The sequence below is a fragment of the Dryobates pubescens genome, chromosome 23 (assembly GCF_014839835.1).
Source record: "Dryobates pubescens isolate bDryPub1 chromosome 23, bDryPub1.pri, whole genome shotgun sequence".
Lineage (NCBI taxonomy): Eukaryota > Metazoa > Chordata > Aves > Piciformes > Picidae > Dryobates > Dryobates pubescens.
The window spans coordinates 11,405,017-11,548,185 of record NC_071634.1 but is presented as its reverse complement, the minus strand read 5'-3'; the positions used below and the strand labels follow the sequence as shown (position 1 = coordinate 11,548,185).

The 143,169-nt window shown below is 40.9% G+C and overlaps 6 protein-coding genes across 10 annotated transcripts in view; 2 read left to right on the top strand and 4 right to left on the bottom strand.

The window, feature by feature from the left end:
- Positions 1 to 6,599, bottom strand: part of OTOP1 (otopetrin 1) — an 11,561-nt gene extending 4,962 nt beyond the window's left edge. Inside the window, exons 1-2 of the mRNA XM_009904228.2 lie at positions 6,314 to 6,599; positions 2,181 to 2,317 (exon numbers count right to left, since the gene is read on the bottom strand). Of these exons, the coding sequence (XP_009902530.1) occupies positions 2,181 to 2,317; positions 6,314 to 6,599 (423 nt within the window). The remainder of the gene's footprint in view (positions 1 to 2,180; positions 2,318 to 6,313) is intronic.
- Positions 6,600 to 8,537: 1,938 nt separating this feature from the next.
- On the bottom strand, positions 8,538 to 13,999 carry TMEM128 (transmembrane protein 128). Its single transcript, XM_054172411.1, has 5 exons — positions 13,873 to 13,999; positions 12,908 to 13,049; positions 11,693 to 11,854; positions 10,606 to 10,714; positions 8,538 to 8,608 (listed from the first exon to the last, which is right to left on the bottom strand). The coding sequence occupies exons 1-4, from the start codon at positions 13,991 to 13,993 to the stop codon at positions 10,615 to 10,617; spliced, it is 525 nt and encodes a 174-aa protein (XP_054028386.1). The 5' UTR covers positions 13,994 to 13,999; the 3' UTR covers positions 8,538 to 8,608; positions 10,606 to 10,614.
- A 7,935-nt stretch (positions 14,000 to 21,934) lies between these two features.
- On the bottom strand, positions 21,935 to 28,851 carry LYAR (Ly1 antibody reactive). The gene is made up of 8 exons (XM_054172176.1): positions 28,667 to 28,851; positions 27,609 to 27,723; positions 26,916 to 27,023; positions 25,933 to 26,016; positions 24,614 to 24,950; positions 24,250 to 24,354; positions 23,259 to 23,344; positions 21,935 to 22,960 (listed from the first exon to the last, which is right to left on the bottom strand). The coding sequence occupies exons 1-8, from the start codon at positions 28,786 to 28,788 to the stop codon at positions 22,826 to 22,828; spliced, it is 1,092 nt and encodes a 363-aa protein (XP_054028151.1). The 5' UTR covers positions 28,789 to 28,851; the 3' UTR covers positions 21,935 to 22,825.
- A 562-nt stretch (positions 28,852 to 29,413) lies between these two features.
- On the top strand, positions 29,414 to 47,479 carry ZBTB49 (zinc finger and BTB domain containing 49). Its single transcript, XM_054172212.1, has 8 exons — positions 29,414 to 29,521; positions 30,876 to 31,049; positions 31,504 to 32,609; positions 37,961 to 38,007; positions 42,682 to 42,755; positions 43,479 to 43,561; positions 43,649 to 43,810; positions 46,670 to 47,479. The coding sequence occupies exons 2-8, from the start codon at positions 30,898 to 30,900 to the stop codon at positions 47,341 to 47,343; spliced, it is 2,298 nt and encodes a 765-aa protein (XP_054028187.1). The 5' UTR covers positions 29,414 to 29,521; positions 30,876 to 30,897; the 3' UTR covers positions 47,344 to 47,479.
- A 19,241-nt stretch (positions 47,480 to 66,720) lies between these two features.
- Positions 66,721 to 90,556, top strand: NSG1 (neuronal vesicle trafficking associated 1). 4 transcript variants are annotated; one of them, XM_054172422.1, is made up of 5 exons: positions 66,721 to 66,849; positions 68,024 to 68,174; positions 71,791 to 71,907; positions 83,111 to 83,221; positions 88,398 to 90,556. In XM_054172422.1, the coding sequence occupies exons 2-5, from the start codon at positions 68,046 to 68,048 to the stop codon at positions 88,596 to 88,598; spliced, it is 558 nt and encodes a 185-aa protein (XP_054028397.1). In that variant the 5' UTR covers positions 66,721 to 66,849; positions 68,024 to 68,045; the 3' UTR covers positions 88,599 to 90,556. The 4 variants fall into 4 exon arrangements, with proteins under 4 accessions (XP_054028397.1, XP_054028395.1, XP_054028396.1 ...); XM_054172420.1 differs by lacking the exon at positions 66,721 to 66,849 and adding an exon at positions 67,215 to 67,364; XM_054172421.1 differs by lacking the exon at positions 66,721 to 66,849 and adding an exon at positions 67,409 to 67,429.
- A 148-nt stretch (positions 90,557 to 90,704) lies between these two features.
- On the bottom strand, positions 90,705 to 138,285 carry STX18 (syntaxin 18). 2 transcript variants are annotated; one of them, XM_054172419.1, is made up of 11 exons: positions 138,080 to 138,284; positions 112,708 to 112,775; positions 108,394 to 108,509; positions 107,110 to 107,187; positions 106,941 to 107,007; positions 103,925 to 104,040; positions 98,935 to 99,023; positions 94,196 to 94,254; positions 93,411 to 93,480; positions 92,807 to 92,887; positions 90,705 to 91,496 (listed from the first exon to the last, which is right to left on the bottom strand). In XM_054172419.1, exons 1-11 carry the CDS (start codon positions 138,239 to 138,241, stop codon positions 91,401 to 91,403), a joined length of 1,002 nt encoding a protein of 333 aa, XP_054028394.1. In that variant the 5' UTR covers positions 138,242 to 138,284; the 3' UTR covers positions 90,705 to 91,400. The 2 variants fall into 2 exon arrangements, with proteins under 2 accessions (XP_054028394.1, XP_054028393.1); XM_054172418.1 differs by lacking the exon at positions 90,705 to 91,496 and having other exon boundaries at positions 92,105 to 92,887; positions 138,080 to 138,285.
- Positions 138,286 to 143,169: the final 4,884 nt, after the last annotated feature.

The window sequence follows — 143,169 nt, the reverse complement described above, 5'->3', positions numbered from 1 at the left end:
AAAAATGGTCTGAAAAGTGCAAAGAACTTTCCACTTAGAGTAATTGGAAGTCTGTTTTACCACTGCGCCCATCAATGTAGGCACCCCACACCGCAGCTGGTGTTGTTCAAGACATTCAGTATCTGATTTTTGAAATAGCTAGGAAAATGTAGCTCTCTGTGGGGTGCCTACACCAGCCAACAATGATATGTTCCTTCATTCCTTTAAGGATGTGTGACCACTCTAAACCCCCAGGTGTAGAGACTAAAAGCTACCATAGAGGTTTCAACTGAAATCAAACAAATTAATTTAGCACCTTAGTCCCATCTAATGCCATGGTTGATTTCCCATTCTGGGACAGATGCAGCTAAAATCTAAAGTAGATGTGAAAGCATTCTTTAAAACTTAAAACCCAGAAGCTTTAACTTAAAGACTAGAAGTTTTGAAGATCTGTTCAGATATTCTAGTCAAGAAAGTAGGGGGAAATAGGACCAGAAAAGTCAGTAAGACAAAGAAATAGTATAAAACCGAATTTTTGCTCACAGAATACTCATTGCCTCAAAGGGGCTTCTGCTTGCATGATGCAGAGCCTGGCTCGAAGGGCATGTACATGTTAGTTCATTGCTGGCACAGGAGCAGTATGTATATAGTCATTAATTTAATGGTACATATCAGGAAGCTCATTAGAGGGAAATACGACAGAATCTGACACATACTCTGCAGAAAACAAATGCTTTGGTTTTTAGATGACATGCAATTAGGGATGTTCTCTGCTGTAATTTCACCCTGTGTTGCAAGAACATGAGATTTGTCTTAGCTATGTGGTAAATTCCTGTTTTACTTCCACTGATTGCTCAGGCTAGCATTCCGGACCGCATTATTTTAAGTAGATGATAAATGCAGCAACACTAGGTGATGTAAAATTTAAGTTAGAACTCTTGTCCCTTTGTTCAGCATTGTTGTAGACCATTTCTTCCACATTCCAGTTCATGGTAGCTGGAAAACGTGTCAGCTCAGGGTCAGCGGATGCAATGAAGAATGCTGCATGCAGATCAGCAGAGGGAAAAGTATTTCTTTGGTTTGTTTTTCAGAGGTAAAGCAAAGAAGCTGCAAGGCATGGAGAGTAGATGTTACAAGAATGTAAAAAATAAGATGACTTCAACCAAATCAAAAATTCACCCTCAGAGAGAAAGAGAGAAGAGGTCAGAGGTACTGCTTAAATTTCAGTGTTGGGGTTTTTTTTTCTTTCTCTTGTTATAGAAAGCAGTAAAATGTAGGTTGTTCAAATGCTTATTTATATGCAACTGCTAGGAAAATTTTATTTTCTTTCTGAATGTCTTCATAACCTTGGAAAATGCATTAGATAACCTGGCTGTAACTTAGCTGAGCAGCTTTTTCTTTCCTTTTTTTCCTACAGATCTGCTGACGGGGGTGCTCAGAGGAATTCATGTGATAAACAATCATCTATGGAGTATCAGCATCTATTACAGATGCAAAGCCTTAAAAGAAACACAGAGCTGGAATATTTTACTGGAGTCACTGATTATGTTTGCTGCTGTGCAGCCACTGATAACCCTAACCCAAAGTTTCTGGAAGGGAAATCTATGTTCATTTGGTATGGGAAAGATGTGCAAGTACTTTATAACAAGATAAATACATGGGAGGGGTTTTGTCCCCTTGAGGTATCAGGCTTCCATCCCTTACCACAACATCAGAGTAGACAGATGGAATTGAACTGGTGTGGCAAATCCTACACAGAGAAATAAGTGAGTTGTCTTCAGCAAGGCTGCTCATTTCAGCCTGAAAGTTCTGACAGTTATAGATGTTAGTTGAACTATAAACAAACCGACCAAACAAAAAGAAAGACAAACAAACAAGCACACACACCCCCAAATGAAAACAAAGACAACCAAACACACAAGCAAAACAAACCCCAAACATGTAACTTAAACTGTAAGAGGGAATTCTTGATTATTTCTTTCCTGAACCATTCTGAGTTTTGCAGCAGAGCAATTTCAGGTTGCAAAGCCTGAATTTACACATCAAATGGATATAGATGCTCAAGAATTTACCTCTCAAAAGTGCTTTTGAGAATTTACCTCTCTGTGACATGCTTAGAAATTAAATTGGTGTAATGATGAGAAAGGATATTTTTGGTAAGAAATAGAGAAATAATATTAACTGCAGCTGGTGACTTTTACCTGTAAAATGGTGTGCACGGCATGCGTAACAGGAAAAATGCCTTCAGTTGGTGATAAACAGTTTGAAAAATCAATATAATATCCAATTTTAAAAGAGTCCAGAATTAAAGTAATCACTGCAAATAATGTAATCCCACCTACAAATGGAAAAGAAATAAATAAATACATCTATTAGAAGATAGCAATGTAGACCTATAGTGTGTACAGACAAGCTGTACCAACATGCTCAGATCTGCTTAAGGAAATAAAAGTCAGTTGAGACCTGTGTTCTTGTTCAGGAAATGAAAGCAGATCAATACTCATGAAGATAATTGACTCAAAGTAATAAATCCCTCTAATCTGTGAAAGCCTCTGCCCAATACATTCCAAAAGCATATACATACACATCTTACAGTGTAGAGGAGCCAGGACCCAGAGACACTCAACACCTTGCAGATGGCTCCCAACTCCTTCAAGGTCAGCCTCTCGAGTAACAGCAGCACTGAAGCAGCCCTACAGTGCATGAATTAATGCTCTATACAGCCACACAGCAAACTATACAATTCCAGGGACCTGAACAATCACGTTACAGTCTCCTGGCCCAAGAGCTTGACAGTGGGAAGTAACACAATCACTTGGTATGCCCTGGCTAAGTAGGTTCTGCTTTAACTCAGAGACCAAAGCTACAATGAGCTGTAAGGCTTGTTCTCCTAGAACAGAATCAAAGATTTCACTTCTGTATCTTTTATTTACCACATACACACACACAAACTCCTAATATGTTCCTCTAAATATGTCTTTCATACCCTACAGAACTTTCAAAATAGAGGTTTCCCCTTGTGTTTTGTTGGGGTTTTTCCTTTCAGGAATGCAAATATTTTTTTACAAACTCCTTCTGGAAAGCAATGTGGTAACCCAATGTACAGTATTAATTATTGGGTTCATACATTTAAGACTTCACACAACTGGCAATAAAATTACTGAAACAAATTCTAAAGCCCTAATTTGCTTGGTTTGTTTTTTTTTCTCTTTAAGCTTTTATCCCAACAAACTTCCACTGGGTTTAATTTGGGCTTATTTGAATTAAGGCTATGTAAAAATCTCTCCACAGACTGGACCTTAAGACATAGATGAGCATTAGCATCTCAGTCTTTCTTTGTAATTCCTCACAGAGTAGGTAACATCACTAGTGCTGACTTTGATTAATATTTCTCTTTTCTAAGGGACCACAACCTAACTTCCTCATCAGCGTGTTCCTCTTGATGTGTTAATTCAATATGTTAATAATTCAATATAGCACTGATTTAATAATTTATTTAATAATGTGTGTATTATTGAACTTGCATTGATAAAAAAAGTATAAATTAAATGGTTGGTATAGAGCAGTGCATTATTAAAAGAAAATGGGAAAATGTTAATATATTATTTTTCAAATGCTCAATCATGAGCAGGATTTTCAATGTTGCTAAGCGGCGGCTTAACTCTTTCTGTTAACCATCAAGGGGGAAAAGGCCATAAAGAGAACTGCAAAAGCACCACTCTGAACTTGAAATATTGTTCAAATAATGGAAAGTTTAACACAAACAGTAAAAAGATACAAGTTGCAGTTGTGCCAGGAGCATTGTAAGTTGCCTAGCTGTCTGTGCTTTACACAGAAGCTGTGCTGCTGGAGAATGTGGTAAATGAAATCCATTTGTGAAGCCAATTGATTTTCATTTTGAGGCTCTGGCTCACTTGGCTGAACTTCCAAGTAATGGTCAGAGAGCTTTTCCTAAAAAGAGAGTGTACTCGAAGGAATAACATCTGGAATGAGTCAAGGAAAGAACTTCCTAAGCTTCCTTCTGATTATCTGGGTCAGGATAACTGTACCTTATTAAAGACAAAGCTCTCCCTGAAACTTTTCCCACATTCTGACTACAAGAGAGGTTCTTGGTCTAGCACAGGAGTGGGAAGACAGCTGTGCTCTGGGGTTCACACAGTTGCAAAAATGCTCCAGGAAACTTTTCTGTGAGAAATTTTGGAAAACTGTGCATCCTTCTAGTGCTGTTGTGTGCAAGGACCCACTTACAGGAGGCGTTTGTAAAGTCATTCTTTTTCAGCATTTGGCATAGCAGAATACTCTAAGTAGCCAGCTGCCACTGCTTTTCCTAAAAGAACAGTTGCAGTTTGAGGGGAATCATGAAAATACACTTCTTCTATACTGCTTAACAGAAGAACATTTGCTTTCACCATGAGAGCAAGGAGCTATTCTTCAAAAGCAGCTGACGGAGCTAGTTGAAAATTGGCATGAGCTTTCTGTGGAGAGACTTGATGACATTTGCTTTTCTCCACTTCTCCTCCTTTTTGGACTTTCAGTCTTTCAGGTAGAAGATGTCTGTGACCATTGATGCAGAAGAGGTCAAAGGGGATCTTGGCAGAGAAACTGCCACCTGAGTTTTTCCTTAGCTCAAGTAAGTTTTCTTTTACCAACAGAGGATAAAGGACTTGTACAGGCTTGTTGTAACTACAAGAAACTCCTAAGAATAGGAAAGTGTAGGACTTTCCCTAAGGGCAATTTTGTTGAATTGCAGCCTAGACATCCAAGAGAAGCCGTGGAAGCCGCACCACTTGAGAAGCCAGTACAAAGAGCCATCCTGTGCTGGTAAAAGAAATGGATAAGGTAACCCAGTAGTTCGTTCCAGTATCTTATTTCTAAGTTTCTGTAACTCCTTATATCCTGTAGGACAAATGAAGTGCTGTGAACACTGTGCCAAAAGAAAAAGGGCAGGGGGTCTTGCTGTACTTACCCATGTTAAGCAGTATTTATTCCATAGTTAGGAGGAGAAAACTACCCTCTGAGGAACAAAAGCATAGCTTGGGCCAAAATAGGATCAAGTGAAGCTTTGCATTAATGAATTTCATGAGATTGTAAGCCACATAAGCTAATAAATAAAAAATGCCTGGGAGATGAATATTGTTTCGGGAAACAGTGAATAATCAAGAACAATTGAACAGCTGGTAGGTGAGCTCCATACATTTCAGGCAAGGGTCTCTTTACAAAGCATAGTTGTAAGATGTTAGACATTAGAAAGAGATTTTCTCTGAGCAATTCATACAGCATAACTTCTAACAGCTGCAAAGAAAAATAAAACACACACAAGCACTGAGAACAAACTAAAGTTTCCCAACACAACCTTACTTTTCAAAATAATAAGGGTTTAGAAATTCTTGACATTTTCATTTAGATATTTTTAGCTGTTGCTAATTAACTGTTGTCTCATTGCTAGCAGGACAGAAATAACCTATGGAAGAGCTGTCTTACAGCACTCCACACAACATTCTCGCTTGCCAACCTATCATTTACAGTACCGAGACTGGAAAAGGGACTGGTAAGACTGGGCTTGCCTATTACCCCACAGAGTGCTGATGTGGGTTTGTTTTCTTTCTTGGAACACAGAAACACAGCATTCCTGTCCCTGTGACTGTGGTCTTCTCTCCATACACCTTTATATTGATACTGCTATATATGCCCTTGACTATGCACATGAGGGACCATCACATCCCACCACTACCTGGGCAAACTTGTGTACTTTTCCTGCAAGCTACTGCTGGCTTTAGATTCCTTGTTTAGATGTTTTATGTACAGACTTATCTGGTCAGAGATTTTGTCCTCTTCTGTCTAACTCCAGATATTTCTAAGACATCACTGTACACATATGGATGGGAATCTCTGATACAGGTTGGTATGGGGAACACTTGAGGACCTTTCTGACTGGTATTAGCCTAAAGTAAGTTGCATTTTCTGAAAATGAGGACAATTCCTTCAAAAAAAGCTGCATGATGCCAACAAAATTGTCTCTTCCATTAACTGTATTTTATTTTCTCAAGGGTCACCAAACAGCCTGGTGAGGGAAGAAGGGCTCCAGAGCTTTCAGCACCATAAAAGGTAGGTTGGGAATTGAGGCTGGTTAGCAAACAGTTCCCATACAATTTCTTAGTGTGTTCAGCTTATGCATATATTTACTTTTAGAGTGCACTGTATGTATGTGTTAAGTTCATGAATACCAGGATGCCTCCTGGTAGGGATGGAGGGAGTAACAGTGATATCAGAGATGGGTGATGGCACAGATATCTCCTGTGCAGTGCCACACTCTGTGCCACCGGCCAGTACTTACACTTCAGCCAGCGAGCCCCGGCGTGCGTGTCCTTGTCCCGGATCAGCCTTCTCTGCGTGCAGCTCCTGCAGAGGTACCACAGCATCCACAGCAGCTGGATCAGCATCAGCGTGATCAGGTAGGAGAGCAGGTGGCTCTTGCTGATGCCCACAGCATGCACAGCCCAGGCGAAGGTGAGCAGCAGCCCGGCCAGGAATAGGTTGATGCCGTACTGGCTGCTGAGGATCTCGGCGTTTTTCTGCGGGTAGCTGCCGCCCGCGGCAGGTGCACCGGCACCTTTCTCCATCTCCCGGCCGGGTGCTGCAGGCGGGCGGCCCCGCTTACCCCGGGGAGCCCCGAGGCCGCTGGCTGGCCCTGCCCCCACCGGCAGCCGGGGGCGGAGCAGGGCAGCCGGCCCTTGCCGAGCCTCCCCGCAGCCGCTGCGCGCCGGGAGGGGGCCTGCAGGGGGTCCGCCGCTGCCGCGGGGTGGCCCCGGGGTGCTCCAGGGAAGACGGGGGGAGAGGCTGCTGGGGCTTTGCGGGGCAGGAGGGGTTTTGCCTTAGCCCCGTCCAGCAGCTAGGGTGAAGGTTTGGGTTAGGGTCAGAGAGGAATGATGCGGCGGGAAGTTGGTCAGGAGGTGGCCGTGTCCCTGGGCGAGGGTGGGCTCTGCGCAGCTGGTTGTGGTCGGGGATGTGGTGCTTGTGTCCATGTTGACAGAGACACGCGGCCTAACACGCTTCCCAGATAAGGAGACAGGACAGCGAGCGGTGAACGTAACACCCTGACAGCTGGTGGCTGGCTGGGAAGCTCAGGAGTGACCAGCGTGTGGGAGATGTTCAGAGAAAGCAAGGGTGGGCGATGGAGCCTAGAGCCAGCAGTGGGGGCTGGCAACGCGATCACCCACCCCGCTTGCGTGCTCTGGGCCCCACAGTCCCCCTTTTGGCAATTGGCACTTCCATTGATAGTAAACAACCTTGGTTATCAGGACTTTCCTAGACCTTTCCAAAGTAGCAGTTTACCTTCTTTTCTTCCTGAGTCCATTCTGACACTAGTATTACAGTGATTGCTAGCTGGAGTAGCAACTTCTGAGCTAAAAGTAGCAAAGGATTTAGTCCAATTCAGAGAACTATTAAGATACCTCTATACTCTCTTGCCCAAGTTCTTTATTTGGTGGTAAGGAAAATAACCAAAGAGTTCATAGAACTATAATTGGCAGCAGTGTTTCATCGGGTTGCCACTACTTCCCTTTGAGCACATAAGTGAATGAGCAGTGCACTGGATGCTCATAACTGTTACTGTAAAACTTCAGGACTTCTGTACAATGAGCCCATCTACCTGGGATTTTCAGGAGAAGACATCAGAATAGTGGTGTCTCCAAAAATGAACAGAATGGTATTACACCTTCAGTAAACCCAGCTGAGTGGTCATGAAAGACAAGCATACTCCAAGTACAGTAATTAACACCTACATGGACAGTGGACTCCCAAGTTACACAATTAAGGTACTGAACAACAATTGATCACTTTTATACAAAGTTTATTAGGATGTCCAGAAGAACAAATCTGAAGAAAACATGTAGCAAATAGTAACTAAAAACTACAAGGCAACTTAAAACATTGAGTTCTTATGTAGTTGACAAATAAAAATACAGTGGTAATGACCATCCCTGAGCAATGCTGCATTTTATATATCATAATAAAGTTACTCAAATGTACCTGTGCATGCAGATAGGAAATTGTTACCATTTCTTAAAAGAGGAAGACCTGAAGATGAAACAATTTGCCCTTTGACAATGTGAAGTACAACTGGTTTTGTTAAATATCACATTTAAACAAATCAAGCTGTTAACTTACTCTACAAGCTACTTAACAGTAGTGCTAAATGCTTTTATTTTGGTTGGATCCTTTGTATCGTACACTGGCAGTAACTTTTCCCTTAATGAAACAGTACCAGCTGAAAGACAGTGTCTTGTCTTTTTCATTACTAAACTTTTCATGTATTGTGCATTCAGCAATGGTGTGGATTTGAGCATCACATTGAAGAACAGTCTCCTCCAACAGTCCAGACTTCAAGCAACAGTCATGAGAAGTAAATCTTACTAAGTTTTAACACCCAGCTTCTATATTCTTCCATCTTCCAAAAGGTGTAAGTGTGAAAGTGTTTAACATCAGGATCTATACAAAATGGTCTAGCAACTAATAGTGCCCAGGTTTCCAGATGCATTAGTAGTTTAGCCAAGACGGACAGAAAATGTGATTTTATCTCCCCACCTGTGTGTGACTCATAGCATTTAAGGTAGAATCAGCCTCTTTATTGCTGAGGAAGAAAAATGGCAACTTTATGAACAGGCACTGCTAAGAATGGAAAGTTAATCTATAGAAGAAAAACATCCCAAATACTGAAAAATAGTGCATACATCACTTTGTGCTTTCAATTTCTTGGTTAGTGTTAATATTAATCGTTGTATTGCTGGTTACTCACAGCTTGATCTCTGGCTGTGGACAAACAACGTCAACAGAAGCAGAATCTATTTCACTGGTGGCATTGCCAAATTATCAATGACAAACATCAGCCAGCTTTCTAGGTCCTTACCCCAATTTGTGACTTCTTTCAGACACTAGCAGATGTAAAGTCAAGTGATTAGATAACAAAATATTTCCTACAGGTTAACACACACATGACATTAGTAATTTAATAGATCAAGAAAGGTCTCCTGTGTCATCTATGAGATTCCAAGTAACGATAGTTTAGATTTCCATTTGAATGGAAATAATATAGCATTAAAAATGCACAACGCTTGAATTAAGTATCAATTACCTGCAAACCAAACGACCTGCTTTGAGCAGGAAGGTGGACTAGGTGACCTCTGGAGACCTCAAATAGGATTTTGGACTATATAACAGACTTATTACCCATCTGCTTAATACTGAAATACAAATAAAGGATTTACAAAGCAGTAATGAAATGCTTTGTGTTACCAAGACAGGTAAAACCTATCTATCTTTCAGTTATTCACTCATTTGGGGATTTTTTTCCAGCCACTGTTTGACCTATGAGTATGTCCATTTGACTTATAAATCAGGTAGTTTAAGCACTATGGTACCGGAGTAAACAAGCAGTATTAGAAATAACAAAAGTACTGGAATGTAGCAAGTGTGACATCCACTTTGCAGGACAACAGTTACTTGAATCCTTCACATTGAGCTGAAAGAAAGGAAAAATCTCATTCAACTTAGCAAAATGCTGTAAAGCTGTATAGATGTTCAAGATGTAACTTGTATTAATCTGATAGTGGTTTGAATTACCAAGTAATAATTTGGCTCTAATCATTATGCTAATCATTATTTTCCCTAATCTAGAATTAATAAATTTATGTCTAGCGGAATTTAGTTGGCTGTTCCTATAGAAAACTAGACAGGACAAACAGAACAAACTTGAAGCAGTTTGCATCAAGCAGTGTTAATGCAAACAAGCTCCCAGGATATAGTAAAAAAATTCTGATTTAAGTAATGCATTTTTCAGAAGTCTATAGGTGTTGTCAGAGTATGACTTAAGTTAATCACCTCCTTTAAAAAAAATCCGTTTTCTTGGTATCTAGAAAGCAGAGGGGGGAAATGCAATGCTAGTTTCAGTTTGTTTATGCAAACAGAAGCTGTGCTTCACTGTCCCAGACAGTAAATATGTTTTGCCTACAACTCTGGCACTACATGAGTCTACACTCAGAATCCAGCACTGTCTCCTTCTTCTTACTGCATTCATAAAAACGCTGGAGGATTTCCTCACTGGAAGGGATTTGTGATGGCAAGCAAAACCACACAGGCTTCCACACATGAGAAGTACAGCAAACAAGACCTGCTAGAAGAGTCACTTCAGTGGATGATGTAGACACCTGTAATACCAGGCACATCCCTCAACTTATTTACTGAGAGGTCTTTGATGTCTTCCTCAAGCTTTTTAAGTTTCACAGGATTCATTTGAATAGTATAACAAAGCCCCTTTTCAATGCAGCACCTATTGAGAATTTATTTTTCAAGTCAACAAAATATCTGGTTTGGCCTTTGAAAGGTTGTTCTTTTTAGGAGGAACAAAGACTAGAACTCAGAGGAGAAAAAAATGTACTGCTCTCCTTAGGGTTGTCCTAAGAATACTCCTCCAATTACTCTATAGGCCAGAAAATGTCAGTGTTCTAAAAGTGTATACACAAACCACACAGAAGGTACCTTTAAATGATCTTATAATCCTTCAATGTCTAACAAAGCAGCTCATGCAACAAGAGAAGTATTTTTACATGCTCAAACAATTCCATTATTTACCTGAATGACTTAGCCCAGGAGTGACACAAACATCACAACACCCATAAACTGAATGAAGAGCAACACAGGTGTCATAAACGACCAGACAGGCCACAAGGCAACGTTGAAACTGGGAATAAAAGCAGGAAGTTTTTGGTAAGTTTAAAGTTGCTACAGCCAAACAAAGAAAATATGGCACAAGAGGAAACTGAATTTACATTACTCAACCTGGAAAAATACCTGATTCTTTATGAAAACAAAAGAAGAAGAGCCCAGCACCTACTTAATAAATTGGTACTTTAGTTTACTATTTACTGACAATTCATCCTAGAACTTCAGTAGCTGCTGAAGATTTTTACACTGAGCAAGTCCACTCAGTCCCATCAAGGGTAAGATACCTTTTGCTTTTAGAATCTCTATCCATGAAGCATTTAACTGTTCTTGGTTTTATCATGAGCATACATGACAACTGAGAAAAGCTTCCATTTGTGCTTGCAGACAAGCAGATCTGAGTTAACTGAAAACAAAGGGGGAAACCCATATTATTTTGCAAGTGAATTACAAGGCTTATAGAACTGACTAATTTTAAACTATAGGAAATCTTTATCATCTTCAGTCTTCCTTTTTTTCCTGACATTACTCAGATACTTACAGAGAGAACCAACTTTCATGCAGAACAAATATATACAGTTGCATACACACTTTTTTTTTCATTCACATCCACATTTGCTCAATTCTAACTCCCATAATCTCATCAATTAAGTAACTCTTACTCAAAGTGCAATCCTCTGGCAAGATCTAAGCCCTTTAAAGCTCAGGCACTCTGGGACATGTTTTAATAGCCATGGTGGTGTTAGGTTGACATTTGGACTTGATCTCAGAGGTCCTTTCCAACCAAAACAATTATAGTCAGAAGTATAAACTTCAGTAAATATTTGCTGTTTATAGATTGTCTGATAATGGAAGTGACAGTGGAAGAAATGATGCTACATAGAACTGGTATTGCCAACAATGCACTCAGCAGAATTGGAGAAGTTGAAAACAAGCCCATTAACAGAGTTGGACTTGCACAGGTTTAGCAGAATTTGTACAGAGTGTTCGCACTTACCAAACTGCTGCTGCAATAAAGGTAGCTGTAGTGATTGGTATCAGGGCTGGGTACTTTGTGTCATAGTCCTCAATTCCATGATACCACTCAAGATATAGTATGCAGTACAAGGCAACAGATAAACATGCAGCCAGCAAACAGCTGCCAGAGGCAAACCACCAGCTGTAGGGGGAAAGCATGTAAAAGCATGTTAAGCACAGTCATAATGCAGTTCACACATTAACCTTCATTGTAGTCTAGAAACAAGCAGTAACAGTTAATGATGCAGCTTGGCCTAGAGTTCCTGTAGTGGGTTTTTTAAGCAGTTTGCAAAATGCTTTTAGCCATTCTAAAGCTGTTCAATATACCTAACAAACTGAGTTTAACTTTTCAGTGCCACATTCCTGTCAATTTATTTTTCCCTCAAAGACTTTGGAAATGCAGGGCAACTGACCTTGTCAGCGATCTACTATAATTCCACAACAAAAATACTTTGTCAATCGTGAGATAAAATAGGCTCCCCTGCAACTGTGCTCTGCACTGCAGATTACTGATAGACATGCAACATGTGTTGCAGAAAGCTTTAGAAAGGGTTCAAGTTTAAGAACTCTCAAATTTAACAGAGAAGCAGAATGAGAGTTTTCTTAATAGAGGCTAAAGAAAACTACAGAGAAATCCAGGATTTCAAACTCAAGAATCAGGAAAACAGAGCATATGTGATTCAGAACAAAGCCCTTTTGAGCCTCTTTGGGGACATAATTCAAGAGTAAGGTGAGAAAGCAAAATTTCAAGCATTTTATTTACTTTAAAAATAGTTTAATAATAACAAATTAGGTGGTCATCTCCTCCAACCTTCATGCTCAAGCAGGGTCACCAAGACCTAGCTGGCCGTGACTGCGTTCAGATGGCTTTTCAGTATGTTGATGGATGGAGACTCTCTCACAGTGAAAAAGTGTTTCTTGATGTTCAGAGTGAACCTCCTGCGTTTCAGCTTTTACTTATTGCCTCTGGTCCTGTCACTGGGAACCAATGAAAAGTGCCTGAATCTACTTTCTTTGCTCCTCCCTTCAGGTATTGATATGAACCCCTTGAGCCTTCGCTGCTCCAGGCTAAACACTCCCAGCTATTCCTATTGTAGATCTTGTTTATCTAGGTTTTAAAACACAGTATTCAGATGTAACAAACTGAATATGTAAGATAAATATACCACTTTTTTCATAAGAAAATATATCTTACCTATCTGCTTCAATAGTTTGTTTAACAGTGTTAAAAAAATCAAAGTAGTATGTCCCAGCAATTGATGCCAAAATCCAGAATGCAGAATGAATATTCAGTCTGTTAAGAGGCTTATTCCTGTTTTCTACACCTGCAGACTCTTCTGTAAATAAGAGCATAAAGTCAGCCCATTATATGGAGCATGAGTATACTTCATCCTTTAAATTCATTTATCTTTGGAGATTCTTAATGTAACACTTTGCATTACAGAGGAAGTATTCTAAAAAGCTCTGCACATTTCCTGCAATAGAACAAACTAAGCAAGGTAACTTTAATAAAACAAAATAAATAAAGCATTATAAGCACATACTGTATCTGGGTACCCTTTTAGGAAATTAATAGCTGGGTAGATCTTGTAAGAGTTATTTAACTAATTAAAAATCTCCAGTTGTTACTAAAGCATCCCAAAAGTCAGGTTGGTATTTCAAATGACTCATTTATTTGTATTCTTTTCTGTTATTATTTGCAAACTCATTTTAGGTATAACTAATTTTCTTGTACTCTGCTGCAGTTACTTCAGAAGTGATTGTCAGCTTTGTTTTCAGGAGCTAATGTGATTTCATGCCACATACCTTCAGCAGGTAAAACCACTGCCATTACACATAAAAGTATGGGCCTGGAGCAGTTAAGTACTTCATGCCCATCAGGAAACCCGCGGTCTCCCTTTTCAATATCCATCTCGCTGTCACGGACACCCGAAGCAATACGTTGCTGGCTGTCAGGAAGCACTATCCCACCGCGCCCGTTTACCCGGGAGCCCACACTCACACTGTGAGCAGGGCCCATCCTTTTTCCTCGGCCGGCACTGCCTGTCACCGCTGCCTGCCCGGGTACCCGTGTCACACCCCCCGCCTCGCACAGCTTGGCTTCGCTCCCCTCCCAGCAGCGCCTCACCACCCCAGGCCCACGATCCCGGCACCACCCACCGGCCGTCCCGACGCCCCCGAGCGGCGGCTGCGGCAGCAGGGAATCGCGGGACTCTGCCCCTCGCCGCAAAGGGCGCCTGTGCCTGGGCACAGGGTCCCCGCCGCAGACGCCGGCCGCCATCTTGGACCGCTCCGGCAGTGACGCCAGGGCGGGGCGGGAAGCGCGGCGGCCGCTGGGCGTGAGGGGCGACGGGCGTTGCGCGTGGGAAGGCGGCGGCGCGGCCGGCGGCGGCTTCAGCAGCCTACGGGGCCGCTGCCGATGCTCGTGGCGTTGTCGCGCCGCCCGTGGTCGTCGGAGGCAAACCTGGTCCCCGCGGCGGTGCCCGGGAGCACGGCTGTGGTTGTGCACGGCTGTAGCAAGTGATCAGCGCGTTAGCGTCCAAGTATGGAATTTTAAATAACAGACTCGCACAAATCCCCACTGCAAACTCTGATCAGGGTGACGTGAATCCAAGCGCAGCAGTGAGGTGTGTTCTGCCCCAATAATTAAGAAAAAAGGGAGAATTGATGGCGTATAAATACTTTGCCTGTCGTGTTCGGCCGACCAGATGTTCCTGAGGGGACACGTTGGGAAAATCTTGATTTTTCGTGACATAAAGCAGTGGTTTAGACAGAACAGGACTCAAAATACAAAGCTCTCAGAGTTTCCAAGCACCAGAGGACTCCTACAATACTGAACACTCAACCGTATCTGCAAGACAACCTAGATAAAAGGTTGCATAGCGCCAGGGCAGGAACAGGCTGGAGGACACTGGGCTTCTCCAGAGTTCAGCTATGGCAAGTGATGCCCCAGGAGTACATCATAGAATCAATAAGGTTGGAAAAGACCTCAAAGATCATCAAGTCCAACCTGTCACCCAAGACCTCATGACTGCTAAACCATGACACCAAGTGGCACGTCCAGGCCCCTCTTGAACGCCTCCAGGGACTGTATGAACACTATTAAGAATCTTTTGAGGTGCGTTCTACTTTACTGCAGAAGCTAATTTTGTACAAGTTAGGTTTTCTCTGACCTGCACTGATTTTAAGCAGTTCTAAATCTGTTTGATAACCTTATCCAATGCCCTTTGCAATGAGTGGGGGAAAAAATGGGATTAGTATTAATAATATGTTGTGCGTATATAACCTAATTCATATGGTGTTAGAGCAGGTTTCACTCAGTAGACTTACATCACTGACTAGTGTAACTCTAAAAGGACATAGGACTGATTTTTTCCAACTCAGTTATCACAATTTATGTTTGATTTGAACTGTGTGTGCTGAAGTAATGGTGAATTTGACTTCCTTGGCACATTCTACAGGTATGTCATATAACCTGATAGGTAGATACCCTCTGCTGTATAATCTACTTGGGGATATTATATTTTCAGCAAGGAGGTTGTTAACAGTAATTTAGTAGGAGGAAAAAAAATGGCTGTGTTTTCCTAAATATCCTATTGCCTGTCTTACAGATGAGTGATGTAGGGACAAGGGAAGCAAGAGTTTCGGCTATTCTTTATTACTACGCATTGAGTTTGGGGTGAATTCATCCTAAAAGATACAAGAATGGAATAATTTAATTATTTTTTTTCCTCCTCTGCAGAAAGGCAGGCTTTCCTTTATGTCTGAATTTCATGTGAGCCATGTCATAGTGCATAGAAATTGTTTTCCCAGCCTTAGAGCATGTCTCATGTAAGGGTCAACCACGTCATAGTCCTTAGTAACTACAGTGATTATTTTTTATTTAGTTTGGTTGGATGTTTTGAAATTAGCAGCTTGTGGGAGCCTCTGAGCTCTGCTTTCTTAGCAATGAAAGAGAGGTTTCTTTGTTTTGTTTTGCTTTGAGTGAAATGATTACCTCAGCCTTCACTTTTGTGACAGTGGTTCAAACAAACAAAGGAAATCTCATAGTTTCTTTGCAAAAGCTATTCATAGGAAATATCTGTGATTTAAATGTAACAATCAAATAAATATGTATGCTTGGAAAGGTTAAGATCTGTCTGTGTTGTTAAACTGGAGACTCTTGTTTACCTACAGAGTAGGTATTGTGCCGAGAGCTGAAATAAGAGCTTCCCTTCCCTGACTCACTATTGACCTTAACTGAGACCGCTCATGTTCACTATTTGTAGAGCTGAGATGTTTTCTGTGATCTTTTCACAGAGCTTCTCTGATTCAGAAATTATTGATCTGTTAGAGGGTAGATAACAATCAGGAGCTGAACTCAGACTCTTGCAAAATGAACCACATAATGAACAAAGCATCTAAACAAGAGGCCTGTTACGGATAAAGAATTCTCACAAGTAAAAGTTTTAAGAATCCCTGCAGAAATGTTAGCAGGTATTTTAAAATATAGAGCTTAATTTGATATCTTTAGTTAACAGCCTGTGAGAGGAATTGGTGAATTTGAAGGTTCTGTGAAGAAGATGTATAAAGAGTAGAGTTTGTAGCTTCTTTTTCTTTACTGTATTCCTGGTTTCTCGCATAATGTGGATCCTTCCCACTTTTTCAGAAACTGATTTCAGCACCTTTGCATTCTTTTCTTTTAAACAGAATGCTTTGTCAGCTAGCTGAATATTTTTAAATATACAGGATTTGCAGTTCTAAGTAAAAGCTGAGCTTTGCAATCTAGTTGGATATGTTGAAATTCATTTGCTTGTTGCTCGGAGGTGTTTAGGAGGAGGCTTGATGGGGTGCTTGGTGCCATGGTTTAGTTGATTAGATAGTGTTGGTTGATTGGTTGGACATGATCTTGAAGGTCTCTTCCAACTTGGTCTGGTCTATTCTATTCTATTCTATTCCATTCCATTCCATTCCATTCCATTCCATTCCATTCCATTCCATTCCATTCCATTCTGTTTGCTATTTAGTGATTGGTTGTTTTAAGCTGATTTACAGGTAACTCTGGATGACACATACATGCAGTAGCTTTTTATGTGCCTTGACTGAGTACATATGAATTTTAAAATTAGGCTTCCAAGTTGAATCATCACTTTTAGAAGGTCAACTTAGTGTTCTACTATTCTGGCAAATGTTTGTAACTCTTTCCCCATCAGAGAAGTCAACAGCTAAATGGACCCAAATATTATCTGTTCACAAATGATCTGCTTGGAATTTTCTTAATTTCATATCTGAGTGGGGCTGGGGCTGGCTTATCTCACCACATGTTGATTTTTAGCTGAAGGAAGTTGGCTGATGTATATATATTCTCCATTTCAAGGAATGATTGTGGAATATACTCTGTGCTTTCTATTCGTGACTAAGTAATAGTAAAGTGAGGGGTAATCTGCTGCTTATTTTTCACTGTCAAGTAAAAGGATTAGATGGGTAGAGATTCTTAATTAATCCTTTCTGAATGTCATTCTTGGAGTAAAGGACTTCATTATCCTTTCTTACAATGAGCAAAAAAGTAAATACATTGTCTAACTCAAGTAGGTAAGAAAAAAACCTTGCAAACAGTACTACAGTTATCTTGCTTTTGTCTGGAACTGAGGTCTCTTCCAACCTTGGTGATTCTGTGAATTCTTTTTATTATTTTAAATTCATGCAAAAATACTTGGTGTGAGTAACTTAATGCAGATCAGAAAGAGAACTAAAGGTTAAAATTCAATCCATTCTGAATGTGGTACATATACAAACGATTGAACTCAAGCTGAATTCTCACGTGAGTATTAAATTACAGTGCAGCCCTGAACTGACCCTGTAGGAAGGAAACAATACATATATTAGCATGTTTGATACCAAGAGTGCACTATAAATAAGGATACAAGCATTTGGACTGCATGAAAGAAAACAGAAAAAAAGAAAAGCAGTTGAAAAAGTGAAGAGGACATGTAAGAAAACAGAAAACACACCACCTAATGTCATCTGATTTATCTGGGTGTGTTATTCTTCACTTTGAAAGCTGTCTGCAGATTACAAAAAAGTAGCTGGTCCAGAACAATAAGAAGTACCTCTTTGATGGAAGACCATTTCACTACCCTCAGCTGTCCTCTTTCAAAATACTCAGTGGCTTCAGTGTTTAAGTGTTGCCTTTTGCTATGATCAGCATTAAGAATATAAAAGCTTGACTCTTTAAACATGTAAACAAAACCCGTGAAATAAATCTGGATAAACTATTCTTCTAAAGTTTGCTGAGTAAATCTTCCTGCACTCTCTCCTAAATAATTTCTTGAGTTTAGTTTCACTTAACTATGTGTGCTTTCTTAGGGTGTACAAAGGCTCTCAAAATGTTTCCCTAAGACTACAGTTTAATGATACAAAGCATTTGGCAGCAATACTCCAGCTATAATTGTTCTTGACTACTCAATCCCCAATAGTGGTGTATATAATACTGCTCAGTTTGAGCATTTGATCTGGTTTTAAAAGCCTGCAAAAATGCAGGGGGTGGTGGAGAGGCAAAAACAAATGGCCAGATGTGGGAGGGTGGGAAAGGGAGCGCTTGGGAATTACTGAAACTGATTTCCTCACTGAAAAAAGAGTCTGTGCAACCATTCATCCATAGTAATATGGACAAGAATTTCATACTTAGAGCATTTAGGAAAAGCCTAAAGGTTTATTTTCCAAAACAAACAAACAAATGATCACAGAATAATTTACACAGGAAAGGTTTATCAATTGTGTGAATGAGGATTCAAGTTTACTGTTCATTGCACGTTTGCTTTACACAAGTATTGCTCTCTTCAGGCACGACACTTTATTTCTGTATTTCCAGAGACTGGCTTTTCTTTTTTAGGCTGTGATAGCATATGAACAGACAGCTGTACTCTCAGAAAGGGAGAAAGGGATTTGTTGATGTAAATACAGAATCCAGCAGTATCTCAATTTGAAGTTTTAGCTGAAAAATACTTGTACAACTGCTGTTACTGTTTTGACTAATCTGCTTAATGTGGACAGTTCTTTAAGATCGTAGAAGGGGTTCCTGTTTGTTTCTTCTCATAGAAAACTTACCCAATCCTAACCTCTGAAACTACTTAAGTTCTGAAAATTCACCAAAAGAAGCTCAGCTTTCAAAGGTTATATTTCATCACGTAAGACAAGGAAATTGTAGGAGCAAACAGTCCATAAAATGTTTTAGACTAAATGGTAGAATGAATAGATTGGGGGGGGAATCAATAAAAAGCTCTAAGCATAAGAGATGTCTATAAATTCAGTAAGAGCTTTTTATACTAGCAATTGATTTAGAAGTTCAAGGCAGAAATGCAGGCACAAAGCATTGGCTTCTCAGTGAAGCAATTGCTTTAATGGTAAGAAAGAAAAGTCTAGGAGGAAATTCTGGTCCTGTCTCACCCATGAAAAGCATTAGCCTTCTTTGTGTGTGGATATACAGTGTCAATAGCTATGTATTCCTCCTTGAATTCTTCCTGTTCATCAAGAGTCAAAGGCCAGCAGAAGGCCAGAGAATCAAATGTATAAAAGTGCACTTTGTGTTTATACATTGATGGCTGGATTGTCAGAGTTCATTACATGGCTACTGCAAAGAACAGAATGAAGGAGTAAAACTCCCATTCTGCATCTGCAATGCATAGTCCAGTGTTACCTTCCAGTGTTTGTGACCAAAATGAGATGTAGTGGCTTGAATACTTTCAGATGGATTTCATGCTACCTGATAAGAAAATCTCAGTATATTTAAAAACACCTTTTTTTTCCCTATTAATTATGTGAGAGTTGAGCTTGGCTACAATGAGGCCTGAATTAACATTTTGACTCTAATTTAGTACTAATTCCACGTGGAAGTTTGAAAATAGTAGTTTAGAAGGTAGGCATGCAGAGTCACAACTTCTGTTACTTTCAAGTCACTTGAGGAACTGTAAAACTACTATAGTCAGTTATTTTATTTCTACTGTATCTCAGATGTGGAGTCAAAGCGTAAGAACATGAGGAATACAGGTGCAAAAGGAATTCTATCCCAACAACCACAAAGAAAAGCAGGAGGTTACAAGTGCAAAAGGAATTGTATCTTATCAAGTGCAATGAAAAGTTACTACTAAAACTTTCTCTAGTCCAGGTGAAGTTCAGAATTCAATATAAAGTAACACTTCCTCTAAAAGTACTAATGGGAAACATAATACGCTGCTTTTCTTGGCTGACAGAGCAGAGAAGGAAACTCTGAGGACTTGTTCTTTCTTAAAGGCTAAATTGGGAGAAGAAAGAGGTAAATGTTGAACATACTGACTCAGGTATCTTGTAACCTGTGAATACATCTCAATGTATAGAACAATATGCCTTCTTTTTGCTTATCTCACACAAAAAGTTTAATATTTGCTTTCTTTTTTCCTTAATGAGGGTGAGTGTTACAGCTTTAAAAGTTTTCACATTAAATCATGTACTGGGTCTCTGTATCCTGTGGTCATCACCTATAAGCCACTACTCATGTTGGGGTCTGGCTGCATTGTCCTGATGCAATCAGATGATTGCACCAGGTGGGAGGATCAGTTTTCCCTGTGGGAGGAAGAAGAATGAGCTACTTCAATGCACCTGTACAGTGGAGGGTTGAGCACAACAAAGTAGCTGTCCTTTGAAGTTTTATTCTTTCACTAACTCCCTGCTTAAATGCTTATGTTATACTTGTAAAGAAAACCACTAGCTTTGAACAGTTTTCTAGTTTACAATACTTCCTTCCCCACCCTACCACAAAGACACTGAATTTCCAAGACACTATTTTAGAAAGGAAAATTCTAACAGTAAGCATATTTGCTTATGGAGATACATTATGATGTTCAGAGAGCAATATACCAAACAGAAAGAAAAAACATAGCTATGAAGCATATTGCTCCTCTTACCCCTGCCGACAGACTAGAAGATAATACTGCCGTAATTACAAAAGGACTTACTTGCAATAGACTCCCACTAGTGGCCATGATTAAAGAGGCACCAAAGTGATCCATGTCTGCCAAATCATTAGGAAAAAGCCTGAATAGCAGCTGGTGCTGCTTCACCCTTTACACAGAGGGGAAGATGCCAGTCACTTTTACTACCCCTGTAGGCACTGCTAGCACAACCATGGCAATGCATAGGGGATGTCAGGCATTTAAACAAGTCACAACAGTTAGTGCCAGGGTCAAATCCTGCTCAGTGTAACTGCATGCTGTTGCTTTTATAGTCCTTATTTTCAGCTTTAAACTGATGTATGCTGTTTCTGAACATTTTGTCTGCTGTTCTGCTTCATTCAGTCATCACTGAAGCCTTGAGCATCAGAACCCAGCATCTGGTTCTTTGTCAGAACTCATCTAAAGAACTTCAGAGGTTCTTTCAGACTTGTTTCTGTCCAAGGAAAGTGATGATGCTTTTCATGACCAGAAACTGTTAACTCTCCTGAGCTGTAGAAGATAACTTGCAACACTCCAAAGTAAGGATTTGGTGTGACTATGTATTAAATGCATAGCAAACCAAATCCAAACTGCCCTTACCAGTTTGAAAAAGGAAAAAGAAAGGTGCAGCTAATGAGTTCATGAGCATGTGAAGAAAATAGGCATTTATTTACAAAGCACCTGAGTAATGCACGTTCTCAAGGACAAGTTTATAACAATTGCTGCATCAAAACTCTTCAGGGTTTCAATATAAGTTTTTGTAAAATAAACACACTGTCCAAACAGCACTGAGTTAATTGCCATTTCACTGACAAGAACTTGTTCTTTTGTATCTTGTTCTTTCCTAAATTAAAAACAACAAAAAGAACCCTAAGCTCTTCAAATGTGTTCACAAACAATGTCTTAAGGCTTCTTCATCTCTGTAAATAAGTTTTTTTTCTGTTTATCTCCATTGTCATTGTCATGAGTTAACAACAAAGAGAAGAGATCTTGAATTTATTAAGTATTTTTATTGCAACTTTCAAAATAAACAAGTATGTACTCAGGAAAACTGGACCCAGTGTATCAGACAGTTGGTTGGGTTTTCTATGTATTTACACTTTTGACTATATTCAGTATTTCTATCAATTCAGGTATTTTCATTATGGAGTTGTATAAAAATATATCTGCTTGAAATCACTACAGAGTTTTCTGAAACTGTACTGCAAGAAATTTTCACTGCCTTCTGCCACCCTTTTAAACAAATGACTTCATGGTAGGAAACTCCCTACCTAGAACTATTTTGCATTGGATTACAACACTGTAAACTTCAAGTAGTTTGCCCCAGTCACCTGTCTCTTACAAGATTTTTGGCCTGCCTACATTGTTTCAGTGATTGCAATAGAATGGCCTCCTCAAATATACAACCATAAGTGGTAAGATTTATTGTATTTAGGGTTGTGTTTTAAAGTCATTTATTGCATCTGTCAATTTTTAGTGACCACTTGTACTGAAGTCAGTTGCAGTACTAATTAAGTCACTCAGCAGCTATGAAGATACTGGTAATTTGGTCTTTAGATTTTCACTGTGTGCAATATTACACACACAAACTTGACAGATGCATTCATTATGCATGTTACAACACAGAATTAACCCAGCTGCATTGTGTGAAGGAGATATTAGTCATACCATTTTGAATTTTATCATAATAAAGCATTTTTATTGCACATGGTAGACTTGGCAGTGCTAGGTTTATGGTTTGCCTGAATGATCTGAAAGGGCCTTTTCCAACCTAAAGGATCCTGTGAGTCTATGGTGGGGTTTTGGGTATGAAAAATCTCTTTGCTCTTACAACAGTTTCTGCAGAAATCCACATAACCCAGGTCCTGATAACCATTCATGCCTATAAGTTATATCCTTTACTGAAAGAAGTTTCAAACAGTAAGCATCGATTGTTTTCAATGCCTCATAAAATGGTACCCAAAAATATACATTTTCCATTAAATCAAAAAATAAAACATCTGAAAAATGTTCTGTGATAAATCTAGAAAAAGAGGAATCCAGTCCTAAAAGTGAAATTTGGCTTTCACATACACAAATTGAAACCAATGCACAGATATGCACAGCTGACAGAAGTGCACTCAGTCTGAAAGATTAAAATGCAAACATTATGCAAGGTGTGCAAGCTGTTACTTCAAGAGCTTAACTTTGTCCTTTAAAACTTTAAATTTGGGATTGTTATTCACTTTCTTATTAAATATTACTAGAATGTCCTCTTCTGATTTGTGTTGTTCACCAGCTACTGCGTAGTACTGAGCTATAACCTGCACAAAGACAGAAGGGTTTCAGTTAATAAAGATGATTCCACTTTAAGCAATCATACATCCATGTTATTGTAAGAAAAGCAGCATGGAAGCTACTGTGCTATTACTGCTTGGCAGAATTAGCACTGCATTTCCTCTGCAGTACAATGAAGAACATGTCTTTCAGTTTACTGTCAACTGATACTCTGTTAAATAATGTCAAACTTTTTTTGCTGAAATGCAGCAGGATTTTACAAAACATGACAGAAAGAAACACCCAAGACCAAAAAGAAATTAAACTCCCCATGTTGTACAGTACCTTTTTTCTTAGTTTTTTAATTGAAATTTCATTGTCTGGAGCCTGTTTCAGAACAGCTTTGATGGTCCCCTTCCAGTTGAATTTACCTAGAAAATAATGAGGTGTCCAACGTTAGTAAAAATAGGTATTTCAGATCTTCTTCCCCAATAGGAACCAGCCTTCCATCTCCTCATTCTGGAACCAGCTCAGCTACCAGGACAATTGTTACCTTACTGACACTACAATGCCAAGGTGTCTTAAGCACCAGGTCAGGTAGGCTGTTTCTTTTATGCTAGGATAGACAGGAAGAACCAATATACTGCTGGAGCTAGGCTCAGGATTGCTTTTCCTTAACTTCTGTGCTTCAGCTGTTAAGCAACAAGTGTCAAATAATACAGAAATAGTTGGGAAGATCCTGCCTCCTCACCCTGAGAGCACAGACAGGCAATGTCTCACAGTACCCACTTCAGAGGTCATTAATTGGTAGTTTCCAAATTAGCTGTATGTTTGAATATAAACATTCCCCAGCAGTAAGTGTGCTGGATGACAGGCATGAGTAGGTTTATCTAAGTATAAACTAAGGCCCAACATGGCTGAAGTCAAATTTATGATTCACTAAACAAAAGTGAGGATGTAAGAGATACAAAGACATTTAAGAGAACTGTTACCCTTTTTCTTCTAGGTTGGCTAAGGTGAACAGCAGCAGGAAAGAGACCTGCTGTGGTGACAAAATGGTGCCAAATTCTTCACTGCCCAGTGAAAGCAAGCATAGCCAAAGGCTGTCAGCACAGCAGAGGCAACAAATGAGAGAAGTGGTTCAAAAAACAGATGGCAAGAGTGTAGCACAGGCTACTTGCTCTGGAACAGATCTGTACACTGTATAAGCACACAAACATACCTACTGAGGCACAATCTACTTCATGGCTTCCTGCCAAAGCACGGTGTTTATATTCTGCCCTAGATCTTTTGCAGAAGAGTTTTGCAGCTATCTAATCTGATCCTTCAAGAATACCTTTTTCTGTCCCCACATTTTCTTCATTGCCGTCGGTGTTTTCTACTTCCAAGTCTTCTGAAACATTTTCACTTTTCTTCCTCTTTGGTGGCATAGGAGCTTCCTCTAGAAACACAATTGGATAAACATACATTAAAAAAATCATAAAGCTAGGAGAAAAGTTCCGATGTGACCTGAAGTTTCTGTTCTTGTAACGTGCCCTTGTATTTACCCGAAGGTAAATCAGGACTGTGCAACCACAATGTTAAAAAATAATCTGATTTTCATATGCAATCTACTACCTTAAAAAAATTCTACTTCAGCAGATTATTGAGCTGTAAGGCATCTTGAGAACAAACAAGAATAGAGGGTGTAGGATGGGTACCTTCTGCATGCTTATGTTTGCGTTTCTTTACATTAGTTGCCTCTTCTGCGTCACTCTGTTGGCCATTTCCATTTATTTCAAATTCATTCTCCAAGCTCTCCTTTTGTTTTTTGGACTTTTTGGACTTCTTTGCTTCTGACAGGTTTTCTAATTTCAGGTCTTTTTTCTCCTTCTTTTTGTTCTTTTGTCTCTCTTCTTTTCGCTCTCTCTTACTCTTTTTCCTTTCAATTTCATCAGCTGCAATTCCATTTTCTCCTGCCATTGTTTTTTCCTCAGTTTCTGCTGACTGCCCTCCTTGCTTCTGTTGTGGCTTGCTTTGCTCTTTTTCAGATGAAGTCTTTTGTTGAAGGACAAAATATTACAATTTTAACTGCAACTTTTTTCTCCTACATCACTCATGAGCACTAATATCCTGAATTCAATTAAATTGCTTACAAGTGGTGACACCAACTACCTGAGAAGTAACACTAAACAAGGTGACTGATTCTTTTTGCAACTGCACAGCCTAAATGCTCATTGCCATAACACCACAGAAAGGTTACCTTATACCATATATAATTGCCATTTAAAACAACTATGCTTTTTAACATTTTTTTTACATAGGTTTAACTGGGATTGTTAGATCAGGAACATGAAGCATGATCAAGAAGGGGTTCATATCAATGCTATGCCTGCTTTCCTCCTCAAAGGGAGCTATGGAGCAGGAGAGCATGGTCACATCAACAAAGAAAGCTTCTGTAACAGCTTTCTAGTAGCAGTAATAGATGTAAACAATAAAAAAAAAAATAGGATAGTACTGAAATAATAATTAGGCACTGAGGAAAAAGGTCATTGTGAGTCCATGATTTGGACACAGAAGTGGAAGGAATTTGCACCACAGCCTGGAAGATCTCATCTCTCTCCATTAATAGGCAAACTAGGTGCTGTCAATTTCCCACTCTCATACACATAAATTTGAGGCCAATAAAGTTCTAAAAATATATTGTATTATTCCTTTGTAGTATGGTAAAAGACTGGAACCAAAGATAATACTACCATTTTATTTTCCCTTTTTCACTTTCCTTATGTACTAATAGCACAGACTAAAGTTAAATTGACCTTCTGATTATCATGCCACAATGGTGTCCACGTTTTTAATCACAATCTGCCCAGCATGCGCAACTACTTCAGCAACAGTATGTTCCATCAACTGCCAACTCAGCCTTGGAATAGTACATTATAACATAATCCATTTTAACAATGGGAGACAATACTTCTACAAAGAGAGTCTGACAGGTTTTCTTTCTAGCATTTTTTACTGCTTTTCTAACTTAACTTACATTTCTGGTTGCTTCTGAGAAAATATCCCACACCTGGTCGTGCAAAGTGCTGTCAGCAATTCTCAAACTGTTCTTCATCCAGTTCTGTGCAGGCAAAAACCAACAATAACTGAAAAAGTGAATCTCTGAATTTTTTCTTGATTACTATGTATCTGGGTTTTGTTTTTAAGAATTTAATCACTTCTGATTAAGATCTGGTTAGTCATTTACTTTCTCTGAATCTCTTAAAGCTCTATGCTATATTGTTCCATGTAAGGCCTCTTGATTGCTTCACCAGCAGTAAACCAGAAGAGGTAGAGAAAACAACCTTCAAGCATTTGAATACAGCTGGTTATGTTTATGCCCTAACAATTTTTATGACTGTTCCCATGAGTTCAAGTAAAAAAGTATTCTAGCCTTCAGCTCAATAAGCAGCAATTTCACTGAAGCTCTATTAAGTTCTATCTGAGCGCAATGGAAGCAATCATGGTCTTCTCTCAGCCTCACAACTTGAGGCAGAGAACAGAGGGCAAATAATACTTTTTTTAAAGGCTAGCTTGTCAGTGATTCTTTACTGATACCACATGAAACACCTGGAATTTGCTTTAGCTGTGATGTGATGTTTAGTGAAGCATGTAGTGTGGGAGATGCTGTCAGAATACTGAGCAACAGGAAAAAACAAAGCCACAGAAATAAGAATCTTTTACAACAATGACTATGAATTTGGACATTAAACAAATTTCAAATAGGGAAAAAAAGGTATTAGAAAAAGAACAAGCCTACAAATGAAGATTAAACCTGAATGGTGAGTCTCTGGCTTAATACCTAATTAAAATGGCACACACAGAGTCCTTAAAAACATTGCTTAAATGAAACTCAGCTATGACACCACCGATTTACCAGTGCCCAAACAAGGAATTTGTCCCACCTTTGTTAAAACTCCCCAAGAAATTCTATTTTTAAGCTCACTGAATAGCTTACTACAAACCTCCATTCAAATTCACCTGAAATTTTGCTTTTTTTCTTGGAATGTTATCAAAGGTGCGCATTTGCTCCAGGATGTTCCGCACTTTAGGGTTTATATTTGGCTTCTTAATTACTTCATGAATTTTCTGAATGAAGAAAACCAGAATTACATCAGTGAAGGAGTAAATGACACATGCAAGGCATACAGGCTGGAAACACATCAGACAGAAGCCCCCCCAAACAGCATAACCTGCTCAGAATTGTTTTCCCTTGTATATTGAACATTAACCTTGGGGTTTATGACAGATCATAAGATGCATCATTTATCACTATGTGTCCCTCAATAGTAAGCAGAGGCAAGCAGTTCACCAATGCTTGCTGATATACAAGTTACAACCTGTAATAAAAACATTTTGAAGTAACTATATTACATGCAGGGTTCTTGCAGCATGAAAAAGACCCGCACTGAGAAAAGCAATTGTCAGCCAATTGGTTTTTGCAATTGTCTGGAGTTAAATGTGAAAAATCAGGCTAACTTTGAGGCCACAGTTTGACACATTTCTTTTGGAACCAACTTCAGCAACCACTAATCCCTGGAAGACAGTTCAGACGTATTCCTATGCTACAGATGCCAGCACAAGAGATGAAAATGCCAGTGTGATAATCAGCAGCAAAAAACCCAACCAAACCCACCAGTTATTTATCACATCTGCACATAATACAAACCTTACCTGAATCCACTCCTGTTGTTTAGCATCTCCTTTGTTAGTTTTGGCTTCAAAATCTTTTCCACCATATTTTTGGTCTTCACTTACACACCTCACATGTTCCTTATAATCATCACCCCTGAACACAGAGGAGATTTTTAACTGTAGTTCACTAAGTGCTTCAAACTATGCAACATTTATCTAATCAACAAACTGAAGTAACAAATCATCTGAACCATAATACTGTCAACACTTGTGAGTTAAGTTTGACATGCTTAAAGCACATGCTTAGAAGGCTGCTGACATTTCTGTCATGCTGCAGCCTTCAGAGAAGATTTCTGACTGGCAAAATCAGACTTGATTCTTCAGGACACTGCTGCTTTCCTTCGTGACTCTATAACATACACATTTGTATATATGATGTATGCACAGCTCTTAACACATCTCTGGTTTATTACTTGCATCAATATACTTTAAATGTAGAAAAGTAAATGAAAAATGCTTGCAGAAATTCAGTTCCTAGGTATGGATATATTCATGTGGTAATGTAGTTCTGACTGCTGTGTAAGGAATTAGGTAATGTGTTAGGTATTGGGTAATAGGATGGATTTGATGATCTCTGAGGTCTTTTCCAACCTGGTTGATTCTGTGAATGAATGAAGATCTCAATCCATTGTCAATGAAGCACTGAGAAATACAATCATCTGCAGACAATCTTATTTTCTCACATGAATTCATGTAGTTATATTTTGAAAGCACTTCTGATAAGTGACAACCACATTCTGAATTTTTGATGCTACTGCAGCAGCAGAACATGTAACAGCTGTTGATCAGAAGTTGAAAGCATTGTCCCTTAGTAATAACTGCAAAAGATGAAAGTGCAACTGTTTACTGCATAGTTTGGTTGTCCTTGCAGTTTGAACTTGAATGATTAAGTTTAAAAATCTAGTAAAAAACTCCATGTAGAATTCTTAACTACACATATAATTACTTAGAAACTGTCAATAATAGACCTTAGGGAAATCTTGTATTTATGACAACCACTGCACAGTAAGTCAGTCTATTTCCCACCCTTTACCTACCAGAAATCCTTCCCACAATCCATGCAAGAAAGGCACTGACAGTTTCTGCAGATATTCACATGTTTTTCAACTTGTGCTTTCTTCACAGATTCTCCACACGCGTTGCAAGTGAACACTACCATGTCGGTGAGTGGTCAGTAGCTTCTGTCAAATGGGTACAATCTTTCTCCTCCCCACAGGGACACAGTCCTAGAAATACAAGGAGGGCATCTTATTTTCAGAGCTTTAAAGAAACACTTGAATGGCCGAAAGAAATGCAACCGTGCATCCTCTAAGAGAAACTGTAAGCAGTTATGATGTTGCACGTGGAAAAGTTCAGAAAGAAAAACTCATTTCGCCCAGTATCTTAGGCACAAGGGAAACCTGTAACCCTGAAACTAGGACCCCTCCATTAGCCCCACCCCATGCCGATAGGCTTCGAAGGTAGTGATTCGCAGTTATCCTCCGTTTCCCGGCCCTTCCGTTGCGATCGCCGCAGCAGACCCCTCTCCGCCGGGGCGACATGGATGGAAAACCAGCCCGGCCGCTACCCCTAGCCTCCCCCGCTCCTCGGCGGCGGCAGAGCTGCTACCGGGCCGCATGATCTAGCTTCCCACCGCCGCTGCCTGCCCTCTCGCCCCGCACCTCAGCCGCCACTTCCAACGGCTGCCCAACGCAGCACATGCAGCCGCCGCCGCCGCCCAGCCCCCTTCCTCCCGCCCGGCTCCGCCGCTCTGCGCCTGCGCGGCCCCTCCGTGGAAGCGGAAGCGGAAACAGAAGCAGAGGGGGCGGAAGTGTCCGGCTGAGGCTGATGGTGGGGCCGGGAAAGCGGCCGGGTGGCCGCGCGGAGATGGAGTTGGGAGGTGGCCGGAGCTGGTAAGCACTGGGCTGAGCCGGGCCGTTTCCTTCTCCTCGTCCGCTCTCCCCGCCTCTGCCCGGCCGCCGCGTTCCCGCCGCGGGCTGTGTGTGGGTTGCGGTCGCGTCCTTCCACCGCGGCGGATGGCGCTCGGCCTGCTCTCAGCGCCGTTTCCCGGGCAGCTTCTCGGATTCTGCTACCGCTCGCTCTGCTCCGGGCCGCGGCGTCTCCGCGCCTTCCCGCGGTGCTGCCTTGTTGCCTGCTCACGGGTCAAAGTCTGTGTTTCCTAAGGTGCCCGTTCTTGTCGTCTGAGACAAATCCTTTCTCTGTCCCCCCTGTTTGTGCTGCCCCTCGAGTCAGCTTTAGCTAGACCGGGCTCAGGGGAGCTTGAAATTACAGTTTGAGCATAAATGGTGGTGTTTGAAAGTCTGAATTCGCAAGTTGTTAGAGTACTGTCAGGATGCTGTGGTGGGAGAGAGCAATTATATGGCGAGCAGATGTGGTTTCTCTTGTTGTTAGGTCTCGTAAAAGGCGTAAGAATAAACAGGAAAAAAGTATGCTAGCCCACCTTAGTACAACAGTGAATCACACTGGGAATCACAGGATAACAAACTAAAAACCTTTAGTGATTATGAGAGTGGAGAACGGGGACAATTACTTTCTTGTGGTGTTTAACTTAAGGTAGTATTAGTGCCTCATTCATTAGTTAGAAGAATGGAAGCTCTAATTGTCCTAATAGCTGTAATTTTCCTTTCAAATTACAAGTGTGCAGGGGAAGAGTTTTGCCTTCAAAGAAAGTATAGGCTTGAATGTAAAAGTGTTGTGTGGGAATGTATTCCCTTCAACCTGTTAAGTGATTTTTATGTTGTATTAAAAAACATAATAACCATACTGTCTTGTCTAATTAATTGGTTCTACACAGGAAATGTGCTTACCTACAACAGCAGCAAATATGGCATAACTAATGCTACTACAACATTTCCTCTTTTTGGTTTGGAGGGTGAAGGTTTTAGAGGTTTTCCTCTACCAATACTATTGATTGGGTAGGTATGTGATGGTTTTGCCTTAGAATCTAATTCTTGTACAAATTGTTTGGAGCTTTTTGTGGTTATGGAGTTCAGTTTGTTGGCAATGCCATTTAAAACATTTTTGTGTACACAAAACCTCATTCAAATAATTATTTCCTGTGCATGTTGTGTATCTATTGGTGAGCAGTGCTGTGACTCACCTTTAACCAGAGAAGTGTCATTGGAGCTCACACTGCAGGCGTAAACTTTTGAGCGCTGAAACAAATTGTATAAATGTGCTTTGTATTCTAAATTAATTTTGCCATTTAATATCTAAAATTCATCTCAGCATTTTATTTCATTGTAGGTAACTTAAGTGATTTTCTAGCATGGACACTGTTGCTAGCCATAGTTGTCATCTTCTCCAGCAGCTCCATGAACAGCGCATTCAGGGTCTTCTCTGTGACTGCATGCTGGTGGTTAAAGGTGTCTGCTTCAAAGCACACAAAAATGTATTAGCTGCTTTCAGTCAATATTTCAGGTATGTGACAGGAATTTTTTCTTAAAAAAAAAATGAACTAAATGCTGTTGGTTTAAGTTTCTCCAAGAACAGTTTTGTTTTTTTCTGGTAGCTGCAGACTAAGTATTCTGAGTCAACCAACTTTTGCAAATAGTCCATAAATGCACCACTGCACGTTGGATAGGAAGCCACAGGCAGAGGGGGTGATTTCAAAGCATTAAAAAATAGACAGTGTAAAGGATGATTTGCTTTGGTATATATCCTTTTGAGTGTAGTACTGTAAGGCTAATGTGTGACACATAATTGAGAAGTTTTGAGTTGCTCATCTGCACAAACACAGTAACCTAGATGAACTTGTACAGCATAAATTGTTGTTTCATACCAGTCTGATTAATATGTGTGTGTATTTTTTATTTATTTATTATAAAAGTGTTTGTGAATTAATTGTGTTTGAACACTTGTTTCATTTTACCAGGACCCTTTTCCAGAATTCTTCAGGCCAGAAGAATGACGTCTTTCATTTGGACATTAAAAATGTAGGTGGCATAGGCCAGATCTTGGACTTCATGTACACCTCTCACCTGGATCTTAGCCAGGACAATGTGCAAGCTATGTTGGATATTGCGCAGTGTCTCCAAGTGCAAAATGTGCTGAACATCTGCCACACCTTTTTAAAATCTTCCACAGCTGTAGAGCAACCATCCAGCATGCCTTGTAACAGCGTGTTTTCACTGCAGAATACTTTGACTGCAGATACCAGCTGTGCCAGTGACAGCTATGGAACGAGCCTGTTGCATGAGTGCTCCTCTGACACGCAGGCTACTAAAGCCTTGGACGACCGCCATTCTCACGCATCCCACTCTGTTAATCTTCATGCACCCTCGGGTGACATGCAGAAACAACCACAAGACTCCTTAGATGGCAACTGCACAGAACTTCCATATAAACAACCAAATTACTATTACAAACTACGCAACTTCTACAGTAAACACTTCTATAAGCAGAATGCTTGCTCTAATCATGAGAGAGGAGCAGAACAACCCTTTTCTTACAGCACAACTACAGAAATAAATGCAGTAGAGAGTAATTCTTGTACTGTCAATCACTCTGAGTGTATTCTGGAAACCTCTGATCATTTGCCATCAAACTTTCTGGTTCAGTCTGTGAATGAAGGTGCACCAGAGCAAGATGCAGAGAGCACTCCTCTGCAGCCCAGCAAACAGATGCGGCTGAAAAAGGCAATACACCTCAAAAAGTTAAACTTTCTGAGATCTCAGAAATCTGCAGAACAGCCACCTGAGCCTACAAAAGATGACACTAGAGTAACAGGAGTAATTGAATCTGCAAATGAAAGTACCATGGACATGACAAATGTTACAGGTAACGAGGAAAAAGAAGCTGAAGATTTAGTGAATTCTGAGAATTTTGAACAAACTATTGAAATGGAAAGATCACAAGGTCCTTTGGATCAAGAAGGGCAATCACAGACTCTCCAGTTACAGAGGCAATATACTTGTGAATTATGTGGGAAGGCTTTCAAACATCCAAGCAATTTGGAGCTCCATAAAAGGTCTCATACAGGTACAGTTATCAGTAACTTGTTCTGCAGAGTGAATGGCTAAAGAGGACTTCTGGTAGTACCTCTTGATTCAGAGATGCTGGTTGAGGGTCTGCTTTCAAAAGACAGCCTTGTTTTTTTGTAAAAAGGAATAATTGTACAAGAATAAAGACTGCATTGAGTCTAGCTGAGAGTTCTAGTAAAGATTTCTCTTTCATATTTGTTTAGGGTTCTTTTTCACTGAACCTTGTGTGACACTTCAATGAAAATTCCATTTTTGTCTTGCACTTAGAAGAGGCAATTCTAAGTCAGCTTATCAGATGGCCCAGAAGCCAGTCTGGTAATGGTGAAAAGTGCAAATGAATAGAAGACAATACTGCAAGTGTTCTAGATGACCTCACTTCTCTCATCATATATATATTCCAAGATACAAGTGATGAGGGCTTGGTGCTTCCTTCTCTTTGACCTGTAGAAATATGCTCTATACTCTCTTCCTACTCTAAAGAACTTTTCTTTGCATTTACCTAGAGAGTAATGCTCTTACAGGCAAGTAGTCTGCAGAGTGAATTTTGATTTCATTTGTTCTAAAAACTCACAGCTGATGCTATTTTTAAACAATAGATTTGTTTCTAAGTATTTTTGTAGTGATAAACAAGACCTAGCCTAACTTTGAATTAACTAATTTGTTCCATTTAACCAATATGTTTTATTACTTCTACAACTTTAGGTAGCTTTTTTCAAAGAGCTTTTAAGAAAAGAGTTTGAGTTTCTAAGAAGTCCCAGCTGAAGAGAGAATGAAGTCAGTAGTATGTGAGTTTGTGCTAGAGAATCTGTGTAAGAGAGAGACCCTAACTATGAGAAATCAACCCACCACACCCTCCCTTAGGCATCTCAGTCCTTGGAAGAAATCTGGATTTTGTAAGTTTAGGTGCCCATGAACTACCTGTTTTTTTTCAAGAGTGTGTTGCCCTGAGTGATAGGCCTAATTATCATAGATTTCTGATTCTACTCATTTAAAACATGAGCTACAAAGTTTAGTTTGCCTTTCCTAAGGTATTGTGACTTAAAGGTCAGGGAAGTAGACAAGGTACTGTGCTTTGTAGAAGCAAGAGGCTATAGCCTCTGTACAGGTGTTTTACAGCTGAGTTTTTTCTTTAGCTGCAGCATGGCCAGCAAATGCTTACAAGTGTTGGAAATGGAAAAAGAGGATAAGGGTTCCAGTAGCATTGCAGGGTTATTTGTGTGTTGCAATAAATGTTTGTTTTCATTTGAGGTCTGCGTACTTAAGACATGTTTCTACTCCACTTAAACTCTGGTAGATGTTGTTTCACATTCCATAACACTGCTTTTCATGAGCTAACCTGATGCATTGTGTAAGAAAAGCTATCCTAGACCTGGTTTTGTTGCGGCTGCTGTCCTTCTCTACTGGAACAAATATATATTGGATTCAAGAATTCCATCCTGCTTTTCATATACTGTCTTCTACCAACAGCACTCAAAAGTCCAGTCTTGGATGGTACTTAATGTGGCATGAACCTTGTTGTATAGAAGTGCTAAACTGACAGTTCAAGAGCAGGAGTTTAACAAATAATAAGCACCTCAAAGAAGGATGGGAAAACTGAGACAAGAGTGTGACTAGATAGGCCTGTTTGGGTCATGTTAATTCATTTTTAAATAACCAACTAGTGGAAAATTGCAGTGTATAAGTGGGTAGGATCTGTAGCTGCTACATATCTGTACCATTAATATCAGGTATACTGGTAGTTAAGTAATGTGTACGCTAAAAGCCATTTCCATTCGTCTGCCACTTCAGAAAGCACAGCAAATAGCTTGCTAATGAATTTTACTCAAAAAGATTAATTTTCTAGAACTGAGCAAAAGGGTTGGCAGGCATGTAAGTACTACAGTGCTCACTGAAAGCCCTCCAAATCTGGCTTTACTGAAGAGATGAAGGAAACAAGTTACTAAAAGGCAATTTTCACACTGGCAAGATCATTTTTAACCCAGAAATGACAGCTCCTTCAACACAAGTGTTGTGGCAGGCTGGCTGTCAAAAAAAAAAAAAAAAAAGGGCAACAAACAAACAAAAAAACCACCCACAAGTGAAATTCTCTGTCCCTGAACACGTTTAATGTGGTTTACAGGTTAACATAGCTGCATTAATGAGTTCTCTCTGTGAAGGACAGGCATACCGTGCTCAGCCTAAGGCATTGTCCTGGGATGTCCGGCTGTTTCACTTGTAGTGCTAGGAGATAAAAGAATCCCTAAGTAGCTTTATTGCACTGACCTTTCGATTTTTGACTTGACCAAATGCTAAAATTTGGTTTTTATTACATTGACCTGTCTGGGGGGGCGGAAAAAAAAGGAAGTAAGAATATTTGCCTTACACAGGTCTTACCTGCCCAGGAACATCTGTGTGTTGGTTTATTTAAAAAAATGAATTTAAAAAATTCAGCAAACATCTCAAAATCCTTAACCCTGTGGAAGAAGAACTCTTGGCAGGATGGAATACAACAGGAGCAGAGCTACACTGTTGTGTAATACGTTGTTGATCAGCTTTTTTGTTCTGAGCATTGCCTGACCAAGTTACCAGCATTTCATGTCTTAGTGGATGATGTCTTCAGGATCACTGCTTCTTTCTGCCTTCATGCCGTTCGCCTCTGGAGCGGGCACACCACTGCTTTGATCCCACTAATGTGCACTTCATCTCTTCCTGTATAGTGTTGAACAAGAAAGATGTAGCAGAAGACAGAAAACACAAGGCAGTCCAAGAGTTTAAAAGTGAAGTCCCTGGAGTTGTCTTAATTGTAACTTAGTTACTGCTGTTCTCCAAATTTTCTCTATTGCTATTGATCCAGCCTTGGTCTTTGAGAAGATCACTGTTCTCAAATAAGGGTTTTAGGTTTGGACTTCAATGACAAAAGTCATATGATAATTATTCTGTTATCATAGAAAAAAGATAAGAATGGACCTCTGTAGGTCATCTAGTCCAACCCTCTGCTTAAGGCAGGTCAAATTAGATCAAATTAGATTGGGTGGTTTTGCTCATGAAATTGGATAGTCAGGTTATGGTTGTCTTCAAGGACAGAGATCCCACAACTCCTTCAAGCAGCCAGTTCCAATGTTTGACCAGCCTCATGGATTAAAAGATTCATTTTCTATACCTAATTGGAATTTTTCATTATATAAATCCTGTCACCTCTTATCCTATCACTGTATACCTCCACGGATGACCTGATAGTGTCTGTCTTTCCATTGTGGGTAGACAGAAGTAAGGATTCCTGTTTGCCTTCTCTTCCTAAGGCCTCACCAGTGATTGGTAGAAAAGAATCATCTTCAGCTTACTAGCTGTGCTCTTGATGAGCCTATAGGAAACAACTAGCTTCACTTCACCTGAGGGATGCTACAACACTGAGTAATTTTAGTAGTTCTGCTAGAATTTGTTCTTAGAATAGTCTGTTCAATATGCCTGGTGGTCTGGAATTTTATGCAGGTGCAGAATTGTTCTCCAGAAAATCACTTTGGTGTTTCTTTTCAGACAAAACTCTTTTGCTTTTTCTTTACCATGGGGAAAAACCTCTCCAAGTCTTTGTATATCAGTACAGTCACAGCGAGGCTGCATGCAGCCTACAGCAATGGTTTTGAGGAAGTTCAGCCTCCCAATTCCCTCCCTCCCTCCCTCCCTCTCAACTTACTTCGGGGTGGATTCTTGTTCAGATAACTGTTCTGTCAACAGTAGCTTTTCTTTTTTGTGTAGGTAGAAATTGCTGCTAGTGGTTTTCACCCTCCACTTCAGGTTACCTTGATGCTTTTACAGTTGTCAGCTGCCACAGATCTGTCTCCCTGTCGGGTTTGTTTATATTTATATGTTGTCAGTACCAGAAGTTTTAGTGTTTTGCAAATACAAAGGCATAATGAAATCAAACCTTAGTGCTCTAGTTATTGGTTTCTTTAACTGAATAAAAGTTTTCTTGACATTACTGTGAGATTTCCATTCTTCATTAAGTAGAGGTAGCAGATAAGGCTTCAGGTTGTCAAACTAACTGCAAGATTGCTGTCTGTGAAGCTACATAGCTGTGTATGTATACTCTATGCTTTAAAATCTTCGAGGGTTGCGTTTAGCCTTGAATCCTGAAATATGCTGAAAGAACATCACCTGCAGTTGGCAGCAGGAAAGGAAAATGGAACCTCAACATCTGGATAGTGTGGATGTTGCTTGTAACACTTCCAGGGATGGAAGAAGAATATTAATGTAGAGAATCCTTGCTGGAGGAGAAGGCTACCCCAAAAACTTAACAAAACAACAAAACAAACCCAAATCTGTAGAAGTCTTTAGACAGGTTTTTGAATCAGCACCAAGATGAAACACAATGTAAGATCCCTTTTTCTTTCTGAAAATATCTGCATTCAAAATCACAAGGATTTGCATTCATTTGCTTCCCTGTACCTGTGGGCCAGATTATATGTCCTTTAATATCAGACTCATGAAAAATACAAGCCTGACTAACATTGCATTAAGTGAAATTTGAGCATTAGTGGTCTAAAAATTATGGAAGATGTACAGAGGATTTTTTTATCCACAGTGTAGTAACTAGGAAACCAAGAACTAGGGAAAAAAAAATCACCTTATGAAATACTGTTGAGGAGAAGTAATTAGAAAAAATAACTGTCTCAAGTTGGCAGCTGGGGAATTGAAGTATAGTGCAGTCACATTCTAGATTAAGAGTTATTTTGAGAGGCTTATGGGGGCTGCACTTTTTAGTAGGGCTGCTCATATGTTTTTGGAGATTCAAGAATACCAGCTTTATATGTGTGAATTCAGAATTTGGGGGCAAAACACTTTGGTTAAGTATCAGGTACTCATACAGGATGGCAGGTATTGGCTGGAAGCGAAGGGCTGTGTGCTGATCAGGTAGATGTATGGTGCACATTGAACAGAGAACAGAATCCTACCAAATTGGCTTCTCTGCATTCCTTATTCTTTTTAAGAGTGGGCCTTTGGGTGTGCAAGTGGAAGAGTTGGTGCATTTCCCACAGATCTGTTCTTGTTGGACCTTGTCATCTATTCTTTTCTTCCTGTTTAAGAAGAAACAAAAGAGTATTTCGAAAGAAGTTACAGAATGTTCACACTTGTATCAAAACTCTTCTGTTGAACTTGGTTTGAAAGGTAAATTCTGTTTCTGAGCAAGTCTGCCTTTCAAGCTTAACAGTAAATACTGTATTTCCCTCTCGAGTTTCCCCTTAAATAGCTGGGTAAGTGTCATTTGGGGGCTATTTTTATGTTTCCATTACATGCTTTGAAAGGAAGTGTGCCAACTTAAAAACATTTGTATTCTGTTGCAACTACTAGAAGTTCTGTTTCTTCTCCTTTTAGGTGAGAAACCTTTTGAATGTAACATTTGTGGGAAACACTTCTCACAGGTGGGAATATTTTATATTATGGTACTTACAGTTGAAATGCATCTCTGTGTAGATTCTAAAAACCTGGTTTTAAGATTATATATATTTTTTTTTGTTGTTGTTCAAAGACAGACTTCACTTTAGGGGTGAAATTTTAAAATGCCTTATTTGAAAAGAACATGTTAAATGCTTCAGATTTCTTTGATACATTTTGTACCTTTGATTTTGCTCTCAGTAGATGTGTTTATGTATTTTGCCTTCAAAGGGGTGTTCAAATATACAGAGCCCCAGCCATATTTAAAATACAGAGAACATTCCTGCTCAGACTGTGCTTTCTCCTCATGCTTGGTGTCTGGGAAAAAAAAAATGCAAGTGAGAATTCTCTGTGATGTAGTATTCAAAACACAGTTTCCTCTTCCTAAACAGCCTAAATTATTAAGCAGAAATTTTTCAGTTTAAAAAAAAAAATCATCTGTATAATTTGGCTTAGTTTCCTTCTGTGAACAACAGCACAATCTGTCAAGTGTCAAAACTCAGCTATGATTTTCTTACAAAGAACCTTTTGTGAAATCCCCTGCTTACAAACAGCCTAATTTACCTCTTAATTAGCCCTCCAGTGCTTGCTTCCTGTTTTGGGTACATTTGTATTTCTCCAAATTTGGTGCCTAGTTGTCCCAGGTTTCCACAATGTCTGTTTCTTTTCTGTTTCCTTGGCTGGAATATGTGTGCCAAAGTACAGGAGACAATAGATGCATATTTTTGCACTAAGATGAAATAATTATTGTTAAATAACTTTGATCTTTCTTGTGGGTCCTGGTTAAAGATTAGAATTCTATGGTGTTTGCCTACCCACCCACCAGTGCTTGTGGTTTTCTTGCTTCAGTTGTGTAATCCAGGGATCTGATGCAGTTGCATCCTCCACTCTGTTAATAATAGGAATATAACACCGTGTCCAGTGAGCAATACTGTTTCCATCATCCTTATCAAGCCATTGTGAGCAAAACTCAATCTGTTTATTAGGCAAAGAAAATGCATTTTCATTTATTTGGGTGGCTGAACTTCTGGTTATTAAAAAAAAAAGACAAGCTGATATCTCATTAATTGCATAATTATTTTCATAATTCACTAATTAGATTCTTCAATGCTATGAAAAGTACTTTGGCAAATGCAGTGGTAATCTGCACCACTACTGTGGGGGAAGTGGGAGTTAAAAAGCTTCATACACCCAGTGTGACAGGCATGACAGACTCCTCATGTAACGTGCACTGCTCTTTAATTAAAAACAAACAAGCAAACAAAAGCACCAACAAAACTGGAAATTTCTGCCTTTTAATTAAAACACCCTTAAACAGCTTCCCTCCTCTCCCCATTATCTCACTTAGCTGAAGGTAAAGTAGGTACATATTGATGGACAATACCAACACATCCAGAATGTGAGCTATAGTATTCAGCTTGTGCTCCAGTTCTTTCTCTGGTCATGAAAGTAAACTTGCCTTCATCTGAGGTACTTGCTTTTGAATTGTGCAAATAAGTAAGGCTCCATCTACCAGAAAGTGAGATGCAAGGGTAATTACTGTTTACTTTTTGCTTAAAAGACCATCTCTGTTCTTGATCTTCTCAGTCTGCCTGCACAGAAATAGTGACTCTTCTTTGACGTAAGCCTTCAAGTTCTGTGCTTTTGAGACAGAGCAGTTGTTGTGCCTGGTAGTCTTGTCTGCACCTGCTAAATGTAACTGATGTGTTGGAATGTGAAACAGAAAGGGAAGTAGGGGAAATTGACATAGAAACTCCTTGTCTGGAACAAATAACCATAAATGTCTTTGATTTTTGGAGAGAAAGATACCTTTTGTATTTCCAAGTCTGCACCTTCCCTTACTGCTGTCATGTAGCCTGTTGCTTTGTGGTTCTTCTCTGGCTGGTGATCCAGAATATATCACATTTTACCTCCTGACATCCTCTTGCAGAGTTTTCTTTTGGGGATCTATATGGATTAGTTCATACACCTTAAAAGCATACCAGTTATGAATGGACTAAGTCTAGCAAACCTCTGTAGTCTCCAAATTTGTGGGGAGTGGTATGCAACCTGCATCAGTGAAAGGATTCTTCTGAGCATTCTTTTTCCTTTCTCTGAAATGTTAACAAATGTCCACTTGTGTTTTTTTCATTGGGATGGCATATTATGGCTTAGCCAAGGTTGTGTACCATCACAAAAGCTTAGGAAGAATAGAAGTTACTGATGTTTTTACATACTTATTTTAACTCAGCACATCTGATAACAAGCTTTTGCCCCCGTTAGGAGGAAGTGACAAAGAAGGAGGCTTGTAACAAAGAATAGGGTCTGCTTCCTGCTCTCTGTAAAATGTCTTGTTCTGGCTAAAAATGCCTGTATGGGAACGATTTTACAGTGATTGTTGTAGTTCAGATTCACCCTCTGTCTTTATCCAGAATACCCTTCAAATGCCTGTGATACGGTTTTGTTTTGTGAGGTGTATAGATATGAAGGTTCTGTCTTCTGTGTGTTTCACTCAGATGTACCTCAACATAAAACTTTGCAAAGCACAAATTGTTCCATGGAGAAGTCAGTTTCGTCTTCTCTGTCCTAAGAAACAGGTGCCTAGTGCCCCTCTTTGAAGAGATTTCAGAATCAGTACATTTGGCCTGAGAGAACAGTGGTTCAGTCACAGTGTTGACTGAAACTTTACAGGGGTTAAAGGAGGCTTCCGGAGTTGAAATGGTGATGCACTTAATATCGTCCTCTGCATCTGTTTGTGTCTGCAGTACCTCAGTTCTGGTGTGTTGTAAGCTCTGATCACAGTGACTGATCATCACAGGTGACTGATTATCTAAAGGAGTCTGAAGAAATGACTGACAGGTCTTATTTTTGATGTCTTGCTGTGATTAAGGAGGACATGACAATCTCTGCATCCCCAGTTTTCTTTCCTGGTTGAATGCACTTAGTGTTCCTTTAATGTACTTAGATAAAACAGGCAGTTAGCCAACAAGGAGAACAGAAGGGTTAAAAAACAACTGTGGAAGGAGGCACTGTTTATGGAACATCTGCAGCTGTTCTATCCAGACTAGCTGTATCTTGTGCTTTGAGAACTGGCCTCTCCATGAGTTAGCTATTCAGAAGCACCAATGGCTTTGAAAACCTTTTCAAACCTCAAAAAGTTGGAGTAAGTGGGGTGGTTTTGTGTAGTCATTACTTGGTTTGCCAGCTAGACTGGCATGATTTTTAAAAGGATTGGGAAAGGAAAGAATAAAAATCAGTCATTAGTAATCCCATTTGTTAATTTCTGTACTGTCTGTTCTGCTTTCTTTTTATATGAGTAAGTATTTATAGGTTCAGAGCACTTGGCTCTGAGTATCTTATGATTGAAAAATGTTTGCCCTATTCTTTTCTTTTGAGCCTCCTGGTAGATGAAGTCAGAAATCCTTACGTATTGTATTTGTAGGACTGGGAATATGAGACTAATGTGAACCATGTTACTGTCAAGTTTTCTTCTTCACTGACATCTAGATAGTGTAATTTTCACTTATAATTGGATCTGTTTTCAGCTATAGGTATTTCTTTTTCCTTAGCACTTGTCTTCCCGTCCTCTTCCCGTCCTCTTCCCGTCCTCTTCCCGTCCTCTTCCCGTCCTCTTCCCGTCCTCTTCCCGTCCTCTTCCCGTCCTCTTCCCGTCCTCTTCCCGTCCTCTTCCCGTCCTCTTCCCGTCCTCTTCCCGTCCTCTTCCCGTCCTCTTCCCGTCCTCTTCCCGTCCTCTTCCCGTCCTCTTCCCGTCCTCTTCCCGTCCTCTTCCCTTCCTCTTCCCTTCCTCTTCCCTTCCTCTTCCCTTCCTCTTCCCTTCCTCTTCCCTTCCTCTTCCCTTCCTCTTCCCTTCCTCTTCCCTTCCTCTTCCCTTCCTCTTCCCTTCCTCTTCCCTTCCTCTTCCCTTCCTCTTCCCTTCCTCTTCCCTTCCTCTTCCCTTCCTCTTCCCTTCCTCTTCCCTTCCTCTTCCCTTCCTCTTCCCTTCCTCTTCCCTTCCTCTTCCCTTCCTCTTCCCTTCCTCTTCCCTTCCTCTTCCCTTCCTCTTCCCTTCCTCTTCCCTTCCTCTTCCCTTCCTCTTCCCTTCCTCTTCCCTTCCTCTTCCCTTCCTCTTCCCTTCCTCTTCCCTTCCTCTTCCCTTCCTCTTCCCTTCCTCTTCCCTTCCTCTTCCCTTCCTCTTCCCTTCCTCTTCCCTTCCTCTTCCCTTCCTCTTCCCTTCCTCTTCCCTTCCTCTTCCCTTCCTCTTCCCTTCCTCTTCCCTTCCTCTTCCCTTCCTCTTCCCTTCCTCTTCCCTTCCTCTTCCCTTCCTCTTCCCTTCCTCTTCCCTTCCTCTTCCCTTCCTCTTCCCTTCCTCTTCCCTTCCTCTTCCCTTCCTCTTCCCTTCCTCTTCCCTTCCTCTTCCCTTCCTCTTCCCTTCCTCTTCCCTTCCTCTTCCCTTCCTCTTCCCTTCCTCTTCCCTTCCTCTTCCCTTCCTCTTCCCTTCCTCTTCCCTTCCTCTTCCCTTCCTCTTCCCAGTACATGGTAGTCTGTCTTTACTAGATAAGATGTTTTATGGTCTCGCTGCCTCAGAATTAGGAATGAAGAACCAGTCTCATAGTTGCTATTGTCTTTTTATCTGTATACAACAGGCTAGGTCAATTTAAATGTTTACATTACTGTCCCTTCAGGCAGGTAATCTCCAGACACATTTACGTCGACATTCCGGAGAGAAGCCATACATTTGTGAAATCTGTGGGAAAAGGTGAGTGGAATTGTTCATCTTAGTAAAGGTAACATGGTCAAACTTGCTTATGTTTCTTTAATCCTTATGATAAATGAAGGGCCAAGAGCTAAGGCAGTGTGCTGCTCAATTCTGTTTAAAATGCATTGGATTTAAATGTGTACTAATGGAATTAAAATACAGAAATCTTTGCAGGTGGCAAAGCTTCAGTAGTAAGATAAACATGTCACCACACTGATATTTTGTCCTCTTAATTTATTGTATATTGGTATCTTTAGCTAAGAATACCCTAGTGTGTGTATCTTGAGCAGTGTGGGTTTGTAGCTTTCAATTTCATTGTTTTCCTCCATTTTTTTGGCATTATCATTTGTGTTACATTTCATGGGAATTATGACATATGGGAAACTTGATAGATTTAATCTAAGCATTACATATTTCTGTTTTCTCCTACCAGGTGGGAGAAAATACCTTAATTTAGGCGTTGCAGTCATACTTTAAGTTAAATGCAGAATAAATCAGTAACATTAATGGTGAAATGGGATTTCTTTTTCTTCCTAGCATAAATTTAACTGGCCATGGCCAGCATCAGAATGTTTGTCTTATGCAGCCCTTTATCTGTATTGTAGGCTTTAATCTTTGCTCAGAACATCAGGCATTTGTTGTAGTTGATTTCCACATGCCCCTCAGTTTGGGAGATTAAAGGTCTTGCCAAGACAGTAATGGAGTTTCCCTGTTGTGTTACAGATTTGCTGCTTCTGGTGATGTTCAGCGTCATATTATTATTCACTCCGGAGAAAAGCCTCATCTGTGTGATATCTGTGGCAGAGGTATGTAAGAACCAGTTTCTGCCTCTGAAGTTGTTTTGATTGGAACTTGAGGAGTCATTTTAATCCGTGTCTGTCATATATTTCCAGGATTCAGTAACTTCAGTAATTTGAAGGAGCACAAAAAGACTCATACAGCAGATAAAGTATTCACCTGTGACGAATGTGGGAAGTCATTCAACATGCAACGAAAATTAGTGAAGCACAGAATTAGGCACACTGGAGAGAGACCATACAGCTGCTCAGCATGTGGTGAGATTTACTGTGCATAGCTTGGTCATGTCTCTGCTTTTTTACATGATAGGTCAGCGGAATAACAATGAAACAAAACAATTCTAAATTGAAATGATAGAATGGCTTGCACTGGAAGAGACCTCCAGAGGTCTCTAGTCCACCCTGTGAAGTCAGCAGTGACAGTTTCCACTAGATCAGGTTGTTCACAGCCTTGTCAAGCCTGACCTTTAGATATCTTCAGGGATGGACCCTCAGCTACCTCCCTGGGCAACCTGTTGCAGTGTTCCACCACCCTCATGGTGCAGGACTTGTTCCTAACATCCAATCTAAATCTCCTCTAATATCAGATCATTGCTCCTCATCCTATCACTACAGGCCTTTGTAAACAGTCACTCTGCAGCCTTCTTGTAGGCCTCCTTCAGGTACTGGAAGGCTTGCTGTTAGGTCTCCCTGGAGCCTTCTCTTCTCCATGCTGAACCCCAGCTCCCTCATCCTGTCTCATAGGAGAGGTGTCTTGCACAATTCATAGTCTTTCATTTGTAGTATTAAACTCCTTTAATTGTTGTAAGTAAGTTAAAGAGTGAATTTCAGTTGGAGGCTCTATAAAGGAAATAAGATTAATCAACATTGTATATGTAGATCTTTGTTAGATCTGCTGATATTAGCTGCTTCAAAAAATGATATATTTTTCAGTATAGTCCTTTCTGATGGAAAGGTTTGGCATCACATGTGTATCAAGGGAGGTTTGTTTTGGCTTTTTCCAACTGAATACTGTTTGAATTTAGCTGCATTTAACCATAGAATGTGATAATAACAACCTTCTGCTACATTGCTTCAACCTCTGGAATAAAATCAAAACTTGATCAATGCTTCATGCCAGAGAACACCCACTTTGAAAATCTGCTACATAGGTCATACTTCCTTGTGGTCTGAAAATGGCTCTTTGATCAGTGATTCATCCTTGTAGAACACAGTTCTCACAAATTACACTGTCTGCCCTTATCTCCTGTGTTACTTAGCATCCTGCATACTGCTTACTTTTCTGCCCTTAAGTGCTATTTTGGTATCATTTCATCCACGTTCTGAGGAATCAGCTTTGGAGGATATGATAACATCCAATTACAGTATGTTTTATTTCTAATGTCTTGAGGCACAAGAAAAGCTAATATTATCAGGAGGAGGAAATACAGACATGCAGGATATGAAAGTATAAATGGTCGTGTCACTGTCATTAAAACAGCCTTATTTTCATCTTGTCTTGTAGTGGCCATGTGATTATTTTTCATGTTAGCCAGGTTATCTTGTGCTGAGCAGGCAAAAATTGTGCAGAGGATCTGATCAAGCGTTAAGAAACCATTCACCTCATACAAACAATCCACATGTATTATCCCAGTAGTTTGCAATCTTAGTGTTTAATGGCTTTTCTGAGGAGAAGCTGCTGCAGTAGAATAAAAAGTACGATGGTGAAAATTGAGACCGAAGTTTTACTGGGCTTTCAGGTAGTACAGCTCATTTTGGTTGCTAGCTGTCCACACACACACACAAAATATCTTTAACTAAGGTAAAATGAATAAAAAATCACAAATAGAATCGTACAGTGGCTTAAGTTGGAAGAGACTTTAGATATGTACTCCAACCTCCCTGCCATGGGCAGGGATACCTCTCAACTACACTTAGCTGCCCAAGGCCTCGATCCAACCTGGCCTTGAACACCCCCAGGGAGGATGCATCTGCAACGTCCATGGGCAGCATATTTTGCAGCCTCGCCACCCTCATACTGAAGAACCTCTTCCTAAGATCAGTCTAAACCTATTCTCCCTCAGCTTTAAAACCATAGCCCCTTGTCCTACCACTAGACACCCTTATGAAAAGTCCTTCTCCAGCCTTCCTGTAGGATCTCTTCAGGTATTGGAAGGCAGCAATAAGGTCCCCCCATGGCTTTTTCTTCTCTGGGCTCAACAAGGCCAACTCACTCAGCCTATCCTTATAGCAGAGGTGTTCCAGCTTATTTCTGCTGTCTTAACGAATGACTCATGCAGCAGAAATTATCCTTCCTGGTCTTTTACACTTTGCCTGGTTCAGCCTCAGATAGTGGTGCCTTTTTTTCCTTGCAGTATGGTAATTGAGCTTACTTGAGCCTGTGGTTCTGAAAACAGGCAAATAGTAGAACATTTTATTGGATTCTAGTATTTATAGCAATGAAAACTGAAGTATTTTGAGACCTTTTCTGGCTGGAATACAAAAAATAAACTGCTGCATTACATTAGCTTGAAGTTAACCAAAAAATGCATTGTCAGCACTTTAAGAATAGTTTGTTGGTAATGAACAAAGCGTTACTTTGCATGATGCAGTTCTCACTGCATTATTTAGCAGCTTAGCAGCAGATTGTTTTTCCAGACAAATGAAATTAATTATTTGAATTTCTTTATTTTTTTCCTCCTTTATTTATTTTTTCCTCCTTTATTTATTTTTTCCTCCTTTATTTATTTTTTCCTCCTTTATTTATATTTTTTTCCTCCTTTATTTATATTTTTTTCTTCCTTTATTTATATTTTTTTCCTCCTTTATATTTTTTTTCCCATCTGAGGACTGATCAAACTGAGAGCGCTCACAGCTTCCAAATACTAATGGATATTCTCATCTCTGGGGACAAAACCTAAAGCACTGGAAAACACAAGTTAGAAAGTCAGATCAAGAAGAAGGAGGAAAGTCATGCAGTTGTGAAAACAGATGGAACTTGTTTGAACCTCTTCTAGACAACTAAAGTACCATGACTGGGACATACCACACCCCGTCACTTGATGTTTTCTCTAATTAAAACATGTTTATGCACTTGTGTTAAGAATGAGATCTTCATCTGCTGCTTCTGTCTTGCAGGGAAATGTTTTGCAGGCTCCGGTGACCTGCGCAGACACGTGAGGACTCACACGGGAGAAAAACCCTACACCTGTGAGACTTGTAACAAGTGCTTCACGCGCTCCGCTGTGCTGCGGCGGCACAAGAAAATGCATTGTAAAGCCACTGAGGAAGGGCCGAACACACTAGATGAACTTACTCAAGGGACTGAAACTTCTGACCTTGACAAGTCTCAGAGTTCTGACTCTTTTGGCCCAGAAATGTCTGTTCCGTTGTTACCAGCATCTGTTAAATTTCCCGTTCGTCCGGCTGCAAATGCCACAAACTTTGACAGTTCTGCAGAGTCTTACTGTAAGCTGAGGTCCATGATTCAACAGCACGACTCAGCAAACCAACAGAAACTGAATGTGGATTCTGCTAAACTCCCAAAAGCTCAGGCAGAGCAAACTCCAGCAGCACCACCATATGCTTATGCAGATGTAGATGTGTCTTCTGCTGAAGAGCCCTTGCAGTCTGATAGCATTCCCATGATTCGCTCCTCCATGGTTAGCTTGGACAGTCACTGTGGCGATCCACTAGGCAGTCGAACAGCATCTGCTGTGTACAAGAGTAATGAAGGACCCTTCTTCTCCAGCATGACCCTCTGGGGTTTAGCTATGAAGACCTTGCAGAATGAAAGCGAATTGGAACAATGAGGGCTCAGGTGACTGCGTCATGCATTTAGCATTTCATGCTAAAGTGATTGTGGTTGCACTGCAGCATAGAGAGATCAGAGGTAGTGTTTAAGCTAATAGCTTGGATACTGGTAGAAATCAAGGTACGCATGCCCAGAGCCCGCTGTAGGCTGCCTTTACAGTGCTTCTCAGCAAAGTTCAGGTCTAGTTTCAGGGACCTTTGTTATTCTGTGACTGCAGCATGGTATGAATAACAGCAGCAGATTCAACTCAGTCCATGGCAACCATGTAGCTCATTTGTTGCAGTGATTTACTAAAATTTTCCATTTACTAAATTTACCATTTAGCTTGGTATTTGTGACCTGATAATGGAAGACAGGAAGGCCCAATGCCTAATTGCATTATAGGGATGCAATTCCAAGGTCGTCAGAGTTGTGTAAGGGGTGTAGATATGAAAAGAGGAAAACACCTGACAAATCCATAATGAACCTGAGTTTCAGTAGTGGCTTTGTTACCAGTAGGATCTTTGGTTTACATGACTTCAGTGTTGTGATATTAAATGTAAATGTTAAATACTGGACAATATTTGTGATAGTGCAAAGTAACTGTATATCTAGAAACTTTATTTTTTTACAGTAAAAACCTTTTTTGTTTTAGTATTTTATAAACTATTTTGCACAGCAGATTATTTGTACAATGAAGACCAAGAGCAGAAAATGCAAATAAAGGGAAGATGGTTTACATTGTGTCTTCACTGCTCAATGTGTTTCATCTTAATGACAGATTTTCCATAACTCAGTTCCATCTGTTCCAGGTATCTTTACAATGAGGATACCACTGCAAGCAGAGCTGCACTATAAAATAAATGGTCGATACAGCAGTGAATTGTCCTGCATTTCAATTAATTAGTGTAAAGCCTTGGCTAATTAACAGGGTTGAATAGACTGTTAAGAGGATAGAAACTTTGCTTAAAGGCTCTTCTGCACTGGTGCTGTGAATGCTTCATTCATTTTCACTATAGATCTGATGCTGAATTTCAAACTGCTTGCTCCAGTCACATGAGTTTTACTGACCTAATGTTTCCCAATCCATTAACAAGTTCAGCAGTGTCTCATCCAGCCCTATGCCAAAACATTCTTGAGATACAGTTATTTCTGAAATGAATATATCCCTGAACTAACCTTTCATTCACAGGCTGGAAATTCTGTTTAAACTACCTTTTTTTTCCCTATAAGGAGTCTTACTTTGTAGGCTGAGAACATTTCAGTGTTTTGCCACAGCTGACAGGTGACAAGATCTGGTATCACTGTTCTTTTAATAACGTTTGACTAGGAAGGACTTATCACTTGTTTATTACTTGTTGCCATTCAGCACAGAAAGTGCTTCTGTGGTCTGAGACTTTATCTGCATTCTCTCATGCTCTTTTTAAACCTGGCCTACCAGATGTGTTGCAGTTTCTTGAATTCAGACACTGGGCTTTAAAACAGAGTACTTGGGTTTTGTTTCTGTGGCTTCTTCAGCGAGTCCAAAGAGGCTTAAGCTCCTGTTGATAATTTTATAGGGAAGTAATTGCTACACATGAAGTCTTTCCAAAGCATCGAAGTGGCGTATGCGAGAGCAAAGCAAATTTAAGATAAAATCAGTGTGAAGCAAGTGGAACTGGCCCCATAGGCCATTTGCTTCTGGAATCCCCTTCCCCCTCCCACCTCTTTCATTGTCTTCCCCACTGTGTGTAGCTCCATTCATACATGGACAGCTGCATTCAATTCTTGCTGCTCACTTCATGCCACTTACTCAACCCTCATAATCCAGACCAGAGGTTAACATATTCAGGCTCAGTGAGAGGCATATAGGTGAAGGGAGTCCCACATAGTTGTAAGACTATAAAAATCTCCATTCTCTGTTTCGGGATGTGTGCTGGGATTTTGGAGATTTAACTGTCCTGCTAAAGAACTTGGTTTAGAAATTATACATAAAGCAGGACAATGAATGGGAACGGTCCTGTTTGTACAGAAGACTTAATAGAAAGCAAGCAGTCAGGAGCTTTACAGACAGGTTTGAAGGAGGAAGATGGGATGGCTTGGGAAACATGTTCTGATGACAACTGCAGGGCCTTAGGTGCAGCTCTGTGGTAATTCAGTATGCTAATGACCTGTGCTCCACTGTGCTGCAAATAGATTTCTTTGTACAGGCTTGTGCTTTCTGGTCCATAGCCTTATTCATTAATCCTTACTGACATCTATTATCGAATTTGCCTTCTCTAAACAGTTGGTTTCCATCTCTGTTATTAAATCTCCATCCTAGCAAATAGATAAAAATTGCCTTTAAGGCACTGCCTAGTGAAGACACAAGCTAGTGACTCAGATATTCTTTTTCCTAAAGACAGTGCCCCTGCTGTTTAAATATATATATTTTTTTTTAATTTCTTTTTTCCCCTGTAGTTGATATTCACATGTGTGTTTCAGATCTGACAACAGTTTTATTCTCTTGGTGAGGGAATTTTTCCTGGAAGGTCACAAAAGCCCATTAATAGACGTGCACAATGCGGTGCTGAGGAGCGTGCATGCATGAACTACAAGTCTGCCAGCTTTTTGTGCAGCTCTTCAGGGGGCACTATACTGGAATAAAGCCTTTCAGGCCCTTTTGGTGTAGTTCTGACCTTCCACTCTATATTAAACAGATGACTGGAACCAGAAAGATAGGTCATTGTGATTGCAGTTAATATTTGTAAGGACCAAAGCAGCTCCCAGCCTTTGAGGTAGAAGGGAATCATCTTAAGTGTGAAAATGTATCATCACAAGAATGGAGAGGATCAAAGGAAGGCCAGCTGGTGCTCGGACATCTTTTCATAACCTTTATTACAATGCTAGAATACACTAACCTCAATGGGAAGTCCTTTCAGTTGGTGTATTTCAAATAGATAATCTGTATTCTGTTGAAACAAAGAGAGCTAAACCAGCCCCTTCTGAAAAGGGGGTGGTCGACACAGATTTGCCATGAGTTAATCATATTGGTCTTCTAAAATCAGCTTAGCTTTTTCAAGGCAAGCATATGAATATATGATGTGCTTATTTTAGAAGCAGCTGAAAACTGGCAAATTTAGTTCTAGCTGATTTTCCTGTGTTTTACTTCCACTTCAGAATGAAGGCAGTCTGTATTTTCACTTGTCATGCACATGCACAACAAGTATTTCAGGGAAAAACTGTACAGGGCAACCATAAGCATTAAATCCTCCAGCAGGCATGCGTATGTGGAGTCAAGAAAAGGACAAGATGAAGGCTGAGCAGTTTTGACAAACACCAAAATTCGAGCTTAGGCTTCTAGGGAGTATCACACCACTTTAAGTATATATGAGATCAACAACATCAAAGCAGAAAAGCAGTGCAGATTGCTAATTAAAGTTTACAATGAAGTCTTGTGTCCACAGGATGAAAGCTGTGCTAACTGTTCTATGTTAAATGGACAGGAGAAAGCAGTGGGACTGTAGATATAGACCAGAGGTGAGCAATTCTACCATGATATTTTTGGTGAAGACCAGCGATTATTAGGATATCAAAGCTCAAACTTGAATATGAAATAGTTAAGTCATTAATTTCAGATCTGGATTTCAATAAATCACTTTCCAAATTTGTTCCATGGATCCAAAAGGGGGACAGTGTCCCTTCCACTTGTTGAGCAGGGAATTCCAAACTTCCTTTAGAAATGTTTTGTCTAAAGATTGACACCTAGGTAAGAATTGCATTATTTATGAAGTTAGGCCTCAACAGGAAATTCAGCAGGCCAGGGGAGGTTTAGGCTGGATGTTAGGAAGAAGTTCTTTATAGAAAGGGTGACTGGCCATTGGAATGGGCTGCCCGGGGAGGTGGTGGAGTCACAGTCACTGGAGGCATTTAGGAAGAGACTGGATGGGGTGCTTGGTGCCATGGTTTAGTTGATTAGATAGTGTTGGATGATAGGTTGGACTCGATCTCAAAGGTCTCTTCCAACCTGGTCCATTCCATACCATTCCATTCCATTCCAAAACACCAAAAAAGAATGTTGCCTTTTCCTATGCAGAAAGTGACAGCAGCCATTGCATCAGCTGAGTAACAACTGCAGCCTGTGAAACAGGCCTGAGGGGCACGGACGTTCTGACAGCTTCAGGAGGTACAACTTTGTTTCAATTCAAAAGTCATTAAAATAATTCCTACATTCTCAAGCACAGAAGAAAAGGTATTTCTTTTTATCCAAGTAATTTGCATGCTGAATCTCTCTCCCTCTCTCTCTCCCCCATCACTGATGTCTCTCTCAGCAGCTGTCTAGTCATGAATCACTCTTGTCATCTGAAGCATATTTTTAACGCTTCTGGACGTGCTCTAAAAGCAAATGCTGTTAAGCAAACAATTTGCACTGTTTCTCCTTACACTCTCTTCATTTCTCAAAACCTTTCAAAATCGTGATTTTAAAAGCTGGGTCACAGGGGAGGCAGGTACTAGAAAATGCAACCTTTTGTATTTGTGAGGGTATCATAATCTTACATCAAGTTCTCATGTAATGCAGATCTGTCTGACTTGTAGAAGACTTGAAGTTGCCTGAAGCTTGAGAATTGCACTTCATTAAGATTCATACAAATGTTGCCTTTGGTTTCACTCATTGTAGTCTGCACCTTCTCAAGCAGTCTAAGAACTGAGCATACAAAGAGAAAAATCACTGTCAAAGCTTAGTTCAGCTGCTGTTATGGTAAAGGAGATTAGATTATGCCTTGTTTGCTTCAGAGCAGTTGCTTTACAGCCTGAAATGGAGAACATAGTCATGGAGCCTGATAAATTATTTGTCTCATAATCATGACTTTCAGAGCTACCAGAGAAAGGATATTGATCAAAGAGGTTTTGATCTTAAAAAGCTTTTTTGCCTTTTTCATCTCTCCTTTGGAAGAAGGATGCCCACTAGGGCTCCAGGGCACCAAGATCTTCACTGTGTGCCTGGAAGGCCCCATCCAGTAATGAGTCCAATAGCAGGATATCTGTTTCTTTTCCCATTGGCTAGTAAGTGACTCCTCTGGTAATTCTAGTATTTGTCAGAAACACAAGTTTTCCAGCTCTGGTTCCAAATGATTACATTGGCATGGGGAAAACAGGAATCCTGATTGTGTCCAGCTGGAAAGAATTTACTCTTTCCAAATAAAATGTGGCTTTTAAATACCTAGGACCAAGTTAGTTTTGATCTTCCAAAGCCTAGAAGTGCTTTGGAATGCACCCTAATGGATGCTTTTGAATGAAGTCCCAATGCAAGTGCTGTACAAACAGTATTTATGAGCCACATGCTTTATGTTTGCATCTGAAACTTCTGCTTTTCTTTCTTGTTGCTTTGATGCCACATCCCTTTGTATTTTTTAAGTGGTTAGAAGAACCTTAGAGTAAAAATACTAATCAAAGCCCAAGACATAAAATACAGAATACAGAATTAACCACGTTTGAAAAGACCTTTGAGATCATCGAGTCCAACCTATCACCCAATACAATCTAGTCAACTAAACCATGGCACCAAGTGCCCCATCCAGTCTCTTAAACACTTCCAGTGATGGTGACTCCACCACCTTCCTGGGCAGCACATTCCAATGAATGGCCAATCTCTCTTTCTGTGAAGAATTTCTTCCTAACATCCAGCCTAGACCTCCCTGACACTGTGATGATGAATGATACTGTGTAATTAATTTCCAATGAGTGCTCTCCCATGTGGACTGCAACATGGATGGGCATACAGTGCTCCAGTTGTCCTGCATATATCATTTGTCTTTGTTACTGGTGTAGTGGAATCATCAAAGAGCTTTCATTTCTGAAAGTTTTGTTTCAGCCACCATCAATATCATCATCACCATTCAGCCCCTTCATTATAAGATCTGTGCTATTTGCTGTTCTTACAAGGTCTTCCCTCTGAAGATGTGATTCGTTAAAACCTGCCATTAAAAGGGGTCAGCCCTTGGTATTGCAGGAAAATCCTGACACATGGTAAGTGCCAAGGAATCCGAAGACAAAAAGCATTTAAAAATATTTGTACCCATTATTCATAAATCACGTTCCTGATACTTCAGGATATACCCAGGGGGAGTGTATCAAGTAACAGGCTCCTTTATTCCCGTATTCCTCTGTGAATTTAGGATTTTCTCCTACAAACAATCACCTGCGCCAAACGTCCCTGATGCACCGTGGGCAGCAGGTCGGATTCAGAGCCGCCCCGCGGTGTAAAGCCGTTTGTCCACCGGGTGGCAGTGGAAGCCCGAGTCACAAAGGGGCTGGTCCCGCTGCTTGAGCTGCTCCACTGCGGCTCCCGAGCACACCCTCGCCCAGCAGTGCCTTCCCACTTGCACATCCCAGGTAACCAGGCTGTGGCTTTATCAACAGTGATAAACCTCGTTCCTAACGCGTTAGCTGGTTTGCCATCTGCTTCTTTAACAGACTAGAAGGATGTAATTCCTTACTCTTGGGCATCCATTCCAAACAGAGATGGGGAGAGCAGTGCCACCCTCAGCGAGGACGGCTGTGCCGCGGTCTGATAGACATGGTGAAAATAATACAGTTAGGTTTATGGTGTGCGTTGCCACCGTGTGTTTTGTGACCATGTGTTCCTGCCTTACACTTGCATATCCTCTTGGGGCAGCCTCCTGCCTGCTCCCTAGCACTCATGCCACAGTCCCTTGGGAAGTGCTCCAACCCCACAGCAGAGCTCTGTGGGCTCTGGGGACCTATTACTGCTTCCTGGTACTATTTTCTAAAGAAACCCTTAATTGCTCTTACACTTAACCTGAAAGGATGGTCAGCACAGTAAATAGCTTTAGCACTATTCTGAACTTACTGGCAACCACCTTTTGCCATCTTTTGATTGTGTGATGCCCTCCTGCCAACTCACCTACTGACTTAGGAAATCATTTCCCACCAGTTCTCCCTACAGAACAAATGTCTTGGCTCCTACTTCTAGCAAGAATCTGCTTGTATTAAAACGGAATTGGCAAGGATCAGAGACAGCAGGCAAAGCATAAACAGAAGTTGCCTGTGTTCAGAGTAATTATGTGTTGAGTGTTTGGAAATTGCAAGGTTGAAGTTGCTTAGCTGTACCCCCCTTAGAATGTGAAGAAAATAGGTTAAAATTCAAGAGGAAAAAAAAAAATCTGAAACTGGTTCCTTTAAGAGTAAGCCAATTAAAAAATGTGAAAAGTGAAAAGTGCATGGCTTTTGCTGCTTACAGGTAATTCCCCAGGATGTCTTGATATGAAGTTGCACTATTTGGCTTTGTGGTTTTGGCTGTACAGATAGGTGCGATCAAACACTACAGTTGGTTTGAAACCTCCTTACAGGTCTGACAACAATAAAGTCAAGTGGCATGACTTTGACAGGACTTCAGCTTCACTACCCAACTGCACTGCATTGCTTTAGCATTTGTTGGGCTGTTATCACTGTAACTGGAATCACCATGCTGTTACCACCTGTGCCCCTGCCAGAAAAGCAGCAGCTTGCTTAAACTGAAACAGGCGGTGCACCTCCCTCGTGTTTCAACAAGGATTTTACTGCTCTGTTCCCTTCCAAGAGGATCTGAACTACATGTAAACGTGTTTGTTTATGTGTTAGTTACTCTGTGAAAGCCTACTGCTCTCTGTGTTTCCTGAGTGCAGAGCAGCTGGCAACCACAAGTACTACTCTTGTTTATCACAAGTATATTAAGTACTTGGCTCTACTGGAACCGTCGGTTGCCTTACTAATTTGTTTTGTAATAGAGAGCTGTTAAAATACTGTTCCCCAAAACCATTCTAACACAACTGGACTCACTTATGTTGTAGAAAACAATTATTCTCAAAATATTTTCATATTCTGGTACTAGTAGTGCCTTGGTAACTGGGTTTTCTTTAAGTAATCTAAATGAGTTATGTACATTGGACAAGGGTGCTGAAGGTGCTCAGGCTTGTTGTTATATTTGTAAAAGCACTGAGGTGTCTCAAAAAGCCAACCTCCTGTAGCTACCTGTATACAAGTACCCACAGACAGGTGTAGAAATGCCTTTAAAAGTTGGCTTTCAGTTACCAGCAGAGCTGGACATTGGTATTCAAAAGAGTTTGTGTTTACAATGTATGTTGGGTTGGTTAGACTGCTGAAGAAACACATGAACCCTACTTGCTAGCCATTTGTAGTCAATATGATTATTTGTGCTTGACTTAAATGCCATTTTCCCAAACAAGAGGAGGAATAAGATTCATCAGGATGAGATGTCTTCTCAGAAATGGAACTGCCATTGCACTGTAGTGTTCTGTGGGTATGGTGATACTGTTGTTTCAAATACAAAATGATGCCCTAATCTGACATAGTTGTAGCCTGAGCAAAACTCATGTTTTGAATAGGCTTCAAAGTTCTCTGAAATTCCATGAGTTAATATGCTGGTCCTCTAGAAAAATGTCTTAGGTATGAAAGCAATTTAAAGCCTCTATAAATGAATCACAGAATTAACCAGGCTGGAAAAGACCTTCAAGATCATCAAGTCCAACCTATCACCCAACACCATCTAATTAACTAAACCATGGCGCTAAGTGCCTCATCCAGTCCTATTTTAAACACTTCCAGGGATGGTGACTCCACCACTTCCCTGGGCAGCCCATTCCAAAGGCCAATCTCTCTTTCTGTGAAGAATTTCTTCCTAACACCCAGCCTAAACTGCAAAATTGTTTTAGAATCATAGAATTGTTGGGGTTGGAGGGGATCTCAAGGATCATCCAGTTCCAAGTCCCTGCCGTGGGCAGGAGCTCCTCACACTAGATCAGGTTGCTCACAGCCACATCCAGCCTGGCCTTAAAAAACCTCCCAGGCTTCTACCACCTCCCTGGGCAACCTGTTCCAGTGCCTCACCACCCTCATGGGGAAGAACTCCTTCCTATCATCCAATCTGAATCTACCCATTTCTAATATTTTTTCCATTCCCCCTAGTCCTGTCATTACCTGACACCTCAAAAGTCCCTCACCTGCCCCATTTTCCCGCCTTTTTCCCCGCAAAACCCAGAGCACCTGGGCTCTGTTGGAGTCTCCTCCCACCCCAGGTGTGGCCACTTGGTCCTCCCCACCCACTCCCCTTTTTAATCCCCACCAGGCAGGGCAGAAGCCCTAAGCTGAGCCCATCTGGGCTGGAGGATCCTCCTCTCATCTCTGGTGAGTGCCCCTGGTGCACACTGGGTGATGGTGGTGGTGACAACAAAGGCCGGGGGGCCTGGTGGCCCCCCGGTTAGCTAGGAACAATGTTGATATTCCCTCCAGTATCATCCACGGGTGCTGGCTGGGCCTCCTTACTGGGGCTGAGCTCCTCTGTGTGGTATCTTGGCTGGTGAGAGTCTTGCCCTTGGCTCTAGGATAGGTGCAAAAATGGTGGTGGTGGAGCAGGAGCTGTTTAGTCATAATGATTTTATGCTAATGACACTATTTTTACCTGGAGGCCCCTTTCAATAAATCTCTGCTTTTGTGCCCCACTTACAGACCATTTTGTCCCCCTCACTGCTGATTTTCAGAAGTAAGGAGAGGAGGGGAAAAAAAGCAATAGAGCATAGCTGGAAAATGCATTCACTTATTGATCAACTCTGAACAGGAAGCCTTCAGGAAGAGGAGCAGGTTGGAAATGAGAATCACTTCCTAGGAATCATGAGACAAATTTCATAAAGAACAGACAGAAAAAGAGTGCATCTTCTCCATTGTGTTTATGTTTCATGGTGGTAAATGCAGAGGCAAAAAAAAGGTCAGGCTGGCTTGGAAATCTCAGTCACACTTCTCTACAGAAAGAATCACTGAGAAAGGGAGATTTTGACATGTGACAAGTGAATACCCATCCTTCATACAGAATTAACCAGGTTGGAAAAGACCTTTGAGATCATTTGGTCCAACCTATTGCCTAACGCCATCTAATCATCTAAACCATGGCACTCATCCAGTCTCTTTTTAAACACCTCCAGTGATGGTGACTCCACTACCTCCCTGGGCAGCCTATTCCAATGGCCAATTACTCTTTCTGTGAAGAATTTCTTCCTAATATGTGTCCTCTTGTTATGTTGCTGGTTGCCTGGGAGAAGAGACCAACTCCCACCTGGCTACAACCTCCTTTCAGGTAGTTGTAGGTGGCAATAAGGTCTCCCCTGAGTCTCCTCTTCTCCAGGCTAAACAATCCCAGCTCCCTCAGCCTCTCCTCATTGGGCTTGTGCTCCAAACCCCTCCCCAGCTTTGTTGCCCTTCTCTGGTCACATTCAAGCAACTCAACATCTTTCTTAAACTGAGGGGCCCAGAACTGAACAGAAACTCAAGGTGTGGCCTAACCAGTGCTGAGTACAGGGGCAGAATGACTGAAGAGGCTACGACTTTTCCCTTAAAGCAAATATTAGAGACTTAGATTTACTGAAGCTCAGTATGATCTCATTTAAGGGGAAAAAAAAAGTCTATTCAGATTGAAAGCTATTCCCCTGCAGGGAGGAGAAGGCAACCAGTCCCTGCTGCTTCTGCTTCTAGAATGTTTCATATCCATATCTGCACAGCAGGGTGAGGTTGGCAGAGCAGACAGGGCAGCGCTTGACTGGCTGATGTCCTCCTTTATCAGAAGTGATAGAGACTTCCTTGTCTCTGACAAGTATTTCTCTATGCAGCACTCCTTTCTGAGATAGATGAAAACAAGATCAGACTGCTGGGAAATGACAAAAATACCCATTTCCTCTGCTCTGTCCAGTGAGCTGCTGCTTTGTGTCTTTTGACTCTCTGCAAAGTTTGTTTTTTGTTTGTTTTTTTTTTCTTTTGTTAAGAGCCAGTTGGATTGAGTTCAGGTGAGTGAAATACAGTTAGGCAGTTGGGAAGGTACTAAAATGCAACACTTTGGACTTCTACATGGGGATTATGACCTCAAGATTGTCACCAAACTATTACTGTGAATTAGTGTGGGCATCTCAACACTCTTGAAAATTTGTCCTTTTCTGTCTCTTGAGCCTCAGGCCTGATTTGCTTATCTTAGGGAATTCAGCATTGTCTATAATGGGAAATGGAGCAGGGAATTGTTAGCTCATCTTTGTCCAGTACTTTGAAGACATGAAGTATTTTTGGAAGCTGCTTGGTAGACTTGCCCATATTCTCCTTAGGCAAAGGAATCTAACATTTGCTCTTCACTGCCTGCCCTTAGCCAGGCATTCAAGGAGCTCTCACTCCCCTTCTGTTCCCACAGGGCAACTGGATGTCTTTACTGCCAGCTCTGATTGAAGACAGAGATTCAAGAATCCGATTTATGGAGAGTCCTGCATGTGTTTGGCAGCTTTCCTCAGCTGCTGTACTTCAGTGCTCAGTGGGAACCCTGTCTTTCTGTTTCTCACTTGTCACTTTTATTTTCTCTTTTTCACCATGTTTTCATTTTGATTAATTCCTTTTCAAATGTGCACCACACTTAGAGATTTGATTGATCTAAAATTCAGAGAACTGGGTTTAGATTTCTTAGTATCTAGGGTGCTTAATGCCCTCAGTAGCAGTTTCCTAAAGTAACATCAAATATATTGTTGGCTTTTTTTGAATGTTATGAGGCCTTGAATTATTTGTTTTGGTGAATATATTCTAATGTATGCCCACACAGAAGCAGAGTAACTCAATGAATGAAATAAAACTGTGTACCTAATTAATGTCAGAATCTCTGCCACAGTCAATAGATGAAATCTTTACAACATAAAATAATTCAGATACAGCAGTGACAATGCTGCATACTTTACAGAATACAAATAGTTTGTTTTTAAAGTGCTTAGATCTCTTGCTGTGAAGCAGCAGTAATCCTGTGTTAGTCAACATCTGTGCTGTCTGGAAGTAGCTGGTCTTGGGTTTCACTTTTTTTCAGCTAGCAGAGAAGGAATTATTCCAGTGGCATCCAGATCCTGCAGGGTTTATACCATTTCTTTGAAGTTACTACTGATACTGCTTGCTACATCTTTTTGTCATCATCTCTTGCATGGATTGTCAGTTTAAAGGAATGCAAAACGTGTTACCAGGGTAGGAAAAAGCACTGCTGTTTTAGAGCCATGAAAAAGCTCTAATCTTACAAATGAGTGTGATATGCAGTGCGTAAAAGCTGTGAATGAGGCTTTGCTTTTACAGTTCTCAATAACAGCCAAGATGTGTGTAAAACCTTTTCCATTCAGAATATACAACTAATAACATTATATGTTAATAGCAATTTGTTTTCTAAGTAAAAACACATCATTAATAGTGTGTTAAATGTCAGGGTGCAATTGTGTTGATTTTAGGACAGGCATTAAATCTGAATATGCATATAACTAGTCTGGAGCTTAAGTTAATGAAGACCAAAAGTAAGGATCACATGCAATATGCAGTACTGAGCTGGAACTGAAATGAATGTTTACATCTTTGCTAGAAAGTAAGTGATTAGAGATGTAGGTTAATACCACTGCTGAAGCCAATATAACTTGCTTCTCTTGCTACCTCAGAGGTGCTTTCATGGAATCATTAATTTCCTATGCCTCAGATTTTAAGTACTCGGATTAAGAGTGGATCTTGACTAGCTGCCTCCATTCCTGTTGCTTTCCTGAGAAGCCTTTCAAGTCTGAGATACCCCAAAATCATTTGGTGCTTTTGGCAATTTCAATCACTGGATGTTGTGCTAGAATTCTAAGGAGATTTCACTTCCAGTTCAAGTCCTAATTGAATGACAAAGCACAGGCACAAAGATACAGAGTTTTCAATTTCCATGTACATTAGAAAATGCTGATTGAATAATTTTTTTTTGCCCCCTCTGGACAAGTTCTTTTTGCAAACTGAAATACAGCAAGATCAATGCTACATGCAAAAACTTGAATGGCAGCTTTTGAAAAGCTGCTTCATTAACCTGACAAGTTTCTAATTACAGTAAGATGTAGAAGCTTTCTCCCCTTCACACTATGTAGGATTTTTGTCCTAACTGTTTTGTGTTGTTTTGTTGGGTTTTTTTTCTTTTTTAAAGCTGCCCTGCTGTTAAAATAATTCAACTGCAGTGTCTGAGTATAATTTGTCCTATATTTCTTTTGCTTTCTCTGAGGAGTTACATAACTTTTTCATTTCTAATGAGCTTTCCTAAATATAAACTGTGATGTTATAGTATGCACCTCCTTTGGCTCTAAACCAATTAAATTGGTTCAAGGCCAAAGAGAAGTCTAGGACTACATCCTAGCATTCCTGGTGAAAGGTTTGTTTATATACTTTTTGTTCAGTGGTGAAGTCAATCCTGTTAAAATTGATCTTATCCTTCAGATTCATGTAACACTCCAAATTAATAGAGGCTCATTTGAGTATCTGCATGACCTTCTGTCACTTAGATGCTGCTTTATGGCTCCTAAATATGCTGCTTATCTACAAAGATATCTGAATGCCAATAGACAAAGTGGGGAGATGCACAAAACATTTGTTCACTCCAGATGACTAACAAGATAAAAATAAGGGGGAGCCTGCAAAGCAAGTCAGCTTTGACAGCTACCTGTACTGAAAGGATGGATTATTCCTTTTAGGAAGTAATAAATTATTACAGCTAGGTGCCTTAACAGTAGCAGCTCTCCAATGAAAGCAGTATTTTTCTTTCTTTTTTTTTTTTATACTAAAATTGTGGTTTAAAATACATTTGTATAGTAGCCAAAACATTACTGTGCTTTCCTAAATCAGATAAATTTAGCCACTTAAATGCCTGTTTAAATCATAATCAGGATTAACCTAGGAAGAGATCAAGAAAAGATCAACCTTGCTTTACCCTGAAGGCAGTGCTTCCTTGCCTGTAAGAATATCTCATCACTGCTGTCTCCTCAAATCCTTTTGCCAGAGCTCTGCCTCCTCATTGTTGGGACTGTCACCTTTTTACCCCATCTAAGCTAAGTGGTGGGTCTGGTAGCTGAGAATGGCAAGAAGCTTGAAGAACTGAGGTATCTGAGAGTGCTGCCTCCCTTTCTCCCCCAGACCCAGAGCACTCATCTCCCCTGCTGTGCTTTGGCCGTTTCACTAGGAGATGAATCTGTAGGTCAATAGACAAGAGTGAGGAGGTCCAGTATATGGTCTGCCTTGTGGCACAATTTCTCTCTCCTGCTCAGAGCACTGACTCAGAGCAATCCTTCTGTTTTTTTACTGTGCTGTATGTAAGTGGGTTTCTCACTGATGTTTGCTTCACCATTTGAGAAATCCTGGTCTTGAGAATCTGAGTGCTTAGAACTTCTCTCTCTCTGTTACACCAATGTGTGGACTAGTTTCCATTTGAAATATCTTATTCAGATGTCTGCTTTTGAATTCAGTAGGATTAACATTAGGAAGACAGGCCTGAAGATCTGTGTGATTGTTTTAAAGAACTTCACAGCTTTCTAGAAACCATTTCTTAATTTCTCCCAAAGGAGAATTCAATCTCCTCCTTTTCAGTGATTTTTGGAAGTAAAAGATGTTCATTCTTCAATATCAATACCTTTCTTTCCATTTGGCAGGTGTACAAATCTGACAGACACTGGCAGTAACTGAAAATCACAGTTATTTTGTATTACTGTTTTCTGTCATCAACAAGGTATCACTTTTGATCCTGCACAGGTTCAATGTCCATTTAGCCATTAACCATTTCAGCACAAATGCAACAATTTTTAGAGTTGTTCACACATAAGCCTACCACATAAACAAGTCAGAGAATAAGATTCTAAAGTGGAAGTTCAGTTTAGCTTCATTGCTGTTTTGGTGTGGATTTTAGTGGGCAGACAGAAGGACTAAAGGAGGTCTCTAAACCTTAGCACGATCTGGTGAGGTGGAGTCCCAACTAAATCATTTGCTAGTAGCCATGCAGCTGGCACTACCTGCCTGCCTTTGTCAAGCATTTGTTTCATCTCCTTTGGCACATCATTTTTCTGTGCTTCCTTATTGCTGAATAAGAGTGTAATATAACTTCTGATGATTATTGGCTTGTTAAAACGGCATAGTGGTTCATGAGCACTTGTGAGAGAATGCTCTTTTTCCTTTGGTTATTTGTATGTAACCTCAGATACTGAAGGGATGGACCTCCTTATGCTTTAGGATAAATAGCCTGCTGGGACACCTGACAAACAGCACTAGGTAGTGGTTCTTTACTTCAGCAGAGTTTGTCCCTTTTCATGAATGCTGACATTGCACAAGCAATTGCTGCACTGCACTGCATCAGCACTGTTCCTAATCCTGATTTGGAAGCATCAACTGTTAACTTGACAAAGCATGACACATGGTATGTTGAAGTGTTTTCAGCTGCACCAACACAACAAATTGTAATAGCTCCAGAAGAGCCATTTCAGTTGATTGTGTCAACAAAACTACAGCCCACAAAGAAAAAGACACATGGCCAACCTGAATAAAGCATCATCAAACCACAAAGAATAGGTTAATGGTCATGGTTTTTGTCCTCACTTTTAGAAAAAGTGTTTTACAGGGGGAAAACCCCCCACAACTGTAACTTCTAAAGCTTTTGCCTGTTATGTACAGCCCTATAGCACTTACCTATTGACAATATCTTCTTAATTTCCAGATGTAGACAGTGTGTGATTTCACTCTTCATGCTTCTGCTGTGAAATGAAGGCTTGGCTTCTGTTATAGGTTTGGGTCAGAATGCAGGCTGTCCCATGCAATTAGCTTCTCCAGCTTCTGTGAGACAAGCCTACTGTTATTTAAGGAAGACTTCTGTATCATTTCCTGGACCAAGTGCCAGCAGACACAAGCTTGGCACTACTTACTATTTTTTCCTCCATTAGTTAGTTCATTAGGAAGAACTACAGCTGCTTGATGGTAGTGCAGATTTTCTGCTTTCATAGTTAGGCTGATGGTACACACAGTGAATTCTGATCTCACTGAGACCATTAAGGTTTGAGAGTAAGTAAATCAGGGTACAATCTGATTTAATGAGACTAGTTGCTGGGTCATCAATTCTGTGCATTGGCTGCTGCTTCTGTTGCCTCTGTACCAGTCAAAACCCACAAGGAGCTTCCTTGTGCTTCCTCAGTGATCAGTAACATTAGATAAAGATTGCTGGCTATGACACTTCAGTGCCTCAGCAAAGATGTCTGTTACTTGTGAGGCACCTGGAACTTGCTGAGTTACTCTGTAGAAGTTCCAGAAGAGGACAGTGCTTTCCTAAAACTTACAGCCCCCTGAATAACCATAGCAAGATGACCTACAGCAGGAAGAAAGAGGTGTGCTAATTTTGAAGACACATTTCTGTTCAAATATTCTTTACCTTAGCATATGCCTCTTTGCATCCTTAAGGCAGCAATGTCTGACTAGGAAACATGCTGATTTTTTTACTAAGTTACCTCACCCTTCTAAAATCATCAGTGACAAACTATAGTTGGTTATGTGATACCAGAAATAAAATCCCTCTTCTTTGCTCATTCCGCATGCCTGGCAATCAAGGACACTCGCTAGTCAGAGATGTTTGTGTGTGTATGCATATGCACAGGCAAACACCTGTATCTTCTTTTGGTCACATCATAGTATATGGGGTGAAACGCACTTTAAATGGTAAGCCAAGTGTTAGTAGCACCAAGTGGCAACAGGGCAGAATCCAGCTGCTTAACAAGATGTAAAACTGGAGAACTAAGATTATGGTGTGGTGGGTTGAAGTCTCCCCCAGCACTAAGTTAGTGTAAGCTTCTAAACAGCTGATTACCACAGTGCCAAAGAGAGCAACAACTTATACCATAGACTATCCAAAATTCTCCTCATCTCTACAAGAGACACTAAAACAGAGTACCCCTTGAATATGCTCAAATAACTGAAGGGAAAAAAAAAAAGAAGCCTCACCTGACAATTGGGGAATTTATGTCCATTCATCTTAACTGATACTTCCTCAGGCACACACTTAATACACACTTTTGACCATCTTCAGCCAACAGCGGGGCGCAAATATAAAATCACAGAAGCTGGAGATGAAAGGACTTAGTCAATTTGCTATTTTGGCTCCCTTTAGTATACTGTCAAATATACTTCTGTCATCACTGGGACTTCTGATATGACTTGTATTCTGAATGACTGGCTTCAGACACAAATGAATGGATTACACTCATCCATCTGTGGGTTATTCATGTGTTCTGTTCAAGAACACTTGCTTGTAAGACAAGGGCATTGCCAGAATTAAATAATTAAAGTGCTTCTTGTTTGGTTTTGTTTTAAATTTATTATTTTATTTTTTTTTTAAAACCCCTTCATTTCCACTTCCAGGTCCAATTTTCTATATAAAATGAATAACTTATTTTTGCTACTTAACACATGCAAGTATGATTTATGAAATGCTACTCAAGTAAGACAAGCTTATTTTACACTTTATTTACTCAGAACAGAACACTGATGGGAGAAATAAATGAGATAGACAAGATGATCCATAGTCAGAGACACAGCTTGCTTTATGTCACGGGCAGGAAGGGAATCTGGGCCTCCTCCATTACAGACCATTGACCTTGGAAAAAGAGAGATGGAATGCATTTTGCATCTGACATCTGGAGCAAACCACATAAGAAATCAGCATGTATTGAGAGCTAATGAGGGAATGCTGGCCAGACACAGGGTCGAGATACTCTGAACATGTAAGGCTGCAAATATAAGTCATTAAGAGGTATATAAATGTTGCTGCCCTTCTAATGCTCAAAGGTAAAGTCACTATTTCAGAGTTCTCCTCTTCTCTATTTGGAATCATCAACAACAAAATCAGAACTGATTGCCCAGTAATTTGAGAGGCACAACAATCAATTTCTACCTTGAAAATGTTTTGTGTTGGTTTGGGAGCGCTCTCTTCTATTTCTGAAGTGATCTATTGCATTGGGAATGTTTTGAACATGAATATTAACCCACTGATTATTCTCATCTTCCAGTATGTTTATTTAGCTGCTGCAAAGGTAGTAGTTACCCAGCCAGAAGTTTAACTAATTTAGTCATACTTCCCAGAACTGTGCTGATGACACTGCTGTTATCAATGATGTTTATAAGGGGGGGGGGGGGGGGGGGGGGAAGGAACCAACCAACAACCCAAAGCTAGTGAAGCTATTGTTCTGTGCTCTCTGAGGAAGAAAGGGGGGTGGGGGAAATCAATTATTTGCCAAAGGGAAAAAAAAGGAAAAGAGATAACAGGGATGTGAGTGTCTCTCTCCAGGAGCCCAATCAAAAAAAGTAATTACATTATCAAACTGTGAGTTTTAGATTTGTTTTTATAGCAATAGACTGTTAAATAGTCCTGAGTACTCCTCCCATGTTAATTGAGTAAAATCATGACTCCAATGAAGTCAGTGGGACTTCCTCCAGTGACTGTAACTGAATTCAGGTTTCATTTGTGCTCTTAACACTCACTTAAGAGCTTCCACAAAAGCCAAAAAAAAGAAGATATGTAGATGGCTAACGTGATTTTCATCCAAGATAAAATTCTGATATTAAAAACAATCACAAAAAAATAAAAGTTTGGGGGTTTTTGGGGTTGGTTTTGAGATTATTTTTTGGGGGGGGTGGGGGGTGGGACAACACAAACCAAACTGACCATTAGTTTTGTTATTCTCTGCATAGAAAAGCTCTAAGTCTTGTTAAAGATGTGACATTCTGACTTGTATGTGGAAGGGCTCACTGCTGAAATACCCATGGTATTCTCCATTCACAAAGCCTACAACCTAGTCAGTATTAGAACTAGCCCAAATTTAGACAATAATGACCAATCCCAGCTACTTTTTAAATGTAAAGCAGGAAAGCCGTGTCTGATGTATCAGTTCCTAAGAAAAGCTGCGAGCAGCACGGTCTCACGTTTGCATCAGCCCTGTTAAGTATTTCTGTGGATGGACAGTTCAATCTTTGGTTCCTGCCCCTTGTGGTACCATGTCCAAATGGTAGATTAAACTAACACGGTGATACTCTGAGAGCAAGAAAATGTGAGATCAGAATTGAAGTCACTTTCAAGTTCTACAGTCTTATTTTTAACATTTTACAGTATTTTGCCTATAAATTGTGCTTGCTCAAAGCACAGAAGGGAAAAGAGTTGATGCTTATGCTATCATCTGTTGGTTTTGAAGCATAAAGCTGGCTCAAGGCTGAGCCCTCGCCACTGCCTCTCCTCTCAGGAGCTTGCCCCTATCTAAGTCACCTGTTGCATCGCCCACAGCGGCTTTCCCTCCACGCGGTGGAACAATGCACCTGCAAGACTACGAAATGAGCATGCCGGTTGCCTTGGGTGATGGGAGACAGCACAGTGAATGTGAATCAGGGTTGGTTTTCTTTTCTCCAAGATAGACGAGATTGTAAGATGTCCTCTCAACCTGGAGCTGCAGAGCTCTGCAATACGCATTTGCCTTGAAGTAACGCGAGCGCCAGTTCCAATAGTCACGTTTTTTCCCCCCGTTTTGCGGAAAGGTAACTCGGAGTCCCCGTCCTCCGGCCACGCTCGTCCTTTCCCTGCAGGAACGGGAAGGAGCAGACGCGCTAAGGACGAAGCCGACCGACTGCTGGTCTTCGTCTCTCTCCGCTTCACGCAGCCACCTTCTTTAGCACCGTTTCCCCGCCCGAGGTACGGAAGCTGCCTACAGCGGGGCTTCTCTCCACTCTCGGCCGGGAGACCCCCACAGCAGGGACCTGCAGCTGCCATGAGGAGCAGGACGGCAGCCACCCTGGCCCCCTCCCACCCCGCGAGCTGCTAGCGCAAGGCAGGGGCAGCCACCTCCCCCCGGTGCCTGACTGTGCTGTGCGGTATGGCCCTGCCAGGGGAGGGGCGCGGAGGGCGGTGCGTCCTGTCCCGTCCCCCCGCCACCGCCTCTTCCTCCACCTGCTGCCGCTGCGCCAGTAGCCGGCTTGGGGGAGTCGCCCGCTTGTCTCCCTCGTCCCCGCGGGGTCTCTTTGTGCTACTGCTGCTCCAGAGCTGCCCTCAGCCAGGCGGCGGCTGCGTCACGGCCCAGGCGCTGCGGCCGCCCAGAGTCACCCCGCGGAGGGAGAGCCGCCGCCTCGTCCCCCGCTCCGCCATTGCTGCGCGGGCCGCGGCGGAACGACGCCTCGCCGTCCCCCGAGGAAGGGCCGGGAGCCGCGGCGGTGAGTGGCGGTGCCGCTGCTTCACACTTCGCCGTCCTCTTGCAGAAGGGCCGGGAGCCGCGGCGGCGACGTCCGGGCGGCCGCGGGGGTCCATCGCCCTGCGCCTGTGGAGGAGAGGCGGGGAGCGCCATGGCGGGGCGCGGCGGCAGAAGGGCGCGGGGTGCCCGCCGGGCACCGTCTCGCTGCAGGAGCCAGGCGGCGAGGGGAGCAGGCGCTCGGCGGCGGAGGGGTGCGGTGATGGAGCGGGGTGGGGACCGGTACCAGAGCCCTCCCGATTCCGCGGGCTGAGAGGCGATGCCGCAGCGGGGCCGTGCAGGGAGTCATCGCTCGGCTCAGGCTAACGTGCTGAGGTTTTAGGGCTGCTTTTGTTTTTTTGACGCGGTGTTTTGGGGTTAGGGTGGGTTTTTGTGTGTGTGTTTGTTGGTTTGGGGTTTTGTTCTGTTTAGTTCTTTTTTAACTTGGATAATTAAAGTGTTGGCCATGGCTCTTGCTTCTTAAAACACCAAAATGTAACTCAGTCACGCCTAATCTTTATTATTATTATTATTTTTAATTTCGTAAGATATTTCTAGTTCCTCGGGGGCAGGGAAAAGATTTGGTGCATCCTGAGTTTCTGACGTTTTGCATTTCTGTGCATGTGCTCCTGTGTCTGCCTGCAGATAATCCCTCTATCCTGGAAGAATGGTGAAACTGGGGAATAATTTCAGCGAGAAGAGCACAAAGCAGCCCCTTTTGGAGGATGGATTTGACACCATCCCCCTGATCACACCCCTGGATGTCAATCAGCTCCAGTTCCCACCTCCTGATAAGGTACAGTAGGCTTTAGTTTCCACCCTGGAGAATCACACCCAAATCTCAGGCAAACAACAAAAGAATGGGTTATGTGTAGTGAGTGGCTTGGAAATGTCAAGGTAAATGGAGTGTTTTAAGGGATGCTGTTCCATCTGGGGAAAAAAAATAAGAGTTAAGCTAATGAAAATCCTGTAGGAGTGATTTGCATGAAGGTACAATGGAAAATGTTAGTAATAAGCATATGTGGATTTCAGTGCTGCTGTGTGAACTGTACAAGCTTCTCCATGCTGTGTTGTTACAGCCCTTCCCATGCTGTATCTTCTTTTTTTTTAACCTGGAAGGTACTGTGTAATGTGAATTTTTCATGTGGGTTGGTTTTTTTTCTTTTCTTTTTCTTTTTTTCTTTCTTTCCTGCGAATGACATGAATTTTCTCTGGTCAGAAAAAGCCCCCCCCTGCCCCTTACGTGAGAGATAAAGCACTGCTTTATGTCTCTGCAAGATGTATGTGGACAGACTGGCCACAAAGAGAAAGAACTTCCATGTTTCTTCTGTGCTTCTGTAGGAAATCAGTGCTAGCACCAGACAAGCTGAAATAACAAGATGAGAACAGGCCATGCAGATTTCTCCTTGGCAGCTTAACTAGTGCAAAATTCTCCAATTCAGATGCTCGGTAGCTAGAAAGGGGCAGTCCAGTGCACTGCTCACAGGTTGGATGGGAAGTTCATCATGGATTCCTCATGGCATGGCTTGATTGCAAAGGATTTGGTTGTTTTTTATTTAGGAAGGTGAAGTGACAGCCTGTTAAGTATGTTTATTCTCACAATAAAGAATTCAGTTAAGTGTTCCTGCAGGTAAGGCATACAGTAGTAGGATGCTTTTCCAGATATTTCAATACTCTGTTTTTCAGCATCCTGTTGTAGTGGGATAGTTGTACATTTTTCACATTTGCATCTGGCAAAAAAGCTTGGCAGTCTTTGAAAGACACAAAATTTACCTGGGAAATGGTCAGTGATCTCTTCATGCTGAGTTTTATTTTCAGCATTCTGTCTTCCCATGAGGTCAAATCTACTTCTAGATAAACTGGTAGCTCTATGTTCCTTGCAGCTTAAAAAGTAGAATCATAGAATCATTTTGCTTGGAGAAGACCTTTAAGATCATTGAATCCAGCTCTACTGATGCACATAATCTTATCTTGGAGTAAAGAATTTTAGCTTGAGAAATTTTCCTTGGTAGGATGTTGTTTGTAGGCAGTACAAAGACATTTGCGATCTCCATTTTAATTGCTTATCAGCTTCATTCTGTAGTGTGGTGACCAGTTGGCAAGCATAAATGCAATAAGCTGTAACAGCTGTTAGAGAGCCTGAGGGTCCATTTTCTGCCCTTGGTTATGTGGGTGTAAATCTTGTAACTGAGGACAAAATTGCACCCTAAGGCTTTAAAACGAGTTAAGTCTTATTGTCTGATACACCTGCCAACTGGTGACTGGATATAACTGATTACCAAGACCAATGTCCAAAGGAATTTGCTATGTTACTGTGCTGCTTAAGCAGAAGGCTGGACCAGGGACCTGTGTGGTAATAGGTTTAACTTGAGCACAGCCTCTGTAGTGAACCCAGGAGGTTCTGTGCCAGCCTGATCGCTCCTATTAGAATGGAGGGGAACTCTCCTGCCTTCACAGCATCATATGCCTTGAATGAAAGCAAATGTACAACTAGGCTAGAAGCTTGAGTAAAGAGATATTTGGCTCTTCTACTCTTTCCATTTAAACCTAAATAAAGGAAAATTTGACTGTTTTTTCTACTCTTTTCATTGTCCATTTGTATATTAACTTTCTTTTCCTTTTGCAAACGCAGAGGGGGGGGAAAAATAAAACCATGTGTTTATTTGTCCTGTGGGTTTCCTTCTGGAACTGGTTAGTCATGCCATTGTTTCTTCACTGGTTGCTGCAGACTCAAAAGGCCGTAGTAGGGCAAGTGATGTGGAAAAAAACCCCAACAGTTTTAAGTCAAAACTGACACACAGATCAAATCTTGAAGTATGAAGAGCGTCATGTATAATGAATAGGAGTCGAAACTTAATATATCTATGCTTATTATTCACTTACAAGGCTCCAGTATGGCAGTGAAGCATAACTTCTTGAATACTAGTGACTACAGTGCTAAGAATTTGATGGTCTTGACAGCTTCTAAATTAAAGGAATGAACTGATTTAAATTCTTATTTAGGTATGTTAAACAAAAGAAGACATTACATAACCAAGCAGATAGAACTGTATGTTCAGTGTCAGCTGAATGTGAATTGAGTTGCCTGAGATTATGCAACATAAAGGGGGAGGAAAGGAAGTAAAATGTTAAAAAAAATAAATCTTCAGACAGTTTCCTTCCATGATGGTCCTGGACACTTGTGACATTAAATAGTTTGTAATGATTATATTACTAATTGCAGCTGAAAATGAGTAAAGTAGTTTCTAAACCTGTATCTTGCATATACATCTGCAATGCTGCCCAAGTGTCTAATAAGCTTTGTGGTACTAAGTACAGTTACCCATTCTAGACACCATTTCAGGTAAGTGAGGAGAGGAGAACCCAAAGCTCTAATTTCAGTGCCTGGCTACCTGTGAGTGTCAGAATCTTTAATTTCTGAATAAAGTAGTTGCTATCAATACCATGGGCTGCTCCAAAGATAGTCTGGTTCTAAAAGTGTGAAAGGGTTTAGGTATATGTTCTTTGGAACCACAGAGAAGATGGGGCAAAACTTAATAGCCTTGTCAGTATGATAAACTGCACCCCATCTTGAGAGTTGTACTTGGAACGAGATCCTGAAACTTTGGGGAAGACGAAAATGAGGCAAATAGGTTAAATATGTTAAATATTTTGTACAATTAGAATGCCTAGGAGAGTACTGGAGATACAACTGATGTAATGAATCTTTTAGGAACACAGGTAAGCTACTAAATAGTGTAGCTTGGGGCAATAGCTCATAGCAGGGCATGAGCTGAAGAGCCTTGGCTTTCAAGAAACCTCATTAACACAAGGGTCTGTGTGCATCTTGCTGCTTGCAGCTGATAATTGAAAAGTTAGATGTTAAGAGTGTGAAGAGCTGCAGTCTAGCACATAGTGAAGATCAACTAGATGGGCTATCAAAATGGTTACTGGTGACATCACCATCTGCTAGATTTCTATGGCCACTTCTCAATAATAGTCTCATCCTCTTGGTCTCCAGTTTGAAATGCCATTAATGGGATCTCCTGAAGCAAATAGAGGTGGCTATTTGCAAACTAAAGTGGGAAGCTTAATGATTTGCATCTAAACAAAGTAGATGCTTGCCTGGTGCAGCAGCACAATACCACCACAGATGAAAAAATTGAACATTTGTAAAACTGTTGCATAACAGTCTGCTTGTAGGTCTATTGAAACCACATTGAGAGGTAATTTTGTTGATTGTTGTGACAGGAAAAATAACTAGCAACTTAACAATTTCCAAAGAAAAATTACACACAGTGGGAAGGGGGGGGGGGGGAGTACTGTGCTAGATGCACTTGTGTGTATGTAAAGGAAGAGCTAATGAATAAATAAGACTCCTGTAAGCTAGTTTCAGCTGACAGGTGTGTTCTGTTGTTCTTTTTCTTTAAAAGGTCGTGGTCAAAACGAAAACAGAATATGAACCTGATCGAAAGAAGGCAAAGTTCCGTACTCCTAAAATAGCTGAATTCACAATCAGCATCACCGAAGGAGTTTCAGAAAGATTTAAGGTAAGCAGTGCTACCCGAAGGTGTTAATGACTCAGTTGTGCTCACAGAAGTGCTTAAAATCTATTGCTGATCGTAGTCAAAGCTGGCTGCAACTTACAGAGTGGCTGTTGTGGGTATAGCTGTGCGTGAGAAAAATGCAAAAGCAAATCTTAAGAGCATTATTGCTTGTCACCCCTCACTGGCAGATGAATTCAGAAGGCACCTCTCAGCATATGGGTTTCAGATTGTGGCTGGTCAAGGGGTATGTGGGCTGCATGCAGGTATGCCTTGTGGCATGGATAAAGCTCCTGTTAGTGTTGAAGGACAAGAGCCACAAGAGTATGTGTTTTCTTTCTGGTTTACTTTTCACTGGGGCCAAACCATTCGCTTTTAAAAGCACTGCCATAGTCCATTATGTATTTCTGTGTGGTTGAATGTATGACTTGGCAGCTCAGGGATGTGTACCAGAGCACTTTGCTATCAGTTTCCCTGGTCCAGTTGTACATTTACAACCTGGTGATGACCATTGCTGGCAGGTGGTAGTTGAGCCAGAATCTGACTCAGATTTACTCTTTGGTGTCAACATCCCTGCTACTTCCATCATTAGTCCCAGAGGAAAGCTGAGAGCTTAATTGGTGGAAGGACTGAGTTACCTTTCCACCTTCTGACTGGAGAATAAGTTTTTTCTTGCTCTGAGTGAAGCAGGAAAGCTGACATTTTGCTTCCTGTTTGGCATCTTAACCGAGGATGCCAAAGTGTTTTTAAACAGGAGGCAACCACACTGTTCAGTGTGCAAGTACAAATATGTTTGGAAAGCCTAACACTTAGTGTGAGGGAAACCCGGGTTCAGTAAAGATGTGAATTCTCTTTGTACTGCACTCTTCTAACCTTTGTTTGCATGACAGGAGTTTGAGGGCACTCCCAAAGATTCTAGTTCTGTGCTTGAGCAGTGGTTCTAAAAGCTGCCCAGACCTACCTTCAGAAATACAACTCTCCTGGAGTCAGGGCTAAACAAAGTGAAGGTTTCAGCTGGGTTTGAACATTTTAAGCTACATTTGCAAAGGAATTTTGCAGAGCGTTGCCAGGATAAATGTTTTAAGTGCAGGTCATCTGGCAGAGTCTTCAGCCATACAGTTCAAGCTTGTAGGTTCTCAGTAGGCTGGATGGGAAACCATCCCAGTGAGTTTGTAAGACATGTTACGGGGTCTGGAAGGGATTTACTAAGGAGGTAAGGAACCTAGTTCCAGTTTTTCTGTTCCCTAATTTGGAGCAAGGACATCCCATCCCACAGGGAAAATGCTACATTCTGAGTAGCATTCTGTCTTCTCCTGGCACCACACTACCAGTCCTTGAGAGTAACCCCCTTCCTCTCAGGTGAGGGTTGTGTGTGGTTAAGATGTGCTGCCCAGGGAGGTGGTGGAGTCACCATCCCTGGAGGTGTTCAAGAGGGAATTGGATGTGGTACTTGGTGCCATGGTTTAGTAGTCATGAGGTCTTGGGTGACAGGTTGGACTTGATGATCTTTGAGGTCTCTTCCAACCTTATTGATTCTATGCAAACAACAGACATCTCAGAATGAGGAGGACTCCTGTCTGGCTGTCTTTTATAGATGTCCTGGTCACACTGAAACAATTGAAAATGTGTTTTATGTTGTAGTGTGAGTACCCTGCTAGGATTTTGGTGCCAAGAACTGAGCAGAACCTATACCTGAGGATTTTTTGCACTTACCCACTAACTGTAGAGAGGGGTTTCGTTGTTCAAACATTAAAGTGTAGATAAGAGAGGTTTTGAGTATCTTGGTCGTGTCTAAATGTTTTGCAGATCCCATGGTAAATCTGAGTTCTGTCTTTGTTGGTAAGGCTGAGCAAATGAGACCTCACTGAACAACGAGTAAATAGCTTGTCATGCTGTTGGGTAGTGTTTCTGGTTTATTTAGCTGAACAGTCAGAAGCCTGAGCATTTTGCATTGCATTTTTTTGTATACCTTTGGGTGGTGTACTTAAGTATCTTTTAGATCTGACTTTATGATGATCACTCTGGGATTAATCTCATAGTACAGTGTTGCTAGGTTTTGCTGCTAGGTAACTACTGCATCAGAGAGAGGTTTCAGTAAGATGGGGGTATCTCTTGGGAATTGCAGGGTGATTCACACCGTGGCTGTAAGGCTGGGGTCCTAAAGAAGAGTGTGGGGGTTGATCAGTTAGGAAAACTGTCGTTCAGTTAATGGAAAACAAGAGTTCCATGCAGAATATCCAGGTCCTAAAGATGTCCCTTAATCACTACCTAACAGTTTTCAAATTGAATTATGCTGCTTGCACCGTTTGAAAGAGAATTGATTGGTTCTCCAGCAGGGATGATTGTCATATCCACCACTCCCAGCAGTAAATATTACATGAATAATTGAAGAAATTTCATAAATATGTAGATGAAAAGTACTGATTGTGTGAGGTTTTCTCCTGGGTCTTTATTAATTGTGAACCATCGTGTTAACTGCTGCTGTTGGTTCTGAGAGCGCAGAAGGATATTTGTTTGAAAATTAAATATTTGCTATAATTATGGAATGCATTATTTAACTGGTGGGATATTGACCTTGGCTTGTGTTCATGGGGGAAAAAAAGCTTCAGATACCATTTTAATGGCTTCAATATTGTACATCACCGATGCATAAGCTTGCCACAATCCACAGCCCAAATGCTGTGCTAAAAATAAAGAGTCAGTCATATTTACCAGTAACTCACGAGTGTATTTGAAGATGTACTTCTTAACTAAGGGCAAAGCAGACTGTATTTTTTGGGATGCAGCAGTGCAGATCATCTGAAGCTGTGCTTCTTGAAACATGAGGGCATTGTAACAAATGAAGCAACTCCAGCATGTGCATCTGCCATGTAGATCGCTTGGTGTTTTAGCAGCTGGGTGAATAAGAAATGATAAACCATGTTTTCAGCATTCAGTCCACATTGCCACACTTAGTACAACAGAGCTGAGAATGTTTACAAAGAGAGCTGCAAGTATAATTTTTTTTCCTGTATGAAGTCACATTCTGAATTCAGATCAGAATCTGTCAAGAGAATGTGACAATTCCTGGTTCTGAGAACCTTGTGGTATTAATTTGGTTGATGGCACTAACCACACCAAGGAAGATGTGATTTTTCACTGAAGGTTATTTTTCTTGGAGAAATACAAGTCTTGCTTTTGTTCTTTGAGCAGTGTGGGCTAGTGCTGGGAGCTGGTCCTTCACATCTGGAAGGCAACTTTGAATGAGGCAGATTTTTCTTTCCTGTAAATTGTCCTCTCTAAGAACAACACAACAAGGCTGGAAATGTCATTTCAAAGGAGCCTTATGAATCAGGACATACAAGGAAGCTATTGCAGAAGAAAATTGATGGTATCAGTTACCCAAGGCCAAACCTTTGCCTCCCCCATTGACAGAGCAGCACTTTTCTTATGAACTCCAGTTGGATTTTGTAGTGGGATGTCTGTTCTGACACTCATTGAATCAGGTACAATTGACAGTTGTGCACAAACAGATCAATTGGGGAAAAAAAACCCTCTGTTGTATCAAAGCAGGAGATATTTCCTCAGTCTTTGGGGAAACCTGAGTAAAGAACATGCAGAAGTATTTTGAAAGCAAACAGGTTTCCCAATAAATTTCAAGCCCTGAAGTAAACCCAGGCTGTGGTATGCCTTCAACCATTTGGTTTTATTCAAAGGCAATTCAATTCTTCAGACTTCATCCTTGACATCTCTCCATAGATCTGAGTGCAGAGCCAAAGCCTCCAGCTTATTTCAATGGTAAGGCCATATGGTGCAAGCCATGTATGATCAAGTAGCAAGCAGATGTTGAAATGAAAAAGAGAAAGCAACTAAGACTTCCTTTCAGAATCAGTTCTCACACTTTGACCTGGTCATTTTAAAAGGTATGCAACCTCCATTTAAATACTCCAATTTTTATCTGTCTTCAAGGGGGCATCCTTTAAAACATTTCTGCTTCAAAATTTTTTTTGCCTGTTCTTAGTAAAACTGATGATGATTATTGCTGCAAAAATGATTGGAGACAAGGAAAATTCTTCTCTTTTTATTTCTGTGTGATTATTCTGTGTGTTGAGTAGCTCTTTGCTTCCACTTAAAAGTCTATTAGATGCATGAGATCTGATTCCCATACACAGGGTATCACTTCCTTAATGTTTGTCACTTAGTGCTGGAAGAGTGACAGGTACTCACTGCCATGAGTAGTTCTGTTTTCTTCCAGTAGAACTGCTTAAAGGATTAAAGTTGCTCACAAGTATAAGCATTTGGCAGGCTTTGAATTTTTCCTTATTACTTCAAGAAAGGAAAATCAAATTGAGATGCTTCTTTCAGAGTAGCTGCTATTTTAAAACAGTTGATGTGAGGCAAGGCACTCTGTGGCAGCTCTCCTACTCCCATTTTTTTTTTGCTCTAAATGCTTGCTGTTCTCTAATATGACTTTGACAATCCTCCTGCTGCATTTCTGGCTAACAGGAATGTTTTCTTACAGTTAGACCTGGAAGATTTAAATAAGGTAGATGCTTAAGAGCAGCTCTCCTGCTTGAAGTCAGGTGTCCTTTGCCACTGCATTCCTTGGAAATCCTTTTCTTAGAGCAGAACCAGCATCCCTGGTAACACAGGTGATATGGATCTCTCTGGGTTTAACACTTAGCCTTTCCTCTTCAGTAGTAACCTTTTCCAGCCTTTCTTCTGTCCTTGGTGTTTGTATGAGAAGGTAGCAAGGTTCTTACCTGAACTACTTCCTTAAATCTCCATACTTAAGAAACATAATGCATGGTGTCCTGTGATGGGAACACTGTCATGAGCAGTTGTGTTAAGCCATGGTGCTAGACTCTCCAGGCCACTGCCTTGTTAAGCTGTTTTTGTCTAACAGTATCTCCCTCAGGCTTCATTAATCGATTCCCTTGCCGGGAGTGTTGTCTTGCACTGCTGCTGTTAACAACCACTGGGTCTGTAGCTTCTTTTCACTTACTGTCCTTCATGAATCTGCATGCTTTTCTTGCTACTCTCCCAGTCATCTCTAGATAAGCCTCTAAGCCAGTTCTCTCTTCTTCTTTGACCTCTCTGTTGGAGGACAGTTTATGATTTCTCCTATGTTTTTGTGTACAGTGTACTCCAAAGCTCTCATCCTCTTTGAGCACAAAGGTTTGATAGGAATGTTCTGGTGAAGTTGAGTTTAATAGATTGATACCAGACATGCAGCTAAAGCTGACATGTGCTGTTAGAAATACTCTTCTGAAATGAGGCATCTGGCTGCCTTTTGCATCTTGTAAATGTATGTTCCCGTAGCAAGTATGGAAAAGAGTACCAATGTTCTGTGTAATTAGGATTGCTCTTTAAATTAATGAGAGTCAAATGTTGTATCTATAGATGGAGATGCCCCTTTTTTTCTTTCATGTTGCCATGTACTTAAACTTGAACATTTCTTAATCCTTAAGTGCATTGTTTCAGACACATTTTCCATGTAAACTTCTAGGTGCAGGCCCAGGTGATAGCAGACAAGAAGAGAATTTTGGAATTGCAGGAACATTAGGGGTAGTGGAGAGCTGATTCCAGTGTTCTCTATCATGCTGGTAGAGGGCATTGTGCAGCTGGAGGTGCAGGATTTTAGTGGCGAGAGGTGAAGTGGAGGTCATGGCCATTTGCAGGGAAGTCAATGTAATGTTTTAGGAGTTTTAGTCTGTGTGATGTAGCCAGACCCAATCTACTGTAATTACAGTCTGCCTACCTAAAATCCTCCTGTAGTTTAAATTAGATAGCAGTAATCTTAATTTCCTGTTCTAAATGGTTATACAGAGTTGCTGTATGTCAATTCCAGAGTGCTTTGCATTTCACTAGTGAGGAAGGCATAAACTGGTTGTAAATCACTTCATATCAAAGGTGCTTTCTAAATGTACATCTTCACTCTTATGCTAGCACCAAGTCTGTGCCTAGCACTTCACAGACAAATCAGAAATGAAAGCTGTGCTCCCAAGAGGCTGCAATTGAAGTAGGTAATGCAAAGATGTAGAGCAGAGATGAGATGTGACCAAGTGCCAGTGATTGAGCAGCAAAAATTACTGCATGTCTTGTTAGTTCCACTTTAGTTCCACTTTTCCTAGGTGGGTTTGTATGCTGAAAGGTGCATGACAGAAGGAAAAGCGTGAAGGAAGGCAGCACAAAGCAGCAGGTAAGAGTGGGATCATGAAAGCATTTCAGGCAAGAAGAGGAGTCATGATGAGAAATGTGGAGGTAAGGCAGAGAAAAAAAACAAGTGGCACCCAGGCTTCAGTGAGACAGTGGGATACAGGGAAGGTGGAAGGGAGGTAGAGCTAAGAGGAGCAAAAGGAGCAGACTTGTGCGTGCTTTGAAACATGGCTTGTAATATGTTCAGAAGAGGAGAGGAGACAGGAAAAGGGTGTGAAGGGAAGCAGAACACCATTGGTGCCATTGATGACATTTGCTGTAGTGTTCCAGTTTGATTAAAAGGGGAGCACAGTGAATGTTGGTGAAGTAAGGAGTTGGGAGAGTGCAATAGCCAGGCAGAGAAAACCCAGATGGCAATGTGCTGCAGCAAAGCAGGATGGAGTGACTGGGAAGATCTAGGAGATCTTGACAGTAAGGCCTTACCGAGAGCTGTTTACATGTTAGTGTAGTTGTCACATCTGGTGATTTTCATTTGTTGGGCTAGATGCTTACACTCTGAAGACAGTTTTGTTGTTGGGTTTGTTTTTTTTCTGTGGGTGCACTTCATTCATTAGTCATCTCTCATTTCAATTACTGTAATGGCTTCTGGCTAGACATTGTCCTTCTTCTGCTCTTCACTTACAATCTCTTCAGAAATCTGCCACATACAGAATATCTTGTCATCTTTTCTGTTCACTTAGTTTTGCTGCCACATCCCCTTAAAACCAACTTTAAAGGACACTAGAGATGAGAACAAACCCACATGCTGAGTTCCCACTTAAAAGAAATGGCTGTTGGTGCTATCATGTAGTTCTTTCATAAAAAGTATTTTAACAGCCCGTTACTGGTGTGGTGTGACAGTCATCTTGCAGTTCTGCAGGATCTGCATGGCAGTGAATGCTCATAGTAATTCAGAAGAATTTTGCTCCCATTCTGGAATCCTGCACTTGGCCAGCTGGCTACCACAAGGAGAAGCTGTTCAAGATTTCCTCCCAGGAAAGAGAGAGTGGTGCTTGCACTTGTGTTACATCCTCTCCTGCCTGGAACAGAGGAGGGCAAGTTGCTGGTAGTGCCTCAGTAGTAAGAAGAAAATAACTTTAGTTTATGGTGGGTGTGCTGTGGAAGCAAGCAATGAAATGACAGCCCTGGTAGCACTTGTGGTCTAAAGAGTTGGTTGCCTTCCCTCTTTCTGTGCTTTTGTTTCTGAAAGGCACCTGGGAGGTGAGGCAGAGAGGTAGGGCCACACAGTGTTACTGGTGGGGGAGAGATGCTGACTGCTCAGGTTTGGAAGTGAAACCCAGGGATCTGACAGCTGGGGACCCTCAGTAGTAGGTGGTTATGAGAGGGAAGGAAAATGGCTCTTAGAAGGAAGAGAAGGATTTGCAGCTTAGAAGGGAGAAGTGGATTGGATTAACAGGTGATTACAATCACCTTGGAAGCTATTGTTGGATTTCTTTGTGTCATTTGCATGCATGACTGTCCTTCACTTAAATAGAAGTTACTTGCAACCTAAAGGATGGTAAGAGAAGGGAGCTTCTCTTCTGATAGGAAGGAGACAAGAGCTTACTTGATTAGGGATTTGCAAATGAAGTGTGATTGCAAATTATTGGAGGTAATGAGAGTAAAAACTTACATGTTAATACCCAAATTAATAACATTAAGAAATATGGTGAGAGAGGAAGATTCTGTGAGAATTATGAGCCAGGAGCCCTGAGAGCTCTCCTCAGTGGCTACTGTGTGGCAATGGAAGGACCATGCTGGGCGTGACTCTATGAGTAGTGAGAACTTGCAGCCCCACAGCGGTTGCTGAAAGAGGTAAATGCTTCATGTCTCTGGACATCAGCCCCAAGGTTGTGGCTCTGCAGCTTGCCAGGCTCCAGCAATTCACACAGCACTGGGCTTTCCACCTCTTCCAAAAAACATAATTGCTTTTCAAACCAGTCCCTGAGCCTTGAGGAGAGTGGCCCTGCACTGATTGTGGCGATACAAATCTTTTTGTATTGTCTAGTAGCTGGTCTCAACTACAGACCAGCTCGTTAGCTTTACAGTGTGTTCCTGGAGCCTCACCTGTCAAAATAGCAGAGACTGGCAAATAACACTGTAATTATATTGATCCCTGCCTAGTAGGAAGGTGATGGAATGTGGTTGAAATGCTTTGGGATTTGAGAATATCTCTTAAAGCATTTTAAACTGTTCAGACCTATGTGTGGAGGAGACAATGTGAGCTGATTCAATCTGCACCGTAGCAATTGTTCTGCTTGGTGCCCTTCTGCCATGTCACAGGCCTGTGCTCTAGAGAGAGCAGCCTTCATGGAAGGCTCTGGCAGATGTATCTTGTAGGGCATGGGAAGCCTCAGAGATAATCTTATTTGGATTTTATCTTTTCTCTCCCCACGTTCTTGTTTCCCTTTTCCATTTCTTCTGTAAGAGAGAAGGCAGCGACTGTCAGAGCAAAAGACATGGTGTAACACACTCCTGAGTCAGGGGAAGTGAATGGCCCAAAATCTGCACCTTGGACTGGGCCACCTGTACATTGTAGAGCTGCTGGGCTGGCTGAGGAGTGGTGGCTCCTTTCTGGTTCCTCTTCTTCCCACAGCTGTAGGGAGGAAGGCAGTCTTAGGCCCATGGCCCTGCAGACAAGCAGGGATGTAGAGCTGCACTGCAGCTCAGGTACAGTGTGTGGCACAGCAAGGTGCTGGGGGAGTGGGATGCAGAGCTCCAGGTGGGATCTGCAAGCTTAGAGGAGAAAGGGCAGTTTTTCCACAGCCTGGAGCATTTTGAGGGGAGAACAGAGAATAAGGCTTGTTACAGTTGTGGTGAGTGGAAGACAGTGGAAGATGGGATGCAGGGTTTGGGCCAAGCCAGTGTGTGAAGGGCTTTGTTATGTGTGTTTGTGAATGGCTGAGGAAGCACAGGAAGGAGTCCTAAACAACCGCAGCAGAAAAAAAGGGGCTGAGGTAGGGCATAGCTTGGCCAGAAATGGCTGGGTTATGTTGTTTGTTATTAAGCTGGACCACAGAGAATGACCAGAAATGAAAACACCCTTTGCTCCTTGGGTTTATGCAGGACATACCGAGACATGATACTGTGAGCTGAAAATAGGTTGGCAAGACAAGAGTGAGCTATCCATGTTAACCTTTATGTATGCAAATGAGTAATAAACTTGGGGAAAGACTAATTGGATTTGAAAATTGATATCAGTGTGAGGGTTTTGGAAGGTGATTAAGAATGATTTATTTGTGTGTGTGTGTGTAATCCAGGGATTGTCCTGAGAAATTGAAGATGTTGCTATTAGCCAGAAAGGTCCTTTGCTCCATGTCTCATTTCATGGACATTGTTGCATTAATGTCTACATTTCTTCTGCTAAATTACTTCCTGATCTGCAGCTCTCTTCCTGCCTCTCCCCTGGCCTTTTTTTTTTTTTTTTCCCTTTTCTGTCTAACAAAAATTCTTAAAATCTTTAGCTTCAGCAGCACATAATGCTCCCCATCATCATTTCAGCCAAAAGATTCAGCCCTCAGTGTTGTCTGCCCATGGTGAAGTTGGTTTTCCCAACACCAGAAGTTCCTAAAAGTCCATCTTAGCCCTTCAGTGTGCTAGTCCCACTGCCCCGTGCAGTTTGCAGTGCTGCAAATCCTGTTGCTTCTGGGGTTTATCATCAAGGGAGTGTGTGGTGGGTTGGTTCTTTTAACACAGAGGCAAAGCTACAGTTTGTTTGTTGCTTTCTCAAATTCCAGATTATTCTGTTTTGCATTTGCCTAAGTTCTCTTTTGAGGAGCTGCATACTGCTGGTTTACTCATCTTCCTTTAAAATTCAGATCATATTGTCCCTTGTTTTATTTAAGTAATCATGTAATCTTGTTTGCTTCTGTTTATTGCTGTTTCTTATGCTGTAGCACATGCTGGCTTCCTGCTAACTTGCCAAAAAAAACCCCAGAGCTCAACAACTCTTACTCTGTAATCTTCTTGAGCTATTCATTTGTCTGTCAGTAGAAGCTTTAGAGTAATAAAACCACACACATGGGACATTCTCTCAGGTAATGAATTCCATTTGCTCAGCTCACACCTCCCACAAAATATGGGTCTGAATTGGGGAGCTTTGCAGCGTAACTGCCAGGCCAACACCTTGGCCTTTCTCTTGTGAACAGGTGAGGTAATTCTTGAGGTAGTTCTGTCTCCCTCACCTAGAAGGCTGACATTCTCCAGCTGCTCCTTATTTATTCCTGGGCAAGGTTAGCTTGACACTGATTTTAGGTTCAACTTAAGGTATGTCTTGGATTCTGCTCCAGCCTGAGTCCATATGGACATGGTGAAAAGTCAGTGCCATGTAATGCAGTCTGCAGAGGTGCCTCTGTAAGCGCTGCGGAAAGAGGTGCAACAGAACTTCTCGAGGCTAGCCCTGTGTTGAACATGTTGTATTCCCTATGGACCTGGCAGCAAACTATTCCTGTACAGTCTCTGTGATGAAAAAGTACCGTTTCAGCCTATAAATTAAGGGGCATTGAGCAGCCAAGCATGCAGGCTACTGGTACTCTCCATATGCTCATAGCAGGCACAACAAACTCTCATCCTAACTCTCTGTGCCCTGACAGAGCCACCTTTGTAGTATTGCTGCCACCTGACTGTTCTTGGCCAGGCACAGGGAAAACAAACGTGCTTACCAGCTGACATAAACTAGATTTGCACTTACATCATCCAAATACTGAAAATGCATCAGACCTGAGCTGCCTGAAAGTGTCCTTTTGGCCTCCTGCGTACAAGGAACAAAAATGGAACCAAAAAAAGCCTTGCAGTGCAGAGGCTACGGGCCACTGACCAGATCTTCTGCTTTTGTCTCCAAGAGGGGGGGAGGTAGAAGCACTTATATACTGCTTCCTTGTTCTCTCTCAATAATTTAGAAGCTGTTTTTATCCTTTGCTTGAGATTTTACTGTAAAGTGCATTTGTAGCTGGCATCTGCTGCCTCCAGTAACCAACAGCAGTACAGTAAGCAGTGCATCACTAACAGAAGCTTGTTTTATTTCTCTCTACAGGTAACTGTGCTGGTCCTTTTTGCCCTTGCATTCTTAACGTGTGTTGTATTTCTGGTAGTCTACAAGGTTTACAAGTATGATCACACCTGTCCAGAAGGATTTGTTTTCAAGGTAAATTGTGTACATGTTCTAGAAAAATAGGAGCACAATTTTCCCTGTTGTTTTCAGCATAACCTTGATTATGCCCTGCAGTATTGCATGGGAGCTCGTGTTTATTTTCCTAGATCAGTGTGCTTCCTGCTATGTTTCTCTTTGCTTAATTTATAATTGAGGTTGTACTGTTGCACAGTTTTCACAGTGTTGTTTTGCTAATGCTTTAAACGTTGAAAATGTAGCAAGAGTACCCACGCCAGCGTCCTTCAAACCTACTCACATCTGCAGTTGTCCAGACAAAGCCCTCATGTAGTGGGTCTTACGGTTTAATGTTGCATGTTGCTCCAAATTCATATGTCTTGGGAAAGAGAATGATAAACCCTGAAAGAAAATAAAAAGACTCTGGAGTGTGTGTCACAGAAACAGTAGTGTGATGCTCTCATTAAGAGCAGCAGAGTTACCTTAGGGATATTTTTGCAGACAGAATTTCTTTTTCTAGAACGGTGACCTCCAAGCCCTACTGCCACGGGCCCAAAGTGATGCCAAAAAAGGGAAAACACAATTACTGGCAAAAATACTGGTGCCAGCTGAAAAGGAGGCTGGGGCTTACTTCAGTTGTGTGAGGTGGTAGTGCTGGCTCCTCCGCTGTGACCTGGGCTGGAAGGCAGAAAGGTGACATTGATTTCTCAGTTGTAAATTTAGCAGGGCTGAACTTGGCTGTAATTAGCTAAGAAAAGGAGCAGTGATGCTGGCATTCTTCCCTCTAATTTTTTTAAGACTGTTTGGTCACATAATGAATCCAATGGGTACTTTGTATGATCTTCAGAAGGATTTAGGAAGGAATGTTTTCCTCAGTGCATCTTGATGAACCTTTATCTTAGAAGAATCCAGGCCAAAGTTACAATCAGTGATGTCCTGCTGGATTAATTTAGCTCCAAGGATTCAGTCTTAGGTTACTGCTTTCCTTTGCTTCAAGGGCAAAAGACCCTGTGGTTAGAGTATTTGGTTGTAACTCAGGAGACCTGACTCTTCGTTCTGCTGGTGCTTTGTTGTGTTGTCTCAGACAAGCACTGAAACCCTGCTGTGCTCATGTCTGGTGGGACGATAGCCTTGTCTTTCTGAGCTTTCTCTTGGCTTTGCACAACTTGGGATATGGACTCTGTGTTCCTACTGAGCCTGTCTTGATGTGAGCCTGACTTGACAGGAATGGTCAGTTAAGTGCTGTCACAGTCTGCTGCTTCTGCTCCCTTTCATACCACATTGTCCCTTCCTTTTAGTTGCAACCTTCTGGCTTCTCTTTTTTTTTTTCCTGAGTGTCACAAAGACTTAAGAAGAGCTGAGTTTCTTAGCTGGATTTCAGTTACACTGTGAACAGAATCTGGTTGCATTTCTCTCCTTAGGGCCCTACGTTTGAAACAGAAGTTGGACAGAGTGTCCCCGAGGTCATTTGTTTGAAGGTGCAGCACACACACAGGGCTGTGCTTCTGTTGCTCTCTCCCAGCACTGGACTTTGTGGAGGCTGTTTCCTAGCTGCTTGATGGCATAATGCCAGGACACAGAGCAGCTTTGGTCATGTAACTCCTAAGAGTTCTACAGGATAAACTCTCATGTTAGCAAATGACACAAGACCTGAAACTAGCAGTGTTGACATGGATTTGTATTTGCCTTTGTATCTTTGCTTTTGGGAAAGTCCATAATGCATCATGGCATAGCTTGGTGCAGGTGTCCTAAGAGATGAAGTCTGTCACCTTGTGACCCATACCTCTGCAGACTGGTTTTGAGCTCCAGGTGGATTCAGTTACATTCTCTGGCCTGGATATCCCCAGGCTCTGGATGCTGATGTGACTTCTTGGTTAAGGGCAGAGATGTCCTCTGTCTCAGGAAGCCTGGTACCATGGGAATCTCTGCATAAAGGCTGAGCTACCGCAGCTGTGAGTCAGACTTGCCCTTCTCTGCTTTATGCTCTCATACATGGAGCAGTTCCAAAGGTTTTGGTGCTTTCAGCCTTTCTGCTGTCCTACGCATCTAGGGTTTGAAGGTGTGCTTAAAAACCTGCTAATTTTCCTCTGTACAGCAATCTTAAATTGCTTGAGCCTCAATTTTGTGCTTGCTCAAGCTTTCCAACACAGCCCCACTCCTGTGAAGCAGCCTTTGCTGGCTGTTGGTGTGACTCACTGGAGTTTTCCTCAAAGACCCGAGTGTACTACATCCTGTAGGAATTTCTCCAGGGCCTCAGGATGCTCCATGCTGCATCTGTTACCCTTCAGCTTTTGTTGCCAAGGCACCTGCATTCTGTCAGCTCAGGGACAACATGGTTATTTCAGTGCATTAAAAACAATGCCATCTTTAATAGGTTTGGAATTACTGACCCAACAAAGTTAGGCTATCTGTGAGTGATTGCCACTGGGGGCTTTATGTCATTGCAACAAAAGGAGTCATCTTAATGTGGCCAGACTGGAAACCAGGAGTTTCTCTGGCATCGAAGGTCTTTTACCCCAACTTACTTCTCAAATAGAAGAGTTGTGAAAGAAACCAGAAACCAACTCGCTCTGGAGCGTTTCAGTTTCTCCTCATGGTCTCCCTTATTGCTTCTCTTACCTGGGAAGCATGGAAACAAATAAAAAGAATGGAGAGAAATGTTCTGCTTAAGCTGAAGGTCTCAGGCAAGCAGCAGGGTGGGAATCTGCCCCAGTTCCATTCACTGAGTCACTCTTGAGTGCTGCATACCTTGCCTTGATTGGGAGCCAAGCAAAGGGGGCTATCCTTGGGCACTACAGAAAGAGCAGTGACTAAAAGAGGAGGTTTTTCCTGTCTTTTCTAGAAGCATGAAATCCCAGGAGCGAAAAAAAGCAGTCAAGATGAAAACTCTGCAGTGTGTTTCTTTAGGCTCTTCTGTCAGATGTTGTGCATGTTTATGACTACAAAATACAACAAAAATTAACTACTGAGTCATTTTGCCTGTTGCAAAGCAAATTGCTTCTAAAAGCAGCGCAAGATTCTGAGGCATTTTTTCAGACTGGCAGCAGTCTTGGCTTGTCTTCAGCACTAATCATTGTATCTGCTTGAATTTCCCTGGCAGATTTCATTAGATTGTGCTCCTTCCCCCATGTTAAATATTTAGGATTGTGACTACATCCCCTGACTGGGTGAGATCACCACCACAAAGATGTCTGCGTACTTCCCAGTCATTTTGCCACATCAGAAGCAGTGTCAGTTATCCCAGAGGAAGTGTGGATAATGGTTCCAGGAGATGGCATGGGTGATGTGGATGAACGTGCCTGTCAAATAGTTCTACTCCAGATGACTGTTTCTAATCTAGGTCCCAGTCTTGTGGCTGGCAGATAACGGTGATTGCAACCACAGGGAAACCTCTGTTGGCTTGAACAGTGCTGGAGAGACACAAGTGCCTGCTTGGCCGGGGTTGAATCCCATCTGCTTTGTAGTGCTACTTCAAAGCAAGCTGTGAGGGAAGGCTTGCTCTGGCTGCTACACTGACAAAAGATGACAAATAGGGGGAACCTGGGTGGATGTGGTAACTTGGAGCACTGCTGCCAGTCTGACACACATCTGAGGCTTCTGTCACACAAGCAGGTTAGAACTGATGGTGTGCTAACACCGTGGGAGGGCTGCTAGTCCTGTGGCAGCCACTCTTCTTTCAGCACTAAACCTGCCACAAGACCCTGCTATCAGCAGCAGGCAGGTTCATCAGACTACCTTTAGGCCTGTTCTGTGAAGTCTTCCTTTTTAGTTTCATTCCTTTTGATCCTTCCCCCCCCCCCCCCGCCCTGTCATTTTTAGGACACAAAATTTAAATCAAGCTAATGCTGTCTGCTGAATTTCCCTCAGACATTTTGTGCTTGGTGATTTAAACCATTTGAAACTGTTGTAATCGGTGCTTTTTTTATGCCACTTTGCTGGGGTTTGTTTTTTTGGTGTTGTTTTCTGACAGGTCAACCCAAAAGTAAAAATGTGGATGCATTTGAGATAGCATCTGGTCCTAAAAGCAGTCACTTTTTTGCCTGTCTTTTTGTGCTCCAAAATTTCCAACATTCAGTTTGGTTTGCAGAGTTCTGTGAGAACAGCAGCAGTTCAAAGTTGCTGTGTTGTGGTATTAGACATTTTACACTGCTGGTGGTGGAGGCAGGAAGACCAACCAGCCTGTTCTGTTTTAAAACAGAGTAGGAGTGATTAAACTTGTTTTCCCTCAAGCTGCAGCTTCTCATTGCCTGTATTTTATAGAGGGTCAACTCAGTTGCTTAGGGGCTGCCCTAACACTGAGGTACTGGGCAAGGCTGCCTGAGCTGGCAGATATGCCGGGGGCCTGCAGACAGACCTGCCACCTTCTGGAGCAAAACCTGGGAGTCACAGGATATGTTTAAGTTACCTTTTCCTTCGGTGCAAACAGCTGCTTTGTAGGCTTTTACTGCATCATCACTGGGATGGTGGCTGGGTGGTACCTGCTGACTAATGCACTGCACAGGCACGATTGCTTTATGATGACAGCAAGTTGGGGCTCTAACTTGGTGTTTAACTCTAAATCAGGTGTTTGACTTTCAAAAGCTCTAAGCAGCCAGCAGTTTCTGTGTAGTGCTCTTAACACTTCTGGGAAATAATGTAGTCCCAGGGCTGAAGAGTGCCTGCTGTTGGCTCTGTCTTTCTGACATCTGAGAGTGGAGCACCTCGAATGTTTGTACACACTTGCACAGAAGCTTGGCCACCCACGGTGTTTACCCTGAAGGTCTTATTTACTGGGTTGTTAAACTGGGCACACCTTGGCACCGATTGTCTCTCAGACTGGAAACAGCCTGTTGAAGTGTGTGGAGATGGACTGGTAGAATGCAGACAGATGTAATTGTAGACCAAAGAGCTGGAACTGGGTGGGGAGGAAAAAGCAGGAAACTACAGCTGGAACTAGAACTCAAATGCTTTTAAACATTTTGGGCAAGCATGTTTCTTGTATGTGAATTATTCTGGCAGACAGACCCAGACTGGTCTTCCTGGCACATGCACAGTAGTTTAAGGATTGCAGGGGAGAACATTTTGAACACAGTAGGACACCACTGGAGCTAATTGCTGTGCATCTTGACTCACAGAAAGCAAGGGTTGGCTTAGACTAAAAGGAAAAGAAAACAAACCTCTTTTTGGTGCATCCGGGGCTGTATCTGTCATCTAAGTGATGGATTTTTCTTTCCAGAATAACCAGTGTATTCCAGCTGGGTTGGAAAACTACTACTCTGAACAAGACTCCAGCACCCGAGGGAAATTTTACACGGTCATAAACCACTACAACCTGGCCAAGCAAACCATCACGCGCTCAGTGTCCCCCTGGATGACGGTACTGTCAGAAGAGAAACTGTCTGAGCAGGAGACTGAAGCTGCTGAGAAATCAGCTTAGTATGATAAGCTAATTAGTAACACTATGTCATTTGAAGGTAACTAAGGGACTTTAAGGAACTTTTCATTAAATATAATTATGGATAATTTAGAGGTTACTCATGTTTATGGTGCAATTGCTTCTGTTTGCTGATACTGCTTTGCAAAACCAAACCAAACCAAAACCGTGCTGCAGAACAAACATTCATGGGCGTAAACCGAGGTGCATATCAGCATTGCTGTAGAGCTTGGACACCATTTTCAATGTTAAAATCCAATGTTAGATATGTTCTTGCAGTTCATTGGATACTGACAGATTTCTTCACTGGATTTTCAGGACCTTAGAGAAATCATGTGGTTTGTTGTCCGAACTGATGACTTTATTTATTGACTTTTTAAAGTTCTTTGTCATTTCGCAAACTGAAACACCCCAGCCATAACCAGAGTGATCTCTTCCTTAGCTGAAAGCTGTATTTAATGTTTCATTTTGGCTCAAGCAAGAATGGTAGTCAGCATGGATGTCAAGGGCATAATGTAATGACTTGTATGGAGAAAGAAGCTGTCAGGTAGCATTTTTCTTACATTTTCTTTACTGCTGTTTATTTGTAAGTGATAATGAAGTTCTCTGCAACAAGGCATGCTCAATGTTTTATTATTGCTGTCAACAGAATTTAACTGCATTTCCACTGTGGCTTTAGCATCTTGGTAAGGGTGTGCACTGAAACACAAGCTAGATAGGCATTATGGAAAACACAGGCAGTTGTAGTGGTGGGTGTTGATGGTAGTGTAAAAATAATAGACAGTTAGGGATGTTCTAACGAGCGCTGACATCTTCCGACCATACTTAGGAGGCAGAAAGCCGATTCACAGTAGCTGTAGTCCACTATGTCATATGTTGGATACAACTGAGGGAGCAGTGTGTCAAGAATCTCTCTTGCTTTGTTAATATTTTGCCTTTTTTCTTAATTAGATCTTCCACTTTATGTATGCTTTGCAGTTTGATACTTTTTAAACCACAGAGCATCGTTAAGTGAACCACTGGTGTAACACAACTGGCTGTTTCCAGCTCCATGTGAAACAGAGGGGAGAGTAGAAGTGTTTGTGTGTGGCCTGGGCGGGGGAGAAGCTGTAGAAGAAAGGTAGTGTTGTGGATGCACGTCAAAGTTCCATTGTAATTACAAACTTGCCTATTCTTTGTGTGAAACCATGTTTTCATTTTTATTATAAATCTTAAATATATATTACAAAAATGACATCTTTTTAATTGAACAGACAACAGGGTGTGAAGCAGCTGGGCAAGCAAGTCACCTTTTTGGTCATGTAACTTGAAATGTGACAAGGAGGGGAGTGGACATGTCAAAAGTTCTTTTATTTGGTAGAGGCTACAAAACTGAAGGGGAAATACCAGTTTGGGCTGTTCCTCAAGAACAAACATGGTCAGCTCTACTTTTATTTTTCTCCAGTAGAACTGCTCTATCACCAAGCTTCCTTCCCCCTCCAGCAAAAATAATCCTTAGCACTTAATTCTCTGGGTTTGGCATGAAGTGTGTGTTACACAGCAGAGCTGGGAAAAGCTTTTATTAAGTCACGGTTTGTGGAATGCATAAAAAGCAATAAATTACGTGCCAAATTTTTCTTTGCCCTTACACTTTTCAAGCTTATGTTAAGATGGTCAAACCCTACACCATGTTTGTAGCCTCCAACAGACAGAGACTTTGAATCCCATGTAACTTTTGACACTTTCACTCAGGCAGGGTAAAGAATAAGGCTGTGGCTGCTGGTTGCAGGTAAGGTATAGAAATGTACATTGCAGAAGAGAGATAGCAAAAGACGTTTTGTATCGACATATTTACAGAGGACATTCAGATTCTACAAGATGGAAAGATCTGTTTGCCCCAAGGCTGTCCTACGCAGAAATGATTCATGATACATCTCTTCCCCTTAAATTTAGGACAATAAAAACTTTAATGCACAAGTAAATACTGACAAGAAACAACTTATTTCTGTCTCTTGTAACAATAAACATAAAAACAAGCTTTATCATCTAAGAGAAACAGATTGCTGATGCTTCTTGAAAGCAGAACTCTTTATCTTCCCCTGAATTAGCAGGGGGGAGCTTACAGACTCTGATCGAGTTGGTTTTAAGGCTTTTTTTGTTTTAAGTAAACAAACTGCTCCCAATTTTAATACTTGGAAGAGTCTGCCTTTTAATGCTGTCTATCCTTTGGCTGTGTTGCCATGTTTCACTGCACAGTCTGTGTTGTATTCTCGCTCTTCACCCCCAAGTAAAGCTCTTCAGTTGACTTCTTACCATTATTATCGCTGAAATCAACCTGGCCTCCAGCTCGAGTCGTTTGAAAGAGTTAGAAGTAGAGGTCATACATGTGCAAAGTGATCACTGTGTACTGAAGTGGTGTGATTAAATAAAAGCCTGAGACAGCGCAGCTGCTTCTGCACAGCAGCAGTTTTCTCTCGATGGGGTCTGCAGGCGGGAGCTGGACATCAAACACCACAGAAATGTGAGTGAAGCTGCTGAAACCCTGACAGCTGTGCTCCAGCTTGTAGCTCTCCTCCCAGCTGTCTCAAAGGTTTCTGTGTTCTTTGCAGGATTAGGTCTGGGTTTATGTTTGGTGAAGGGGTTTCAAATGGATGCTCCCAGCTCCCTCTGCACTGCTGGATGGATACACTGGTGTAGTTACTGGGGGAAAGTTTCATCATGGCAGCATGAACAAAAAATGCACGAGCTGGAGAGGAAGGCCCCTGTACCCCACCCCACTGAAAAAATGGCAGAAGTTCTACAGTGTAGATAATCTTATCTTTTTAATTAATTATCATACCAGTCCAGGAAAAGCAAGGAAAATGAACACATCACGAGGAAGAATAGGATCCATACTCTAAAGCCAGCGTTGTTTTTGATTGCCTGTCAGGAAAAAGTTATCTCCGTTACCACCACTAAACACACAGTAGAACTTCACCAATAGGGTGACCATTGGTGGTTTCATTCTTCCCTCCCACAGAAGAAAGAACAAAACTTAGAATAGAATAGAATTAACCAGGTTGCCCTTAATTTCAGGTGAAGAGAAGTCAGGTCAGTTTTACTTCTTTAGCTTTATCACACTAAAGTTTCTTTCAACATCTTAAAATTGGTCATTTAAATTAAAAAAAACCCCAAAGTCCCAAGACCCCCCCAAAATGGAAAGAAACCATCAAGAACTATGGCAAAAGGGACAGCCTTAAAAGCTATTTTTAAGTTTCAACATTGAAATTCTGTGGTTAGAAATAACTTTTGTCACTTTAATAAACAGCACCTGACTGGAAAAAAAGAAAAACGCCCCAAAACCTGACAGCTCCTTCTGGAGGCTGAGAGAGCATTCAGTATTGCAGTCTGGGAGCAAGGAGCAAGCTTTGTGCTTGGATTCTCCTGCCCAAAAGTGAGACTTGCAGATAGCAGGGGCCTGGGTTTCTCTTGGTTTTCATATTTACAGATAGAACAGATCAATTTTTTTGTGACACAAATGTGACTGAGTGACAGTTTTGTATTTATCACCTTTCTTTGCTGGTTCTCAGCATGCTTTAGGAAACTTTGCTCTACCTACAAATGTGGAAAAATGAAGCAAAAAAACCCTCCTGCCATGTTTGATGCATTTCTTGGGAGAGCTGAGCACCAAATAACTTATCCTTGAGTTCCATATTCTGTGAAAAAACCCTGAGCTGTTTACTCAAAAAGCTTCATTTAGGGACTCAGGTTTTACTGAAACCTCAGTTCCCAAAAGAAAACATCAATGCACTCTAATTAGTAAGACAATAGGATAGTTTTGTTGACTAGGAGAAGGTAAGAAGCATTCAGCATGGTAAAGAGATTCTTCTGCTAATGCTCAGCATTTAGCTCCAGTTTCAGCAATTTCAGCACTGCCTTTTATTCCTACTCAGCAGCTTTCTTTTGTTTTTAAATCAGCTTCACAGGTGCTTAAATACCTAACAAGTGACCTTCAGGTTTCAAACCCAGTGGATTGCTGCAGCCTGTATAGCTGTTCAGGCATGGGGGCAAGACAGGCAGTGCTGACTGCAGAACCTCAGCTGACCTGTGCAGTTTTACCACCATCATATCCTGACAGCCCAGTACACCCTGCACCCATACTGGGGTAAGCTCACCCCTGCTGTTTTAAGCAGAACTTGGGTAAAACTGAAAGAGAAACAACAGAGTTTAAAACACAACTTAAAGCTCATCACCTCTCGTATGTCTTCGTTGCCTTCTTTGATATTCTCTGTTGCACCCACAACTAGTTGATGGATATTGTCAATATCAGTTTCCTGTTAAAAAACATGAAATTGAGAAACAGTGATGAATGTTAGGAAAATGTACTTCCAAGGACTTGAGGAACAAGCAAAACCCCTAAAATCTGGTGTTACTAACATCTTGGTTTGAGTGATGCAAAGGTTTAAGGCAATTAAGTTGTAATTTCTTTACCTGTGATTCTAGCAGCCTGGAGGGAGACCACCATGATCAACTGAAAGTGTCTGATTTATCTCAGATCAAATCTAACCTGCCAAACTTTTGCCAGCTCTTTTGGAAGAGGTGCCACCATTTCCAGGACAGGTGCTATTAAATAATACACAGGACACTAATCCTGAGGCAGAGAGAACATTCCAGTGCTAGTATGTATTAATAAGTAACAACAGTAGATGTCTTGATTTTGCATTTGAAAGATAAACAGAAATATCTTTTCTTTCACACTGAAGTCAAAAGGTTCTCTATGTTTACATCCTGCATGCAACCAAAACCAAAATACCCCCCAGAAAGTCCTCACCTGCTGTAGTGTTAAATTATACTGACCTGCTGCAGGACTTTTTCAGTGAATATCTCTTGTAATCTGGAGATTTCCACCACTTTTCCTTCAATTTGTCTTGGCAAAGAACAGAAACACTTCATTAGAAACTAGTGCAACAGTTTTTGCTTCTGCAGACTCAGGTTCTCCAGCCCAGAATAGGGGCTGTTCAAACAGCAGACCTGTTGTGTCAGCAGTCTGCTGGGCAGCAATGGCCTGGGATTAGCTCTGACTATTCCTGGCTGGAAAACAACCAGCCTGCAGTGAAGCTCTGGGAAAGGCCCCCAGTGAGGTGCAGACAGCAGCCACTGCCAGAGCTGCACCTACTTTCCATTTTCTGTCTAGCCTAACAGAATCCATGCTGGACCCTTAGTAGTGAACTGTTTATGCTACTAGGAAGTGTGGACTTCACCTTGCCTGGTCTCTGCATGGGGATCTGTTACTGCACCTCCCCACTGCTGTCCATGTATGCAGAGGACAACAGGGCATGGATGGACTCTTCATCTTCTGAAACTTAGCTAAGCAAGGCAGAGCACAGGCATCCCAAATGGAACCAGTGCTACTACAAGTAGTCTGTGTGTCCCTCAGAGCCATTCCTTACACCATGGGGCAGCACAATGTGTAAGCTTTGCACAGTTTGTTTTCTGCACACTCCTCTATTTGTCCCTCCTTCTACCACTCACTACAGTTCACAAAGTCAGTCAGGTGTCCTGCAGCAAAGTCCCTGGGTGGGGCTGTCTGTGTTACAGGACCAGTGTGCACAGCGCTCTGTCAAGGAACACAAAACTCTTACCTGACTTCATCAAAGAGATTGTTCATTTCACCAACGAGCCTCTGGTTCTCCTGTTCAAACTGGAAGAAGGGAAGACAGAAATCACACATGAGTTCACATGCTCAGCCTCAGGGAGCTTCCTTCAGTCCCTCCACTCCTGATCAACTTCTGCCCTGCCTTGCATTTATTTGCAGTGTGTCTCAACTGGAAAGATCTTCCAAGAGTTACTAATCCTGACCTGCATGAATGACACAAACTGCTACTCTGCAGCTAGTCACTGCAACACTTGTCAGTCCTCCATTAAGGAAACAAACCCCAGAATAATGCCAAGATTTTGCTCCAGTTCCTTTTGCAGTAGGGAAAAACTGAGTGCATGAAATCTGCCCTTTATTATCTGAGAAATGGGAGTGAGGAAAGCTCTCATGCTTGCAAAAGCGTGCTTCTCCTTGTCACATCTTTGCACTGTCCTTCGTATTATCCATGTGCTGCCCATGGCATGAAGTGAAGAGCTTTTACATTTTGCTGCAGTATGAAATATTTTTCTAGCTCTTATTTCATACTTCAGAAATGCACTGGCTTTAGTTATTCCAGCAGACTGCTTCCATTTACAGCTTGTAAGTAATCAGTGACACGGTTCCATACACTTCTGGTGCTGCATTTTCACATACAAGCACTAATAGAAGACTATACAGGAAAATAGGCTTTGGCTTGATGGTCAGACCATTTGGGACTCATCACAGAAGGAGTGATCATGCAGTGAGTACAATTTGCTGAAGCAAAATCTGCACAGCCAAAGCACAGTAACTGTGCTGCTACCCCTGGTGATAAGCTCACCACTGTGATCCTCACCTTGCCCTAATCATGCCAAGAGGGTCACTATCCCAGAGCTTCTGAGATCTTCCTTACAGAACTTGTGCAACTCCTGATGCATATCACTTCAGATGCTGATGCATACATCCCTGGAAATGATCCAGAGTGTCACACAAAGTAGTTTCAGAATACCAAGAGAGAGAAGAAATTATGTGTGTGTATTACTCAGGGTCAGGCAAGAGAGATCCAGTGTAGCCACTGAGGAGTTTGTTCTGCTCCTCTCTCTCCCCAGATAGAGAGTCCTAAGCAAGTGCTGCTGCTCACCCGATTTCACACTCTGACATCTTGGCTAACTAACCACTTTGCCCTCTTGAACTTTCTGCTAGATTATTAAACTGAATGCCACCACAAGAGCAGGTGAGAGGGTTGGCTTAAAGGAGAGGGGATAGCAGGAGCTGAGCCACAGATCATCACAGAAAGGCAAGATGACAGAAGGGCAGCCACCCTTCCCACCCTTCACCTGCATCCCCTCCAGTATCACACCCTCTCCATCACTGCTGTCCCCCACTCTTCTGCTGTAACATTTTTCCTCAGGCACATCAGGATCTCCGAGGAAGAGTACCTGACTCTCTGCCTACAGTAAATTAAATGTCAGACTGGGGGGGGAATGGTAGCCACAAATTTGTCGGCTCCATTTGGCAGAAGTGAGTGTGAAATGACAGGTATGCTTCAAGAGGGGAACAGAGAATCTCACAGGACAAGGTTCAGTCTTCTGACATTGGTGATCTATGTCATGAAGAAAAATGAAAAGTTATTTTTTACTTTAAAACACAAATTTCTTTTTGTATTAGAGGTTCACTGTCTACCTGGTTGGCAAGAACAGCTGTCTGTCTCTCCTTGGTTAAAGGACTCCAGAGAGTCCAAGATCACAGACAAGGAGGGTGGCTGTCAGGCACAGTCACCTTCACTGCAGGGTAGAGGCCTTAGGGAAGGAGCATAGCCCTATGGGTGGAGGAGGAACAAAAAGGAACATACCACACAGCTCCCTGAAGTCCTGATTTCCACCCTTAAAGACTCTATGGATTTGTTAAATAAAAGCATGTTGCGAAGCATTCAGGTGTCATTTTCGCTGCTGTCTGTAGTGCCTCCTCCTACAGAGCAGAGCATCTGCTGAAGTACCATTGATTAATGCTACTTCACAGTGGCAGGTGGTTAAAGGTGTTCCATCACTGCACTCCTTTACGTTCATCCATTGTACATCTCTGCTTTTAGTGGAATCACCTCACAACAAAGCCAAGGAAGAGAGAAATGAAACAAAGCCACGAGATTTAGTCCCGAGTTGACTGGTTCGTCCCTAAGTGGCTAAATGGGGCCAGCCAGCAATAATTGTTTTTCTGACTTCTGCAAGGATTTCTGCATAAATACTCAACTGCAAACATTCTCTATTTTGCTGCCTTAGTAAAACAGATAACTAAGTTAGAAGGTAAATTTTCAACAAAGAAACAGTGAATGACTTTAATCCCTTACAAATAGCACAAATCCACTCGAGAAAGTATTCTTTACAACCCCCCCTTTGATATTTAAAGCCCTTCACTGGCACAGATTGCTTTTAAACCGCTAACTGAGCTCTGCAGTTTGAAATGATGGCACAGACAGTGCTAAGATTGCGCTAAAACAGTCAGCTGAACCAAAGGTTAGAGCCCAGAACACAGCACAGAGCAGTGTGTCACAGAGGGATTTACACGGCGGGAACAAACTCCAGCAATCAGCATAGCTCAGTGATTTGTGGCTTACTGAAGCAGGCTCTTTCCTGACAGTGAAACACTCTGTTACCAAAGTATGGCATGAAGTGACAAACTGCTTAAGATGCATCTGAAAAGAATCACTTCTTTTATGCTATCCCATGAGATAAGTCATATCTACTGTGCTTGAATATAAGACAAACCCCACCCCCCGAGATAAAGTCAGGGGAAATGAGCTATTTTCACAACTTAAAAGAGCACAGCCAGATTTTTTCCCACTCAATGCAACCACAAGACATCTGCTCACAATAACTGTAAAAGCCATTAATATACCTGTACTCAGGGTTCTAAACTGAAGTTTATTGTGCAAATCACACAATTGCCTGCAACCACTTTGAGCAACGCAAAAGCTCTCTCCTGTGGGCAAATCACTGACAGCAATTGCTGCTGTAACAATGTGATAGGGCTTTGAATCATTATTCTCCCCACAGGAAGGATCACAGAACCATGACTGAGAAATGTTAAGTATGATCTGACACAACACATTCCAATTGAAACCCAACACAGCACTTTCTGCACTGTATCCTACCCTCTTCTAAGTGCTGCTGGATTTTCTGACTAACGTAAATGCAGTTGGTCCACGCTTCACAAATCAACTGTTCAAAAAGAAGAAATTGCCTTCTCTCTAGCAGCACATAATGCAAAGGAGAAATAATAATAACTGTCCTTTTGAATAAATTCACTAGAGCTGTGAGGGTTTATTAGGTGTCTGTAAAGAGCCTTTGATTCCTACATGAAAAGCAGCAAGTCAGTGTGAAGAGTTCATGTGAGCAATGAAAAAAAGCAATCCGCAGTCAAATACTCAAATTATTTCCTCACAGACTTTGGCAACTCATCTGAGTCATGAGGTTTCTAGGGCCTTACTCAAAAAAACTAAAAAGGACTTCATGGTAAAAAAGTGTATTTATTCACTCCCAGAGTACCATGGCAAGGGGTGTACAGTGGGAGGCCTACCAAAAGCAATCCAACATTCAGTAGTCAGGTTCTTAGTAAGTCCTGTCAGAGCCACCACCTCTGATGCTTGCTTCCCCCTGCTCCTCTGGAAGCTTGGAGCAAGAGGGCTACCAGTATTTTTGGTCTTCTGTATTTAGGCACAGTATGTAAAGAATTCTCTTTTGAAAGACACAGAAAGCAGGAGTAAGACTTTATCATTCACGCTGGCACTCAATAACAGCATGAGAGCATCAAAAGCAGCCTCTAAAGAACCTTTTCTCTTTGACAAACCATACCCTAATTATGTGCAACTTACTCATCCCTGATGGGAAGAGTGATGCAAATTGTGTTTGGGAACATCTCTGATGACTGCCAAGGAAACTTCACATATGCATGCTGCAGCAGCCCTCTGCCTCAGTGAAAGCTCCCCACTTGGAAAACTGCACAACTGCTGCCTAGTTACAAATCAGTTTTTCTTTCTTTGTGCAAAAGGCAGCTAATGTAGGTTTTGGAAGGATCTGGAGCCATGTTCAAAAGGACAGATTTCAGGAATATGCCCAGGCCTGACAGACAGGTTGCCTGCATTCACGACCATGTCCGAAATTTTGTACTAGATCAGTTCAACTGCCTGCAGAATTGGATCAAAACAAACATGCCCATAACAGGGAAATGCAGAAAAGGTCAAATTCATGAGATTCTGTTGTGACAGAGAACTTGTAGCTGGTCCTTCTAGTAAACCAATCTGATTTGGATAATCAGGATAGAGAGGAACAAAAGGAAGTGTAACTTCATAGTTCTTCTTAAGGAGTGCAACTATTTAAGGTATGTTCTAGAAGCAGTCCAAGTATAAACCAGCCAACACTTTAGCCTTTGAGAAGTTTCATAATGCTTTTGCTGATGTTGCCTTAACTTCTGTTGTTTCCTGACTAAAAATGCAGTTAATAATTTTGATTTTAATAACAATTCTACTTGCAGTTGTTGAAAAACAGTTGCTACCGATTTCACAGCTCCGTGCAAGTGTTTTGTAGCCAGTTAAAATGTTAGCAGCTACTAGAAGAACCAAGAAGTCCTGTGCAAAAGGTGTATCTTGATATGGCATTATTCTGCATAAAATAAAAGCTGAAAATGACCGTGGGAGGAGCTGCCCTTCTTTAACACACGTGCATACAGCAGAAGATGCAACACAATGGACGACAAGGCACACCATACACTTACCATTTGTATTTCTTCAGGTGACAGCTCATCCTCCCCTTTGCCATCTCCCCATAACCCAAGGTTACTCTGGGCATCAGGCAAATTCCTGTCTGTAAAAGAACCACCAAGCACCTGAGACAATGCAGGACACTAAACAGCAAAGTGAAAACAATTTTCACCCATTTTAAATGCCAACAAAACTGTTGCATCTCATTTGGCAGGAGCCGAGGTTCACCCTGGATCTACAGCACAAAAGGACACCAATAACTTCTTGTCCCGGTTTGGGGCCAGGCAGATCCTCTCTTGCCTCCCACTGGGGCAGAAAAATGAGACTCACACAAATGGATTGCAGGAGTGATGGAAAATTTAAATGGAAAAGCAGTAAAGTGTTTCACAGAAGCTACATGCACAGTGACAAACCCAAAGCATACAGAGTCCCTTGCCGCGTACCCAAAAGCCTGCCAAAACATTTCCCTTCTCCCTACCTGAGGGTACACCCAAAACCCCCAGGGCTCTTTCTTCCCCCTCCACTGCTAGGCTAGTCTGAAGACTGGCCAGGTCTGAGACTCCCCCTCCTCCCCCCCCCCCCATTCTCCTCCTGGCATTAGGCCTAGCCAGGCCTAAGAGGCCTTGAGATACTCCCCCACCATTACCAGATAGGAAAGCATCTCTCATGGGAGTAGGGAAAGAAGAAAGAGGAAGTGAGAGACCTGCATTTCAGTATCTGAGGGGGACCTACAAGAAGGCTGAGGAAGGACTATTTAGAAGGGCTTGTAGCAATAGGATGAGGGGCAATGCTTTGAACCTGGAGCAGGGCAGATTCAGGTTGGGCATCAGGAAGGTCTGCACAATGAGAGTGGTGAGGTAGTGGAACAGGTTGCCCAGGGATGTGGTTGATGCCGGGTCCCTGGAGACATTCAAGCTCAGATTTGATGCAGCCATGGGCAGCCTGATCTAGCTGGAGGTGTCCCAGCCAACTGCAGAGGGGGTTGGACAGGATGACCTTTGAGTCTGTGGATCTGTGATTGTCTCTCTCAGTTCAAGTTGCTTACCAGGGTGCAAATCCTGCACATGCTGGCTAAGGGGTCTCCCTGCGAGTCACAGGAATCGGATCTGATCCCACAAACTAACCCTTACACATCATAGCTGCTTCATTGATTTCAGATGTACTTCCCTTTGATTAAAGCTAATCATCTGCATAAATTTTAGCAGGAGCTGGGCATAAAAGATCTTGAAGGGCTATTTCTGGGATATTCCCTTCTGGAAGATTTATTTTTAGGCTTAATTATATACTTCTGATTATAGACTAAGAAGTTAGAATGGGAAAGAAAAGAGAGCATGCTACAGGAACACACTGCGGCTGAAGCTGTTCCAGCATCAGTGTTTCACATCCTAACAACAAGACTGCTCTCCTGAGGCCTCTCCTCCCCACAAGCTGTGACGTTTGCACAAAACCCAAAAGACAGATTTGCACCACCCTACAATGGATCCCAGCTGAACTTGCTTTGACTTACCAGATGCAGCCTACAAATTAAAAGTACAGAGGGGTTTTGGTTTGACTTTTTCATAGACTTCAGACTTTCTATTTATGCCATTTTTCTTCAGGCACTTTAAAGTATTTTCATTGGTTTTGTTATAACCTTCAAACCTAATGCCTTCCAGTTACATAAGCAGCACTGATGGATCAACAATCAGATACTGACTTGATTTGGGAAGCCTCTGAAAGTAGTCCTATTCATAAACAAATACATGAAATGCGTTAGTGAAGCTTTCCTCTTTATTCTTCACTGCAGTACTTGTGACAACACTTGAAAACTAAACATTATACAAGTGTATTCCTGTGCTTCCCACCAGCCAAACCAGGATGTACAATGGCAATCTTACAAATTAAGGGTGTGGATAAGGAATACAGTTAAAGAAAACTAAAAAATCATCACAAACAAGCCAAAACCCACAGCCAAAATCCAACCCCCAAATAGATTTGTTCTTTCTTACAAGTAGTAAGAAATAAATCCATGAATATCTCTAGAGGTAGAAGGCATTCACTTTGTTTTCCATGGGGTATCATCAGTATTTCACAGAAACACAAAACTTATTTGTTGAGGTAATCAAGGTATATACATGATAGCCAAATGATAATGAATTATTTACTGGATTCAAAGAAAATAAGATAATTAGTTGACACAGACCCGCACAAAAAAGATAAATACATCCCTGGTTTATCCCAGAGGGGCCAATTACTGTCAGGCATGGTCAAAACCACAGCAGCTGTATCCAACGTGACTGTTAATAAGCAAATGCACTCATGGTAAGAGGTAAGTGAGGAACACACCTATCTCCCCAGAGTTCCTCCTATCACTATGGTGTGTTTCTGGGTGCTGAGAAAGTAGTTCAGCAGCTTCCATGGAGCCAACGTTAAAACTTTTCCACAAATCATCCAGCAAAAGCCCAACTACATTTCTTGTGCAGAAAGAGAAGTAGTTGAGGCATGACAGAGATACAAAGTGATGATCAATTCCTCTGAACCATTTTCCATGCTGAAAGGACACAGCTGCTAAGCTTGTGGACCAGTTCAAAAGCTCCTCATTGTTTACATTGATTTCCATAAACTAAAATGTCAAATCTGTAATATGTAAATAAATACTGTCAGCATAATAAAAGCAATCTCCAGACAGACTAATTTCCTACCGTGAGGCATGTCCAGCATAATTCTAATGTAAGCAGGTGCTTTGCCTCCAAACAAAAGTAATCACATTTTATTTGGTTTCTGCCCAAAAAACAGACAAACCCCAAGTTGTGCTTTCAGCACACCAAGCAGGACCTTCAGCTGCTCATCAGAACATTCAAATTAAGGACAGGACCACAAGCTGCTCTCAGAAGAACTAACTTTACAGCTGAGATATTTAACAGGAGGGCCCCAGGCATGCTGAGGATGGCTAATTCATACATACAAGACAAATGATCACCATATTCTAAACCATCAACATCCTGGATGAAATAGTTGATTCCTAAACATGGCAATTTCTCCAGTTGCTTAAATATTTGAAAAGTTACTTGGAAGAAAAAAACACCCCAGAACTCAAAAGCTGTAAGATTTAAAGTGAACTTCTTGTTTCCTAGTCATCTTGTTCTTGCTATTTCCATACTCTGACAACCACCTACCAGCCAAGTCACAAGGCTGATTTCTAAAAGCAGTAGCAACCAACACTTGCCCTTATGTGAGGAATCACAGACTGTGTGCATTAAACTGCTTCAGATAGATTGATTGTGATACACAAGTGTCATGGTTTTCTCGAAGTCCAGTCAGCAATCCCTTTTAAGCACTGCATCAGTGTCACTTATGTGACAGACCCCCTGCATTCTTACTAAAAAACTAAAGCATAAACTAATAAACCTGAAAACTGCAGCAATCACAATTGAAGTACAATAAACAAAGCTTAACTTCTGTTTATTGCAATGGTTTGGTGTGTCCAAGGCAACCAAAGAACAGCATTTTCCATGGTATGTCACAGACTTTTGGAGCTGAAAACTGTAATGACACTATATGGTGTGAGCACAGGCTTTCAGAGATTGCAGAGACATCAGTAACAAGGCAGGAGCACAGGGCAGTGAAGATGCTGCTACTGCTGCTTCTCTGCTGGCACAGCTGCAAAATGCTGATAACGTGTGAAGGGGAAACTCATCTATGTTGGCCACTATAAAAATGTAGTAAGCACTAGAAATGACACATAATCAAATCCTTGACTTACAATAAATTCAGTGTCAGGGGGGAAAAAAAGCATCCTGATAGGGCTGCAGAAGTACAGACTAGTTAGGAAGATAAGCAGTGCCCCATCAGGACATGAAACCCTGAGAATGCTGTGAGATAATTCAGCATTAGAGACTTCATCTAGAAATGGAGTACCCACCTCACATGAATCCATGGCCCTAGAGCTGCCAGCCACAGGAACTTTACTCTTCCAGGAAAAATCACCAAGAAACAATAACTAATTCTCAGCATAACATGACCATGCAGTGCATATTTTCTGTCTTGATGCATTAGCCTAGTGTTTCTCTCAAACAGCAAAACCTAAATCAGAAATGTCACACTATATCACAGAGTTCTTTGGACTCCTCCAGACAGCACAAGCAGAATTCAGGCCAGAGAAAGCAACTCCAGAATGACAAAAGATTTCTCTTTGGGTATGAAACCTGACATCTGCACAGTGGTGTTAGGGTGAAAGACACTCTGCAACTGAGCTCTGCTAAAGGACATGTCCCAGGACAGACTGAAGAGAAGAGACTTAAATGCCCCAGCCTCAAAAGCTAGCCAACAAGGAATCAGAAGCAATGTTCTCAAGTCCTGTTAAGAACAGCACTGGTCAAAATGATCCCAGGGGCAGAGATATTGCTCTGGATCTCTGGTTACCTCCTTGCCCACTGAAAGATGAGATGTAGTCCTTCCAGTGGGGCAACTCAATGCTGTGGAGAACACCATGCACAAAACTGGTGGAATGGATCTGGCCATTCCCTTTATGAGCACATTCTGCCTTTGAATTGTTACAGTAGAATTGCCCAACTCAGGGCCTCTGTGCTTAGCTACAAACTAGAAAATGTTCCCAGAAAGCTGTTAAAACTACTTTCCAACTTCTTGCCAGGAGTAAAAGGAAAGTGGAAAAAAATCAGCCAGATCTCAGCAGATATGCAAGCTGATGGACACTGATAAAAATACATTAAAAGGACAGAGTTCACACAGAGTTCATGGAGAGGATGAAGAATCCACCAAGGCATAAGCCTTTTTTAGCTGGCATAAGACTTTTTTAACTGCTTGAAATAAACAACTGAAGAAGTTTTGAGATTTTGCTTCCTCAGTCTCACAATGTACTTCACAAAAGCCTGACAACTCAGGCAAGATGAAAATAGAAAAGGTGCAAGTCACAGGAACAGTCCCTTGTAACGTGAAGAAAATACTATTGAACTGTCTGACAGGCCTTGCCACAGAAAGTGAAATATAGCTGTGTTTTATTCCTACCTTTGTTCTCCTCAGCAGAAAGTTTTTCTTCAGAATCATCCAAAGGATTCTGTGAGGGTTTATCAGAAGAAAAAGGGGTTTTGGACACGTTGCTCTGCTCAGGTTCGAGTCTTGACCTAGAAGCAGAAGGTTTACATTACACAGTTGAATTTGTCTAAACCAGGGACAACCAGTTAACTCGTTGTTAACTCTTGCTGACTTCATGTTGAAGATTTCCAAGTCAAGACACAAAATGTACTTCCACTGACATATGTACTACAAAGGCCAAGAAAGCATGGATAGCATTCCAATGTTCAGGGCTGAGAACTCTACTGCATAGAAGCAGAGATACTGAATTAAACTCCCTTTCAAAAATCCAGTCTATTACAATACATGTGTTTTAAAAAAACCCAAACTGACATTTTGGTCATAATGAAAATTCTTTCTAGCACCACTAGCCAGCACTTTATATATATTCCACCACTAGATAGCTACTACATTTAAATCCCTGTAGTGTAATTTTAAAACAAAGGCAATACAAAAGAGGAGAAGCATATTCAGAGATGATAATGAGTTTACAACTATCATAGAATCAATAAGGTTGGAAAAGACCTCAAAGATCATCAAGTCCAACCTGTCACCCAAGACCTCATGACTACTAAACCATGGCACCAAGTGCCACGTCCAGTCCCCTCTTGAACACTTCCAGGGATGGTGACTCCACCACCTCCCTGGGCAGCACATTCCAATGGCCAATTACTCTCTCTGTGAAGAACTTTCTCCTCACCTCCAGCCTAAACTTCCCCTGGGACAGTCTGAGACTGTGTCCTCTTGTTCTGGTGCTGGTTGCCTGGGAGAAGAGACCAATCCCCTTCTGGCTACAACCTCCCTTCAGGTAGTTGTAGATAGCAATAAGGTCTCCCCTGAGCCTCCTCTTCTCCAGGCTAAGCAACCCCAGCTCCCTCAGCCTCTCCTCACAGGGCTGTGCTCAAGGCCTCTCCCCAGCCTCGTTGCCCTTCTCTGGACACGTTCAAGAGTCTCAATGTCCTTCTTAAATTGAGTAATGGTGACATATTTTTTTTTTCCCAGTAAAGTTCTGTGGTTTCTTGTTTTCTAAACTGAATTCTGCAACTGCTTCTTGACAGACAGTTAAATGCCTACAAATTCCACTGTTAAAGAAGCTAAAGAACAATGTAAAAAATAAAAATCAACGTGCTGAATCACCTGCTGTGCCACCTTCATCACTTCCTCCTCTCTTAAATACAATCAACAGTTAATCTCATTATGATCTGCAATCTTCCCCTGCTGCCTACCAGAATGTGTTGCATTTTGTGTTCCTTTCCTCCTTTATATTGTGTCCAAATTCTAACCCATAATTAGAAAATTCTGAGAAAGACAGAGTATGATGAATTAGTCACCATCGAGGGACTATGTAATTTAAAGAAGAAAAAAAGAGTAAGAGAGAACCTTTCTTAGTTGTAAAAACTCTGCAAGTACTGGGCTTTTAGTGATTTTACAAAAAAAGAACCCTTCTTCTCTCATCTCCTCCCTCTCAAGTCCCAAATTTGCCTAATAATGAGAAAGAAAGAAAAAAAAAAACAACAAAGACTTCTCTGGATCTCCATGCAATTCAAATAATAGTTTTGCTACTAATAAAACACCAGTTCCCCACATCATAAAAGTATCAGGTCGATTTGAATAATTGCATGCATAATTCAGAAGATAATGTAATGGAAAAAGAAGTTTTAAATTGCAATGAAATGCAGGTTTGAATAGCAATAAACATGAAACCTGAATCACAACCAAGCACCTTTCCAGAAAAAGCTGCTTGTGTTACTATTTCTCAGCCTTTCATTCTGGGGAACCAGCCCTTTGCAAATTGGCAGAAGTTTTTCCCATCAAAAAAATGTGAACTAATACATAAAGGCAACTTATATGAGAAAATTATAACAAGCAACTTGTAGAAGAGCTTAGGATGTTTATCTACATAGAAGGAAACGTGAAGAAGCACATTTCTACTGCAAACCTTTCAGTATTGTCTGATAGGCACATTTTCAGTTGACTACATTGCAATAAAGAAGAGCTGCATTAGGGTGAATTTAACTTCTACAGTCCTTCATTCTCTTGTGCTCACTTTGCAGAGTATGCTAATGTACAAAGTTGTCAATTAAAAATGAACAAAATGCCTGAGCTGCACTACTGAAAGAATGCCGAGTACACTGAGGTGATGGAACATATAATCACATCCAGTGTCTGCTGAAATCCTCAGGGAAATTACAAAGCAGCTAGGTGCAGGCATATGAAAAAAGACCATTTCTCTGCAAGTCATCATAAGATTTGTTTATGCCCTGTGATTCATTTAAATTGCATTTTAATTTAAATGACAATTTAGCCATTACATCACAGCTGCAATGCACAGAGTGTCCACCTGGTCAACATCTGTTCTCTAATTCTTATATCCATAGAAAGAGGTAGAGGTATCCTCTAGTATCATATAAAAGGACTGCATCATCTAGGTGATTGTCTAATGCCTCATTGCTCTATTTAAGTGGTACTCTTAACTTCTGAAATAGCTCTTTCACTGTTCCATCTTTAGAGCACATTGAGTTGAGCTGTTTTCTCTATTTAGTCTGAGAAATCTTGAATCTGGATTTCACAGGGGAGATATTTCTTTGAGACATATTACCAGTAGGAAGGACTTTTAGTTTCTGCAGAATATTACGTAGTGGGACACTCAAAAATATTTGGTTGCATTTGTAGAAGCCTAGTAGTTTTATTAACCCACATTTACCTGATTTGGTGATTAGCAAAAATGAGGAGTACAGCACTGTGCTGGCACCCTGCCCTGTACAGGAGTAATTTCACATGCCAGAAGTGTAAAAGAGCCCTGGAATGCACCTGCTGACAGCAGAAGTTGCTCATCCAACTACAGATTTCCATTAAAAGTATCTCCCTAGAATCTAAACATGAGTAGCAGTTTGGTTGAATGTTCTACAAAGGAAAGGCACAGTTCAGCTGGGGTTTTGCCACTACTCACAGTCTCTTCTTATCTATCACCCGCTTAACTCGGATGGCTCTTTGTTCAGAATACAGCTTACACACTCCTGTTCAGGACAGCAAGAAACACAATTCAGGTGAGAAGAGCATGATTTGTTTCTTGGAATATACAATCAGTCATTTTTAACCATTCAATAAATACTAAGTACTTTTTAAGTAATCTTCAATGAAGTCCAAGACAGCTGTTCTATGCTCCTTTACCTGAGTGGACTGGACACCCTTGTGTGCTGAAATACAAACAGAAACATATTACACAAACTTTTTACTCAGCTGCACAAAGTTTGCATTTTCAGTTGATATGCAAGTTAAATTCCAGAGCCTATTAGCATTTTACAGATGTAATGCATTTTAAACATAGCTGTATTTGAATGTAGGTTCTGTACAACACCGAATCATCACAACAAACCACAAGCTGGAAACAACTCGTGTCATACAACATTTATGTTATTGATTTGTTATACATCCCACTGAGTCATATTGTGTCAACTAAATTTCTAAACAAGAACAGACACCACCAAGCTCAGCACAGTAAAACAGAGCAAGAGATTTAACTTGCTTAAAATATTGAACAGTGTATATACTATGTGGAAACCTTTGGGATTTAGCGTGTCGAGCTTTCTTTTAATTCACATATATTAAAGTTTCTTATTTTGTTACTAGGTAGCTCTTCTGCATGCATGATTTTTCAGTGATTCTGAATAATGCTACAACTATGTTTAGACAGCATTTCAAAGCTGATGAAAATCTTTGGTACATTGATAAAACACACAGATAGAGCTAGTCAACCTGAAGAATGGCAAAGCAGAAGCTTTCTCTACAACTGCCGTAAGATACAGTATGATCCCATACTCAAGTTCTCAAAAACACTGTTCCTTTACCACAATTCTGTTAAAGTTATAGTTATTCAAACTTGAAAAGATCATATTTGTAAAACCTTGCAGGTGGACAAGGTAGGAAGAGACAACCATTTAAATTAGTGAGCTTTGGTTCAGGCCTCTGTGCTCCAGTCTTAATGTACTGTTCAAGTAGCAAATATTTAAGTCTATCTTTTTTACACTTGCTAATTGCTGTATTTAAACAATAAAATGTTATGCCCTGCCTTCTCCTTCCACTAACATTAAAGAAGGTTCTGCTAGTTTTAGGCTATGCCTTTAAATTTTTTATCCTTCTTCTCCCCCTGGCAGGAGGCAGGGCACCCCTAATTATGGGGATTACATCCACATGTACAGTCGACAAAGGTTAAGTACAGTACTAATCAGCCAGAGGGATTACACAGATGCAAACAAAAAGGCAATGAGTTTTCACCATTCTTTCCAAAAGCTTTTCAGATTCACCAGCCAATATTCAACATTGTTTGAGGTTTTATCAACAATAAACCTTTATCAATCAAAATCAATAAGTAAGAAAAAGCATTTAAGAGCTGCTCAATTTACCTTCTGTTCTCAACTGATGAATGGCGTCAGCACACGTCCTCATAAATATCTGAGCATCTTGATCTATCTGGTCACGCTCTGTATCTGTCATCCTCACATACTCAGACATAATATGGCTGAGAAACAAGACAAACTGTCACTTAAGAAATCCCCAACATTAAAAAAAAAATTATTTACAAGTACACATTTTAGACCTTCTCAATCACTATCTCCACAGAAGCTTTTCTGCAACATTGGTTTCCACAGAAAAGGAAGTTAAAAAGTACAAAGCCCATCACTGATAACATAATTTAAAACATTTTTTTTGGCTAGTAAAAGATTTATATAAATCTATGTATGCTATCATCTTGGGCATAAGCAAATACCTAGCAGAGAAGGACAATGTGCAACTAGAAAATATGTTTAACCCTTGGTAGGAAAACAATTTAAATTATTTAAGTTCCTACTCTTTAAGGCAAGGCTTGAATGTTAAGTAAAAGGGATGCTACATAAAGTTACTATTCCCTCCCTTAGTAAGTGTAATCACTAAGGACTTGAGTCACCCATAGTCTTTACTACTTGCTCAGTGTTTTTATGATTTATCCCTTTTCCAAGTTTTCACTATTATTACCAATACAACTCCCAAGTTTTAAGTCAAATGACAAGAAATAAAAACAGCTGGAGAGGGGGTTGAACGAGGAGCTCCTCTGTATGTGCTCCTCTGTAAATAAGTCTTCCACAGAATCACAGAATTAACCTGGTTGGAAAAGACCTTCAAGATCATCAAGTCCAACCTATCACCCAACACCATCTAATCAACTAAACCATGGCACTCACTGCCTCATCCAGTCCTATTTTAAATATTTCCAGGGATGGTGACTCGACCACCACCCTGGGCAGTCCATTCCAATGGTCAGTCTCTCTTTCTGTGAAGAATTTCTTCCTAACACCCAGCCTAAACTGCAAAATTGTTTTAGAACCATAGAATTGTTGGGGTTGGAGAGGACCTCAAGGATCATCCAGTTCCAATCATGGGCAGGGTCCCTCACACTAGATCAGGTTGCTCACAGCCACATCCAGCCTGGCCATAAAAACTCCCAGGGATGAAGCTTCTACCACCTCCCTGGGCAACCTGTTCCAGGCAACCTGTTCCAGTGCCTCACCACCCTCATGGGGAAGAACTCCTTCCTATCATCCAATCTGAATCTACCCATTTCTAATATTTTTTCCATTCCCCCTAGTCCTGTCATTACCTGGCACCTCAAAAGTCTCTCACCTGCCCCATTTTCCCGCCTTTTTCCCCTCAAAACCCAGAGCACCTGGGCTCTGTTGGAGTCTCCTCCCACCCCAGGTGTGGCCACTTGGTCCTCCCCACCCACTCCCCTTTTTAATCCCCACCAGGCAGGGCAGAAGCCCTAAGCTGAGCCCATCTGGGCTGGAGGATCCTCCTCTCATATCTGGTGAGTGCCCCTGGTGCACACTGGGTGATGGTGGTGGTGACAACAAAGGCCGGGGGGCCTGGTGGCCCCCCGGTTAGCTAGGAACAATGTTGATATTCCCTCCAGTATCATTCACGGGTGCTGGCTGGGCCTCCTTACTGGGGCTGAGCTCCTCTGTGTGGTATCTTGGCTGGTGAGGGTCTTGCCCTTGGCTCTGGGATAGGTGCAAAAATGGTGGTGGTGGAGCAGGAGCTGTTTAGTCATAATGATTTTATGCTAATGACACTGTTTTTACCTGGAGGCCCGTTTCAATAAATCTCTGCTTTTGTGCCCCATTTACAGACCATTTTGTCCCCCTCACTGCTGATTTTCAGAAGTAAGGAAGGAAAGCATAGGGGGAAAGGCAATAGAGCATAGCTGGAAAATGCATTCACTGATCAATCAGCTCTGTACAGGAAGCCTTCAGGAAGAGGGGCGGGTTGGAAAGTGAGAACCACTTCTCATGAATCATGAGTCAAATTTCATAAAGAACAGGCAGAAAAAGAGTGCATCTTCTGTGGTTATGTTTCATGGTGGTAAATGCAGAGATAAAAAAACAGACCAGTTTAAACCTTCTTTCTATCCTAACTCCTGCTGTCAGTGGAAGATGAAACCACATCTCTAGTACAGTTAAAGCTTTCAGAAGTTCTATCCTGAGGAGTGAAACCTGGTAGGCAGGATAAAACAGGCAAGATGCAAACCAAAAAAGCTGAAAATCGAGGTGAAAGAGAAAGCAATTGAATCCAGGTAAACAGGAGAGGCTAAATGTGCAATGGGCTGTAAGTCAGCAAGGCCAGACCACTGCATCATTGGTTTTATGTGTTTTGCCATTAAACTACTTTAGAGCTAACAGTCATACCAAGAAGAAAGAAGGTGAATAAGCAATTACTAATTCTTCAGCTTTTTGGACTCAATTTAGGTAAGTCAGTGAAATATTTGAAGTTTGGTAAAATGGGTCAGGGCCTTAGTTTCAATTAACCCTTCTTCTAGTTGTCTTTCTCATTGCTAAAGATCTTCCTCTAAAATTGAATTAAAGACATCCTCTCTGTAGCAGAATATTTTATGTATGCCAAAAATAAAAGCTCCATTATTAAAGAATTTATAGCCTACTAAAGTAAGGTCAAAGAAGCAATTAAGAGCCTGGATGTAACACATTCTGAAGTTTGAAAAGCTTACAGTAACTTGACTTGGTAACTCAAAAGCTGAATTTCACCATTGTGCTATAGTTGGTGGGGGGGGAAAAAAAATAGAAGGGCCAGACCAACAGAATACAAAGTCATTAAATTTCATGAACAAAATTAAACCTCCTACATAAATTCCAGCACAACCTTTTAATATTAAATTGTTTTAAGATTCAACTCATAGCTTAGGCATTGAAAAGTTACTAAAACTGTTGACTTGAACAAGTGGGGCATTTGCTGAGACTGACAGCATGGGTCCTATCTGTGGTCCACTTTGCATTCACAAAGTAAAACTGCACAAGCAACCTAGTATGGAATTTGACAGTCTCATCTATTTTAAGTTTCATCATTAAGGACAGGGTCAACTGCAATCACAGATAAGAGTTGGAGGATTATTTCATGGATTAATAAAGGAAATTACTTCTTTTTTTTTCTCAGTTAATACCTGAGGTGTGGGGAGGTTAAAAAAAGAAGAAAAAAACCCCACTGAGAGTTATCTGTGGTAACTGTTTAAAAGAAAGTTTATGGAAGGAATGTTAAAGACTTTTAGAAACCATTATTTTTACTCCTTTATTTTTTTTTTTTTGCACAATAGTGTCAGTAAAATACAAGGAGTACATACCCAAAATTTAACCACTATTTGCTGTTTGCTTTTACTGCAGTAATTTAGTTTCTCAGCCAGTGCATTCACATGAAGCTTTCATCACAGTAAACTCAGTTATTCCTGTATTAAATTGGGAGCTCCACCTAGTGTTGTTTATGACCCATTCCAAGAGGAATTGAAAAGCAGAGAGCTAGTCATAACATACAGCTGCTCACTGCTTGAAAAGCAGTTCCTTGCACACCTTGCAGACAGAACTGCCACCCATAGCTCCAAGCTCATTTTCACTGCCACTGACTACAAATAGCTCTCAGGGCCTTACGCTTACAAAATGTGCCAAAAATCTTGTTGAAACAACAAAATACTGGTTTAAAAAAATCTCAGGGAGACAAAGGTGCCAGAAGTCCTCTGGCAATTTACTTAGGTGCCCATTTTTGATACTACTGACTGGATAACATTGCTCTTATTGTGACATAGCCTTTCAGGCCTATGACTCGTTTCTCAGGAAGACTGTTCCTCCAGTGTGGACCAAGCCTACAGATCAGCAGATGGCTCATCCATTCCTGTTATCTTCCCCTGGTGGGGAACTTCTGAAGCCTTTTGGAGAAGAGTATTAAACTGCCTTGGGCCTTTGTCTTCAACCCACTATCACTTTGGACTGCACTTCTTCTAGCATGACTGCAGCACCAGCTTAGCTTTGGCCAGGGTTATGAGACACGGCTGCCTCACCCCATGCAATACTGCAGTTTATGTTGAGGAACTAGAGAAACACAGCACAGGACATTGGGAGGTTTCAGAGGATCCTTTAAAAGAGAAAGCTACACTATTTCATTTGAACCTGGAATCATGGAATGGGAACCTCCAAAGGGCATTGCCACGATGATCCAGCTTAGTCACCTCAAAACCAACTTGATGGCATTGAAGTGGAAACTTCACTTGGCAGAAGTTCATTGGCATCTTTAAGAAGAGTTCACCCCATCATCTCTGTTTTGATTTTAAGTCATTATGCCTATAGATTTTTGAGCAGTTCACTTTATGACTCTGAAAACAAACATTTAAAACACAGTGCAGTTACCTGTAAGCATTAATGTAATCCTTTCTGTGTTGCAGAAGAAAATCTTTCAGCTTTCCAATGTGAGAAATCTAAATAAAGAGAAATCAGAATTAAACTTCAGTCAAATAACTGGTTATTTTTATGTTCGAAAGCTCAGTATTTCACCCTTCACACATGAATTTGTGAAATTTTATGACTCTAATCACAGAACAATTTTTGGTGTAGCCTAGGATGCTGCTTATTTCAGAAAATGAAGGAACTCCAGAAATCTAGTCTAATTGGCCATGGAAATGAGGAGATTGCCAGGATGACTTTCTTGGCAGGTCTTGAAGGAAACTTGATGGAGAGGAAGAGGAGGGGGAGCAATATATACATTAGTGGTGTATATCTTCAGAGGGGAGGGGCAAGGGGAATCTCTCTAAAGCATATTCTTAAATATTCCTTAATAATTCAGTCTAAGAAGGCATGCAAGGAATTTGACAAAATGCTAGTTGGTTTAGTTTACAATCAAAGTAGATGATTTCCTCAGTGTATCTAGGCAGGAGGAGCATCAGAAGCTGTTCAAGTCTTAAATCCAATTTTCATGCAACTGTTCCTTGCAATTAAACAAACAAAAAAGAACAGAGAAAAGATTGGATAAATTGAAATAAATAACAGAAGGAATTAATCTTCTAAGATCAGCAGCTATTTGGAAAAAAGAGGGAAGGAAAATGTACTCAGTGAGACCAGGGTGATTTTTTTTTATACCTAAACCCAAGTGTTTCCTTGTGCAAATAAATATGCATGCATTGCCCTATTATTATTTGCTATTTCATTTTTACTACAACTCATCATGTTAGATAAGAGTTTTCCCAGTGTTCATGTTTAAAGTTTTCCATGCATGGGAACTTCCATCCCGTTCACAACAACCAGTTCTGTTTGTACCTCCAGCAGACTCTAAGTTTCCTAAAGCATGTTAGCACCATCATGTGCAGCAAGAAAGGAAATGCTGAAATCACTACAAGATCAATGAGGCACAAAGAGTAAGCTAAACCATTGTGCAGATGTTCCTTCTCATTGCCACTGCAACACTTATTTTTTTTGCACAGCAATCTCTTTCAGCTCAGACTTGGTCAGTCAGGAAATCTGCTGAATAGGTAAATAAAGTTTGCCTATGAAAGCAAAACATTTTAAATGGTCAGATAGTGTTTCAGTAGAACAATGGTATTTAATAAGCAGAAAGAAAGGACTACAGAAGGCAAAGTAGAAATGTAAAACAGAGAAACACATTTCAAGACACTTACATTAATATGTGAGCCAAACACTAAACTTACAAAACAGACTAGCAACATTTTATAAGTAACAAATCTTGATATTGCTGCAATAGCTACAATTTAGGAGTGATTAACAAGCAGAAAGAATCAGAATGACAAGCAAGAACACTGTCTTACAGTAATTAATTCATCTAGTCACAAAGAGCATTCTATTTAGGCTAAAATTGTCATCGTGTGTTTGAATTGCACTGACCCCACTTTGCCTCTCCTTCATTTGTGAAGCTATTTTCATGAATTTAGAATGACACCATTATGCCCATACTCACATCAAGCTCTTGGTTCCCAAGATTTGCATCAGAAGTGAAACTTCTTGTTCTACTTTCCCTCAAATTCTAACAGCATCTTCTGTGATCCTGCACTGCTATTTCTCTTTTGCCTTTCCTTACTGTGTACTACTGGCAGAGTTTTGAATTCAGTTTATCATTGCTGTATCAACAAAATTCAGCCATTTTTACAACAAAAAAGGTGGTCTCACTAGCATTAAAGGGAATGTGAATTTTATTTATTGGGGCAAAAAAAGGGGGTTGTGGTACAATGCTTTAATCTTCTGCAGACACAAAAGATCCCTGGTCATACAAATATAAATCCCAAAGATATCTCCAGGGTCATGAACCTGCAATTACTTTTGGGTTATCAGAGGCACACCATACACTCTTTACCAAGTTATCAAGCTCCAGCCTAAAGGTAATAAAGTATTTCCCTGTTCCAAGTGAATGGCTTTATTAGAATCCCAGTGCTCTTATAATGAATAAGAACCATTAAACTGTTCTTGCTTCAAAACTATCCATTCCTTTAAAATTTCTGCTTGCATGTGTTTGAGTTTACTGCCAATAAGCCTATCTACCTCTAACTTCTGTGGCCTCAGGGAAAAAAGACCTCAAGCTTTTCATTCCTTCTCACAAGGCAGTTCTGAAGTTGCCTGACCCACAAGCTTTACATTTGCTCCAGTTTGTATCCATCCTTTTCCAAGGCAATTTAACAGAAGGGCATTCAGTGGTGTTTGTAACTCAGTGTAGATACCCTTTCTCCCACTATTTTCATTGCTTAGTTTCAAGTATATTCTTTGTTCCTGTCTCTAAATAGGTATCCTACTGCTTAATTTCTTCTCCTCACAACTCCAGACCCCAGAATCATTCAGGACTTGCTGTAATGTACCAGGCTTCTCCCTCTCACATTCCCTCATCATTATGCTTTACTGATCCATCTTACTCTGGGATTGATTTTAAAGCCTTATCTAGTATTGTTCTTATTTTGGGGACTGCAAAATATAACCATGCCTCTCTTCAGCCCAACACTTCTTTCAGCATGGAAGCATTGCTCCTGCTTATTCATCTTACTCAGCTGGCCTTTTCTCTGCTAATCTCCTCTAGACTTCCAATTGGCACTTTACCAGACACTTTACCATCGGACACCAGATCATCCTAATGAAGGAAAAGCAGATTAAGTATCTAGTTGATTGGGCATTTTTAGTAACAGAGCAAATTATACTGCATTGCATCTGACTTTCTACTTATCCTTTTCCCCTTAAAATCTTTTCTGAATCCTGGACCATTTCTGGGTCAAGCTATTATCAGTTTTCCTCCACAGACATAATTAGAGGCATTAAATTTGCTTTGCTCTGATCACACAGTATCATCTTTGGTTCAATGTATTTTCATTGAGAATAGGTGCCTTCAGAATCTGGAATTTTTCAAATCCACAGTGTCTGAACTCAACCCAGAGATTATCTGAAAACCACAATTAGACTGCAATAAAGTTCTGAGATTTTGTACAAATTCCCAATTCCATGCTCTGGTTCCCTGTAGGTATCTTGCTTTTAAAAGCCTGCTTGGTCTGTGGCTTTGTCCCTGATTAATTTAGCCTAGGGACCATGCCTAAACTACTCTTAACTTATTCTCCAGTTGCATGACAAATCCACTTTTTTTTGCTAATTCTCTTTTTATTTACATAGCTAAGCAATATTTTAACTTTGGGGAGGTTTAATACCATTAGCTAACTCAGTAAATTTTGCCAAATATGGCTTTCTCTCTACAAAGTCTTCCCTCCTGCAACAGTTTTCTTGGCCAACCTCTCTATATCCCCCTGATTTTTACTGCCTCTGGGTTAAATTTTTGTACCTTCTCTCATTAACCTTTCAAGTAGACCTAGAACAATTTTTAACTCCATTTGCATTTCAGCATATCCATGTTTTTCCACCCCATTTACCCATCCATCATAACTGCAACTTCCTATTTGCTGAATACTCCTGTTTTCAGAACAATTATACCACCAGTTGATGCAGCCAACAAAAGGATAGATTTGAAAATGAAGCATAAACAAATCTGAGCTTTGGCCTCTTGTCATGGTTCCCATTTTTGGCTTCTGGAAATCACCTTCCTCCTCCTCTGAAAATCTGAAGCCTCTCCTTCAAATAATGAAATTATTACCTTTTTGCCCTGAAAGGATAGGAGGGCTTAGAGAAATGTCATTCACAACTGCAGCACTCTTGCATTAACATCAGGGCTAAACTTATGGGGAAGAACACTACTGAACTCCAGATGTGACTAACTATGAGAATCACTTAAATCCACCTATCCATCCACTACTGCCAACATCAGTTAAACTATTCCGAAAATAAATTCTCTCCCTTCTGTTCACTAACAGAATATGGAGGGTTGGGTACTTTCTGACACAAAGACCACTTAGAGAACTCCAGGCTCTTCCTCTTCTCTTCCCATTCAAAGTGGCACTACCTTTAGGATCAATACCAAACATCAAAATGACTTCTTAAAAAAGTTCTTCTGGAAATGGAGGTCAATAGTGATCAAATACAAAGAATCCATTTATTTTGTTTCAGCTCCACAAAAACCTGCTTCAGCACAAGGAAGGGCAGAAGCTGGACTGCACCAGTTGGGAACTTCCTAAAAGCACCATCTACCATCAGAGGAGGTATATTTAGTTATGACTGAAGAAACTTAATGTGATAACCTCCTAAGGTCAGGAACTCAATCTGGGGACCCAAGGTGTTATTTAAAAACTCCCAAGTGTAGCTCTGATCAATAAAATACACATTATTCTCAAGGCTGAAGCAGTTTTCTGCTGGGTGTCAACAAAAGTGTCAAAGTCACACAATTCAAAACACTCTGCAACCTTTTTTAAAGTTGCTGTAGGTTCCAGTTTGCACTTTACAAGGAAGCCAATTTTTTTTAACTACCTGTGTGATGCCTGTACCCGTGGTTTATTGTCACTGTAGGTTTTGTTAAACAACTCCTATTAAAACATTAAAGTAAATATTGCAGATAATGCAGGTCCAACACAAAAGGAAGCTGTGAATGGCTGCCATCTGCTACCACAGGTGGTTTGCACAGCTCTATTTATACTCAGGGCCTTCACTGGAAATAGTAGTTGTTCCTCTATTCAAGATTTTTCTTATGATTTCAGGGCAGGATATATTTTTAAATCAGAGAAAGAGGAAGCATCATCTTCAAAGGATGCGTGTACTTCAGAGCAAATGCACCGACTACGCTTCCTCCAGTATCTTAGCAATATACACAACATCTCTTTCCACTCCCCACAAAGAATTGATCACTCATGAAACAGTAGGTTCCAATTTGCATACGTTTAAACCCACTGCAAGGAGCAGCAGCATTGTTTACTATTCAAATGATTGGAGTAGGCTCCCGTGACAGATTGTAGGGAGAAGTCAACGGCGCTGAATAGTCATTTTCACTGAACAAACCTAGGGCTTTATCAAGTTTACTCCTCCATCAGAACAATGAGCAGCTACTTCTTACCACATAAAACTGCTACGCTGCCACTGCTACTTTAAGACATGATAGAAAGGCTCTTGCAAAAGGAGTGAGAGATGTGGCATTTACTGTTGATTCAGCAGTACTGGCAAGCGCTGCTGATGGAAGTGTATTATAAACCACAAAAATAAACTTTTCAGTGTGTTCAAATCCCCTGATCTTCAACTGCATTATCTAAATAATTCCATCCACAGATTCACAAAAAGGTGACTACATTTTGCAATCTGCTGCCAAAAGCAGAAAACTTAACACTGTTTTAATATTAATAGCTAAAGGCCTATCATGTTTTCAGTTCCAGTCAACCCCAGACATACCCAACTGCATATTTCAGAAGAAATGAAGAATTTCAGGAAGACATTAACTGATGTACAGGGACTGCATGTTTCCAAACAAAGAAAACCCCCAAACCAAAACCAACCAACCAAAACCACACACAAACCCAGTAACAAAACCCAGCCCCTCCCACCCCCCAGTCTCAGTACTAGCAGAAGATGCAGGTGTAAGGGCATAAAACAAAAAAACCCAAATAGAAAGGAAAATATAAAGAGAACTCAAATTTATAATAAATAAATTCTTGCATTAAGAGCTTGGGCTCTTACCTATCACAGTTGGGAAAGACTAGTTATAAGAGTTTTGAGGTAGAAATTACTACGATGGGGAAGTTTTCCACTATGAACTATCTTACTTTTTAAAAACGCAGCAGATGAAAGGTAGGTGCCACACAGCTTCCTTTCTGTTATATTTTAAGCACTATCAGCCCACTGAATGCATGCAGGCTCCTGCGGGATGTTGCCTGAGAACAGCCAGTTTTGCGTTTAAAATACTGCTGCCTGGAGTCTGTGTTTCAAAAACTGCAGCTTTACAAGGACGAAATTTTATCATCCCCTAATACAGTGATATGCAACAAAGATCACACAGTTAAAATAAGCCGAAGATTACATTCAGAGCCGAAGCTTCAGAGCTGAATTTTATAGTGGGAAAAGCTTAGTTAAAAGGGTTTGGCTGGTGACGAGGTGGTCGGCCATGAGGTGGTGCTGTCCTACCACAAGTCATTCCAGAGGAGCACTGACTGCTGCCTCCGAACGTCAACTGGCCAGTTTGCAGTTGATTTGTCTCTTGAGGGGATACATTTGGTTTAGGTTTCCCCAGCAAACGTGAAAGTTTCTCAAGTAGGTCACGCAGATCAATTGCTCTCGTAATCTGACACCCAAGAGAGCAAATAATCTCTAAACTGTGGCATAGGGGTGGCCTGATTCCTGAAGTGGGTAGCAGGAGGCAAGGAGACAGCCAGCCTGGCTACCCTAATCTCAGGAAAATTGTGACTTTGTTCAGTTTCTGCTTTACATCAGCATATAAATTACAGCAACAGAAACAGGCAGGGAAACATTCTAATTGCATTTTATTAGTAGTCTTGCATTGAGAGCAAAGAAATTAACATCACCAAGAATGGAGGTGGTGGATTAATAAAGTGTGTGGTCCAGGGCTTAAGAACATTCAATATGGAAGTAACAGGATTTAAAAGCACAAAAATAAAGTCTGAGGAATTCTGAGTCTTCATGGTAAAGATGGTACAAAGCTTTTCAAAATCGTTTTAAACTAGAATGTGTCATATTGTCAGTGCTTTTGTAATGTCAAAGTGTTGGGCTGTTTGGAGGTTTTTTGTTGGTTTGGTTTCTGGGCTTTGTTTGGGACTTTTTCGTTGAGTTTTTTTGCTTGTTTGCATTTTTGGTTTTGTGGTGACTGGTTTTTTTTTGGTTTTGTGGTTGTTTGGGGTTTTTTTTGCAAAAGCAAAGTAAAATTTGAAGGAATCACTGCAGAAGTGTGCATCAGCCATTGTGAGAGAGTGGAAGAGACAACCTGCAAACTATCTCAGGCAATATTTGGTGATCATTAATAAAGCCATTAAGAAAGCTCTAAACTGCAGGAAGAAGCAAAGCAAATTTCCAGACACCTGGACTGGAGCAGCCTAACAGCAAATTGGGGAAGAAAAAGAAAAATAAAGAAAAAAGCACAGTCTTGCAGAAGAAAGAAAAAATAAGAGGAAGTATTTTTTGGTTGGTTGTTTGTTTTTTTAATTCTTGATTTCCTTATCATGTAATTGTAAATACTGCCTCTGGTTTGCAAACTGTCACACATTGATTTTGGCTACTGTCAGGTCACATTGGAAATATCTGCCCTCTGAGGTGCACCTTAGATAGCCACTTCGTAATTTTGATTTTTTTTATTCACTATTTATCACACAAAGAGGGAAAGTTGGTAGTAAGTAACTCGCTGTAAGCCTAAAAGCCTCACATTTCATCTTACCATACTTGAAAGATCATCCAGAGCTGGTGTAAGATTTGGTCAAGTGCATGATGACAAGATGATTTTGGGAATTTTGTAATACAACAGCAAACCACTTTTTGTTCAAGACTCTTTTAATAAAAGTAAAACAAAGAGCTAAGAGCTTGAAAGCTCCAGGTGCCCACTGACCAAAACAAAGACTGCAAGCACCCAGTATATTATCAGTGGGTGATGTTTTACTGGTGTGTTATTTAGGGATGAGGTTGCTGTATGCTTTAGAAGTGTGTAGGGTACCTACAACAAACTCAAAATGAATGCATAGAAAAATTATATTGAAGCCACTGAACTTTTTAAGATGGAAATTATCATAGCATCAGTCAGGGTTGGAAGGGACCACAAGGATCATCTAGTTCCAACCCCCCTGCCATGGGCAGGGACACCCCACACTAGATCAGGCTGGCCAGAGCCTCATCCAGCCTGGTCTTAAGACACCTCCAGGGACGGGGCCTCAACCACCTCCCTGGACAGCCCATTCCATCCTAAAGTATATTGTATATTCTTAAAAACATTTCAGCACTTTGTATACCTCAGACATTTATAAATGCAGGGGGGACAAAAGGTCTTATTTTATAGGATAAGTATTTATAAACACTGAATTTCACTCCTGAACCAGAGACCTGCAATACATGTAGGATTTAAAGATAAAGAGGTCTCTGTTAATTTTGTCACTGTTTTCTTGGTCGTGTGGGAACACACAATTTGGATTCAGAATATTGAGATGTGTTTCTGTAAATGGGTCTGTGGAGAGTGAACAGGAACATGAGGTGGCCCTCCAGAATAAACTAACAGTAAGATTTCCACAATGTAATTTCATGCTAATTGTTTTTAGTAACCAGTCCTCATTTTTTCCCTGTGGAAACAAATACTTTCAATAATAACATAAAATTTAAAAAGGGAAAAAAAGGCAACATCTGATGTTAATAAAAGCTACTATTTCCCTTTCTCTTGTTCATTGTCCAACTCTAATCATAACTTTCTTTAACGTTTATATTTTCACACAATCATCCAAAACCTCACTGACTAAAATATAAACCCCCACAACAACTGTGGGGAATGTTTTGGTTGGGAGATAAAAGTGAAGTGGTCAAAACACGAATTTGCAGTAATTGGCCTTCACCATTGCTGTTCAAATGCTCCATTTACAACCTTTCAGTAACTGCACTCAACTCTGCTTATGCCTTTCTTTAAGAGATACTTTTCTTGTCCCTTGTTCTCACAGTCTGAAGTCATTTAGTACTACCTTTTCTTGACTCAAAGATCTTTTGCAATATAAAGAGATTTCCAGTCTCTTTTAACAGAAACACAGTTAATAAAGGTTACTCTGCCTGACCATCATCCCAAAATTCAGGATGCAAGTTTTTGCAGCGCAATTCAGTGAGTTACATCCGCAAGCACTTCCCTTTGGGACTAAACTGACTCGGCTTCAGCAGAAGCCATCATGAGCACCAGAGCAGCTCAGCCTGTGCCAACGTGCTCTCTGCTGAAGCCACAGCTGAAATGCAGCCTTCCTCTCTCCCTCCCACACACTGCAGTCCCACGTTTCTCTGCCAGGCCCTTTTCATTCACAGTTTCACCGTTTTTGGGGTGCATGTACAGGAATACACCTACACAGTGGTGCAACGCAAAATGACACAGCACTGTGTGTCACAAAATCCTGCCACTCTGTCAAACACAACCCAGGGGCACAAGCACCATTCTGTTTTGCTAGTGTTTTTCTGGATTTTCATCATGGGCACAATGTGTTCTTAGCACAAAACCCCTTTTATTGTATTTCAACACCTGCATTTGTATCATGCAGATGAAACATTACCTTAGTACTTGCCCTAGCATTTATGCCAAGAAAGTGACTCCTCCATTAAAACACTGGACAGGACCAACGAAACACCCAGTTGGAATGAGATGTTTATGATTCTTTATTTAAAGGACATGTGTAGATCAGGCACAAAAGCAAATAAATATACCAGAAAGAAGCCAATTCTGTACACATTAAGATTTTTTCACCCATGTGCTTTAATGGTATCAGACAATGGATTCTTAGATATAACAGGAATTCCCAAAACCTTGATCAGCTGCCTTTTATGTTAGGAACTTACTGGGCCCTGGTCACTCTAAGTCTTTCCATGGCTGATGGAGAATGATGCACTGATAAAGGCTATGTACAGCTTTGGTACATCTGAACACAGATCTCTTCCCTGCCGCCCCACTTCACATGGATTGCTATGTTGTCTTTCCTGAGCAAGCTACTGTTACAGTACTAAGGAAGTAGATGCAAAAAACCCTTTTCTCCACTACTCCTTGTAACAGCACAGTTGTGAGGAAAACAATAGCATTTAAAAAAAAAAATCCTTTTAACAACTTTTGGACCACAGAGAGGTGCTAACAGAATCAGTCTGAAATCCAGCCTGTTAATATTATCCCATTCCCTCCACTCTGTCCCTAAGTAATGGAAGTGTCCTATAAAATGGTCATTAAGGCAAAGCATCACAGGCTTTTAACTCTACAGAAAAGGGCTAGAAGGCCTTGAGCACAAGCCCTATGAGGAGAGGCTGAGGGAGCTGGGGTTGTTTAGCCTGGAGAAGAGGAGGTTCAGGGGAGACCTCTTTGGTGTCTACAACTACCTGAAGGGAGGTTGTAGCTGGCAGGGTTTGGTCTCTTCTCCCAGGCAATCAGCACCAGAACAAGAGGACACAGTCTCAAACTGCACCTGGGTAAGTTTAGGCTGGAGGTGAGGAGAAAGTTCTTCCCAGAGAGAGTTGTTAGCCCTTGGAATGTGCTGCCCAGGGAGGTGGTGGAGTCACCATCCCTGCAGGTGTTCAAGAGGGGACTGGACATGGCACTTGGTGCTATGGTTTAGCAGTCATGAGGTCTCGGGTGACAGGTTGGACTTGATGATCTTTGAGGTCTCTTCCAACTTTACTGATTCTATGATTCTGTATCAGAGCACTGGCTGGCTTAAAAGCATTGCTGAGAATAAAGGCAACTTAAAAGCATTGCTGAGAATAAAGGCACCTTAATGTGTCCCCACTCAAGAATCTTCTGATGCAGCCAAAGTCCAGCTGTAAGATTTGAGAAGAACGCCCTCTTTCAGAGCACTTAAGTGAACTACCAAATGACCACTAGCTTCCCAAGGTAATGAATGTATGATGTGGCATGAAAAAGTGTCCCTGAACCCCAGCATTTATCCTCTGGTTTACTTGTGATCTACCTAGGAGTATCTGCCAACTGGTTTGGCCTATGAAAAAAATGGTCACCCCTCAATTAAGGGGAGAATAATTTCAACTTGAAAAATTCTAATTGATAGTCACACAGAAATCTCTCCCCAAAAAGTGCTTGCAGAATCTGAGAGCAGTAAACCTCAGCTGTAATTAAAAGGAAAAAATCAATGCCATTCTTTCAGATCTGAGTCATGCTGACAATTCAAAAGTGTATTTTTAATCACTGCAAGCAGAACCTCCTGACAAGAATTTGAGTTGTGAAGGAAGGCCCTTTTCCTTTCTCACTTCTTCTCAGCCACGGATCTCAGTACTATTTTTTAAATGTCCATTTCCTGTAATTTTGGTAAATTTGGGGCATAATTATTTTTACATTTTTATGATGCCTTTGGGGTACCATTACAAATATTTTTTAAGCATTTAAACTTAGAAAAATAAAATTAAGTAATAGCTTCTCTTAAGGAAAGGCTGTCAACCCAGCTCTGAATAAACGATCCCTTTTAAAAGCAATCGAGAGATTTATATCTTCGGTAACCATAGAAATTAATCTTGAGCTGAAACAAAATAGAGTAAAGCACAATTTATTTAATGGAAATCAGAACACCACCATTACAAATGAAAGTTGGATTTCTGGTTTTGTTTTTTTTTTTTTTTTTTAATTCAGCAGACAGCTTTGTGTGCTGTCGTAAAAAGTGGCCCATCAAGTAAAATCTTACAGCTTAATCACACTCACTTAACCAATTTGAACAAAGCATCTAAATTTCTGCACATTTTAATTTTTACTCAAGACAGATGTCAATCAGGAAGGAAAAATGTCAAGAAGGCTTTTCAGATTAAAGAAGCTGAAGTTAAACGCAAGAAACATTTTTTAATGATAAAAGCAATCACGAGAAACTGTTATGACACTGTGAGGCAAGTAAGAGCACAGCACACAAAAGTGCTATGAGCTTTTCATATCAAAAAGTTTGGGAATAGAAGAGGACAAAAAACCCAAACCAACCCAAACAAAACCCCACACAAACTGGGAAACATTTTCATATGTCAACACGGCTAAAAAAAATAGCACACATTGAGGGCCCAGAGTGTACTATTCCAAACTGATGCTTGCTCTTGCAATATTATTATTATTAGGCAGCTGAAAAGAAACTTGGATATGATTGGGGTGAGCTAAGCAACTTTGTAATATAGGGCATGTGAATAGGGATCATCCTACCCAGTGCTAACACAGGAGATACCAGGCTGCCCAGAGAGGTTGTGGATACCCCCTCCCTGGAGGTGCTCAGGACCAGGCTGGGTGGGGCTTTGAGCAACCTGGTCTAGTGGAAGGTGTGCCTGCCCATGGCAGTTGGAACCAGATGATCTTCATGGTCCTTTCCAACACAGACCCTTGTATGAATCATTCTATGAAAGATGTAAGCTTCTGGTCTCCTTCTCTCACCCCAGTCTGTAAAGGAGCTTGATCTAGGAGACTCAGGCAAACTCAAAGCTCACGTGGATGTAAGAAAGCTTGGCCTGTAATATAAATGTGAAAGATGAGACAATGAAGGGAACTTTGCAAGGCCACACAAGACACTTGACCATATAAATCTGTTCCCATCTCCTACCTAACTCACCTGTTTACTGCAACAGGCTACTTCTCTGCCCAATTCTGAGAACATTATGTCTATCTGTACAAAGCCTCAAATTCATAGGAGTCCACACCTTAGTATAGTGATAGGTTTTTGATGGTAAGCATGTGCAGGAAAGGAATCAAGTGGAGAAAATACCATGAGTAAAAAAAAAAGTGACACTAAAATTGTGAGAACAAGAATTCAACAGAAATACAACAGAGCCAGAAACAAATGCACATGTTGTCAAAAAAAGGTAAGAGTTGGAAGTAACAAATGAAGGCAAAAGAAAGCTATTCCTTTAAAATGAAACAGGAGAAAATGGGGTGACTGCTGAAGAGCCATTAACTTTTTGTCAAAGTCAAATCCAGAGGAATGATAATATAGTTAATGTTCCCTTTAGATTTAAAAAATGATCCTAAAAGGAAAATTAAATTCATTTACTGGAACAGAAGCAGATAAAAGTCACATGCTCACCACCTGGTTTAGAGCTCAGAGGATGTGGATACAATTGTAAGAGCCAATTTCAGGAATCTGGTTTGAAAACAGTCAACACAAAAATATCCACTGAGGCACAGAGCACAAATGTTTTCCCTTTTAAAATGTACCTTTCCATGAAGCTGGGAAAAAATAAAGTTGTGTGCTTTTTTTTTTTTTTTAAATAATAGTGCTGATTGGGTTTCTCTTCCATTACAAATACAAAATGTGTGCTACACACCAAGCAGAAAAGCTCTTGGGCAGGATTGGTTGTATGTGACCCCCTGCAAGAAGTTGGGTAGTTTCTTCCAACAGTCGCAAAACGAAGTCCTCTTGCTGATGAGCAAAGAGGTGGAATTGTATCAACCAATCCTCACCCAGGACAGAGTGGACAAGGACATGAAAAACTCTCAAGAGAGCCTACAGAAAGTAATTTTTCTATTTTTTGCTGTAGCCCAATTTGTCTGTTGTAGCAGGTGTCGCTCTTGTGACTGTTACTGGCCGTTGCAGCTGGGGTGAAGAGGAGGCATGCCACTACACCTTAGGACTAAAATTATCTAGATCAGACTAAATACAGTGTAAAATCTGGGCTTCTCGATTCAAGTAACTACACATTAAATGCACTGCATTAGTTTACTCTCAGAACCCACTGAATCTAGCTTTTCTTTCTGAAGCTCTTTGCAACACTGAAGCTCTATAAAATGAAATGGAGCACAAGTGACCAATTTGGCATCCTAGATGTAGCACAATTTTGTTACATAAATTATAAGTTCAGATATTTCTATCAGCCATCCTTACTTCCAATTACAAACTCTGGTGGTACGCTGAATGGTAACATTAACTTCATCAGCATTTCCAGGTGTAGTGTCTATTTCTTATTACGGTGCTAAGAAGTGCCCACTGTTTTTACACAGCGTACGGTCCTCCCTTCTTTGATAAATCTAGTAAAACAAATATGATTGTACAAGAGATTGCAACATTCATCATTAGCAACAACTGAAAGGTTGTCCTAGCTCCTGATGTGGAGTTAAGGAAGGAAGGAAACAAGAAGTTCTCAGTGCTTTTGTAAATAGTATTTTGATGAAGGACTGAAATTGAGCCCTGATTTCCTGACTTCTTGAGTGCATGACAGTCCTCCTTTTCTGAAATTAAAAAAACAGACTAATGTTATGTACCAAGAACTACTATGTTTCCTCATCATCTACTATTACAAATTTTGCTTTTCAATTACAATTATGAAAAGAACTTGATATATTTCCATATTGCATTTTCGGAACACTCTCATTCATTCAGAAAACTACCATACACTACCAAGAAACCCACCGAAAACCCAAAGCCCCAAGGACAAATATTAGAGAACTTTTCCCATGCTTATGAAATACAGAGACAAAATACATTCAGAATAATCAGTGTAATCTCTTGGGCCTCTCAGCTTTACAGTTATGCCACATTTCCTTAGATCAGTTTTTTTCTCAAGTGTTACAAGGAAAACCAATTAAACATCAAAAAATCCCTGCTTGTCACATCAAATTTACAACTCATTGGAACAGTATGCCTTACTCACTGAGTATGTGTTGTCATCATGAACCACATTCTTAACCAATTACAGCAACTGCTACAAGATACTGATTACTATTAAAAAAAAATCAGTAAAAATTGCTATTAAGTTCAACTAATGCACCACTTACCATTGCCTTCACTTGCTAAGAGACACCATTCTAGCAAAAGCACCCTGCACAATTAAAAGCTAAAAATATAATGTTTATTCAGTCCTTAATCATTGCTGCTCCACTGCTACCCAAGAGATAGGCAATGCACTACTGTAGCAACAAAAGGCTTGCACATTGTAGCTGGATTCTACAAAGAACACACAGATCTTTATAGCAAAGAACGTTTTTCAAGTGAGTAAGACCATCGTGTTGGCAATGTTACCGTGTCAGACAGGGAACACAGCACAAGCTACTTCTCAGCAAGATCTGTATTGTTTGTTTTGTTTTGTTCAAGGAGTAGTTTCTAAAGATGCCTGAGCTTTACTTGGTGGTCAGAGATAACCTACAGGTTATCTGCTACAACTTGTAGCTAGGCATGTGTTCTCTGATGCTCATGTGTATGGCTCTTTGCTCTAACTGAAATAAATAGCTGCAAAACCTGTTTTCACATAGTTTCTAATCAGTTTCTAATACTGGCAATACTGCAGACAGGAAAATTCGGGGTTCATTTTTCTAGAAAAGCAAAAAATATTGAAGTTTGTGGGGTTTTTTCAATCTGAATATTAAATATATGCATACAAACACAGAGGTTACTACATAATTCTCTACAGATTATTTCATCATTTCATTGCAGCAATATTAAAGACTCAAAAGAGCCAGTTAAGCCATTTTTAAATGGATTTTAAATTATTTATCCAGTAAAGTCTTAGGACTTGATGTCATTCTGTTAACTTCATTGAGACAAAAATATAGCTATAAACACTAGGTAAAGGGGAAAGAAGTTTCGCGATCTAGCAACTAGGTAGCAAAATAAATCCTTTAAAAGCTATCAAACGAAGCTAAAAATAAAATGAGATATAAATTCAAGTTTTAGACTGTGGTCAATTGAGGTCTAGACAAAACCCAATGTTTGTTCACTGCCTAGTCTCCAGTCTGCTCCAAGTTTGAAAAGGTAATTGAGCTCAGTCTATAATTACTGGATTAGATACAGATGGGCTCTGTACATTTCAGGGGAGGAAAGAACTGTTTTGATTCATTTTATGATTGCCTGTAAGGTCAAACTTTTCAAAATGTACTTTCATCTGTTAAATGGTTTCTCAGAGTCCCAGGGGGACATCTTCAATAACTGATGTTTTAAGCAATTTGGGTCTATCAGATCCAGTCTTTGAATGTAATACGCTGTCCATTTTCTAGAATTATAGATGTGCATGTAGGTTAATTGCTACAACTCGTACATAGTTTCAAAACTACCCTGAAACATTGCAAGTTTTACCTAACAACTTTTATGCTTAAATATTTGTAAAGTTCTTTTGCTTTAGGGTACAGAGTACCTTTGGAAACATAAAGAATACCAATTAAAAATGTCCCTAAGCAGAATTCCTTCCCATTTGTCACAAGGTTCTGAGAATGCTCTTTTAGGACCCAGTTCAACAATGTATGGATAGTCCCAGGGAATTCAGTCCACTTCTTAGAAACAAACAAAATAAATACAAATGGCAGCACATTCCTTCATAGAAAAACCCTAAAAAGCACTTGAGAAGACTTCTTTCAGTAATTTCTTATTTGAGCTTTCATCCTTACTGTCACAATCTAAAATGAGCATTAAACTTTCACTCTGGTTAAGATTTTTTTTGAACAATCCTTTAAGTAAAGCTGCAAAGTGATGACTGTTGCAGTACCACCAGGATTTCACCTTGCATCTTAAAATGCCTTGTTTAATTAAAAGTTCAAATCCTCCACAAAGGCTGTCTAGCTCTGATCTCAGTTCTGATCTGCTCTCAGAGATACCGGAATAGCAATGTAAAGCAAAAAACACATCATGCAATCAGAAAGCAATATAATAGTTCAGTTCATAGTCTTAGAAGAGGTAAGAAACTTAATTCTGAAAAACTTGCTATTCAAAAGTTCCAGTTTATTTGCATTGCAACAATCTTCTTGTTTATAAAATTCCAGTGAGAAAGCATGTTTTGTTACAACACACATTTGCATTTAATCAACAACAAGATCTTACTGACAGCAGCCTTAAACGCTGGCTTTGCAAGATTGGACACCTACAGAGTTGTTCTGCCAGAGATGTAGTATTTAAGCACTGGTAATCAGGACAATAGAAGATATTTTAGTGTTATCTTCTTTTGCCTCCAAGTGTGCCAATGAAAGAGGCTTAAGAGCACAGCAAGTTCTCTCATGTAATTTCCACATTAACATTTATTCGTATTAAAGTCCTCCCCATAAGGAACAAAATCCAAAGTCAAAATCAACCACCACAAATCTCCAGCACAAAGATGCATGCTAGTAACAGAGTTAATCATGTACCTGCTCTGGCACAAGATGGTGCCAGGAGGTGAGGAGAAAGTTTTTCATAGAGAGAGTTGTTAGCCATTGGGATGGGCTGCCCGGGGGGGGGGGGGTGTGTGGAGTCGCCGTCCCTGGAAGTGTTCAAGAGGGGATTGGACATGGCACTTGGTGCCACGGTCTAGTAGTCATGAGGTCTTGGGTGACAGGTTGGACTTGGTGATGATAGAATCATAGAATCAACAAGGTTGTGAAAGACCTCAAAGATCATCAAGCTCTTCAGAATTCCCAGTACAACTTGCAGGTCTTGCTAAAGGATGAAGCTCTTCCACTATATTTTAAGAATTGATTAACATAAAATTGATTTGTTTAAACTAGTTCAAGCCATAAGATGCTGCAAACAAACTGATTTTTTACTGTTTGTAAGAGCAGCTCTTTTTTAAATGTAGAAGCATCAGTAATAACCACACATACACAAATTATTTTAATGGTCTGTGAAGTAACTTCTGATTATTAGCGTTCAAACACACAAACACTCACAAATACACTCAAAAGCTAAACTCCATGTAATATTAGCATTATCTTCCTTCCTATATCTTTAATAGGTGCTTTTAAGTGTAATTCTATAAAATTGGAATGACCTTGAGATTAGAATTTCCATAGGGTGTATATGCTTAATTCAATAAAACAAGAACCAGTCTTTAAGAGCAATAGAGGAAAGGCTTTTTTAACTTCATCACAAAAATAAAAGCTTCTTTCCAAAAAAATGCACATCCCTTGTTCCCCCTTACAAAATGAAATATAATGAAGTATTTCAAGTGCTGTGTGAACCCACAAACTGCTCCTGAAACTACTACAATTTTTCAGACAATAAATTATCAAGACATGGTGAAGTAACAGCCAGACCACAGCACTGTGAGTTCTGTATGCCATAACACAAAAGAAGAAGAAATCTAACAAGTTATACTAGGCTGGTTTAGACCAACTTATTAACTCTTTGATTTGTTTTCCCCTTTTTTCTTCTCCTTCGTATTTTTATTATCTTAAAGAAGTGTTTTCCTGCATTTGCTGAATGCTCCTTCACATTGTCTTAAAAATCACAAGAAGCAGTGTCTGAGATCTCAGAAGTATTTCACATCTACCCTTTAATGGCTTCCACTATGAGCTACAAATATTAGGAACTGGAAACAACATCATTAAGAGGAAAAAGTGCACGCTTACAAGAAGCTGGTCTTGCTCACATTATGCTGTATCATTGTCTTTACACAAATCTTTAAAAAACAAAGAAAGATGTCCAGTTCAATTACATAAAACCAGCAAGTATGCAGAGTACAGCAAAGTAGTAGCACTTAGTCAATGCACACCTCACATTGGTTAGCAACTCCTTCAGTCTTTGAAAACAAAACCTAAAAAATTAACTGTCTTTCCTGTCTTTGTAGATCCATTCATCCTCTGAAATTTGTGAGGAAGAAATCAGAAACAGGGAAAAACCCAACCCACAACACTAAAAGACGCTTGCTTACTGTACATGAAGTAAATTCTGTGGTAGATAACTAGATTCAGCACCCTGTAAATACTGAGTATTTTATTTTAGGAATACTTTAACACATTTCCCTGTAACTTAACTTCTTATTAAAAATGAAGACAGAACATTCATACATTCACACATTCTAAGGTCAGACTGATCAGTCATAGGTCACTGGGGCAGTAGTCTGGGATTCGGAAAACCAGTATCCAGTTCTTTGCTTTGGTATGACCTAGTGTCCCATATGTAAAAAGGAATTCCTGAGCCACCCTTGTGCATTAACTCCTGCAGTACTAGTTGAGAACAGTGTACATTTTACAATATATGCACCTGACTCTGAGATTTCAATTGATGCAGAATCCACCAACTCAAGGAGCAGCAGAATCACACCCAAAATAACGTGTATTGGTCTCAGCATTGTGTCTTCACTTTTTCATAAGACCTATGAACCAGCCTGAGATTTTTTTTCCTTGTGATCATGTCCCCTAATAGGAAAAGAAAAAAATTCTCTGAGTAGATTTTTTCAGATTTTTGAATATTTTTGTAGCCCTTTTCTATCAAAACCAGGACAACCTTCCACCACCATACTTCTAAACAAGCTCAGTATCCGAACTGGAGAGAGAGCATTTTGTCCTTTTCACAGTGCTAAATGCCTACCCTTTCATTGGCAGTCCCCTCTGTGCTACATTAAACTTACATAGTATTAAAAGTTACGTTTATTTTGCCATTGATTTCTATGTGCAGTATTTACTGGGAGCCAAAGAGATCAAATTGTGCCCTGACCTGTCAACAGTCCAGACTGATAAATGCCCCGCTCACACATACAAAGGCAATACCACAATCAAGAACCTTTGCATATAGGCAATAACTTTTCCCCACAGTTGAATAAGCCATGCCTCAATTTAAGCCTACCTAAAGAAACACTTGCCCTTGAATATCACAGCACAAACTACAGTATGCAGCACACTGTCCAGCTGAACGGACCCACAGAAAGTATCCATAACAAAGACAACTGAAGAAAGGAGAATTCTGAATTAATCAAAAATTTGTAGCTGTCACTTGGGAATGGGTATGGAACAAGGTTCTGAAAGAAGAATATCCCAAGAACACACACATCTGTTTAATATTACAAGCCAACTGTCAACATCCTAAGTGAAGTTTTAATTTAATATTTTTTCTTTCTTGATGTTTTACCTTTGGTCAGTGCCTTGTGAGAGTATCAACTTTCTATAAGGAACTGTTAAATATAAGGAAATGTTATTGTAGCATGTTTATAAAATCATAGTTCGAGAACTTTTTCTTTTTTCTAAAGCCTGACCACAATGTAATTATCTGCAGGACATTCCAAGCTCACAATTGCAAGCTCCAGTTCCCAAGCAATTTTAAACAGTCTCTACTGTACAGAACATACAATATTGCAAATGCCATAACGTGATAGTGTTTCCAAAAGTCAGCATTAGAGCCTTTAGACATGGTTTTTATTTTCAATAAATATTTGTTTCCCTGCTAATGGTTTTCATCACCATTACATGTTTGTCTTCCACATGTCAGTTCCCTATCAGCATTTCTTTTTAATAAAAGTGAAGCAGATAAAAAAAAAGCAGATATAATATATAACATGCCTTATGGTATACATCAAGTGTCACAAGAGCAAGCAGTATGCTCCTCTGCACATGTTTTGCCTTCTTTCCCAGGAAAAAGTAAGACTAAAAATGGGGGGGGGGAATAAAAAGGAAAAAGAAGAAACCACCACATACAATACTTGTTAAAGTGGAGATAAGGTAGGAGCAAAAAAAGAGACCATTAGTTCAGTCAACAATTCTCAAAGGAAACCTGGAACTTCTTTAAGAAAGAAGTCTCAAAAAGAATTCAAAACGTTTCTGTTCTGCAAGAACACTCAAGCTACCAGAAAACAGGCAAGAAAAAAACTCCAATATAATGCAATTATGTCTGTATTTTACAGATGCAAAACTTCTAGAACAACTTAGAACTCCAAAAGTCTCTTTTTCTCCCCAAACTACCAATACTCTGTACAACACCTTGATTTCAACACATGGCTGACAAGCTCCCCTGTTCTCCTGTCCCCTTCTCTGGACGCTGTTTGAGGACTCAAGCTATTTTAGGTATTTTTTAAATACACTTTAAAAAAAAGTAAAATCATTGAATGACCACATTATAATCTTAATTAGAACACTAAAATATGACTCCACATTGGAGCTCTAATAAACTGAGTCAAACCAAGACCCCTTCTCTGATTTTCAACCACAGACCAAGATCACATTAAGAGCTGATAGATATCCCCACAGAACTATGAAGAACCCCACTGAACATTCACTTGAAAACCTTCTATCACTTTCACCCTTGCTATCCAACTGAGACATGGAGAGGTGGGAAACACCAGACAGCCGCATTTGTACTACAGAAATGAAATATTCAACTTGGAATCAGTGAGATTGCACCCACATTCAAAACTGTTTAAATATAAACCAAAAAAGGAAATCTCCAGTGGGAAACATCAAGCAAACTATTAATAGTAGAAAGGCAAAGATGGAAAAGAAGCTGGATTACATTTAACTGTATCTGGTTTTTGTTTTGCTTGTTTGTTTCCCAAATGCTGGACAATACCTACGGAAATGGAATAGATTTAAACTGGAGCCGAAGCAGTACATCAGCTTTTCTACTACTCTCACTATGCTCCCTAAAAAAGGAGAGCAGAATCAGAATGAAAGGGTAAAAAGGGACAAACACACACCTAAAAGCTGATACCTTGTCACTATAGAAATGTAGTTTTTTTGGTAGACAAAGCTTTGACACACCACCCTGAAGTCAGGAATTTTGCATTTTCCAGAAGTACCCATCATTTACAATTCTGTGCAATTACATCACATTGGAGTACTTTCAATGCTAAAGAACATTTTCCTAAAATTGGTAGAAATTATTCACCAGTCCAATTTTCACCCTTTAATTGCTTTCACTGCTGAAGCTATCATATCAGCTATCAGCTTTTAATGTTTGCCCGTCTGAAAGAGACTTCCAAGCATAGTGGTGTGACATTGCAAAGAGAGTACAGTTACGTAATACTTCACTGAAAAATTATACCATTGTGCCCATGGTGAAACACACAACACAATCCACTCATTACCAAAAATCACAAGGAATCAGCTCAGCATTACAGCGATAACTAATCCTGATGAGCAAACCCAATCCTAATTAGCAAAAACACAAGCATCAATGCTACTTGCTGAAAGCAAAGATTTGTAACTGATCTTTGTGAGAAGCTGCAGTCTTTATGCTTTGAAATAACTGTTCCCTGAGATTAAGAGAATTGAAACTTTCCCTGCTGATCATACCTGGGAAGCACAGCTAGCACCCTCAATGGCACTAGCTCTCCACTTTGTATTTCAGTACACTTCAGAGTTCAAAGTAGTCGACATGTGATGACTCAGAAATTGTTTGTTAAGCGACACAGAGAAGGAAACAAATAAGAATTCAAAGGAGGTGTCAGTTTAATGGACAACCACAGTCAGGAAATAATTCATAGTGCCCATGTATATGGTAAAACAGTTACTCCAACAATTTTAAGTCAGGAAAGAAACTCCCACAACCAGCCATGAACGGGATGAGGAGGGGATGAAATCCAAGTCCTCAGAATAGGAACTGGAGCATTAGGTACTTTTGGACTCTCAGCACCACACAAGGTGCAGTTAGTCAAAACGAAACTAATAGCCAACTTTCAATCCTGCTGCTGAATTATAATTCCCATGGAATTAAGAATGTACTTAAAACCAAACAATCAATGCTGGAGGGACAAGGACAGACATTTGCACAGGCATTTCCCAAAATGTAAGTTCTTCCTTCTTCCCCCCCAGGTGAGCCTATACCCTCACAACTGTTACTGGTGTGAGTTCTGCATTGCACAGGGAACATTAGTGATTTGACATTTAATCCTACTGCCTTAAGCCAGGTCAGCATCTCATTCCTCCCCCCCCAAAAAAAATTAAAACAACATTTGCCATAACTAGCTTTCTATGTGTTTCTCCTCTACTTACTTATCAACATCTTTCCCTTCCATCTCTGAGGCTAAATTTCTTCTCTAACAAAGGTGAAGGAAATGAGAAGTAAACCCAATAAATGCTCATGGTAAGAACCTAACATTAACCATAGTTTGCAGAGGGAAAGAGAGAAATCCGAAACATTACAAAGCAGAACACCTAATCCTCATTCGAAAAACGTGTAATTCAGAATCCTATTTTCTGCCTAGAAAAAGGAGAAGGGCAACCCATGTGCATGTAAGCAAGTACAAAATGTAGCACCACTGGTGAACTTTGAGGAAAAAAGTGGCTGTTCGTAACTGTGCATGGAAGAAGTCAGAATTAATTCTAACTACCTCAGCTATGGACCTAATTTACTAGAACTTACTTCTCATTAAAAGTTAAGTAAACTGAAATATCACTTGCCATCCAAAATTTGGCATAGCCATTAATCTCTAATGAAGACTGTAACTGGCTATACCACAAGCAGTATATATTTCCCTTTGCATCCAAATATTCTCTTGTGGGGGTTACTGTTACACAGCCGGTGGAGTGAAATCAATAGCATGAACCAACCTTAGTAAATCAGAATTTTGTGAGTATAAACCCAAAACCATTAAAGAACACCATTTTAACCATTTCTGGCCATTTCCCTTACAGCACTGGTTCGTAGCAGCTATTCAGTCATATTTAGGTCATGCAGTCTTTAATGCATTGCCTGTGTTCTGCCATGGAATTTAATGGTGCCACTCTTAGATACGGAAGTTTTCAGGGTTAAGCCCCATTCAGGGCTACTCTAGACTTGGCACATGGATGTCCCATCCTATAGAAGTTAATATAGCAAGATGGCTATATCATGATTTTGGCTATTTCTTAGTATTTTAAAAAGCTTAGATATTATTTGATACATTCTGGGGACACCAAATTGAACCAAAGTCAGAACCAACATCATCACAATTATTGCCATATTCCAATGAAACATTTCATACTTGGCATTTTTATTCTCATACAGTTTTTATTTTAAGGCAGGGATGATGTTGCTCCCTGCAGACTGGTACCCCCTTTCTGTCCTACAAGAATTCTCTTATTAAATAACAAAATGTACAAAGACACACACGAAGATCCCATATTTGAGGACAAGGACAAACGCACCGGCTCTCCATCTCTTCTAGTAGCAATACCCCATGGGCTGCATCCAAACAATGAGATACGTTGGATTCATGCAGCTATGAATGAGAAGTTGTTTTCCTCACAGCACATAAAATCAAAAGCAAACAAAAAGCCACAAAAACACAACAGACTAAAAGGCCACCACTAACCCATTTGTAACCAGAGCAGTGTACTATGAAAGTCAGGTGCCCTTGGAACTAACAAGTTTGCTCAAAATTTATATTCAATGTCATTTCTTCTGACTGTCACAAGAACTGGTTTTGTAGACAAGTTTTATGCAGAGATTTTTCCTCCTCATTACATAGTTTTGATGTGAATATTGGCCTATCATACCAAATTTTTGAAGAATCAGTTAATCATCCTACAGAATCCATACACAGAGGTTATATGAATAACAGATGTTGTAGCTCCATGGATCTGGCATCCTTATGTGTTCAACAGCTTCAAACACAGACATTTGATCATTTTGAAATTTGGCATTTAAAGACTTAGAAACATTTAACCTTTCAAATTTTCCATTCTCAAAGATATGTTTCCAGATATGTTCAGTATTGCTTTTTGAAGAATTCATGCTCCAGCACTTTGTTTTTTAGCTCTTTGCAAAACTTCACAGAAAACCATCTCCCTAGCAAACACAAAATTTCATTTATGGCTGTAATCAAGCCCACCACAAAATTCTGCTTGGCCATTAAAATAGCTTTATTTCTGTTCATAGGCTGTACCAGCCCTTATTCCATTTCTCCAATATACATTGAACAGTCAGCAGGGATAAAAAGTTCTCATTCCTTCAAGATTTTTAAATAACTAAGAAGCAAGGATATTTGACAGATGATACAGGAAGTTAACAGAAAAGGCTTAAACACTCAGTTTTTCTAAGATCAGCCTAAAACAGTGCCAAGCAACTCCCCAAACTATCAATCCTTTAATATCCAAATATCCAAATCTGCAAGTTTAAGACCATGGTAAAGCTACAAGCAAGTGTCACAAACTGGGCCTACAGTTTTGTCTTGTAAGGAATCCCTCAACAATCATTTCTTACCTGGTCCTAGTCAATATGCAACTGGTAAACAGGTGGAGAGATGCAAAAACATTCACCATATATAGAACGTTAGTCATTTTCCATTACATACCAGACAACTCCATTGAACAATGGAGCTGCAAACCAAAAATACCCAAACTACACAAACAGTGATGGTCACTGCTGGGGCTGAGAAAATCTTCACCTAAGTTCATGACCATAGCACCTGATTTAGAAGAGCATCCCCAGGCAAATGGGTCAGTTGTCACGATTTAACAAGATCGCCTGCACTCTCTGCAACTAACATCACAAAGGTTTTAGACAAGCTCATAACGCAGTCTAAACGCTGTATGACGGGGTAAAGCAACAAAACTAAAGACAGCATATACGATGCAACGTGGCAAACTCTCATACCCGCTATGTCAGTTCTCTTACGTGGCAACTAGCATGCGGAAATACTAATGTGAATGCACGTAGGACAGCGGCGTTTTGCACGATCAGAAGCGTCAGCCCTCAGAGAAAGGGGCTGCAGCCAGCAAAGCCCCCCTCGGGACGGCCCTGCGGCCCCCAGCCCGGGAGGAGCCGCGCCGGGGGGAACGCGGGCGACAGGCGGGCTCGGAGCCGCTGATCTGCCGCCGGGATCCCGGCTCTCACGCTGCGATCCCGCCCTTCCAGCCCACATCCGTGTGGGAAAGAGCTGCCCCAGAGTTGTTTGCGGGCGACTCCGGGGGAGGCCCGCTCGCCCAAGGTCCCCGGGGAAAGCTCCGAGGCGGGGGTGAAGGGGGCGGGCTGCCCGCGGCGGCGCTCAGGCGGAGCCGCTGCCGAGGCACCGTCCAGCGCAGGCCGCCTGCCGGCCCGACTGCCACTCGTCCTCCCCCTGGGGCCTGCGCGCCAGCCGCCGCACTCACCACCTCTCGGGCTCGGCTGGTGAAATCGCTCTTGGAGCGGGCGATGCTTCGCTTGAGCAGCTCATCCCTGGCGCTGTCCCCCGCCGCTACCCCTAGCGCCTTGTTGCGGGTCTTCACTGTCTTCACGCTAGCCTTGAAGAGCAGGGTGATGTCCACCGCCATGGCGGCCCGCCCCTCGCCGCCGGCCGGCGCCGGTGCCGCCGCGCACCCTTCCCTGCGCAACGTGGCCCCGCGCGGCGCGTTCCGCCCTGGTTTAATCTATGGCTGCCGTCCTGCAGCGCGGCCGAGCTCCTCGTCAGATACCGCGGTGCAAGGCCGAACCCGGGCAGCTACGGGTAGCTGGAGCTGGAATTTGAAAGAAGCGTTTGCCTTCTGCCTCCGCAACCCATCTCCGAGAAGGAAGCGCTGTCCCCCTGCCCCTTGTCTGCTGCCCCCTCCTATCCCATAGCAACGTTGTGGAGTAAAAGGTCCAACAAAAGGTCGGGGTCCCGAGCACCCCCGGTACGGCCTGGTGGCAGGTGTCGCCAGGCGGTGCTGTGAGACGCGGGCTCCTGATTCTGAGCTTGGAAGCTTGGTCGTGGGAAGGCAGGTTAATTACAACTGATTCATGCACGGTATCAGGTCTGCACTGGCATCTGGGATTGGCTCTGGCATGAGATTCCCCTGCGAGGTGCTCACACGTGTATGTCACCTCATTACTTGTCCCTGAGCTGTATAGGTGGAGCAAGCTGCTTATGCCTGGGACATGCAGCAATGAGTTCTCCTCCACCAGGAATCACACAATCATACAGTTGCCTGTTTGGAAAAGACCTTAAGATCATTGAATCAAATTATAGCCTAACATCTCTCTGTACACAACTGTTACACCATGTCCCTAAGCACCTCATCCAGACATCTAATGGAATCTATCCTCTGAGATGCTCCAGTCTGCTGCCATCCGACAATGGGACAGTATCACCCCGGTGCCTAGAAGAGGTACCACACAGTGAGTTACAATACAGAGCTCTGTGATCTAACTGATTGTGCTTTCTGAAATAATCTTTGTTTCTGAGGCAACTTTATTGTCATGTTCAGTGCAGTATACTATGTGAAACTGTGACACAGAGGGGAAAACTTTTGACCAAAGAAAAATATATATATACATGTGTATATATGTGCCATGTAATACTCTGGGACGCAGCAGACACAATGTAGTTTTAAACTGTGGTCTCACTGGCCTAAAGCATGTTTCCTGAGATGGTCTCCAAAGAACACAATTTCAAAATTCTATCTCTCCCCAGTGGAATGGAACTTAGTCAACCACAGCTATTTTTTGTATCTGCTCCAGAGTATCAGGCTTTGTTGATTAGTACTCTGTTTTAAGTTCAATTCTCATCAGTTCAGCCTTAGCTACAGATTAGTGGTTGCCTCATAGTTGTATTGTGATTAGCATTCATTCATACTTTGTTATTATTGTTCTATTTTAAATTGTGGGTTTACTGTGGTAGGGATGTGTGGTTCTAAGGAGAGGAATGGCCTGGTTTAAGTCCCTGTCCTCGGTGCTGGATTTACCATGAAAATACATTTAAGGCATTATAAAACTGGACAACAAAGGAAATGAAACTTTTCACTCCAGGAATGCCAGTAGTGTTTTCTTGAGCCTCAATCCAAATGCCTTTCTTCTTTCAAGATTAAAAAAGTCAGTATAAGGGGACTTTAGCAAAGGACGTGTTTAATAAAGCTGTGTGGCATTCACACATAGTAAATAAGACACTTTCAGGCATGTCTCCTAAAATTGGTTGGTTTTCTTTCCATTACCAAAACCAAAGCAAACATACTTAATAAAATTCCAGGAACATATTGATCACACCGACATGCTCAGTCTGAAACTACCTGAAGACATGTTCACCAATGCTACCTTAGGGTAGTTTTCATTTGCTATGGCTCTGCCATCCTTACAGTAACAAACCTCTCACTCCACAAATATTTTTCCATAGGCCCTTGCACAGGTAACCTCTTGCCATTACAAGTAAGAAATTCACAGCTTGGCTCATGTAGTTTGCTCCTGACAGTGCAGGTGATGGAATTAACTGCTGGTTTTGTGCATATTCAGGTATATAGCTTGTTTCAACATTTAATGAAGCGAACATTTACACTCCCTTTAAGTATTCTCATTTATGTTGGCATTGGATAAGAATCTATTGATTTTTACTATGAGAGTGCTGCTTTTCTACATTTAAACTGTAGAAATGTGAACGTTGTTTTGAAATTTTAATCTTCCCTTCCTGCTTTTAGAGAAAAGAAAGCCCTATTGCTGCCTTTGTGATGTTATAGTTTATTAATTTCCTAGTGAAATTTAGGTATTTTGAAATAACTGGAATACTCTATATGCTTTTGGTTGCAAAAAAGAAACTGCAGTTCATTAAATGAGGTGGATGGAACCACACGTGGCCCCTACAGTTAAGCACAGAACCCTTGCACTGGATCAGGACCTTAACTGGGAATTCTTTGGGCTCACTATCATGTCTTTATTTCTACTTTTATTTATTTGTGCTTTATGTGTGCATCTAGTAGTTACTGCAAATCATCCCAAAACAGTACCAGTAATATTACTAAACCATTTCTGAGCCTCAGCAATCTTAAGACTTCAATTTGGGCACCAGGAAATAGAAGCACATTTTCAAAGAAGCACTATCAAAATTTTAGAGAGCTGATCTCATCTGTCAGAAATGAGCTAAAGTGTTAATCTGGCAAAGCAAAAAGTTAAAGTACCTTTTTAATGTGAAAGAAGGTTGCTCAAATGGTCTAATTCATTAGGTATATAATACCCAGGGCCTCTGCTGTAGAGATACATAGATAGCTTTGAAGATTACCAACTTTAAAATCATTTGCTAAGAACTGGTGCCCAAAGCTTTTATTTGAACTTGATCCTAGCTTCCTGTATACAGTAACTGCATCTGCTCAGTTGTCATTTGCACTTCCACAGCCATCTTGTTTTGAAAGCTTAAAGCTTACTTTGTAGCAGATAGGTTTCCATAGCACATGCTGGAACTTCCTGTAATTGCTAAAAAGACTAACCTTGAAATGTAAGATCTGGAGTAAAATTCCTGAACACATACAAAGGACTACAGTCCCACCACAAGCAATGCAGGTAAGTCTGCAAGGAAGCATGCACTGTGCACTCAGTCGTGTCTGAGGAAGAATTAAGAGTTTGCAAACTACAACATTTTTCTGTGTGTGCAGTGTGAGAACAGCATGGTGATCACCAGGTCTGGGTGTACCTGCTTAACGGGCATGTCCAGGAAAATATCTTGGACAAACCTGTCAGTGGAAATGAGTCGATATTTCCCTGTGGTTATCAATCAACATGCCTACGTTCAGGGGCCATTTCATCTCCACTCAGACACAGGTAGCTTCTCAAATTGAGATTCCCTTTTGTGTGAGAGGTAAACAAAAGGGATAAATCTCTTGAATAGGTCCTAATTGGTCACAGACAATACATGTGGTGCATTTATGCTTTTTATGTTTTGTTTGTTTGTTGTCCTTTCACACACACACACACACACACACACACCCTGGCATAAACCCAGCAACTTCCTGAACAAAATATCAAAAGGAAGGCAGTTTGCCTCCAGCATGCATTGGTAATCAAGACAAATCAGAAAGGGAGAAGCTCTATTTGATGACTGTTTGAACTTTTAAGGAAAATCACATACATGCTTGTTGGCTTAAAGTAAATACAATGACTTTGTGGATGTGGAAAGAAATATTTGGCATTTACAAGCAGAACTGGAAGACAGTACAACCTGTACAAAGGAAATACGGTCCCTGGGTACCAGGCAACAAAATATTGTGGCAAAAATGGATATGAGCTGCACAGCTATAAGCTGTGGCAACAAATATTGACCACTGGAAACCAATTCAATTGGCAGTAACATCGGGGTTCTGCTATTCCTCTTGAAACTAGATCATCACACCAAAATGTACACCAAGAATAACTAGAAAATGGAAATCTGTAATGTAGAATGTATTTTTGCCTTAAGGTATATGTATGTATGTATGTATGTATGTATGATGTCTAGCAATAGAAATTCAGGGGGGAAGAAAAAAACCCACTTGATTTTCCAGTTGTTCAGAAGTGTGTTCAATTTTTAGAGATATCATGTATAAAACCATTCTCTAGTGGTTTATAATATAACTTCTAACATGATATATGCTATCCAAACCACATTGTCAAAGAAGTGTGTGTGTGTTCAATGCAGTTAAACTATAGAAATGTTAAACAACTGGCTACTGCATGCAAGAATGATTTTCAGGCATGCTGATTCTTCCTCACATAAATGGAAACACTGTGCCTTCCTTTGGAGGTAAAAGGCAGGTGAAATTCCAAGTGAGAAAGAAACAAATTACTTCATAGACCTGCTGTTATTCTTGTCCCTTGAAAACCCTTCATCTCTGGGGGTAGCATGCACATTACATATATTTGTAAGAACAATGCTTTGTGAATGAAAAATATATTCAGACCTTCCAAAGCCACTGATTCCAAAGAGGAATTGTGTTTAAATGAAATCTTCTATCAAGTCCATGTTACCAACAGGCAGAAGTGGTGGTGGGGTAGAAATGCAAAATGGGTGAAAGAATTAAAATGGGAAAAGAGCCTATTTAAAGAACTATTTTAAGGGAGAAGAGGAGAGGAAAAGCAAAGAGCTTCTCTGAAGTTATTTACAGACATTTGTATGAGAAAGAAAATTGTGAAGTATGGACCATTTTTGTTCAATTTGAATCTTGTGTGTATACAACAAACGAGGATGGCTGAACAAGCATTGTATTTATGTTATTAGTGCTTTAGAAATAAAAGAGGAAAAGTCAAACTTGGATTTTCATCCTTTTTCATTTGATGTTCTCTGCAATGACCAGCTGATATGTCAGGGAAACAATATCTTTCTTAATGCCTGAGTGCTTCCCACATTTATAGGGTCAGCAATAACAATAAGCCAAATCAAAGACACTTCCGTTGTTGGGATTTGAATCAGGCCCAACATACATCACCAGAGATTTTACAAAGTCTTTGCCAAAGCCACAAAAGACTGGAGTAATTCCATAGCTCCATT

Coding starts and splice junctions, on each gene's coding strand:
- LYAR (XM_054172176.1), bottom strand. CDS start 28,788: ATGGTAGTGTTCACTTGCAACGCGTGTGGAGAATCTGTGAAGAAAGCA. Junction 26,017..26,915: donor GAAAAAAAGCAAAATTTCAG/GTGAATTTGAAT, acceptor TTGCCTGCACAG/AACTGGATGAAGAACAGTTT. Junction 23,345..24,249: donor AAATGTGGGGACAGAAAAAG/GTATTCTTGAAG, acceptor ATTATTTTCTAG/GTAAATTCAACTGGAAGGGG.
- NSG1 (XM_054172422.1), top strand. CDS start 68,046: ATGGTGAAACTGGGGAATAATTTCAGCGAGAAGAGCACAAAGCAGCCC. Junction 68,175..71,790: donor AGTTCCCACCTCCTGATAAG/GTACAGTAGGCT, acceptor TTTCTTTAAAAG/GTCGTGGTCAAAACGAAAAC. Junction 71,908..83,110: donor GAGTTTCAGAAAGATTTAAG/GTAAGCAGTGCT, acceptor TTCTCTCTACAG/GTAACTGTGCTGGTCCTTTT.
- STX18 (XM_054172418.1), bottom strand. CDS start 138,241: ATGGCGGTGGACATCACCCTGCTCTTCAAGGCTAGCGTGAAGACAGTG. Junction 112,776..138,079: donor CCAGCCGAGCCCGAGAGGTG/GTGAGTGCGGCG, acceptor CTCTTTATTTAG/ATTTCTCACATTGGAAAGCT. Junction 107,008..107,109: donor CATTGAAGATTACTTAAAAA/GTACTTAGTATT, acceptor TGTCCTGAACAG/GAGTGTGTAAGCTGTATTCT.
- ZBTB49 (XM_054172212.1), top strand. CDS start 30,898: ATGGACACTGTTGCTAGCCATAGTTGTCATCTTCTCCAGCAGCTCCAT. Junction 32,610..37,960: donor CCATAAAAGGTCTCATACAG/GTACAGTTATCA, acceptor TTCTCCTTTTAG/GTGAGAAACCTTTTGAATGT. Junction 38,008..42,681: donor GTGGGAAACACTTCTCACAG/GTGGGAATATTT, acceptor CTGTCCCTTCAG/GCAGGTAATCTCCAGACACA.
- TMEM128 (XM_054172411.1), bottom strand. CDS start 13,993: ATGGCGGCCGGCGTCTGCGGCGGGGACCCTGTGCCCAGGCACAGGCGC. Junction 13,050..13,872: donor CGGGGGCGTCGGGACGGCCG/GTGGGTGGTGCC, acceptor TCTTATTTACAG/AAGAGTCTGCAGGTGTAGAA. Junction 10,715..11,692: donor TTTATTGCAGCAGCAGTTTG/GTAAGTGCGAAC, acceptor TTTTATTCCCAG/TTTCAACGTTGCCTTGTGGC.